The 144,179-nt window shown below is 31.5% G+C and overlaps 5 protein-coding genes and 1 long non-coding RNA gene across 6 annotated transcripts; all 6 read right to left on the reverse strand.

Annotated features, from left to right (window-relative positions):
* Positions 1-24,836: 24,836 nt before the first annotated feature.
* LOC143074330 (uncharacterized) lies at positions 24,837-39,031 on the reverse strand. Its single transcript, XM_076249835.1, has 8 exons — positions 38,911-39,031; positions 36,705-36,994; positions 34,373-34,526; positions 29,708-29,962; positions 28,422-28,499; positions 27,588-27,630; positions 27,390-27,436; positions 24,837-26,282 (listed from the first exon to the last, which is right to left on the reverse strand). The coding sequence occupies exons 1-8, from the start codon at positions 39,011-39,013 to the stop codon at positions 26,257-26,259; spliced, it is 996 nt and encodes a 331-aa protein (XP_076105950.1). The 5' UTR covers positions 39,014-39,031; the 3' UTR covers positions 24,837-26,256.
* Positions 39,032-42,238: 3,207 nt separating this feature from the next.
* Positions 42,239-66,080, reverse strand: LOC143074331 (uncharacterized). Its single transcript, XM_076249836.1, has 9 exons — positions 65,973-66,080; positions 60,867-60,987; positions 56,099-56,388; positions 54,896-55,049; positions 54,465-54,707; positions 48,614-48,691; positions 47,354-47,396; positions 47,113-47,173; positions 42,239-43,370 (listed from the first exon to the last, which is right to left on the reverse strand). Exons 2-9 carry the CDS (start codon positions 60,967-60,969, stop codon positions 43,341-43,343), a joined length of 1,002 nt encoding a protein of 333 aa, XP_076105951.1. The 5' UTR covers positions 60,970-60,987; positions 65,973-66,080; the 3' UTR covers positions 42,239-43,340.
* A 12,727-nt stretch (positions 66,081-78,807) lies between these two features.
* Positions 78,808-82,921, reverse strand: LOC143076997 (uncharacterized). Its single transcript, XM_076252888.1, has 5 exons — positions 82,637-82,921; positions 81,599-81,752; positions 79,989-80,180; positions 79,417-79,509; positions 78,808-78,824 (listed from the first exon to the last, which is right to left on the reverse strand). Exons 1-5 carry the CDS (start codon positions 82,760-82,762, stop codon positions 78,808-78,810), a joined length of 582 nt encoding a protein of 193 aa, XP_076109003.1. The 5' UTR covers positions 82,763-82,921.
* A 10,895-nt stretch (positions 82,922-93,816) lies between these two features.
* LOC143075170 (uncharacterized) lies at positions 93,817-100,346 on the reverse strand. Its single transcript, XR_012978242.1, has 3 exons — positions 100,281-100,346; positions 96,269-96,297; positions 93,817-94,037 (listed from the first exon to the last, which is right to left on the reverse strand). It is a non-coding gene; the product is annotated as an uncharacterized LOC143075170 (long non-coding RNA).
* Positions 100,347-102,154: 1,808 nt separating this feature from the next.
* LOC143076998 (uncharacterized) lies at positions 102,155-108,812 on the reverse strand. The gene is made up of 5 exons (XM_076252889.1): positions 108,659-108,812; positions 106,213-106,502; positions 104,499-104,652; positions 103,120-103,329; positions 102,155-102,159 (listed from the first exon to the last, which is right to left on the reverse strand). The coding sequence occupies exons 1-5, from the start codon at positions 108,744-108,746 to the stop codon at positions 102,155-102,157; spliced, it is 747 nt and encodes a 248-aa protein (XP_076109004.1). The 5' UTR covers positions 108,747-108,812.
* Positions 108,813-118,842: 10,030 nt separating this feature from the next.
* Positions 118,843-142,066, reverse strand: LOC143075169 (uncharacterized). The gene is made up of 9 exons (XM_076250501.1): positions 142,012-142,066; positions 136,157-136,274; positions 134,509-134,798; positions 133,044-133,197; positions 127,517-127,738; positions 126,222-126,326; positions 121,186-121,242; positions 120,991-121,019; positions 118,843-119,271 (listed from the first exon to the last, which is right to left on the reverse strand). The coding sequence occupies exons 2-9, from the start codon at positions 136,257-136,259 to the stop codon at positions 119,236-119,238; spliced, it is 996 nt and encodes a 331-aa protein (XP_076106616.1). The 5' UTR covers positions 136,260-136,274; positions 142,012-142,066; the 3' UTR covers positions 118,843-119,235.
* Between the last annotated feature and the right edge of the window lie 2,113 nt (positions 142,067-144,179).

A 144,179-nucleotide genomic window follows, 5' to 3' on the forward strand; every position in this document is an offset into this window, starting at 1 on the left:
ACATATGTACACGCGCAAATGCCTTATAGTTTCAAGTACCCATCTATCTGTTTTTATTACTTAATCGTCAATGGTTCTATGACTTAAATGAATAGGATAAAAATTGATGAGGATTTTGTCATGTGATATTTTCATGTGATATTTTCATGTGAGTATTTATCAACTTATATTTGGTCTGTAGATTCTGTACCACTTAGGTGGTCATACAATAGCATGCTGGCCTAGGATGGAACAGATCGTGAACTTGAAAGACGAAATACATTCAACTTGTATTTGTCACCTCTCCATAAAGAAGTAAAACATTTAGAAAAACAAAGACTGAGCTACTTAAACCTCACAAAAAAACCGGTGAGGATCGCAGGTGCTCCGGTAGGGCAAGAATATTCTGCTTCACATGTGCGACCCATCGTGTTGCTCATATGAGTTCATACCCAGTGATAAGTTTTATTCTAAAGGTTACAATTCGGCGAAAAGACGACGGGAATATGGTAACGACAATTGGAACATATCTGTCGTCATTCGTGAAACGGACGGTATTCGATAATAGTCAGACCTCTCGTGAAGGCGTCCGTAAACGTTTTGATGAAAAGATTTCTCCACGGATTTGAACTCTTGATTTAGTTGCTTCCTTGTAAGCAGAATCCTCTTACAAGGAAATCATGAAAGGTAATACAAGCTCTGTGATATCTTAGCAATCTTTTCCTTAAAAAAGATAGACGGACATTCAAACTCGTAAGTCGAAAATAAGCTTACAACGCCATTGTTTAAAAAAGAAGAAAGACCAACCGACAATCAATAGTACACAAAACACAACATAGAAAACTAAAGACTTGGCAACCCGAACCCCACTTAAAACTGGAATTGAATTCAAGTGCTCCGTTAGAATAAACAGACCCTATTCCACAAGTGGCACGCGTCGTGTTGCTCAAGTCAGTACTTATCTGGTTATAAGTCTAATTCGGTTGGTCACATTTGTGAAAAGGAGATAAGAATGTAATTACGACATGCACGAGGAACATATCCACCATCAACTCTGAAACGGATATTCCACAATGGTCAAACAACTCGTGATGGCGTCCGTAAAATCTATGAAAGGATGATTTCTACTTCACTATTTGGAACTGTTTGTTTAATATTAGTAGCTGTCTTGTGAGAAGCAACGTTAACACTATATCAAAGAAATCTTGATAGGAAAAACAAGCCCGAGAATATCGTATCAACTTGTAGATACATATTCCTTATGCAGGTGATGCTGGAATGTTGCTTTATAGAAATGGAATGTTCACAGTTGAACTCACCTCTTTTGCAGTATAGATTAGTTTCCATCTTACTCCATTGTCAATTTCTAGATGTAAGTCAAGAAATGAGACAGACTTAATTGTATCTGCTATCTCAAGTTTGATAGGAAAGATGTATTCAACGTAGTCACCAAATTTTGAATCATTTAGTGAGGGAACATCATCGGAAAGTAAAGTTAAAGGATACTGCTAACTTCTTGTCTTTCTTCCCAAGAAATTCCTATATGAAGTCAGACTCATTTTTAATAAAATATGTTTTTCTTTTCGAAAAAGATTCAAACAGTCTTCACTATATTAATCAATCTTTAGATTTGTTGTTAGATAAGTGGAATTTTATTTAAATTTGATGCTCTTTCTATATATTTTGTAATATTTCACTAAGGATGTCGACGACTACTCGAATAATTCAGTATTGTTCAGTCATAACGAGTACCACGGGTGTCATTCGGTTTAACGAGAGAAATGATCGTGAAAGAATATCTAACCGTGGTCAAGTATTGCGAGACGATTGTGAAAGCTCTGGTAACGGATCGTTAAAGAAATTTAATCGAGAAGACATATGAAAGGTCATTAAATAATGTAATTTAATTAATTTCACCGACAAATTCACAAAAAAAAAATAAAAGTGTCTGTCAAAATGGTTCAACATTAAGATCAGTATGTGAGAAAATCCAGTTTAAAAGTGCATAGTTTTCACAAAACAGCAAAAGGCAGTTTGCCTCACGACACTTCAATGACATAAAAAATGTAAACAAACATGATTTCCCCCAAATTTGAAAAAAATAAACTACTTTTATCCGAATAAGGGCATTATATTTGAGTGAATCAAATGGTTCTCATAGTTGTTTTGTATAAACATAATCTGAAACTTGGTAAAATAAAAGGAATATTTGCACAAAATTGATTTTTCAGTCGGGAAAGATCACGTACCGCTTTTTGATGATCGTGAAAAGGATCGTGAAAAATCTGATGCTTCGAAGACGTTCAAATTATTCGTCAAATGAAGATTAAGTTTTGTGGTCAAGTCCATTTCGCAGATTCGTTAATCTTTAGAAAAACTGTCTGATGTTATTATTGCAAGGTTTTAAATAAAATTGAACTCATTATCATGCCTCATTTGGCAATGTTCGTTTTATGTTGTCTGGACTTTTGCTTATTTACATTATACCTGTATGCTATAGCACCACGGTATTTGGTGTATGGTGTACATGTCTGTCTGCATGTTTCATATATGACGTCAATTGTATTTGATATACTGAATAATAGTTAGATGTATATGTCTGCCTGTCGGTCAGGGTTTCATATACTTTCGATCTTATGTTCCGAATTAATTGGCCAAGCTTAACTTTTACATTTGTCAGTTTCTAAGGCACTGTTAGGATCGGAACACATTTGTTTGGTGTACGGGATATTTGCAGAGATCTGTATGGCATGGTTTATGAATCATCGCTATCGCTCGGGGTAAAATATTTGCCATAAAGGGCCAACCCGTGGTAAATCACGATATATTTAAGCCCCAAGAATTATTTCTTAATTAAATTCATGTATTTGGTTTTGATGTTATATTTGTTATATTTGTTATTCTCATAGGATTTTGTCTAATGCTTAGTCCGTTTCTGTGTGTGTTACATTTTAATGTTGTGTCCTTGTTCTCCTCTTATATTTAATACGTTTCCTCAGTTTTAGTTTGTTAACTCGATTTTGTTTTTGTCCATGGATTTATGAGTTTTGAACAGCGGTATACTACTGTTGCCTTTATTCATAGACATGCAATGCGCCTTTTGTGTTTTTTCATAGAGTACTGCATGTTTTCTTTTCTTATGTTGAGGAAGTTAAACCATTTTGACAGACATATTTTTTTGGGCTGATTTGTTCCGCGTTTTGAAAATTAAGCGATTTTTTCAAAGATTCTGAACTAGAATTTACATTAAATGTCTTTCACGATCCGTTACCAGAGCTTTCACGGTCGTCTCTCAATACTTGACCGCCGTTAGATATTCATTCACGATCATTTCTCTCGTTAAACCGAATGCCACCCGTGAGTATGGAATACAAAATTAATAATCGACACAGTTTAATGGTTTTCTGTTAGAACAGTGTCGGTTTTATTGTCCTGTGCTATCTGTAGTTGATGGAAGATGTTCATTGTTGCTCTGTTTCTGCGACAAAACTTGGTTTACAAGTTGTGTCGACTGCAATATTATTTGTTAGTGCGTTTCTCTGTGATAAGTGTTCTTTCGTGTGTTTGTTCTGTCATGTAGTGCTGTCATTTTAGCGATATTTTCCTTAACAATGCAATAAAGGTGGGAGGTTTTGTTAGCCATAAAACCAGGTTCAATCTATCATTTTTTTTGTCGAGCCTGCGACTTTTGTCGCAGAAAGCTCGACATAGGGGAAGTGATCCGGCTTTATATTTTAGAAGTTGTAAGACCTAGAGACTTCATACTTTGTAAATAGATGCCTCATGTTACGAAGTATCCGTCAGTCACATGACTAATGTCCTTGACTTGATTTTCATGGTTCAGTGACTATTGGAAAAAAAGTTAAGGATTTTTTGTAATGTTAAATTTTCTCTTATTATAAGTTATAGGATAACTATATTTGGTATGCGCGTAGATTGCAAGGTCCACATGCCCGTCAGACAGTTTTCACTTGACCTCGACCTCATTTCATGGATCAGTTAACAAGGTTAAGTGTTTTTGGTCAAGTCCATATCTCAGATACTGTGAGCAATAAGTCTAGTATATTTGGTGTATGGAAGGACTGTAAGGTGTACATGTCCAACTGGCAGGTGTCATCTGACCTTGACCTCATTTTCATGGTTCAGTGGTTATAGTTAAGTGTTTATGTTTTGGTCTGTTTTTCTTATGCAATAGGTCTGCTATATTTTGTGTATGGAATGATTGTAAGGTGTACATGTCTAACGGGCAGGTGTCATCTGACCTTGACCTCATTTTCATGGTTTAGTGGTCAAAGTTACATTTTTGAGTTTTGGTCTTATTTTCTAATACTTTATTCAATAGGTCAACTATGTTTGGTGTTTGGAAATATTTTATTATCTATATGTCAGTCACGTAGGTTTTATTTGAACTTGACCTCATCTTCACGGTTCATTGCTCAGTGTTACGTTTTTGTGTTTTTGGTCTGTTTTTCTTTAACTATGCGCAATATGTCAACTATTTTTGTTTTGTGAAAAAATTGTTAGCTGAACATGAACCTGGCATGGTTCATTTTTCCTGACCTCATTATCATGGTTCATTGGTCAATGTTTAGTTTTCTTGAGTAATATTAAGTTTATGTGACAGTTGTACTAAAGCTTTATAATTAGGACTATCAACATAATATCAATGATTAGTAAAGAAGGCGAGACATTTCAGTGTGTGCACTCTTGTTCTTAAAATGTCTGGCACCAAGTCAAGAATATGACAGTTGTTATCAAATAGTTCGTTTGCTATGTATGTTGATGTTTGTTTATCATTGTTTATGTTGCTCTTCAATTATCCTGCTGTTCCTTTGTTTTCTTCCTATAGTAGATGTGCTTCCCTCGGGTTTAGTTTATTACCCGGATTTATTTTCTATGAATCGATTTTTTAACTTTTGAACATCGGCATACAACGTACTCTTGGCTCTGATTCATTCCACAAAAGTCATTTTAATCGTGTGTTTATGCTAAATCGTCATTCAACATGCCTCCAACATCTTCCGTTTCAAAATACAAACTCAGTCCCGAGTTTTGGCTCTTCAAGTGGTTGGATACAAACGAGACCATACGTCATAGCCTTACACTTTCGGCTTAACAGATCTTATAAATTGTAACGACAGACTACCGTAAGATTAAATATTTTTATACAGTCGGATGGTTTATATTACAAGCCTGACTTTCCACTGAACTATTTGTCACGCTAATATTTTTTTTAAAGAACTTATTAAACGAATCGATGACTACTATTATGACTGTGGTCTTGAAGAATAGATTATAGACACTGTTGTTATTTATCATTTTAATTACGTGATTGAGTTATCTTCGTATATTTGTCTTTTTCTATTTTTAACCTTTACTGTTTAGCTTATTTGTGGTATTGTCAATTTGGTATGGCTCGGTATTTATATATCCCGCCATTGTTTTATTGTGCAATGCCATTTTTTGTATTCTTGTCTTTTGTTTTTGCTTATATTCTGCCTTTTAAAGAGTGCATATACTGCTTTTCGTCTTTATTGACTAAGTTGTTTATTTTTAATTTATTAAGATTATTACACAATGTTGACTGCTGTACCCCTGTTTTTACTTTTAACCTCATATGTTTGTTTGTTTTGCTCACACACTGTTGTCAATACCTTGCAATTCTATGCGACTGATAAACAAGTAAGAGGTTTAGCTGCCTACAGAAAGAATTTTAATTTCTTTTGAATTTGCTTAGAGTTCGGTATTTTTTATATAACTTTTTTCATCTATTTTCATGTGTTTACACAATGTTATCAACCATTGATTAGTAAATGTGGGTAATGAGCTATGCTAATGATGTTTCCGGGTTTAGTCCCTGTCCAAAATGCAAAGGGGTTAACGTCTAGTAGACAACCGGACCCGCACAACTTAAAATGTTTTAAATTACTGTGTGCAAAATTCGAAGATATTATTTTGAGAGCGAGAACTCGAGTATCTCTCGGTAAAACCAACGACTACACGAATAATAATTCTTCAGCGAGTTGACATCCATAATGTATGACAGTCGCATTCAATTCCAAATTAAGATATTATGAAACAATCCACTAGATATCACATAATACATGCTTGTATATGCGTGTATTATTGTAAACTAGAGATAAGATTTATTGTAGTAGTAGAAATACTTTATCAGTACGGACACTATTTGGATTGAAGGACTGATATGGCGACACTTGTTTGTATGATAATAGTTGGCTTGACTTTAGCGATTGCAGGTGACAGCAGCCACGACGTTTCTTCTAATGGTAATATATAGTACGCTATGTTAATTATAGATTAACTAATCATAGAATTCAAAGACAGAAAAATATCCAACGAGTGACCGAAAACACATTTATTTACGAATGTTATATTTGAATTATATAAGAGTGGTTCTTTTAATTACACTGGTAAATGCTTTTTTTATGACAAATAAAACATGTAAGGGACTTTATCTGTGTCTTTGAATTGCCTATTGTTGTATGACGTCAGAGGTGTGAAATAACCACGTTTATTTCACATGTGAAATTATCTGTTTTTATTTCACTGGGGGGCACTATGTAATTCATTGCAACAATTGTAATAATAGTGCTCGCTAACACTGTAACTTTTATAATCATGACCGTTTGTTGTATTGCAAAGGGCTTTATCTTTCCAAATTTTTTGATTTCAATTTATCTGACATATCACAGTCGGTTTTTTGAGATTTGAATAATTATTATAGAAGTAGCATGATGAAGTGCTATAAAAATTATTGTAAATTTAGAAATTAATGCGATGTTTTTATTATTGCGAAATAACTCGCATTTTATAATTTTAGTAGTTGAAAGATAATTTGTATCTCTAGGGATCGGTCCACCATATCTCATCAAAGGACAGGAATAAAGCCGAAAACTGAATCAAATATGCATTTTTATTTGTTTTCGTCTATTATATAGGTTGCTGCTCAGACATAATTGTTTTAAAGAGGCAACTATATAGTCTACGAGGACAGAACTCGGAAATACTAAGACAGAACTCGGAAATACAAAGACAAAATGAAGAAATATTGACAAAATATGAAAACATTATCAAACTCCTTGGAAATGAGGATGGAGAACAAAGCTCGTTTGGAAAGCGTCTGTTGCTTCCAGTCTCAAGTAAGTAAAAATTGGTAGATATCTTTGTTCTTTAGTATAACAATTCGTAAAAGTTACTTTCTACTTTGTAAAAAAACTTTTAATTTCCTAAAGTTCATGTAGAAGTAGTTAAACGTTTGAAGAAATGAATAAAACATTCTGGTGTTTCTGTTCTAATAAGACCGAGGAATAAATCGATCTTGTTTTTAAAGTATAGAGTAACAATGATATATGTCCTTATTGTTAAATGCCTTTTGTTGATTATTTAACATTAGATTGTAAGGACTAACAATTTACAGTTATTATGTTTTGGTATTAAGTTGGCTCAGGTGTACTGTCTTCCTCCATCTTGGATTTTGAAAAAGCAGATAAAAATCGTTCTAGATCTTAAAAGAAATGTGCAAATTTCGAGAGTGGGATGTTCTTTATCAAGTTCATATGTAAGACTTTTCTTGTTTATATAGAAAATTATGTCTTTAATTACACTTACGGCATTATTTTACAAAAAAAAACCCAGATTATTTTGTCTGTTTTAGGTAAAAAAAGCGATGCACAGATTATCATTGGTCATCTCAACTCGATAGCTTTTTTAACTTTCGCCGTACCGGCCCAAGCTAGAAAACAATCTCGTTGAGATGATCAACGATAATCTATAGATATACGTTGTTATAACTAGAGATATTGTATTCCAGCAATCGTACCCCCAACAGCAGTTGCCTTTTCTGCAGCACTAAAACATAGCATACAGCTCGGTCAGGATCAGATTGTTGAATTTGACAAAGTTGTTACTAACATTGGAAATGCGTTTGATTCTCGCCACAGTCATTTCACTTCACCAGTAAAAGGAATATATTTATTCTCTGGTTCACTTTTTACCGAAGTTGGTATAAACTATGTCCACGTTGATATTGTAAAAAATGGAAATGCAATTGGTTACCTATTTGCAAACAGCAATCACCACATAAGTACTGAAACAGTAGTTGTTGCGTTAGAGACGGGAGACATGGTTTGGATGAAACACAGAGGAGATCAGATCGGCAAAGCATCAATTTATGGTCACACAACAGAACAGTATAATACATTTTCTGGGGTGCTCATACACCAGCTGGTATAGATGCTTTCTTCGAAACATTCCTTCTATTCCATTATTAAAACTATTAACATTTGACGTTTTGTCAGTAGTTTATCACATATAATAGATAAATTGTATAGTAAGCCTCTGGCCTTTGGTAGTCTTGTATTATTTTTAATTTTAGTTTCTTGTGTACAATTAGGAGTTTCATATGGCGTTCATTATCACTGAACTAGTATATATAGGTTTAGGAGACAGCTGAAGAACGCTGGAATTTCTCGCTGCATTAAAGACCTGTTGGTGACCTTCTGCTGTTGTCTGGTCTATGTTCGGGTTGTTGTCTCTTTGACACATCCCCCATTTCCATTCTCAATTTCATCTTAGATTAACAACACATAAAATCAAATCAAATAAGTATCATTTACAATAATTTGACAGTGGTGAATGCACAATATAATACCATTGTTGGCGGCATTTCATAATTTCCTGATCATGAAGTAAAAACACATATAGACATCTAAAAAAGTGAGGTAGTTGTTAAGTACTCTGTATAGTACAATTTGTACCTGTTCCTTAAATGTGATATTTTTTTACCAAACTCAAAGGCAAATTCAAAATGGAAAGTTCCTTATCAAACGGCAAAATCAACAGTTCAAAAATATCAAACGAAGGTATACAACTGTCATTATTATTAATGTCCTGACGTGAAAAGCGTTCATAGGTAGCTGAACCTCTTACTTATATAACAGTTTCATAATATTTCATTATACTTAGAACAATGTATACACAAAACAAATAGACATAATAGATAATAATGTCAAAAATAGGGATACAACAGCCGACATTGTGTTATATCGCAATCACTATAAAATCAAACATATATGTAAACATGGAAATCAAAATGGTATATTAACAAATCAACTTAAAAAGAAGAAAAGTCTAGAATACAAAACTTATACCATAGCACAACAAAATGACGGGATGTGATAGAATATTACCAACAATGGACTTAACAGTAACTTGCCAGGTTAATAAGTTACAAATAAAATAACACATTAACGCTTAACTAAGTTGATAAACAACGACAGTACCTGGAATCTATACTTCAGGACATCATGAATTATTTGTGAAGTTGTTACTGAATATCTATCAACAAGATCTTGGTATCTAACGATAATTTGTTTTAAAAGAACGTAAAATTATTTGACACAACCCTGCTGGTTAGACCACTGCAAGCTTTAGAATACAGAATGAGTCTATAAATGTAGAAGGCCGTATATTGACCTATACTGGTTATTTGGACGGAGAGCTGTCTCATTGGCACTCTCACCACATCTTCCTATATCTATAAAATGCGATTTCATTGTTTGCAGTATTGAGAAAAAAACTGTTTAATTCACATGATTCATTTAAAAAATTTCAAAATATGAGTTTCAATTATTGCGATTATAGACCTATCGCATGCTTCACAATAATAAAACATCGCAATACTTTCTGAATCTACAGTAATGACTGTATTAAAACTAAACTCCGCTCTTTATGCGTCACGCAACTAAGTCATTTCTTGTTGTTAAATAAAACAAGAGGGATATTATGTTTGGGTAAATATAAACCAGTATCTCTTTTCTTGCATATTCTTTAAAGATTGCCATGCTTATTTTAACTTAAATCAAATCCCAACGGCTGACTAGCGTAAATACATGTTCTTATCCCTCGGTCTTCTCCCAAGCAGCAGTACAACCCTTGTCAAAGTTAGCCTTCCGATTGGCTTTACGGGTTGTATATTAGAAGCCACATTTGGTTAGATTGGAGACATAACTTAACAAAGTTGAGAACATAACCCGTATCATGAAAACAATGGTTTTAGAATAAAGGTGTGTATTTCCGCTTCATAGACCCTATACTTAAAGTAAGTGAATCAATATTAAAGCCAAAATACGCAATCTTTTATCCTTGTACCGATGATTACATTTAGTAACACCGCCATGTTTTTGGTGGGGTTCGTGTTGCTTAGTCTTTAGTTTTCTATGTTGTATCTTGTGTACTATTATTTGTCTGTTTGTCTTTTACCTTTTTAGCCATAGCTTTGTCAGTTTATTTTCGATCTATGAGTTTAAATGTCCATCTGGTATCTTTTGACCCTCTTAAAGTAAATGTTTTGACACGGTTGTGATATTGAAAACCCTGATGTTATAATTTTTCAGTAAAACATAGATTTCTTTCGTTAAAATATAACAGGTTGTTCCATACGCGAACGAACCGAAAAAATTTAGATACATAAACACCATAAGGTGGTGACAAGGGAACGTCACTATCTACAAATGTTTAATTAACAAAAGGAAATGAAAAATTATCTCTTTTATCATAAATGTTGGTATTAAGCTAGACGTTAATGATATAGATATCAAGATCCAGGAAAGTGTAGAGTTCATTGTAAGTATTATCTTTATTTAAAGCAAGTTTAATAGGATAAATCTGTTTAGTGTATATACTGAATTTGTCATTATTGAGAGCCAATATATCATCCAAAAATATTATCAATTTTTTGTTTCAGGTGTTGTTTTGATGGTTCATTGCTGATTTTAGGTTGAAAATTTGAAAATTTCATGTTCAGCTTATATATATATGTTTTTGAAAATATTCAAAATCAACGTTTGTGTAATATATTGTTCATTGTTCATTATGAAAAAAGTCTACAAAAATGATCATATTTACAAAATGTTAAAACGAAAAAAAGTCATCAACCAACTCATTTAACCAGATCATTCAGTCTTTTTTACTAGGCCCACATTATGGATACATATCAATAGGTAAATAACTACAATGTTAGAATATTCCAATGGTTAATTATTGTAAACTCCGTTTATCCGACTTGTTTTTGTACTCGTATGAGTAGCACAATTCGTTCAGATATAGGAAGATGTGATGTGAGTGCCAATGAGACAACTCTCCATCCAAATAACAATTTATAAAAGTAAACCATTATAGGTCAATATACGGCCTTCACCACGGAGCCTTGGCTCACACCGAACAACAATCTATAAAGGGCCCAATAATTACTAGTGTAAAAACATTCAAACGGGAGAACCAACGATCTAATCTATATAAAAAATGAGAAACGAGAAACACGTATAAATTACATAATTTCCGGGTTTAGTCCCTGTCCAAAATGCAAAGGGGTTAACGTCTAGTAGACAACCGGACCCGCACAACTTAAAATGTTTTAAATTACTGTGTGCCAAATTCGAAGATATTATTTTGAGAGCGAGAACTCGAGTATCTCTCGGTAAAACCAACGACTACACGAATAATAATTCTTCAGCGAGTTGACATCCATAATGTATGACAGTCGCATTAAATTCCAAATTAAGATATTATGAAACAATCCACTAGATATCACATAATACATGCTTGTATATGCGTGTATGATTGTAAACTAGAGATAAGATTTATTGTAGTAGTAGAAATACTTTATCAGTACGGACACTATTTGGATTGAAGGACTGATATGGCGACACTTGTTTGTATGATAATAGTTGGCTTGACTTTAGCGATTGCAGGTGACAGCAGCCACGACGTTTCTTCTAATGGTAATATATAGTACGCTATGTTAATTATAGATTAACTAATCATAGAATTCAAAGACAGAAAAATATCCAACGAGTGACCGAAAACACATTTATTTACGAATGTTATATTTGAATTATATAAGAGTGGTTCTTTTAATTACACTGGTAAATGCTTTTTTTATGACAAATAAAACATGTAAGGGACTTTATCTGTGTCTTTGAATTGCCTATTGTTGTATGACGTCAGAGTTGTGAAATAACCACGTTTATTTCACATGTGAAATTATCTGTTTTTATTTCACTGGGGGGCACTATGTAATTCATTGCAACAATTGTAATAATAGTGCTCGCTAACACTGTAACTTTTATAATCATGACCGTTTGTTGTATTGCAATGGGCTTTATCTTTCCAAAATTTTTGATTTCAATTTATCTGACATATCACAGTCGGTTTTTTGAGATTTGAATAATTATTATAGAAGTAGCATGATGAAGTGCTATAAAAATTATTCTAAATTTAGAAATTAATGCGATGTTTTTATTATTGCGAAATAACTCGCATTTTATAATTTTAGTAGTTGAAAGATAATTTGTATCTCTAGGGATCGGTCCACCATATCTCATCAAAGGACAGGAATAAAGCCGAAAACTGAATCAAATATGCATTTTTATTTGTTTTCGTCTATTATATAGGTTGCTGCTCAGACATAATTGTTTTGAAGAGGCAACTATATAGTCTGCAAGGACAGAACTCGGAAATACTAAGACAGAACTCGGAAATACTAAGACAGAACTCGGATATACTAAGACAGAACTCGGAAATACAAAGACAAAATGACGAAATATTGACAAAATATGAAAACATTATCAAACTCCTTGGAAATGAGTATGGGGAACAAAACTTGTTTGGCAAGCGTCTATTGCTTCCAGTCTCAAGTAAGCAGATTTTGGAAGATATCTATGTTCTTTAATATAACAGTTTGTAAAATGTACTTTCTGCATTGTATCAAAACCTTTAATTTCCTTAAGTTTATGCAGAAGAAGTTAAAAGATTAAGACTTCAAAAGATGCTAATAGTTTCAAGAAATCAATAACTAAATCTGGTGTTTCCATTTCATAGAAAACCGAGGAATAAATCCATCTTGCCTTTAGAAGTACAAACCAACGATGCCTTTTACTAATCTGTATTAATTATTTAACACAAGATTGACTCAGGTGTCTTCCTCTATCTTAGTTTATGAAAAAGCAGATAACAATCGGTCTATATATTAAAAGAAGTGAGAAAATTTCGAGATTAGAATGTAATTCGTGTGTAAGAAATATCTAGTTAATACAGAAAATTATGTCTTAAATCATACTGACGGCTTTTTTTTGTCTGTCATAGGTAAACAGAGCGATAAACAGATTATCAATGGTAACCTCAACGCGCTAGCTTTTCTAACTTAAGCCGTACCGGCTCAAACTTGCAAATCAATTTCGATGAGATGATTAACGATAATCTATAAATATTCCTTGTTGTAACTAGAGATATTTTATTTCAGCAATCGTACCTCCGACAGCAGTGGCCTTTTCTGCAGCACTACAACATAGCATTCAGCTCGGACAGGATCAGATTGTTGAATTTGACAAAGTTGTTACTAACATTGGAAATACGTTTGATACTCGTCACAGTCATTTCACTGCTCCATGTAAAGGAATATATTTATTCTCTGGTTCACTGTTTGCACAAAGTGGTAACACTGTCCACGTTGATATTGTAAAAAATGGAAATGCAATAGGTTATCTATATGCAGACAGCAATCAACAAATTAGCACCAAAACAGTAGTTGTTGCGGTAGAGACAGGAGATATGGTTTGGATGAAGCACAGAGGAGATCAAATCGGCAAAGCATTAATTTATGGTAGCCCAGCAGATCAGTTTAATACGTTTTCTGGAGTACTTATACACCATTTAGGATAGACGCCTTTTTCGAAACATTTCGTTTTAGTCCTCCATTTGAAATTTGTAAATACGACGTTTTTCTCAGAAGTTTAAACAATATTATTTATAAACGTATGTTCATTTTGGCCTTTCAACAGACAGAAATATGCTAGAATACAATGTAGATCACCAATTCAAACTGGAAAATTTTATTTGCCAAATAGATATCAAAGGTACCAGGATTATAATTTTGTATGCCAGATGCGCGTTTCGTCTACATAAGACTCATCAGTGACGCTCAAATCAAAATATTTATAAAGTAAAACAAGTACAAAGTTGAAGATAGAGCATTGAGGATCCAAAATTCAAAAAGTGGTAATCAGTTGAAATCTTGTACTTCATAGACTTGTTTGGACAGTCGCAGAATCGTTTTGAAATGCCTCCAATATGTGGGTCTGTAAATAAATTATATTTATGAATAAAGATTATAAATTTAAGTTACAACGCATCTTCATATATAGACAAGCTACATTGCAATCAATTATTAGCATACATTTTAGATTGAAATCGCATTTGATTATTGTTGGAAATTATTATGTGGAATTTTTACATCTTTACAAAAATGAATGCCCGACATAATAACTTCTAGTATCAAAATATGATGTCTAGAAAATACCACTCAAAAAGTTTTATAAGACCCTTTTCAAAAGTTAAGATAGAAAATGTATGTTCTCTCTTTGTAATACAAACGTACAACGATGAATTATGTATATCTTCAATTAAGAACACAAAATAAAATCCGAAAGGTATCATATGTATATACAATAATTTGACAGTGGTAAATGCAGAATATAATACAATAGTGACCGTATTAAGGAATGTCACTTCTCAGTCAGAAGTGTCCGACAAATTCAGCCTATATCGGATGCGCCTTCGTCTCTAGGATTTTCTATCCTGAACATAAAATGAAGTCGATTGTAGACAAGGAAATTTGTGAGATAGTAGTTTTAAAGTACTCTGCAAAGAAAAGGAAAATTAAACCTGAAATAAGAAAAAAATGCAAAAAAATACAAAAATAACAAACGTATCGAACTCAAGGAAAATGCAAATTGGAAAGTCCGTAATCAAAGGGCAAAATCAACAGTTCAAACATATCAAACGACGGGAAAACAACTATCATATTCCTGGATTTGTAGAGGCATTAAACCTTTTTCGACACTCGTGAATTAAACCTTGTTTTATACGTAGCTAAACCTCTTGCTTGTATTGCATAAAATTCCATCATATTGACAATAATGTGTGAAAAAAACCCATACATAATCGGTAATAATGTCAAACATAGGGATAAAGTAGTCAACAATGTTTAACAAGCTTAATCACTATGAAAACAAACAAATATATAAACCAAGAAAAACACAATGGAATATAGACAACGCATATAGGCAAATACTAAAGATAAGTATACAAAAATTACCATAGCACAATAACAGAATACCGGGATATATTAATACCGAGCCACACCAAAAGAATATTATCATAAAATGGACTAAACAGTTTCTTAACCCCTTCACGTTGCCCTCGGTCTTGACATTTTGACATTTTTGTTCGCACAGTAGTGTTTGAGGGTTCAAATCAAAACTTTATATCACAATCTTGTGTGATTAATTGTGTCTTAAACGTCTACAAAAGAGGGACGAAAGATACCAGAGGGACAGTCAAACTCATACATCGAAAATAAACTGACAACACCATGGCTTAAAATGAAAAAAAAACAAGCAGACAAACAATAGTACACAAGACACAACATAGAAAACTAAAGAATAAACATCACGAACCCCACCAAAAACTAGAGGTGATCTCATGTGCTCCGGATGGGTAAGTGCAGTTTGATATCTTGTTTCATCACGATATGAATACAATATTTCTGTTGAGTATGGCAAACAAGTATACTCTTTGTTTGACAGCGATATAACTTTATTTTTACAACTATGCCTTGTATTTTGGAAAAATACTACTAGTAAATAATGATTCTGATATGCGTGATTCTTTAGCTTTGTAAACAACACCGTGATAAAATTCTTCATATATCTTTTTATTACGGACTCAGAGATGTGCATTTTGTGGCTGTTGCTATTTACCACCCGAGTAAAAACTTCATAGCTGGAGGTTTTCTGTTACAGTTAAGACCTAACAAGTTTGGGCAATATTGCATTAAAGTGGTACCCAACACTTTCACTAAAACTAATTTGGCTCGATTTATTTTCATAAAATTTTGACAAAGTATTAACTTTGACCCTTTAACAAAAATATAAAAATTTCAAAAAAATTTATTTAACAAACCATTATATAAAAAAAAAATACACTGGTTATGCAGTTTGACAAACGTCAATTTGGATCACTGAGAAACTGAATATTCCCTTTACAACACAACGTTATTTAAACGTTTATTTGACTTTACAGAGTTATCTCCCTGTAAGGTACCACCTTAAAATGGAGTTTTAAGGTAGGTACTGTTTCATTTTTAAGTGAACTGATTTAATGCCTAACAAATAGAGTAAATAGAGAAAAATTCAATTTCTTAAACACCTTCTCACCAAACCCCATTTGTAAGTGTAGGGTGTATAGTAAGGTTATATTGGTGTTTTTCGCCATCTTGGATCGTAAAAAACAGAGAATCAAAGGTCCCGAATTTAAATCAAGTAAGCAAAATTTGATGCAGAAATGCAAATAACTGATAAGAATTTGCATTTAAAAAGAAAAACTGATTATAACTTTAAAAATATTAAATATTTCTACAGGTGTAGATTATTTTGGTTGATTTTTAATGTTTTTAAACTGGAATTTTAAGGGGAGGAGACTCTGAAATAGTTAAATTTTTGAAGTAACCTACATGGAATTTTCCTATTTTGTATTTTAGCCAGAAAAAACGCACGGTGAACCTATCTTTTCTTTTGATATTCTCAAAGCATTTTCTAAAAGCTGTTTTCTCGTATTTTATTTTACAATTCTATCATTTAGTTTGCTTTTGATCACATAATAATGTTTTTTCCTGTATAATCCATACAAAAAGTGTAATTTTGTCACAAACTGTAGCTTGAGAAAATGCACGATGACCTCTATATTGATATACACTACGTTTTGGCAAAGTATGAAGAAATATCACTTTTGATTAACACTCCCAAACCACTTTAAAAGGAAATTTGTTATTTGTATGGAGATTCATTTTTGTGACTCTCAACAAATGAAACATTTAATATTGCTCTGTGTGAATGGAATGTACTATCTTGCTGAGATAAAGCTCTCTGATGTTATCCATAGTATTCACACACAGAAACACTGTTAATTTGTAATCTTGACAAGTTGGATTTGTTGTTTGTTAATGACTCTATATTTTCACACTTTTAAGTTCAAATACTCTGGAATGCGTCATCTTTAAGCTGTTAACTTGATCTGTTTTCAGAGTTTTAAATCATTTTAATAGCACTTTTGATTTAAGTGCTATCAATGAGTACGTGTAGTAAAAAAATATATCCACTTTATGTCGTTAATTGACAAGATCAAAGCTCGAAAACCGCATGCGTTTATATGTGTTTCGACTATAGATTGTAGGTCAGATATCATTGCGTTGAAGAGACAAGTGGAAAGCCTGCAGAGACAAAACGCAGAAATATTGAACATTATCAAACTTCTTGGAAATGAAGATGGAGAAGAAAACTCATTTGGAAAGCGTCTTTTACTTCCAGTTTCAAGTTAGTAAAAGCTGAAAATATCCTCCTGGAAATAGCTATCCCAAAAATTTGTCGAAATAGCGACTTGATTCGCTATTCTTATACCGCATACAGAGAGATATCTTGGTTCTTCGATATAATAGCTTGTCAAAACTTTACTTACCGCATTGTCATCAATACTGCTTTTTTTAAATATAAGAACGTTGCAATGTTTTGACTTTGAAAGATGGTTATATGTTTAAGTGATCAATCAACTATTTGGTTTTTCAGTTCCAATAAGACTGAGGACTAAACCAATCTTGTTTGTTTTAGAATAATAGATCAGAAATGATGTCTGTTCTTTGAAAATTTGAGAATGCATGTACCAAGTCAGGAATAAGACAGTTGTTGGCCATTCGTTTGATGTGTTTTATCAATTCATTTTGCCATTTGACTAGGGACTCTCCGTTCAGAATTTTTTGTGATTTTACCTTTTTCTTATTATTGATCAATCAGAAGATTACAAACTGTGTCAGTAAAAATAATTTATAATCTGAAGTTTTGGTATCAAAACGTTTATGTACTATAATCATTACTATAGCATGGTTAAAATGAGATTGATATGATTTATTTCAGCAATCGTACCTCCAACAGCAGTCGCCTTTTCTGCAGCGCTAAAACATAACATTCAGCTTGGCCAGGATCAGATTATTGAATTTGATACAGTTATTACAAACATTGGAAATGCGTTTGATACTCGTCACAGTCATTTCACTGCACCAGTAAAAGGAATATATTTGTTCTCTGGTTCTCTTTTTGCTGCACCTGGATACTATGCCCATGCTGATATTGTGAAAAACGGCAATGCCATTGGTTATTTGTATGCATACAGTAATCATCACATAAGTACAGAAACAATAGTTGTTACATTAGAGACTGGAGATATGGTTTGGATTAAACACAGAGGAGATGCAGTTGGCCAGTCATTAATTGAAGGCAAAAATGTAGAGCGATTCAACACCTTTTCTGGAGTGCTTATACGCCAATTGGAGTAACAGTTTTAGTCTAATAAACAGAGAGTAAATCCTGCTTATTTTCAGTAGTTAGTATAAGATTGTAGCACATTTATATCGAAAACAGTAATGCTTTTGAATTTGATTAAGGAAAAAAAAACCTCATCATAGATACCAGGACTAAATTTTGTATATACGCCAGACGCGCGTTTCGTCTACAAAAGACTCATCAGTGACGCTCGAATCCAAAAAAGTTAAAAAGGCCAAATAAAGTACGAAGTTGAAGAAAAGTCAATGACGTCGTGCAAAGTGTGAATGCATGTTCACTTCCATTTCCATAATTTTAATTCAAATTCAAATTTTAAGACTAGAATGTTGTAAACAATTTTAGTCTTAAATTTTGAATTTGAATATGAATTATGGAAAGTCATTTTACATGTCTCTATACGTCTCTATGTGTTTATGCCAATGTTAAGTATTAACACTGTAAAGTCTTTGATAAACACCGAACAAAGCCTAGTGTATAGTAAAATTGATAGGCGACCACTTCGTAATATACATATGGGTAGTGCAATAAAAATTCATCTTTTATACTAAGTTTTATGCTTTGAGAGCTTGATCGTAGAATGGTACATATCATAAGCATTCACATAAATTCCTAATAGCTTCAGAATCCCATTTGGCTGTTGAAATTGAAAGTAAATCCTATTTATGTTAGTAATAATTATAAGACTGTAGCACATGTTTATCGAAAAAGTAATGTTTTAGAATGTGATAAAGGAAAAGTCGATGACGTAAAGAAAATTGTGAACTCATGTTTACTTAAGACTAAGGCCGTGTTCACATTGACCTAAACTCGCTGCTGTGTTAGTGTAACTCACACATAAACTAAACATAATTACGTTCTCATTGATAAAACTCAATGTTTACATGTAGTGTAAATCATGTTTTGTCTACATGCAGTCGATAGTCGATGTAGGCCTTGTGTAGGTTAAGTGTACACTAAACTAGGCATTCATAAAATTTTCCCATGTATATTTAAAAAAGAAGCAATTTTTATATAAAATTGATACTAATAACACTTATTAATAAAGTTCTTTGAAGCAATATTTGTCTAAACTTGATATATTTATTTGTTATAATTTTATTTACCTAGCCTTATTAACCCCTTATCAAGACAAACAAGACCCATCCATCATCATTGTCGAACACATAATTCATTTGAAAAGGTCTTCCCGAATCGACTGAACGTACACACTGACAGAAATATCTGCCACTGGTCTCTACTCAAACAACGATTCACTCATAAATGCATTACTGAAAAAGGGTGAGGCTATTGTTTGTTTGTGAAGTATCTCAAGTCCGTTAAAAAAAGTTTGTTTCCAATTTTTGACCCTGAGAAAAAAAAATGTTTGTTTCACCCTGAGCTACCACTATATTTTATGCTAAAATTGACAGAAAAAAATGTTTCTCGACAAAAAAAGAGATTGTCTTTCGCCGAATGCGAAAAAAAAATTGTCAAGAAAAAAATCCTTAGCCCCCCCTCCGAAAATCAAATGGTTGTTGCCTAAATACTCCTTGGAGAAAAATACCATTTGAAACAAACAGAAAAGATAAAAATGAAGTGATCCTTAACATCGCAATTCTAGTCTGGTCTGTAAGCAAGCTGATGAAGCCTACGTTTTCAATGCGTAATCGAGACATCCGAGTCAGATTTTTTTCTCAGGCGAAAGTTTATATTTATCTATTTTTTCTATGGTACCAATTCAATATTTGGCACTATAATGTATGGGCAAACTTTGGATTCAGAACATTTGTTTATTTTTATCTTCTGTATGACCACATGTTTTTAAATCTAATTGTGGTATAATCACACCCCCCTTTTTTAAAGTCAAATGGTCGTTCCCTAACTGCTAGAAAAGTTGTTGGAAAATTTGAATTCTGTTCTACGTAATGAACATTTAAATGACATATAGTTTACAAGCGTGAACAAATCTTATGTACAGGTAGCTAAACAAGGTGTGTAGATGTGAACAAATTTAATGTGAAACTAGTGTGCATTACATTAAACCAAATGTAAACATGTTTACTGTACACAGCGTTTGGTGTGAACACGGCCTTAGAGTGTTTACAATGTTTAAGTCTTAAAAGTTGAATTTGAATTTTAAAAAAAAGATACTCACTTTAAATGAAATTGAGTATGGAAATCAGGAATGTTTCAAAGAGACAACAACCCGACCATAGAAAAAGCAACAGCAGAAGGTCACCAACAGGTCTTCAATGTAGGAAGAAATTCCCGCACCCGAAGGCGTCCTTCAGCTGGCCCCTAAACAAATATATACTAGTTCAGTGATACTGAACGCCATGCTATTTCCAAATGTCTGTATTTGTTGATATATTATGTTTAAGTATTAACAATGTACAGTAGCTGATAAGCAATGAGCAATCCCTAGTGTATAGTAAAATTGATAGGCGACCACTTTGTAATATACACATGGGTAGTGCAATAAAAATTCATCTTTTCTACCAAGTTTTATACTTTGAGAGATCGTAGAATTGTACTAACCATTAGCATTCACATAAATTTCTAATAGCTTCAGAATCTTATTTGGCTGTTTATTTAATTGTCAAGGGATAAACAATTTAAATTCAAAGAATAAATTATTGTGGTTTTTATAACGCAATATTTTCACTTACTATAAGAGTAATTGGCAACCTTTTAATTGGAATGCAGATTTCTTTCTACATGGATTCTTTTGTAAACACATGATGTACTTGACAAAAGAACTTTTATAATTGTTCTTAAAATGTTCATCGGGAGGTACCAAGACCTTGTTGACAAATATTCTGTATCAACTTCACAAATAATACAAGATGGTCTTGGAGTATAGATTCTGGATATTGACGTTGTTTATCATCTTAATAACGTGTTATACTATTCTTTTATTTGTCTTGACAATATCACTTTGACTGTGTAGTCTGTCTGTTTTTATTGATATCCATTTGACATGGCCCGGTTCTTGTACATCCAGTCACTGTTTTATTGTTATAGGATAATTCTCGTATTCCTGTCTTTCATTTTTGCCAATGTGCCTTGTGTTTATGCCTTTTGGTGTTGATACATATAACATGGCTCTTTACATCCCGTTTTTGTGCTCTTGTAAAACTTTTTGTATTCTTGTCTTTTATTTTTCTTATGATGTTTGTCTATACATGCTATATGCCTGTTTATGTTTCTTTCAAAATCGTCAGTTGACTGCTTATAGGATATAAGTTGCATTTTTAGAATAAATACATCATTTTAAAAACAGGAAACACATGGCAATCAAGTCAACAACAAATATCTTTTAGCATAAGGTTTTTCTTGACATTTAACATACCTGATTTGAATATTCAATATTTAACTGTCTCACATGTATTATCATCAACTTTTAACATTTTTGTTTTGAAAAAATTAACTTAATAATAGGGGCAAAATATAGAACTTATAATAATTTTTTTTTCTTCAGAAACCCAATTTATGTAACCAACAAAAAGTGAAACTAAAAGATAATAAACCAAAATAAAAGGAATATAATTATCTATGATATAATCTCATCCTTGAATTCAATTCAAATTGTTTACTGTTAATGCACAATTTTTATTCTCTGGATGATTGGAGATTTATGTAAAGAAAACAAGAATGTGTCCACAGTACACGGATGCCCCACTCACACTATCATTTTCTATGTTTAAAGGACTGTGAAATTGGAATAAATTCTCTAATTTGGCATTAAAATTAGAATGATCTTATCAAAGGGAACATGTATACTAAGTTTCAAGTTGATTGGACTTCTACTTTATCAAAAACTACCTTGACCAAAAACTTAAACCTGAAATTTGCACTATCATTTTCTATGTTCAGTGAACCGTAAAATTGGGGTCAAAACTCTAATTTGGCATTTAAATTAGAAAGATCATATCATAGGGCACATGTATACTAAGTTTCAAGTTGATTGGACTTCAACTTCATCAAAAACTACCTTGACCAAAAACTTTAACCTGAAGCCAAAAACTTTAACCTGAAATTTGCACTATCATTTTCTATGTTCAGTGAACCGTAAAATTGGGGTCAAAACTCTAATTTGGCATTTAAATTAGAAAGATCATATCATAGGGCACATGTATACTAAGTTTCAAGTTGATTGGACTTCAACTTCATCAAAAACTACCTTGACCAAAAACTTTAACCTGAAATTTGCACTATCATTTTCTATGTTCAGTGAACCGTAAAATTGGGGTCAAAACTCTAATTTGGCATTTAAATTAGAAAGATCATATCATAGGGCACATGTATACTAAGTTTCAAGTTGATTGGACTTCAACTTCATCAAAAACTACCTTGACCAAAAACTTTAACCTGAAGCCAAAAACTTTAACCTGAAATTTGCACTATCATTTTCTATGTTCAGTGAACCGTAAAATTGGGGTCAAAACTCTAATTTGGCATTTAAATTAGAAAGATCATATCATAGGGCACATGTATACTAAGTTTCAAGTTGATTGGACTTCAACTTCATCAAAAACTACCTTGACCAAAAACTTTAACCTGAAGCCAAAAACTTTAACCTGAAATTTGCACTATCATTTTCTATGTTCAGTGAACCGTAAAATTGGGGTCAAAACTCTAATTTGGCATTTAAATTAGAAAGATCATATCATAGGGCACATGTATACTAAGTTTCAAGTTGATTGGACTTCAACTTCATCAAAAACTACCTTGACCAAAAACTTTAACCTGAAGCCAAAAACTTTAACCTGAAATTTGCACTATCATTTTCTATCAGTGAACCGTAAAATTGGGGTCAAAACTCTAATTTGGCATTTAAATTAGAAAGATCATATCATAAGGAACATGTGTACTAAGTTTCAAGTTGATTGATGCAACTATAACTTCATCATAAACTACCTCGACCAAAAACTTTAACCTGGCAAAGAGCTGTTTCACACAATCTCATTTTCATGTTCAATGAACCATGAAATGAGGACCAAAACCTAAATTTGAGGTACTTTTTAGAAATTCCCTATTAAAATGACTATGTATGTAAAGTTACAAATGGATGCAACTATAACTTCATCATAAACTACCTCGACCAAAAACTTTAACCTGACATGGGACAGACGGACGAACGGACGAACGAACAGACGAACGAACAGACGGACGAACGGACGCACAGACCAGAAAACATAATGCCCCTACTACTATCGTAGACGGGGCATAATAAAAACCTGTTGTTTAGCTAATGTATTCTACCGTAGTCTAAAATCGTTCATCTTGTCAGTTCGTTCGGTATTTGTGTTTGAACTTAACACACGAGGAAACTCCGCATTGACGTCACTACGTTATTTCCGGCGTAGAAAAACAGTGCAGAATACGTTTTTTCTGCACTTTTGAATAAAAAAACATTTCTGAATTAAGTTTTCATTGTTGTTCACAATTATTGCTAAAAAATGCCAATTTTCTAATGCCCGTTTCAATCCCGACTTCCGAATGTCTAAAAACCTTCTAGAACTTCACAAAATCCCACTTCCGGCCTCCATTGCTTTGTGTACGTTCCATTCAGCGTCATCAATCTTTTGGCAGGCAATACAGGTCACACAAATCGTATTTTTATGAATTTTAAAATGACATGCTCCTTACGTCTTTCGCGATTTTCCCGCCAAAAAATTCCAACCAAAATGAAAGGAAAACTAATTGAAAAACGATGCCCATGCCATAATTTGTACAGGAATGTAGAGTAGGTTAATAAAAAACAACTTACATTTATTTTTCATAGAATTTTCTTTTTATGCATTATAAAAAGATCGATATTCTGATGACTGTAGATAAATATTTATACAGAATTCCATTGATGTCAAAACGGATGGCAAAACAAGAGTTTTCCTGTTGAATAAAACCCAAAATTATTGGAAACTATTTTGAAGCAATATCCCACAAAACAATATCGTAATTGCCGTAGACTGAAAAATCCCCTATTTGACAGTAGAGCAATTTGATTGGGTAGAACGAATTGACATCACGTGATTTTGACGCCATTGAAATTTAAATGTAAACAAACAAGGTCAGAAGGTTCAGTATTGGACAGCATCGTACATTTAGTTACTGACAAATTATTATGAGTTACCAAGTTTGACAATGCATGGTAATAAAAAATGAAAGCTAAGTCTACAGAAAAAAATAAGAAAAATATAGCCTTAGGATAACGACTTATCATTACACCTGGATATGCTTTGAAAACTATCCATATTCGATAATTGTGTATGATGTTGTCCGTTTATGGTTTTTGGTAATCAAATACATTTGATCAGTACATTTTTACTAAGCATTAATAAGAAAATGAATATAATATTGGAACTTGTTTTAATTACGAATCTAACATACTCAACAAGATTATATGCATGGAATGCATATCAATCTCAATATATCTTACATTAACATGACATAATTCACACTGGACACACCAAGCAGATATGCTTTATTTATTGCTTTAAATTCTTACTGCAAACTGCATATTCTATGCTGAAGGTAAATCAGTCATTATTGCCAATTTGCCTGCCGCTGGCGGTACTGGTGACTACGTCATAACACTTGCAATTAATATTACCTTTTCTCTTTGCTTTTATATCAGTTTCATGTAAGGGTATTAAACAACTTACTAGTATTGCAATAACTTTCTGTACAGAGATAAAATATGAAGATTGGTAGTTTTAGAATGATTTGCTCTTCAACTTTGCACTTGTTTGGCTTTATAACTATTTTGATCTTAGCGTCATTGATGAGTCTTATGTAGACGAAACACGCGTCTGGCGTTATAAATTATAATTTTGGTACCTTTGATAACTATTGAGTAAGAAATTTGAATATTTAAGGTATTACCAGTGACAACAGAAAACAATATATTTCATGACAATAAATTTGGCAATGAAAATATGATAACAAAATAGTGTTCAAATACTGATCCTTCAATTCGTCACATACTATGTTTGATTTCAATCATCAATAGAATAAATCATCATCACCACAATAAACTTTACCAAAATCGTGGGAACCAAGTATTATTAGTTACATAGTGTGTTAGTGACCTAATACTATATATATAGGATCAGTTGATTCTATATGGGGTGAGAGCGAAGCTCGCTCGAACCCAATATGGAATTTACTTACCCTGTATATATCATATTAGGTCACTATCACACTTTGTAACGAATTTATCTTACCGACTTTCTTGTTGAATTTAGACTAAAGTTGTCTCATTTGCTATCATGGCACATCTTCTTATTTCTGTATTAAAGTGTTCAAGTGTTCAATTTTAAGAACCTTGTCAATTGGTCTGGACTAAACAACTAATGTAAACAGAACTTTAATAGTTTCAAATAATCAAACAGTGCCCAAGTCGTAAATCCACAACTAACCGTGTATTGAAATAAGCCCCGCCTCCCTACTAACCTAATATTGAATATACACGAGGTCGCTTTTAACCAATCATATTCCTAGTAATGTATAGGAGGTAAGTTAACATCTAATACACGTTTATCTTACTTCTCACTTGTAAAAAATAATGGTACCAAATACGATACTGGAAATGCAAAATGAGAGAAACATGCATATAACTGTTTTTAGTTGTCTTTGCATGCCAATACCATTAGATGACTGTATGTGCCTAAAAGTATTTGAACAAAATATTTCTGAATAAACATAATCAGAACATTGTAAAATGCCGTATGCAGACAGTAAAGATATATGATATATAATACCAATGTTAAATGAGTAAAAAATGTGACATTCCATTTCTAATACAATGAAAAATGGGTTATCTTCAAAGAACACTTTCCTTTTGTGGAGCTGAAAGATATAATATGCATATTTAGTAACATTCAATTGAAATAAATATACAATATCAGGTCGATGTCAGGAAAATTAAAACTTTGTTTATGAGGCTGGGAAACTGGGGAGGGGCGAGGCTCCCCAGCTTTATTCCGAGTACAAAAAAATGTTATATGACATTGACCTTAAAGTGTTTTTACTGCAACTTAAATTAATACATTGATAGCTTTTTCAATCGGTACAAATGTCAAATTTATTTTCATCCCTTAATGAACATCTGATTGTGGAGAAAGTATTTTATGATGAAATTGACATTATATAAAATATGGATATATTATTATATTTAGGAAATAAATACAACTAGATGCAGTATAAATACCTATCAAAGCATTCATAAATATATAAATATTTATAAAAACTGCTGGTCGTAGTTAAAAAAAGAGATATTTTATCAAGTAACGAAAAAAGATTATTTTACAACTGAGGTTTTTTATACAAATATTCTTGAAATTTATCATGTGATAACTGCGGACAAAAAGCCGTGAATTAAACGACGGGAGTATACAGAACATATGCTTGTTATCAACGAACAAACATGGAGAACTGTTGCATTGGAACTCATACCACATGTTCTTATATCTTCTAACATTTAAATGCAGTCACAATACTAGATGATGATACTTTTGCCTGAAGATAAGTGTCTTACATGATGTGTATCAACCCATTATAAGATATTTATCTATCCGTATCTAATATATGAAAGAAGTAATATTGCAAAAATACAGAATTCAGAGTAAAATTAAAATAAAGAAAATCCCGAATCAAACTGCAATGTAAAAACCTCAAACACATCAAGCAACTGTCACATTCCTGACCTGGCAAAGACATTATCTTATGTAGACAATGATGGCTTAAACCTTGTTCCATAGCTAGCCAAACCTCTCACCTGCACGACAGTCGCATCAAAATCCATTATATTGACTACGATGAATTTTAGATGACCATTTTTACGTACTTCACGTGTTTCTTGTAAAATATAGCCTACATGCATTATATAGCTCAAAGTATACTGCTGAACAGACATTTTACAATTTCTATACCTTATAGACTAGTATAATATTTTACCTTGTTGGTAGCGTTGCGTGCTATTTCCTCTCTGTTTGGCAACGACGCTATAATAAAAAAAAATCTAAAATAAATAGACAGCTCTCAGAAAAAATAAAAAAAGAAAAAATAATCAAGTGATTTCAAATTTTAAATATACTAAGCTGCTTATAATATATAGGCGTTTTGTGTTATGTAAACAATATGGTCAACACATACCAACATGGAGTCCATCTTTTGTTTTCTGGCTTGCCCTTGTTTCCTAATGAAAAAGAACATCAACAATTTATATTGTCTATATTTTATCTTTTTACAGTAGCATTTGTTTTCGAACAACAGTAGAATTCCAAATGTCTATTGTTGTGTTTTGTCTGTTTTTAAGGGTTAACGCTTTTAATTAACTTCGAGGTTCGGTATTTTTTTTTAGCAAACATTTTGTTTTACCTAATGTGACTCTTTCGTCGATATGTTGAATCATGATTAACAGAATAGAATAACTGATAGAACAGTTCAAACTAAACAAGTTAACAATTAAATGTGATAATGAAAAATTTTAAAAGAAACAATTGAAAATCCACAAATGCAACGAATAAATAACTACAACAAATTGTACAGAGTATATAAAAGCACGAACTCTTAACAGTCCGCATTTTTGTGATATTTTGTGCCAAATAAACGCCGATCATTTCGTTATTTTCATTGTAATGGACCTAATAATGATATTTTCTTGTCCCATCCGTTACTTCAGTTTAGAGAAATAACCTTTTAACCGCCGGTGTAACATTTATAATCACTTCATTGCAGGTATATTCATGGTAGCATTGCCTCATTTCCTCTGCTAATATCATAAACTTGGATTTAAACGTTTAGAAGCTGAAACATTCTCACATATATGGATAAACAATCGGGATACGCAATGATATATTTTTTTCTCGTAAATTAGCATACCCGAAAATCCTTTTGCTGGTCCTCGTAGTTGAAACAAACCTTTTATCTCACAATGTTATTGGTTTTTTTTGTATTAATAATAATGTTTATTATTGTATAACTTACTGCATGTTATGACTCCTACAAATGCTCCTGCTAGAGTTGTTATTGAACCAAATAGTGAAGGTAGTAAAATATTCAGGTCTAAAAAAAAATGATAAAAACATATGCAATGTATACCTAAAACGAGCCAAAACCATAAAAAGGCGGTTGTTGTTTTTTGTTATGTAATTTGCAGTTCTGTATGATTTCTTTTGATGTAAATAAATATAGAAAAATAGATTTCAGTGTTGATTAGTAAACATAACCGTACCAGCAGTAAATTTCGACAATACCCAAAATGATTTCCACAGGTGCAGAAAATTAAAGTAAAGCAAAATAAGTTTTCTGATGGCAGAACCGAAGTATCAAAAACGGTCAAAAGTAAAATATAAAAAATACCGAACCTAAAATCAATTTCGAGGTCCTTTATTAAATTGCAAAATAAAAAAGCTTAAAAAACTCAAATGAATGATAAAGAACTGTCACAGTCCGAACTATGTACAGGCATTTCCTTATGTTGAAAATTGGGAATTGAGCCTAGATTTATATCTAGCTAAACCTCTCACATATACAAATGTTAAACCCACACCGACTACGATATTGTATCGTGTATTCGTATGCATGTACAATCGTTGATTGAAGCACGTTGTCTATGATTCTATGATTCAGTCTTTCATGTTCACAAATTTAGTGGTTTCATAAACCTAAGCATGCATATAATGTGTGCTATAATCCGCATTGAGACAGAACAATTGAGCTTTTTGTTTATTTTTCTATGCATTGTTAAAAATCTTCACGGACAGCTTGTGCAGTCATAAATCTTGCATACTTGGAATGACAAGTTAAATAACAAAAATACTGAACTCCGGGAAAAATTCAAAATTAATAGACCATATGCAGGTATATTGCTACTGAGGTAGAAGAAATTGATAATTTCCAATCAAATATTATCTCGTTTGTCATGGATTCTGGTACTGAGATGACCGTGTGTGTTAAATATATTGTTATTATAGAATCCCTCGCAATTCTTGTTTGTCAATACACATTACAAATTTTCGTCCAGATATTTACAAACAATTTTATTACTTTGCCAAATCATTTCAATGCTTTTAATGTTTTTTATAATACTGTTTAACTTTCACTTTAGAGATTTGTAAAAGAATTTAAAAAAAAACCAATATTTAGATTCATAATTGTGCAAATTACAAATTGCGTTATTTACAATTAGGTCAAAACAGCACATGTTATGCAATTGGAAAACAAACCTGACATACATTTTGTTGTGTAAAAGCTTACATTACAGCACTTACCAACAGAACTGCTTTCTTCCTCAATATTTTTCTTGTTGTCCTCGTCGTATTTATCATTATTATTATTTTTGTAATTATAATTATTAATACTGCCGATCGCAATAATTCTATCAAGGAATTCCAGATACATATCGTGTGATGTTGGTATACATGGTCTACAGGTCGAATTGTCACAACTACATTTACTCATCTGTATAGTCATTCTTTCCATAGCACGAGGACTTAATGCTGAAGTCTTCAGATTCCCAATTAACGCTTAAATAGTTTAAACAATAGAATATAACTCGATAACATGGTGCTCATCAAAAATATATACTAAACATTTACATCTATTTTTCTAACTCCAATTAGATACAAGAAAGAAGTTATTCGCTAATATTTCCTGAATTCAAATCTTGAGCAATCAGATCTAACTTTTCATTGTCATGCCAACTCGACTGTTTTGTTTCATTGAAAAGACAGAATTCTAGTGAAATAAGATGATATTGTAAATTATTTTACTTAATATTTCCTTATATACATTCTTCAATTTCTTCTTTTTCATCACCTCTGTCAACTTTGCTGCCTATTGCCGTGTTAAAATCTTGTAAATGTGGTCGACTATCCATCTACACTCTTTCTAACAAGATAATCTTTATATATGTGCATTCCAAAGAATTTAAAAGGACACGTTAACCTCAATTTGTATTTTCTTAATTGATTCATTAAATTGAAACATTGGTTATCTTCTTTTGTCTCAAGCTTACGACGATAGAGATATATCGTTTTTCCTGTTTGATACTATTTGAAGTTAGTTTGCTCTGTTATGTATGATACCTCAGATGACTTTTCACTTCTAAACAGTTTTCATATGGATTGAGATATTTTGTGGCATTGGATGAAAGAGTTTAGTACTTCTAACCATAAAAAAGAAGATGTGGTATGATTGCCAATGAGACAACTATCCACAAAAGACCAAAATGACACAAACAGTAACAATTATAGGTCACCGTACGGCCTTCAACAATGAACAAAGCCCATACCGAATATAGTCAGCTATAAAAGGCCCCAATAAGACAATGTAAAACAATTCAAGCGACAAAACAAACGGCCTTATTTATGTAAAAAAAAAGAACGAAAAACAAATATGTAACACATAAACAAACGACAACCACTGAATTACAGGCTCCTGACTTGGGACAGGCACATACATAAATAATGTGGCGGGGTTAAATATGTTAGCGGGATCCCAACCCTACCCCTAACCTGGGACAGTGGTAAAACAGTACAAAATAAGAACGAACTATAAAAATCAGTTGAAAAAGGCTTAACTCATTAGATAGACAAAAAATAAAAGTGAACGTGGCCGGGTACTTATACATCCCGACACAAAAAGACACAATGAACAGATCTGAGAGTACTCGCAGTTATCTGACAGCTAGTTCAAAGCCATTAACAACTAATAAAGAAATCATGCCTCTAAGACTGAGCAATCAATCCTTACACATCAAACATACAATGGATTTAGTGTAAAGACGTCATAAACAGCCAGAGAAAAACATGACCTTGTGCAATGCCAAGTTACAGATAACGACAGATTGTAGATCCATGAAAATGTATATGTATATAACATACTAGTAATATTTAGTTAACTTTTAATCTACTTATAACAAAGTCAATATTTATACCAATAAAAACAATATTCAATGATCTTATCACAGTGTTGAATAGGTAACCTTTAAGAATAAGTTTATTTAAAGGAGCAACAAGTTTGCATGGATCATTTCTAAATTTCCGGGCATGGTTAACAACATTTCCGTAAAAATGAGGATGTGACGTAAGTTTTCTACAACCAAACTTCAAAACCAAATTTTCATATCTATGGAAAAATTTAGTAAAGGTTTTAAGTTATTTATGGTAACGATATCCCTGGTTGAATAATTTACCAGTAATACATACAATGTAGGTTGCGTTCGTTAAAATAAAAAAACGTCATAACAGACACGGGCATAGCGAACAAGTTGTGAAATATAAACACCGTAAGATGGTGCCAAAGGAACATCACCATCTAAAAATGGAAAATTAACAATAGGGAACGAAAAATCGTCTCTTTTGTCGTAAATTTTAGTGTGTAGTTTCTCGTTTAAAACCGAAATATCTAAATCCAGGAAAGGACAGTTATTACCGAATACAATTGGTTTATTTAAAGTAAGTTCCTTGGGGTAAATTTCAGCAGTATATCAAGAAAATTCTGGATTATTTAACGAAAAAATATCATCAAGATAACGGTTAGTGTTGTTGAATTTATCAATTAAACGCAATTTCGACGGGTCTTTTCTGGGTTTAGTCATAAACTGTGATTCGTAACAGTATAAAAACAAGCCTGCTATTAAAAGGGCACAATTAGTGCCCATGGGGATACCTACAACCTGTCGATACACTTTGTTGCCGAAACGAACGTAAATATAATCAAGGAGAAAATTAACAGCCTCAATCATCTTATCACACCTCCAGTAAGTATATCTAGCATATTTACCTTTCTCATTAGAGAAGAATTAAGGCTTTAAATGAGTTGCAGCAAATATATCTACATTCAGCTTTACCAAACGACCATTTATTAAATAGGCAAACTTTTGGGTAATAAGATAGTGTGGAAGTGTAGTGTACAGATTAGAAAAATCAAAACTATTAACAGAAACAAAAGGACCATCAAAAGCCCGCAATTTATCTAAAACATCCAAAGAATTTTTTACACTCCAAAAATGGTTTATACCACTATGTTCATACATTTTATTACAATAATTTATGATAAGCTCTTTAATAGTAGTTAATGCACAGTTAAGAGCACTGACAGATAAGTTGTAGAACACTTACTAGAGGCCGCGATGAAACGATATTCAAATGGTTATTTGTGTAGTTTAGGTAGCAAATACATAGTAGAGACCTTCAAATGTTCAGAAGAAGCCTTAAGCTTTGATGTGGTTGTGATATGCTTGTTTACTATATGACTCTGTGTGAAACGGATGTACTTAAATGTAGATGAATTTAAAATTTTATTCTTAAGAACGTCCGTGTAGTATTTACGTCACACCACAACCACATTGTTGGCTGCTTTGTCGGCCGGTACAAACACAAACCGCTTTGAAAGTAATTGAAGTTTATTTCTTATTCTGGAAAAAGGTGTATTAAGTACTCTACTATTTACTTCTAAATTATTTTCAAAATGTGATATTCTCTTATCTACCACATTCATACATTTATTTAAATAAGAATCAAGAGATTTTTTATCAGATTTTTCCCGTTTACACCATTTTTTACAAAATGAGGAAAGAGCATCTTTGGTGACTTGACGACACTCTTTCCAATCTATTTTAGATGGAGGACGATATTTTGGTCCTTTTTTCAAAAAGTTTTTAACCTCTCTGTCCTGGACGATATTGTGGTCCCCTGTAATAACATGGCCATAGGGAACATATCTTAACTTCTACGATTTACAGTTTCAAGTTAAGGGGGTATTTCCATCTATATTCATGTCGGATGTAACCGACGTATAATTAAAAATTAAATTTCTGCTGGTTTTTTTGTAAGTGTATGAAATTATAGGTGGTTCTATATTATCAAAATAGGGAGGGATAAAGTTTTGAACGGTAGAGTCATTAAATATACTAGATAAGTTGATAAAATCGATACCTCTGCTAAAATATTTAATTTTCCAAAAATGACGTTTATGATCTTCAGGTTTGTCGATACGTGGGAGCAGCCTATGGTTGCAAAAAGCTGTAATTATACGAGAATGTTCATACAGTGGGCTGAAGAATGAGATGTTGTCACACTCTTTTAAAATATCGTGTAATTTACTAATGGGTATTTGACCCAGTTTACATAATAATTGATGCCTACCATTATTTTTAAATATAGAAAGGAGATTATCAAGTGTATAATTTATACGATGTTTAACTCGTTGATTTCGATTGATACGCGTCCCATGAGACCTATCATTTCGTTGTTTTTTTTATCAATAATATTCAGGATATCAATAGAGAAAGTAGTAGATATGTTCCCTTGTCCAAGTATATTGTCATTTAGACCAAGGGGATAAGCTGTTTGAAGTCGTTTAATCCAAGACAGTTCGATAATATTACGGGAATCTTCAAATTGTTTATGTGACCGCCCTTGTTGTTTCTGGACCGTTTCGAGCAGTTGAAATCTAATAAATTTAATATTGTGGTTGTGTTTACCTAAATGTTGATAAATTATGCTTTTGGATTTCTTAGGTTTTCGGAAGCGGTATAGATGTTCCTGTGTTCGTTTAAAAAACGCACGTCCTATTTGTCCTACATATTATATACCACACTTTGGCTTAGTTCATGTAACCAGAGTATGTTTCGTTTTAATACTAGTAGATTCCGAAATGAACGAAGGGATGATTGCAGTTCGCAACTTCGAAATATTTGTACACGATCTTCCCTATGACGAATTTAAACAATACAAACGATAAACATGACGACATGATTAAGGTTATAACGAAACAGGCGAACTAAATATGACTAATATCAAAATTCAGTGCTTAATTATGTTTAACCCCAAGACATGCTTCGTGTAACTGTCAAATACAGGAACCTTTGATTCTGTAAGCCGTCTTCTTACACGTTGTAAACTGTTGAATATGTACGTAAAATTTCTTACCGTTTGTACGTACAGTAAGTGTTGTTAACCCTGAAGATTGCTTGTATGGACTGTAAAATAATATCTCTAGCATAGATATTTTCTCCCAACAGAATTCATTGTTCCTTGAGAAGTCTTGTTTATTGTCACATCTTAGTGTTTTTTCTGTAATCAGCTGAAAAAAAAATCATTTAGGTTACTTATGGAACGATGCGTTAAAGTGATGTATTTATAACTGTATCGATTATCATAAAAGTCCTTGGTATCCTTTTAGCTTCCTTTGTTTTTTTTATAAACATATTGTTTCCAAAATAATGCTCTTCCTTTTAAGAATGACAAAATGAAAAGCTCAAACACATCTAACGAATGGAAAAGGACTGTCATATTACTGAAAAAACAAGAGGACCAAGCCTGGATTTATAGCTGGGATAATATTCCTAATGCGCCTTGAAATGAGGAACTCAAAAGTCACGTGTAAACAACAAATCTCTGTGTAGTGATATTTGACACTTTTCTTTGACAAACAAGTGACTGAGCTTAACCATTTGTATTTATTTAAGAGCAGGGTAAATGTTTAAATTCTATGAAACTATTTAATGTGTTCAAAGTATTAAATTTTCAAAGAACTTATTGTGTTAAAAATGTGGATTTTTTACCACGAGGAGCCGCATCTCAAAAGGATACTCCAGGTTTGCGCATTTACAGATAAAGCAATCTCACTTCGTATCTCGAAAATTTAACCACATATGTGAAAATGTCTCAGCTTCGAAATGAGACATGCCACATATCCAAGTTAACGATATGGATTGAGCAGCAGAAGAAAACGTTACCATTAACGCCTATGGAGAAACTAATTTGCATCTTGACCCAGAAGGCAAAAACCCCCATCTGTATGACAGACACATTCATTTCCATTATATTGACAAAATCAAAAAGATATAAAAGTTCAAAACGTTAAAATTGAATGACTACAAAGAGGAGGGGCGAAAGATAGCAGAGGGAAGTAAATATTAAAGATAAAATATAAATTGACAACGCCATGGCTTAAAAATGAAAAGACATACAGACAAATAAACAACACTAGACACAACATAGAAAAATAGACAAAGCAACATGAACCCATAAAAAACCAAGTGGTAATCTCAGGTGCTCCGTAAGGGTGAGAAAATCCTGCTCCACATGTGGCATCCGACATGTTGCTCATGTGATTGTAATCCTGGTAAACATGAACCCATAAAAATCCAAGTGGTAATCTCAGGTGCTCCGTAAGGGTGAGAAAATCCTGCTCCACATGTGGCATCCGACATGTTGCTCATGTGATTGTAATCCTGGTAAATAGTCTAATTTGATAGGTTACATTCGTGGTTAAAAAGGAAGTGTTTTGTAGTAACGACAATAGGAATAAATTGGATTACATCTGTGGAACGGTTATGCCATAACGGTCAACCAACTCCTAATGGCGTCTGTAAAATTTACGAAAGGATGATTCAATATCACCATTTGGAACTTTTTGTTTAATAGCTTCCTTGTGAGCAGCAACCCTGTATTAATAAAATCATAATAGGAAATACAAACCCAGGAATATCGTATCAATTGGAAGAAATTTATGTGCTAAATGTCAACATTTGCTCTTTGACTAGGTTTTAAGCATGACTGTAAGTTTTTCTATAGCAATATATTTTATTTCGTTTGAAATTGGGTTTTCCCCGTTGCTATTTGTAGTAATTATTTATAGATGGGAACTAGTATACATGTAACTAGTTCTGATACTGGTTCTGCAACATTATGTACTATTCATAAATTTGATGTTAGGAGCATTAGGCACGAGGAGAGTTTTTGCGGTTTCTACGGGTGGGGTTGATTGGTACTATATAAAGTTTGGCATTAAAATGTATTATTAACGAAGGTGCTCGCAGTTACGTCATATAGAAGTTGGTCAGATTGGTATACATGCAGTTGCTGCTATGTTTATTTTACGTACAGGCGTAGGAGGTTTTAGCAGAGGAAAAAGAAACGATGTGAAAGAGGAACAATATTATATGTCACGTATTTAAATGTTATTTCAATCGAAAAAATCTGTACAATGAAGTAAAATAAAATATTGTATCACAAGAGAAGATAATATGTTACTGCGAGTAACTAATACTATATATGTGTCTGTCTTGTTTATAGCCTATTGAATTTTGAGATGAAATTCAGACGAGCAGGGCTAGAGAAAATTTAGTTTCCCATACCGCGCAGCAAGCATGATTTTACGCACACATGATTTCATTTTTATCATTAATACATACGCTAGTGTCTGTTCCTTTATATAAACTGTTAAGTGTTATTATATAACCTATCATGTACGTACCATACTCTGAGTTGTATACAATGATAGTGGCTTGGTTTTATTAAGGATATCTACAGCCCATCCTCTTATGACTATTGTATCATTTCTGCCGCATGGTATATCTATATCATACACTTTAAAGCACATGCCGGAAAAACGGTAAGTGTTGTTTATATTATTCACACCAATGAGATAAAGTGAGCACGGCGGGTCAATATAAAGCCCATCTGATATGATATTAAATTCTTGCTTATCTTGTGCAAGAGCAAATATGTCACACATGCTGTTATTTATAGACCTTCCAATCGAAACTGAAATAACAAAAATTACACACTTTTAAATATGAGTTCAGCTAAATAAATCTATTTGTCTTATTATGCTGTCAAAAACCTCATCAAAATCCCATTGCAAGTCATAACATGAGGTAGAGCTAATGGTTAGAATTGAAACTCAGATTTATATGATTTTCTTAAATGAAGACAATAAACTACTCATTTTACATTTACACAGCTTTGATATTACTTCTGATACAAAATAACTTCGTTTTTGTATCTAATAATAAAAATAACAAAGAAGGGACCACTTAAATTTGCATATTTTAAAAGGGCTCGGAATTGAATCCATAACGTGTTGTTTTCATTGTGTACAGCACTTGATGGATACCTCTGCTATTATCCAGGAGCCGGTTTCACGAAGCTATCCTAAGACCTGTCCTAAGATATGTCTTAGAACATGTCTTATGATCCTTTTATGACTATCCTAGGACATATCTCGGACCTCGTCTCGAAGCTGTCTTAGTATGATCTTAGCTAAGATATCCTAAATCTGTCGCTTTAAATGTTCAAATATTAACATGGATTTATTGAAACATTCATGTAAATGTAGGATGTGATTTCCATAAATTACTAAACGTATTGATTAATATTCCATTATTAGAAAATTTATAAAACTAATATAAAATAGTAGTGTAATATATAAAAATAATCTATTGATAATGCACCAATTTACATATAAAAATTCAAATAAAAATTTACGGAAATTTTTTTTATAAAGTGATGGGGGGTAAAAGTGAGTTGAATTCATTTTGTCACTGTATCGGTTACAGTAAATGAATAAGGTTAAAGGATAAAATCGTGCATTCTTTCTAAACATATATCGAATGTTTTGTTATTGATGAATCATTATTAATAATTTGTCAACCTATTCAGAATTAGTTAAGAGCAGTAAAGGGAGATTTGCTAATTAGATAATAGATTAATAATTTGCAAAATTAATATAGAAAATAAGTGTAAATTATATAAATAAACGTATGACTATCCTAAGACCATCATAAGACACCTCTCGTGTAGTCCTAACTTTATGACTGACTTTAAGAGATGTCCTAAGTTAGGACCACTTTGTGAAACCCACTTAGGACTAAGATATGTCATAAGACCATCATAAGACATGTCTTAGTCCTAAGACAGCTTCGTGAAACTAGCCCCAGGGTATCATCGGCTAAGCAGTCAATAATTTGGTACTGACTTGATTTATTATAAAGTTTTTCTTTCTCAAATATTAATATTTCATGGATGTTTGATATATGGAGTCTTCAATTAATGTTTTTCATTGTATCTTGGTTGCTTCCTCTTTTATATAATGATAATCCTGTAGTTGCCATAGTATTTGCAAACATGATATTGAGTCAGTCGTTGATATCCTTTTATAGAAGGGGTCAGAAAGCAGTTCATATATACTCTCCTGTTGAAAAAATATGATTAAGCGAAAATCCGTTTCATATGCCGTATCTCGGGACATGATACGGCTTTTGCCATGTATTATTCTCTATATAAGGTTAATTGCATATAGGCCGTTATTTTTTTCATTTGAACTGTTTTACATTGTCTTATCGTTTTTTTTTATCGCTGACTATGCGGTATGGGCTTTGCTCATTGTTGATGGCTGTACGGTGACCTATAGTTGTTAATGTTTGTGTCATTTTGGTCTTTTGTGGATAGTTGTCTCATTGGCAATTATACCACATCTTTTTTTTTTATATGTCTGCTATTTGTTTTCAATTTGAACTTTCGTTATGTTAGTACTAATGAATGAGCATTTCCAATTGAGTGCAATATATCAAAAATGTTTTCTGTTAACATTTCATACTATTTATTTAAACGGATAACTTACTGGGCATTCTGTTTTTCTCAAAAATTTATCGTGTCGAACTTTTTTGAATATAACTTACCATTTTCATGTGTAATATATACAACTTCTTTGTCGCTGATTACCACACCAGTCAACAAAAAGTTGAAGTAAATACTTGCTACTACTATACTATAGTGTTTCATTTCAAACAGATAAATCAACTGTCCTATAAAGTAAAACATGTCACTGTTATATTTTTTGTCAGTATTGAAAATTGGTATAATACAACAACAATAGAGAAAGTGATGAAATTTACAAAGGAAACAGAGGACAAAAAGAAATCATCCATAATTGTAAGGAGTTAAACAGAAATCTTTCGTTCCATCAAGCGAAACCACGTGCACTTCCTATGAAAAAGGGAGCAGAGATAGTGAAAACAAAACATTTATGGAAACAAAGCTTTACATATTTGATAAATGCTTTTCATGAATGACCCACATGAAATCAGTAAAATAAGTTAAAGTTGAAAAAGCTTTACATTTTCTACATGGACACATTTACTTTGTTCAGTTCGACAAAACAGTTTATCGATTTTAGGAATTTAAGACCTATCCTGTGTTAATTATATCACAGTTTATGACTAAGGTCATAAAACAAATATAAACAGCAATGGTATTTTTCTTAGATTTGAATATCATACTTTCATACGATAAAATCAAGACAAAATTCACGAGAAAAGACGATTTTTCATCTCCTTTTTATGCTTTCTTTTCTTTCTGAACTGACGAATTATAATTTAGTACGACAGATGCGCGTTTTGTCTTCATAAGACTCATCAGTGACGCTCATATCAAAATAGTTTTAGAGCCAAACAAGTACAAAGTTGAAGAGCATGGAGGATCCAAAATTCCATCACACAACCGAGTTATGAGACGAATTGTTCAAAGTATAAACAACACACAATAATGTGGTAAATAAATAAAGGCAACAGTAGTATACCGCTGCTCAAAACTCATAAATCCATGGACAAAAAACAAATCGGGGTAACAAACTAAAACTGAGCGAAACGCATTAGATATAAGAGGAGAACAACGACACAACAATAAAATGTAACACACACAGAAACGGACCAAGCAAGCATCAGACAAAATCCCACGAGAAAAACAAATATAACATCAAAACCATGGTAAATGATTTATATTTACCTTTTAATATTCTAATGGCAATGCGAAAACACTTACCAAGAAGATTAAATAAATATACATTTTATCTTACTAGATACGATGAATGATGTCAATTTAGATAATTAAAGGATTGTTACTATCAATTGAGGTTACACTAAACATTATGGTGACTAGGTCAATAGATAAATACTATTTTGAATGTAATAAGTACATTCGCAAAAATTCAACCAACTAAGAAATTAGTGGTGAACTATGTATATTTCAACATTGGGAATTAAACAAAAATACATAATAATCAGTTCGTAAGATACGTCTTATCTTTACAAATAATTTGATTGATTTCTGTTGTTTTAATTTTTTTTTTACGATAAGGGACTTTCTGTTTTGAGTTTTCCTTTTTTGGGGTGATTTTACGTTTTAGTTCAATTACTTGGTATTTGTGTAGTTACTTTTTCAGACAAGTTGAATGAAACATAGATTACGATGAAAATATAGAATTAAGTATTCTTTGTAAAATCTAAGAAGTCGAGCGCCTTATCGAATACACCGAGATCAACAATCACACCACCGAGTTATGAGACGAATTGTTCAAAGTATAAACAACACACAACAATGTGATAAATAATATATATTTACCTTTCTTTATTGTAATGGCTATGCGAAAACACTTACCAATAAGATTATATAAATATACATTTTATCTTACTAGATACGATGATATATTTGTGAGAACCTGTACTTTTCGTTGTTATGATGCTAAACTCTATCAATGTTTGTTTTTATGAATACAAAGAATAGTTACTCGAATTGTATTTATTTTTATATACTGTAGTAATGCGTTTAAGATGAAATAAGAAAAAGAAAAAGAAAAACCAACTCGGATGTACTTGTAAAGGTCTTTTGAAAGACTCTATGATACCCACGCTTGCACAGTTTAGTTTTTACCGTTTAAAGGCAATATTATTTGAATGACAAGATTTACTATACTGTAAAAGATAAATGCAACAGAAGTATACCGCTGTTCGAAATTCTTAAATCGACTGCTAAAAAATCAAAATCAGGGTAACAAACTAAAACTGAGGAAACACATTAAATATAAGAAGAGAACTACGACAGAAACACTACATTTAAATATAACACACACAGAAACGAGCTATACTATAACAATGGTCATTTCCCTGATTTGGTACAGGACATTTTAAGAAAATAATGGTGGGTTAAACCTGGTTTTTCGGCATCTTGAAGTCTTCTAGTTGTTGCACTGCATCCACGTTATGATAAAAAACTAGTAAAGCGTCATTGGTGTCATTTTATTTTAGTTCTGACATGAGTTTGGAACTCTTTATTTTGCAATCAACATAAACATCAATTTATTATATACATGACTGTTAACAGTATAGACACTTTAATGACTATATGTCTTTTTAGCTTATTTGTTAATCATCTTATTCTTTATGAAGTAATACTTACCATTCAATACGATACAACTAAGTTGTTTTTAGACCTTTAATTGAAATTTGACGATGTCTTTAACATATACATAATATTCAATGAGATATAGACACATGTTTTAGCTTAGCAAAATTCCGTATCTGAACGTGAAGATGTTTTAGTTTACTCCAAGTAAAACAGTGAACATAGATATCAGGCTTATTATGCAACCAATGTGGCATTTTTCATTATTATTTCATTTTAATAGTTGTACTGTGTTCTGTATATTCTGCTTTTAATGTGGAAAACGCCGAATTTCTAATTTTCTGTCCTCTGTATCACAGGTTTATTTGTATCGTTTTGCTTGATCGTTAGTTTTCTTTGAAGTGCATAACTTGACTGTTCGTCAATATATATACAAATACTAAGATGTATTATGATTCACATCCAGACAACTTTCATGAAGAGACAAAAAATGATAAAGAAGTTAACAACGATAGGTGACCGTTCGAACTCTGACATTGACCAAAACCCATACCGCATAGTCAGATATAAAAGGCCCAAAGTGACAAGTATATTACAATTCGAATAAGAAAATTTAATGCATTGATTTATGTACAAAGCAACGAAAGAAAATCAATTATAATATGCATCAGCCAAAATTATTATTATGATGTAAAAAAATGTAGTTTCGCATATCTTCAGTTTATCTTATCAATATATTCATAATGAATTAACAAATAATTTAAATATCAAAGAAAACATGTAGTTTCTAGAAATACGATACAAATGAGACAACAATTTAATTATGTTTTATTCAACTAAACATTTAATTCAACAAAAGATATACACAAAATTGACATATGCAATTTGACCTCATAACTGACTTTCTATTTATTAACAATTGTTTTACACTCTACAAGATTTAACAATTGAACAAATGTACCAGACACCTTCCTCTTCAGTTTTCTGCCTTATATCTCATCATAATTTGCTTTATTATGACATTATATCATTGACGATTACATAAGATCTCATTTGTTCTTTTATTATTGTCAAAAGTTTACTTGTCCAGGACGAAAGATATGTCAAATTCAAAATCTATATATTTTGCAGAAAAAATTAATGACAAAAGGAAAATTTATACTGGTGTAAAAGTTACAATATGACTAAAATATGTCGATAAACGTAGCAACTCTAATCAAGTTAATGATGTTTTGGTTTAAAACTTCAAAGTTGGGGTAAGTAATAATCGGCAAATATATATTATCAAAATCGTGCCGTTGGAACCAAATATTAAAAAATGCATGTGGTTTCGTTCTATTATCTAAAAACCAATAGCACGTATGTATAGTTATCAAATGTACCAGGAATATAATTTAGTACGCCAGACGCGCGTTTCGTCTACACAAGACTCATCAGTGACGCTCAAATCAAAATATTTATAAAACCAAACAAGTACAAAGTTGAAGAGCATTGAGGATCCAAAATTCCAAAAAGTTGTGCCAAATACGGCTAAGGTAATCTATGCCTGGGATAAGAAAATCCTTAGTTTTTCGAAAAGTTCAAAGTTTTGTAAACAGGAAATTTATAAAAGTGACCACATTATTGATATTCATGTCAACACCGAAGTGTTGACTACTGGGCTGGTGATACCCTCGGGGACGAAACGTCCACCAGCAGTGGCATCGACCCAGTGGTGTTAATAGTTATCAAAGGTACCAGGATTATAATTTAGTAAAATAAATTATAATAGGAGTGTTTTAGTTATACCCTTACAACGGTGTAACATCAACAGTATATAAATACAAAATAAGATTTGAACAGAATATAAATTTAAAAATAAAATCAGTATAAAATGTCTCGCATACGTTGTAAAGGAATACGACTGGCAAATTACTAAACATTTGAATTTCTATGGAATTTCCGTACCATTTGTCATCAGCTGACATAAACAAGATGTATACACGATCAAGGACCTCACATTAAATATAGAAATACATTATTGTACATAAGTTTATGCAAATTAGAATAATATTTATTAGACTGAATGAAAAGAAGCATGTGTAAAAGACAGCAAAACTTGAAAACGAGTTAAGCTGTATTGAAAACGGGTTTGATAAGAAATTTGAAATGTTTTTTTGCCTTTTAAAACATTCATTTCATATGATTCTACTGGTAGTTCTACTGTGACAGAGGTTTCTCAATCTTACGGGTTAGCGTACCATAGAGGACAAAGTTCGAAGAACGTCCCAAGCTCAGGGGTGCGTAGGACTAATATATTTGAATGCATATATTGATTTAAATTAAAAAGTGATTTTGACAAACAGTTAGAATGACTCTTCATTCAGATAGTCGTGAAAGGCTGATTTACTTAAACTATGTTCAACAGAGGATGAAAACTCTTTTAAAAGAAATAGTCTTGCTTATTCTCAGTCGGTAATAAATTTTAAAATGTTGATGTATTTAGCCAATATTTACATTCTAAACCTATAAGTAACAATGTTGAGAAAGGCAATCAAATCAGACACAAAAATCTGTAGACAGTAAAATAATTCAAATTTATTGTCCAAACTGTTTGATGAAGATATTCATTCAGAATCGTCTGATTATATTGGTGTTTTCACGGAGAACATGAAAGAACGTTCCTGTTCACAATTTTTGCTAAAAATTTATAGAAACTACAAGCATTTTAAGAAGAGTACAGTAGTTGTTTTCCGGTAATTGACAAATCAAAATGCTTTTTGTAAGTCCTCAGTTTTGATAATTTATTAAAAACAATGATGAATAATATGCATTATACAAATAGTATTAAGTCAGGGGTTAAACACAACCAGTTGGTTACAAAACATTGAAAACAGATAATAAATGTAGCCTATCAAGGGCATGTGGCTTCACTAATGTAACAAGGGTCAGTAACTTATTTTGAGAGAAAGTTGAAAATGAAAGTTTTAGCGATGAAACCAAATGTTTAAAGACTTATTTGTAATGAAAACAAGGTCATTTGATCAGCTAGCTAGGACGCACAGGTGCGTGTAACCGTCAAAAACGCAGCAAAGCCTCAACTACTGACCATTTTTTGAATAATTTGAAAGATATACAGGCCAAACAGTTGTGTTAATCTCGATCTAAAGCCTCGGTCATACTAATTGCCGAACGGATAACTTCTTTTTCTCAATCCTTTCCTGTCCGTTAGACGTCCGTCCATATCTGTTGCATGTCCGTTTAGTGTACGGTTTATCCGTCGACGTCCGATCTGTCCGGTAGAAAATTTTGAGAATGTTCAAAACTTTCAACGGACGTCCAACGAGTAAAATGTCCGTTGAACGTTCGGTAGGCGTCCGTTTTATACAGTAATCGTCCTTTTTCGTTTCCGTGTTGTATCCGTTTCTTGTCCGTTATACCTCCGTTGGAGGATCACTTTGGTAGACAAATTTGTTAAAGCCTCGGTCACACCCTATCGGATAGTTCGAACGGATGCCTAACGGATAACTTTTTTTTTCTCTATCCGTTCATGTCCGTTAAGCGTTCGTTCTTATCAGTTAGACGTCCGTTCATATCCGTTGCATGTCCGTTAAGCGTACGTTTTATCTGTCGACGTCCGTTCTGTCCGATGGAAAATTTTGAGCATGTTAAAAACTTTGAACGGACGTCCAACGGATGAAATGTCTGTTGAACGTTCGGTAGGCGTCCATTTTGTACGGTAATCATCCGTTTCGTGTCCGTTTTGTATCCGTTACGTGTCCGTTATACATCCGTTGGAGGTCTGGTAGATACATTCACAAACGGACTTTTAATGGACGTTTAACGGATAAAACGGATGTTGAACGAATGTGAAAAGGACTTCTACCGGACGTATAACAGATAAAACGGTTAATAAACTGATCTGAAACGGATAAATGCCAATTGAAAATGTCGCGTAAAAAATGCAAATTCGATTTCTTAGGTTCATGAATTATTATTATTGCGTATTAGAAATATCTATGTGTTCTGTTAAATTGTTCCTTTTAAAATTGTTACACGATGACGACTGCTGTACCCATATTTTGACTATTTTATTTTTTATATAAAAAAGAAGATGTGGTATGATTGCCAATGAGACAACTATCCACAAAAGACCAAAATGACACAAACATTAATAATTATAGGTCACCGTACGGCCTTCAACAATGAGCAAAGCCCATACCGCATATAATCAGCTATAAAAGGCCCCGATAAGACATTGTAAAACAATTCAAACGAGAAAACTTATTTATGTAAAAAAGAAATGAACGAAAAACAAATATGTAACACATAAACAAACGACAACCACTGAATTACAGGTTCCTGACTTGGGACAGGCACATACATAAATAATGTGGCTATTTAGTTCACGCATCATTTTTAATATAACGGAATTTGATGTGACTGTCATCAAAGTGAAAGGGTTAGCGCTATAAAACCAGGTTTAATCCACTAATGTCTACATTTGAAAATTTCTGTACCAAGTCAGGAATATTACAGGTCTTGTCCATTCGTTTTTAATGTGTTTTGTTATTTGATTTTGCCATGTGATTATGGACTTTCCGATAAGATTTTCCTCTAAGTTCAGTATTTTGTGATTTTACGTTTTATATATTGATGTAGGAAGATGTGGTATGAGTGTCAATGAGACAACTCTCCATTTTATCCAATTTATAAAAGTGAACCATTATGTTTCAAGACATTGCATTAACCACGGAGCCTTGGTTCATTACGAACAGCAGGCTATAACAGGCCCCAAACTATTCCTTATGTCAAAACTACAATTCCCTTCCATTTTCAGGACTGTGACCTACCTAATTATACTATTTTACCGGGTTTGTAATAACATCAGCAACACGACGGGTGCCAGAGGTGGAGCAGGTTTTGCTAACCCTTCTGTAGCACATGAGAACACCCCCAGTTTTTGAACAGGTTCGTGTTGCTTAGTCTTTAGTTTTTTTATGTTGTGTCTTGTGTACTATTAGTTGTCTATCTGTCTTTTTCTTTTTTACCCATGGTGTTGTCGGTTTATTTTCGATCTATTTGGTTGACTGTCCCTCTGGTATCTTTCGTCCCAATACCACCAAATCATAGAACGTCACGTCTGGTTGCATACGAAAAAAGGTCGAATAAAGATTTAACAGTTGTAGGAATTTCATCCCACATTTTACTTCAGAAAATATATATGGATGATAAAAATGTATCTTGAGTGTACAAATCACCATAATTTTTTTATTTGTTTTTGTTAACTTCCAGTGATAGTTATTTTCTTAAAATGAATCATTATGCGAAATATTGTCTACAGTAATGGACAGAATAAAACTTCACTTATGCCAAGTATTTACAAATTCTGCACATTGTTTCACAAGGGTATACAGAAAATATCAGTTCCCCCTCTTAAATTGCCTAACATTAACGTCAAGCTAGGAAGAAATGCGAGACGATGATGCGTTTGTTTGAAGGCAAGGTTTCAATGTTTTTATTATAAAAACCTTATGTAAAATGTATCTTTTGCCTGTGTCATTAATATGAAATTTAGAACAAACAAATATACTCGGCAAATATTTTGAAAAAAGCTTACATGCACCAGATTTGTCAAAGCGGAAATACTTCAGAAATTAAATACTCACTGTTGGTTCATTTCGTATTTTTTTAATTTTTGTATAAATAACGTATACACTAACCTGATTATTATCCCTTTCTCGCGATCGTTCCTTTGACCGTTGTTTCCACTTTGCAATAATACTAAAATAAATATAAATATCTTTTACGGTCGTTATCAAAAGATAACTTGTTTTGCAAATTTACTTTTGAAACCAACTGAACCCAGAAGTGATTTTTAATTAAATTAATACCTTAATCAGTCACGTATTTGAAATATTGATATGATATATTGATGCGTTTGACACTAATTTTAAAACATACTTTCTAACTGTGATTTTCTCATCTTCCTCTCTGTTTTTGTTTTCTGAAAGAAAAAAAAGTTCGCCATTATTGCAATCGGTTATAAGTATTTTATAATTCTTCTGAATTTGAGATTGATGTCGGATTTCAATGACAATAAATAAATGAAATGAATTTTATTGAATGTGCTCAATGATTCTAAATGCCAACTTTGAATACACATTTTGTAGTTTTTGTTATATGTTATGTTTGCGATCAAATGGTCGGATTTATTGAAATGTGCTGTACGAAAGATACCAGAGGGATAGTCAAACTCATAGATCGAAAATAAGCTGATAACGCCATGACTAAAAATAAAAAGACAAACAGACAAATAATAGTACAGAAGACACAACATAGAAAACTAAGACTAATCAAACACGAACCCCACAAAAAACTGAGTTACGATTGGAACTATTAATTTCAGACGCGCGTTTTGTCTACTTAAGACTCACAAATGACGTCCAGATCAAAATATATAATACACAGTTCTATCAAAATTAAAAGAATTTTAAGGATTTACCTTTTTTTTTAATTGAATTTATAAGTGTTTAAACTGGACCTAGTCACACAAATATACGATAGAAATGTCCTCGGACTATTTTTTTTGTTTATGAACTAATTTGTCCAGTTGACCGGTAGCTATATATAACATCAGTTGTTCGACCTGTACGTCAAATGCGTTTTCTTTAAATATACTTTTTCACTTTTTTGGTCTTTTGGAAAATGTTGTTTGTGCTGTTTTTAGACCCTTCTACAACGAAATTTGTTTGACATGCACACGTATAAAAATTGCGGTTTTTATCCAACGCAATCATAGGTTTGAACGTAGTTTTCAATTTAGACTCGTATATATATATATATATATATATATATATATATATATAGAGTCTATAAGAATCTACCAACCAGTAAACTTAATAGGTATTGGATCATCAAAATTGACAATACTACACAAATCAACACTTTTTAGTGTTTTGTTTTCCATCTATTTATCGGTATTGTTACACAATCTTTCAGACTCATATATATATATATATATATATATATATATATAATATATAAGGGATTATTACAGTGTTATAGAAACGTTCTCGTCAATTCATTTGTATAATAATTGAATATATTTTGAAGAAACCCATGGGATACATCACTCCGCAAATTTTATGTTATTGTTTCATAATAATGTTTATTATTGATAATTATGATAATTTTGATAATTGTTATTATTGAATATCTTACTGCATTGTATGGTTCCCAATATTGCAACTACAAGAGTAACTATTGAACCAAACAGAGACGGTAGTAAAATATTCAAATCTGAAATAAAAATAAAATAAAATTTAAACATAAACAATTTAAAATAAAATAAATCAATTATCAAATTACTACAAATTAGATAAAATGAAAATTCAATCCCAGAGAAGGAAATACGACTTTGGAATAATTGATACATTTCTTAATTCAATAATGATTTTTAAAAAATACAGCAAATAATTATGGTGGCCGGATGCTTTCATTTCGCCTTTTCTCGTTTTCGCGAAATCGAGAAATCGAGAAAGCGAAATCGAGAAATCGAGAAAGCGAAAACGCGAAATCGAGAAAGAAAAACGCGAAATGAAATAGATTTTTGATTTCGCTTTCTCAATTTCGCGTTTTCGCGTTTTCGCTTTCTCGCTTTCTCGATTTCGCTTTCTCGCTTTCTCGATTTTGCGATTTCTCGATTTCGCGTGAAAGTGATAGGAGAAAACGCGAAAACGCGAAAAGTCGAAATGGCCGCATCCGGCCACCATAAATAATAGTATATAATTATTGCTGTATTGATTAAAACATGAACAGAATTCATAAAAAATTGTCAATTTCCTCATAGAGTGTACATGGCCTTCGGGATAAAATGAAAGACCCAATGTTTCTGGATTTTTTAAATAAAGATATAAATATACTGTTAGAAACCTGGAAGGGGGGTTCAGAAGATTTTAAAATTGAAGGCTATAACATTATCTCTAAAGTACGCAAGAAAACAAAAAAAGCCAAAAGACATGGAGGCATTATAGTCATGATTAAAAAACAATTTTACAAGGGGATTACTTATCTGAAAGATGCTACGTCATCCCAGAATAGATTATGGTTAAAGTTTGATAAGTATTTCTTTGGAATTAAACAAGATTTATATCTTTGTGCTGTTTATATTCCCCCTTTTTCATCAGCACATTATCATAGTGACTTGGAAAATCTTGAAAATGAAATTAGTTCATTTTCTATTGAAGGACAAATTATTTTAATAGGGGATTTTAATTCTAGGACTGCAATGAAAGCAGATTACATAGAAAATGACTCAGCTGAAATAAATAAGTTTGATGGTATTGACCTTCTTCTAGAGAGCTATATAACTGATATTGATATCAGAAGAGTTAACCAAGATAGCACTTTGAATACATTGGGGAATAAATTACTTGAATTATGTTCGTCCTCAAGGCTACGTATACTTAAGGTGGTATTGGAGTCTAAAATAAAAATGATAGAATTTGTTCATACTTTGCCAAAACGTTGTATCTATTGATACATGTTGAAAAATATAATAAAAATGATAGGTCACCGCGCATTTTCTCAAGCTACAGGACGGGACAAAATGACACATTTTGTATGGATTATACAGGAAAAACCACCATTTTGTGATTAGAAACTAAACAAAATGATAGAATTGTTAAATACTTCAGGAAAAGATAGCTTTCAGACACTGCTTTGAGAATATCAAAAGAAAAGATAGGGTCACCGTACATTTTTTCCGGCTAAAATATAAAATAGGAAAATTCCATACAGAATCCTTCAGAAAATGCACTTTTTAAGAGTTACCTCCCCTTAAAATGCCAATTTTAAAAAAAGATAAAAACAACCAAAAATAATTAACATTTGCAAAAATATCAATATTTAGAAGTTAAATTCTTATAAATTGGTACTTTTAAATGAAAATGTACATTAAACATCTGCATTCCTGCATCAAATTTTGCTAACTTGATGTAAAATCTGGACCTTTGATTCTCTGTTTTTTACAATCCAAGATGGAGGAAGACACCCATACCACCTTAATGGTCGTTTTTTGGGAGATTCCCTGGGATATTTTACTTATATGTGTAGTACTGGGTTCAGTACAGTTGATTATGCTATTGCAAGTGAGAGTCTCCTGCCTGAGGTAAAATACTTTAAAAACAAATGATTTTACATATTTATCAGATCATGTTCAAATAAACTTATATATGAATAGTTATATTATATTAGATACATGTATGAAGAATTGTTTAGATGAGAAGAGATGGCATTTGATAAAATCATACAAATGGACAGAATTGTCATCTTCAAAATTAATTGATGTTCTATGAACAGAAAATGTTAAAAAGGAAATTTTAGATTTAGAGATGGAACATTTTGATAGCAATAAACTAGGCGTTGATGGTGCAACTGAAAAACTTACCAAAATTTTACAAACTATTGCAGAAAATACATGTAAAGTCATATCTAAACCAACAAAAAAGAAAAAGAAAAAAAGAAAACAAGTATGGTCAGATAATGTAGTATATGAAACAAAACGACAAATAAACTATTTAGGAAATAAAATCAAGAATAACTTAAATGACAAAAGTTTAAAATCTAAATATTTTAAATTATGTAAAAAACTAAAAAAAAATATTAAACAGAAAAAATTTGAATATCACCAAAAACTTTATAAATCACTTTCAGATAATTTAAAAAATAATCCAAAAGAATACTGGAATGTTCTAAAGGCAATAAAAAAGAAACCAAATATTGAAGAAGATATTCCTGAAATTTTAATGAATGAAAATAAAATCATAAAACATGTTCAGGATCAGGGTACACCAGCCTCATATGATAAATCCTTTGTAAATAAACTGGAACGTGAACTAAACATTATAGAAGATAATATTGAATTGAATATGGAAACTGATGCACCAATTACATTTGCTGAAGTAAAACTGGTCATTTAAAACCTTAGAGTAAACAAATCAGCAGGTCCAGATAGAATTGTGAATGAAATACTCAAACACTCACAACCTGTGATAAGTAATTCTATTGTGAAAGTTTTTAATTTGATTTTAAAGACAGGTAATTATCCAGATTCTTGGAAATTATCTTTCATGATCCCTTTTCATAAAAAAGGTGACAAGTTAGACCCTAATAACTATAGAGGCATGTAGTAATCTACCAAAAATTTTTAATGCCATATTAAATAATAGGCTAATCAAGATTGTTGACAAACAATTAAGTGATTGTCAGTTTGGTTTCAGAGAAAATCACGGAACATATGATAACATCTTTTTATTAAAGTCCTTGATTAATAAATATTTACATAAAGAGAAAAAAAAAGATTTATGCCTGCTTCATAGATCTGAAAAAGGCTTTTGATTCAGTATGGAGAACTGCTTTACTTTATAAATTATGTAAAATGGGAGTTGGCAAGTCTTTTTATAGAGTTATAAAACAACAATACTTAAATACTAAATCATCTTTAAAATATAGATTATGTATCAGAATATTTTAATATTGCAAGAGGGGTTAAACAGGGAGACACACTAAGTCCCACTTTATTTAATGTCTTTATAAATGATATAGTAAAATTTTTTGAGGGAAATGATTCAAGTCCCCTTAAGCTTATAAATAGTAAGGTAGTATGCCTTCTTTTTGCGGATGATCTTTTAATCCTGTCAGAATCAAAAGAGGGTCTACAAAACAGTTTAAATAACTTTAAATTATATTGTAACAAATGGCAACTCTCTTTGAATACAAACAAAACTAAATCCATGATTTTTAGTCAGTTAAAACATAAAAGTGAAACATCACATATTTACTATGAGAATAAAGCCATAGAGAGTGTAACAGAATATTCATTTTTGGGAATGTTGATAATATATAATGGAAATTTATCACAAAGTACTTTAGAGCTGACAAAAAAAGCAAAAAAAGTATTTTTTGCAATAAAATCATATACTAAATCATTGAATAATCTACCTATAAAAGTAGCAAATAATCTTTTTGATTCTTTAGTAAAACCAATTATGACCTATAATTCAGAAGTAACATATTTGGATACATATATTTCTTTTCATCGAGCCAAAAGCAGAGCCTTAACTTCAGGAAAAGAAATTAATCAACTTGATTTTATAGACAAAACATCCATAGAAAATATGCATCTTAAATTTTGTAAATCTACTCTAGGGATAAGAAAAAATGCATCCAATTTAGGAGCAAGAGTTGAATTAGGAAGATTGCCTATAAAATGTTTTATTAAAACACAAACCCTTTTATATTTAGCTAGACTATATAATAATAATATTAATCCATTGTGAAAGGAAGCTTTTTCTCTAGCACAGTCTCTAGATTTGACAGGAACTTACTCATGGTATACATATGCTAAATATATTGTTAAAGAGACTAACGTTGACCTTAATATTCTTTCTACTTGTAGAGACATAAAAGATGTAAATAAAATAAAAAACAATATAAAGTTAAAAATGAAAAATAGATATGAATATTTAATTCAAAATAAATTTCAAAACATCGATGATAAAAGTAAATTTTTTCTCTATAAAAAACTTAAAAAAGATTACAAACTAGAATATTATCTAAATACATCTTATTTTCAGATAAGGAGATTAATCACTAAATTTAGAATAAGTGATCATTCCCTCTTGATTGAAAAGGGGAGATATTTTAAAATCCCAAGAGAGGAACGTCTTTGCCATAAATGTAAAATACTAGAGGATGAGAAACATTTTTTTACTATATTGTGAGTATAATAAAACTCTAAGAAATGACTTTTTTCATCACATATGTGCAGAAAATAATAATTTAAATAATTTAAATGAAGAAGAAAAAAATTATTACTTCTTAAATCCATCATCGCCTTTACAAACAAATAAGTTAGGATCCTTCTTGAAAAGGTAATTAGAACTGAGGGCAGGGGACTCTTAACAACTGGTTTGTTGTTATAAATTTTAATGCTGTTCATATTTTGTATGTTTAATATGTATGTATATATGTTTATTGTGTTTATTGTATTAATATATGTTGGTCACAAACTGTAAAGTTTATATGACAATAAAATATTTGATTTGATTTGATTTGATATATTAGGAAAATAAGATTTTATGTTATTCAATGAAAATTTCAAACAACTTAGATAGACAGCAAATTCCTTGAAAATAGATGATCATGGTTCATATTTTTTTTAGAATCAGAATGGGGTTCAGCGTAATCAATAAATTGATTTTACCGCCTTTTTCACATAAAGTCGAGTCACCTTCATAATGTTCTACCGTCATCAGTTTCCTTTTAAAAGTAAAACCAAAAACAAATTAAAAAAGAACATTGTGAACTGCATATGACCTCGACAAGCTCCGCTCATAAAATAAGCGTCTCGTGTTATACCTGCAACACAGTCCTTCTTAATCCAGTGGAATTCGTTTTGCATTTAATGTACTAAAAACAAGGTTGAACAAACAAAACATCAACCATACCGTGGTTACAAACAATCATATTGATATTGAAGTATAGTTCTCTTGCATACGTCGGAAATGAAACCACATTCACTCAACATATATCTTGAGATATAAGACACATAAATATACCGAGGATTATGATTGATAGTGAACAAAAACACTATTTCTACATAACCGAATCATCATATCTATGCTATTTTAGGATTTAAAAAAATCTATTTAAATAAATACAGTTATGATTTGTGAAAGAATTCAAATAAATCAATAATGAGATTCGTTTGCGAATACAAATTACAAATTTTACTGTGTACGGGACACGAAAATGCACAAACAACACATGCAGACAAGGTATATAAATTCATCATAGAAACCATGATTGAAATATTATATTTGCGTCAGAAGTTTGTTTCGTCTACAAAGGCTCCAAGTGATGCTCGAATCGAAACATGTTAAAACGGCTAAATAAAGTAAGAAGTTGAAGAGCATTATGGACCAAATATTCATAAAAGCTTTCCCAAAAACATGTAAGTGAATACAAAAACAGAGATTTTGTTGTGCATCGGCTGATTATACGTACTTACCAACACTAGCAGAACTGCTTTTGTCCTTGATATTTTCCTTCTCTGCATCATTATTTTTATCATTATCATTATTATTATTTCCACTTATCGCAATGACTCTATCAAGAAATTCAATATACATATCGTGTGATGTGGGTATACATGTCCTACAGTTGGGATAATTACAATTGCACTGACTCATCTGTATATTCATTGTGTCCATAGCATGTAAACTTAATGCCGGATACTTAGTCACCATTATTGCTAAAAAAACAAAGAGTAAAAATGTGCAAACGAAATTCTACGAAAATTTACCCGTATTTCGCAAAGTTGTAAAATGCTGTGGTTTTTTTATATTTTCACCGTAATGATAAACTTTTAGTATAGCATGCATGCTCTTATTTTGAATTTACAAATTAACATTTGTTGAGTATATGATTTAAAAGTCTTACCACGCGTATGTACTGTAAGTTTTGGAAACACCGACGATGGCTTGTATGAACTGTAAAATAAGATCTCTAACATCGATACTTTATCCCAACAAAATTCATAGTTCATTGTAAAATCTTGTTTATCTTCACATCTTAAGGTTTTTTCTGTGATCAACTGAAAAAAAATGTAACTTAGGGTTCAATAAAGGAAAGTTATCAGTTTTCGAAGGACGAAAAAATAGCCCCCATAATTCTCTAAACATGATAGAAACATTGAAAAATCAAATACAAAAGACTGATTAATTCGAGCATTTATTAATATGAAATGTCATGGAACTGTATTCTTTGACAAGCAATTGGGGCGTACGATACATGGTTTTTTTCCTTTTTCCCAAGATATTCAAATATGAAAAAACCTTGTGTCTTGTCTATCTTGAAGGACACAAACTCATATTTTCATACTTTTCTTAACAAATAACACAACTTTCAAATGGAAAGAGACAATTTCATTCAGTCTTCGGCAAACAGTATAATATAGTTAAGCTTTGCTCTAACCATCTATCTTTCAAGTCGGCATATCTATATAACGCATAAAAACGAGTCCTTGCTCAAACACAGCCTAAAAGTTGCCTCACGTACACTCGTACTTTGTTTTTTCAAGATCAAAGGTTTTTTTTGAGTAAATGTCAATTATCTTCCATTAAGCACAGTTTTTGTGATTTCCAAATTACTTGTGAGCTTTATATTTTGTAGTTAAAAAAAACGACAACTGAAGATAAAAAAATATAACCAAATTACAGAACTACATGTCGACATTTTTGTTTGAGGTAACGCTGTCAGAACCATATAATTTATGTTGTATCTGAAGATGGAAACTTGTCATATAAGAAAAATACAATTTTCAAACCGAAATATTTTCAAAGCAGGGTATGCCAAAATCACTTTCTTTTGTACAGGAATTTGTATTGCAAAATAACTATCAGCCCTTTTATTCACAGTATTAAGATAAAGATACAATGAAATATTTCCCTTGTTGTGGCGTACAATGTGCACATATATGTCAAATATCAGTATTGTCGTTCATTCTTCAAAGCTTTCACACTATGTTTGTTTGATGTTTTCCTTAATCTTATGCCTCTTTATAAGTTTTTAACTTATTTCAAAAATAGCTTCACGTGAACTGCTTGTCATAGAAATATAATTATATAACTATTATATACCTACCATGCTTCGATTAGTATACAGAGATACTGACTGATCTTTATATCGGATATCCAACGACCATCCTCTTATAATAAATGTATCGTTTTTGCCACATGGTAATACAATATCTTCCATTTTAAAGCACATGCCAGAAAATCTGTAGGTGCTATTAATTCTATTCACACCGGCGAGGTATATGGAGCACGAAGGGTTAATATAATAGCCATCGGAATGGATATGGAATGTTTGTTCGTCTGCTGCAAGGGCATATACGCCACACATGCTGGTATTTATTGCTCTTCCTACAGAAACTGCAAAGACAAATGATAATAATTGATTCATAAATTTTTATTTAATTTAATTGTATTGACTGTTCTATAGGTTGAAGGTAAGGTGTTCTGAATTATTCGGTATTACGACTACAGTCAATTGCAGTTTTCGTTATGAGAGTTGTTCAAATAGATTGCCAAAACCAAGTTAGTATATATAAGACCATATCGAAAAAAATCTACAAAAAAGCATACTTCGTTAGTATACCATTTGTGTTCAATATTGATAAATCTAAAGTGTTACATAGATTGTTTTTTTAATAATTATTTGAAACTACGAAATTGATGCCAATTAGGCTCAAAAGAATCGTGGTCAATATCAAACATCCTTATTTTATACGTTCATGGATTTATTTTAAAAGTCCAAAACGCAATATATCATATTTGTTTACATTGTAGTTGATCTTTTTTAAGAGTTCAAACATGGCAAACGATAGCGTGTTTTCTCTTTACTGTATCAAATAATGAATGTCTAAAGGTATGATGACTTCTGTTGAAATTCGCCAAAGGAATTTTCCTTGTTGTTTGGTTCCTTTTTTTTTCGTTATGTAGTTACTATATAGCTACAGAAAGGAATTCCCATACCAAATAAGTGTTCTGTATTTTTGGCATTTTGTTAGCTTAAATGTTGCCTCCGATTTTTTGGGGGTAACAACGATAGCGTGTTTTCTCTTAACTATATCAAACAACGAATGTATAAGGGTATGATGACTTCTATTGATACTCGGCAAAGTCATTTTCAAGATTTGAATATAGAAAAAAGTATCTGCCGTACTATAATAATAAGTATCAACGGATTATAACCATTTCCTTTATGATCAGGATTAACCCATCTGTCTCATATTTTGCATTCACGTATGTCAGGGTTACAAGATTTGTTAGAAATTGAATATTCAACGGCAATTTAAAAACGAATGTCTTACGTTATAACTTACTTAGTTCGGCATAATGAAAGGATTGTTTCCCATACTGTATTCAAGTTTTGAATACTGATGGTAACTTATCACTATACGATGGGACAGAGGTAATACCGCAGTAATTTTGGGGCCCTTTATAGCTTGCTGTTCGGTGTGAGCCAAGGTTCCGTGTAGAAGGCCGTACCTTGACCTATAATGGTATATTTTTATAAAGTGTTACTTAGATGGAGAGTTGTCTCATTGACACTCATACCACATCTTCCTATATCTATTGACACATCTGTGTTATCTCTGCTATCGTTCACTAAAATATCGTCATTTGAGCTTGATGGACCCACGTGTTCTAGTAGATTTTGGTGGCATGACTGTATTGTCTATCAGAAATAGAAGGAATGGAACTGTAATGATATGGAACACGATGTTGACGTTATTGCTGAGAACATAGTAAGATTGCGGTATGAACACGGCCGACACTCGGCTAACTGAGAGATTGGTCGGTTAATCTATATTGAGTATGCGGCTATATGGGAGATTGGTCTGTTAATCAGGTTGGCTATACGTCTGTTAAGAGTGAAAAGCACAATTTAAAATTAAACTCTATCAAATATACAGATTTTTGGCATATTATAAGAATCAAATCAAAAAAAGAAAAGTGTCTAACAAAATGATATCTATCATAGAACATTTTCCACCTTTAAAAACATTTCAAAGTCTGCGCAGTTTTCAGTAAAAGTAAAAGGCGTCGCGCAAGTATGTAGTATTTATGACTACACGCATAGCAATTTTTTTAATAAAAGGCGAAACAAACAATTTTAGATATCATTTAAAAGACACAAAATACTACTTTGGTTCTTGCATATAAATTGACATTAGTAAATATTTCATAATTGTAATATAACGTGAGAAATACCACGTTTTAGTGAAAATTATTGGTTATAAAGTCTGTTAATGGGTTGGACAATTGAAATTGTGTCAGTTAAGAGTTATTTAGCCACGGAAATAGTTTTGCTACCTTTATATTTTCCCATTGAAAAAGTTAAGAATGAGAGAATATTGAGTAAAAAAAATGATAACACGGTGCAGCACTATCCATCCAGTAAACGCATTTTTATTTTGACTTTCTTTGCATTTTATTGAAGAGTGTGTCACTTCAATATAGCGTGATCTGGGTTGGCCGCTGGAATATGCATGAATTTATTATTAACGATTTCAATCAGCCTTAATTTTTGTGTCTGCAAAAAGTAGCATGTTCTCAAATCCGACTGAACGTGTCTTTCTAATACAACACAGGGTCTATATAACGTGTTGTCGTTCTCATATGCACATGATATTTGTCACTGGACGTTTAACCCTAATTCGTCAGCATCATCCAATTGGTTCTTGTCTTCTATTACTTAATCATCTGTTGTTTATAAATCGTTCTAAAGAAGTAAATGGAAAGGAGCGAATGCAGCTACATTTGGTTGTATTAAGTTTAAATTCATGTTATTCTGTTTAGTTCCTTTTCTACATATGTGCAGTGGAGAACTGCAGTTGTCCACATGTAAACTTCAAGCATTTGTTACCAATATGAGTACATCGCAATCCGTTACTGTTTCAACACCCAGGGTGGTTTCTTGTCTTTATTCTTAAACAATTATTGTTTTTTTTCTCTCTCTTTTTTAGCAATGCATCACTCTCTACTGTCCTTATCTTTTATTTATATTCTGTATCTCCATCCAGATTCTCGTGTATACCATGAGGGTCCGGATTGAGGTGTTGATTATTTCTGTATTCTTTAAATTGTTATGTTACTTTTTTATACATTTTATTTATCTTACTCATTATTCTTTCTCTATTCTTTATATTTAGGCATCCCAATATATTTTTATTTACTGATGTTTAGTTACATTACGACGTCAATCTCTGATTTACATTACGACGTCAATCTCTGATTTATATGGTTACCAATGTAGATGACAAATTGGTGTCATTCATGACAATAAAACAGAATCCACAGAATATATGCGACCATTCTCGGATAAAATTAATTTTACTTTAATTTAACACTTTTTGAAACCACTTTTATCAATTTTCAATATCCATTGCCTACATTGTTAATCGTCAGTCATGTGTTTTCTTTCCGTATATTTTATATTCCATTCATCTATTGCTCATGTTTTGTTTCCGTATATTTTAGCCGCTCGTCTTGAGCCTACCAAATTAACACACTATATAGTAATAAAATTATACTTTTATTGTCATTCAGAACTCTTAACAGACCAATTAACATACCGGGTTTTATACATCCGACCCATTAACAGACCAGGTTTAAAAAAAAGATTGATATATGTCACCAAAATACGGATTTTCGTGTAGATTTTTCAAACAATGATATCAATTTGGTTAACACACATAATGCCTGTCTTTTTTTATGTTCAAAATATTGCATGCAAGTAAATTCAACACAAGTGTCATTTTGTGTACATTTTGTGTGTGTAAAATGTGTATAAATTTATTGATGAGTAACTTGCCTTTTCATTTTATAGATCGTACATAGAAGCTAGAAAAATAATAATTACACCACTGGATTCAGTACATTGAATAGTTTTGTTAGACATAAATATTTTTTATGATAAACATATATTTAAAAGGTAATACAATGAAACATGCTGAGTTTTCAATGATTTTCTCAATAACACCTGATTAACAGAGTTTAGCCAACCCGATTAACAGACCAACCGCCGATATAGCCGCATACTCAATATAGATTAACCGACCAATCTCTCGGTAAGCCGAGTGTCGGCCGTGATGAACGTAATATAATCGTGGTAAGAACGTGCTATAATCGCAGTAGAAGCGTGGTAAGATCGTGTTGCAATCGGATAACTCGTGGTATGGTCGTAGTAAGAACGTGATGAGCGTAGAAAGATCTTGATAAGCGTAGTGAGGTCGCAGAATAAGCGCGGCGAGAACTTTGTATAATCATAGCGGGATCGTTGTAGAAGCGTAACGAGGATGTAGTAGAATCGTGAAAGCAACGAAAATTTTCATTTTCATGCCGCTCATACCGCGACCTCACCACGATCTATATTTATGTTAGATCGCGGTGAGCGTGGTGCTCACGTGGTCTAGTGGGACTGGGGCTTAATGTGACTTTTTTGGCAGTAATGATACTGTTGACTCCTACGCTTTGAGTTTCACCACAATTTCATTTTAATTAATCACGATGCTTAATATTTAGGTTTCTAAGCAGTTTTGTTTTGTCCGTCTGATTTTATGTTTTAGCTTGTGTGTATTTATTAAACAGTCTTTTAGTATCTTTTCGCTCATTCTATTTTGAAATATTTCCGCAAGTTACCATATCAGTAAGAGGAATATGAGTTGAACGCAGAATGTAATATTCCTATATAATAAAACATAACAATTTCAAACCAGAGTTTTCATATCAAATATTTATAAATTGAGATGAGCATTTCAAATCGAGCTCGACTTATATGTCCCTAATTTGTTTTTATAAAATGTCATACTTACCATGTTAAACAAATTTTCTAAATGACTTACTGTTTTTATGTGTTGTATATCTAAATTCATTGGTGCCGCCAACCATACCAATCAAGTAGCCAGTTAAGTAAAAACTTGTGATAACTATGGTGAGATATTCCATTGAAATATTGCGACGGTTCTTGAAAGATAAAAAGTATAACAATTATTGCATTTGTGATTTAGTTAAATTTTTGTACCTTATTTAACAAAAATCGGATTCTAAACATTAAAAAACAGACTAGGAAGTAAAAATGGGAAGAAATTAGGAAGAGGAAAATAGGTTAAAATTGTACAATAGTTAAGCTATAAGAATAGTAAAATTGGTCCGGCAGACGACACAATGAGCCAGGAAGTAACCAAGTCGCTAAATCTGTCTATGGTTCACGACCGAGAAAAGACATGATTGCACTTTATGCAATGAATGCTTTACAATCAAGGTTTTTCATCAGATTATCTTTTGTACAAGGTGAAGATCGGATTGTTTTGACTGTCGTGCAAACCATGATAAAACGTTAAAAACTTTAAAATAAAAAGCATTTTTTGTAATCAACTTTTAACTAATAATTTTTCAAAAGTATGAAGTCAACAGTGCATATAATGTAAGAACTAATAGTCCAAATTCTTATTAAAAGAACGATATAATAATGGGTATATTGTGAAAAGGCAAGCAGCGTGAGTAATGATGTGTTTTCAAAGGAATATTATAACCAATGATGATATCAAATTCATGACATAAATTTGATTATATCAATAATATACATGTGTTTGGTAGTAATATTAGATGGTGTAAGACGTAATGAATCGTCTATCTTGTTAACAAGACAGATAGGTTATTGTCACGATACTTTTATTGAAAATTGTTCAAATAATGAAACCTATCAAATCGTTTATCTGTTCATTATTTAATCAACACTGTCGAGGTATAATAAGCTAAATATGAATGTGTGTCCCTAATATTTTATTAACTATGTTTTTGCATTCAGGTATCACAGATCAAGTTTATTCGTTCATAGTGTGTTAATTTACGTTTTTTGATTGAGTTAAGCTTTCATATTGATATTTTATCGTGTGTTTTTCTATGTTGTGATGTTATACTATTGTTTCAGAAAAAAGGGAGAAGGTTTGGTACCATTAAACGTTTAATCCCGCTGCAAATGTTTGCACCTGTCCGAAGTAAGGAATCTGATGTACAGTAGTTGTCGTTTGTTTATGTAATTTATACGTGTGTCTCGTTTCTCGTTTTTTTTTTATATAGATTTGACCGTTGAAAGAACTTTCAGTAAATTTGACAACAGTAAAATGAACCAGTGCAAAGATACAGAATAATTTGAAATCATCATAGTAAAGATGCGAGGACTACAACACGTATGTATATCTTGTAAGCCATTAATGAGAAATTAAAACACAACATATGTAGATAGATGACAGCTGTGTTGATGTTTCTCAGAACTTCAAATATGTCGCCAAGAAGTCACCATTATTAGGGACAGAAGGGCAATTCTTTTACAATGACGATTTTATCTATTCGTGTTTTGCATAGGTAGATCTCACCTATGCAATCGACATTTAATATCTAGATTAAAATGCAACATGCCAGAGAGAAAAAAAAATTAAATTACATGACAATTCTTTGAAATATGAACATTTAACACTTCGCAGTAATAAGATACCTTTATATTTAAATGCATTTTGTTGAATTGTAATTAGATCATCCAAACAGTTTCTGTCGATAACAATTCGTGTTATTTAGGTAAGAACGGATTTAATCAATTATATTTAATCTTATTTATAATTTGCACCAAGATATTAAAAAACTGATTCTCTATTTGCATACCAACTCATCATAGATAAAAGGATTACAATTTTGTATGAAAGAACCGCGTTTACAACACAAATGACTCATCCACGAATCTCGAATAATTTAAAAAAAAAAAAAGGCCAAATACAAAATGAATTTTTAAAATCAAGAGCATTATCCTAACAAAACATTCATTGAATTTTTGAATGTGATGACAAATACAATGTGATATAATTCAAACAGACTACATATATCATACGATATATTATATTCAGGAGAAAAGAACTAAATTAATATGTGTCCTTGTGCTTTATAAAATCGTTAAACAAAATATGCCATTGTCCTCTGAGTGTTCATGTAATGAGACTTATAAAAAAGTAGTAAATGATATAGAAGTAATAAAAATTCTTCTGGTATACAATGATTTAAGATTAAAATAAAATCTTCCTATATACATCTTGTAAACATATTAATTTTTTAATGGTGGACTCTTGTTTTCTGGTTTCAACAATTTTCATTTGTGAGGATGTTTCTTTTTTCTTACAAACAATTGTGCATTTATCACTGTATTATTAGTTTGAATATCTTTACTTATTTCATCGTTTAGGAATAGTCATATGTTAAACTATATTTTCAAAGGTCGATTGAAAACGGTGGAAAGAAAAGTGATATTGCATGGTTTTTTTTATCTTTTGTTACGTCATCTCGTGAAGTTCATAATATTTGTAAAAGTTTTTAAAAAGTGTAAATTTATGATCGATAACTTAAAAACATATTTTAGAGTACATATGATAGACTGGAAAGATAGTTATCGTCTTTTTATTTTTGTTGACTACGAATAAAGTACCTAGTATGTAAATGTGCTATTTTCTTACACACATTTCAACTTTTTTTTTAAATATTGTATGCTCCAAATAGCAAGAAGGGGGTGAAATTACACTGTAAAACTATTTGGGTCATTTAAATTTAAGTAAACTAGTGATTTGGTATAGCTGAAAAAGGTTAAAAATCGTCCTCGGACAATTTACTTCTTTATGTCAATATATCCTGTGTCGACTCCGGTCAAAGGCTATACTTGTATATTTATCACGACGGCTCTTTACCAATTTCATGGTCCCGCCTTCCTAGCACGGACCAGATAGCTTTCCCCTTTATTTTCAATTTCATTTCTTCATTCGGCATTCCGTCTTTTTGTCATTCCGCTATTCCGTCATTCTGTAACTCCGTCATTTCATCACTCTGTCATTCAGTCATTCTGCAACGGGCAGTTATTTGTTTTAAAACGCTTTCTCATATTGAGCTGATTTGAATTATGACGTATGTGAGTCTACAATGATGAGTGACAGACCAAGTTTACGTTTGTCCCGCTCTGCTGATTTTTGCCAAAATTAGGGACTTTGGTCTTTGAACATTCAAATTCTAAAAATAGCTGAAGGCTTGTTTTGCCAGCGGGATTATTTGAATCGTTCTGTCACATCCAGTTTATATTGGTGTTAACATTTTGTGTTTAGTGTTCTCCACATGAAGATGTGTATTTGAGATTCACAAAAACACGATGTTGATGAGTGTTTCGAAAAGAACTGAAGCTGAATTTGACATTGATGACAGGCGCATACTATGTATTCATATTTAATTCTATATTTAGGTCTTATTGTCAATTTTTGAATTTGATTAAATTCTAGATGTAATATGATTTATTTTGTTGCATTTTATAGATAAATGTTTCTGTCAAACGGTCCAAGATGTTAATGTCAAAACATCTATATATTAAACGAAAATAAAGAAAATTAAATATCTACAATGTATTTTACTTGGTTGGTATACCTGTGTATAACAAGGCAAGTTTTAAACAGGTCGATCCGCTCTATATTTACCTAAATTATATAATATTTAACCATTTTAGGTTGTAAAAAAACGCTTAATTTCAAACATGCAATGTTATATGAAAATTTCAAAGATCATTTTTCTGTAATACAATGTTGTCCTATCATTTATGCTAATCTATGCATAAACCAGACAACTTTTGTTCATATCATTGAAATAAATCAGAACTTATAAAACTATTTTGTCGTTCTTACATTGTTATTTAACTTTTAAATGAAAATTCAGACGAGATCAAGAAGAAATAATTGAATAAATTGCATTGTCATATGAGAACAAGTTCGATTAAATACATTAAAAATATGCTATAATTGTATATTCATCAAGACGGCTATTTACCAATGTCATGGCCCCGCCTACTTAGCACGGATTATATACATATAGGTGTATCCTTTTCTTCCAGTTTCATGTCTTCATTCGACATTCAGGCATTCCACTATTCCGTCATTTAATTACTCTGTCATACTGCCACTCTGTCACTCTGTCATTCCGTCATTCAACAACGGACAGTTATTTGTTTTAAACACATTCACATATTGAGCTGATTTAAAGTATGAAGTATGTGAGTCTACAATGATGAGTGACAGACCAAGTTTATGGTTCGTCCAGCTCCGCTCAATTTTGCCAAAATTAGGGACTTGGTTCTCTTCTCCGCTTCTAAAAATAGCTTAAGGCTTGTTTTGCCAACGGGAACATTTGTTTCGTTCTGTCACATCTAGTTTATATAGGTGTAAACATTTTGCGTTAAGTGTTCTCCACATGAAGATGTGTATTTGTACTTTACCATAACACGATGTCCATGAGCGTTTTGAAAAGTACTGTAGCTTAATTTGACATTGCTGACAGGTGCATATACCATGTATTCTTTAACATGTAACTTTTTTTTTTGCATTTATAAGTCAAACGGGCTAAGATGTTAATGTCAAACATGAATATATAAAGTGTAAATAAAGAAAACTAAATTTCTACAATGTATATGCTTGACTTAGTTGTTTGTTATACCTGTGTGTAACAATGAAGGTTTTAAACAGGTCGATCCGCTCTATATTTACCTATTATAAAACACTTAGGTTGTAAATAAACCCATTTTTTAAACTACAGAAACGTCATGTTGATTTAAATTTTCAAATGATCCTTTTACTGTAATAAAATGTCATTCTATCATTTATGATAACCTATGCATTAACTAGACACCTTTTATTCATATCATTGAAATAAATCAGTACTTGTATACTCGTCTTTTGTTCTTACATTGTTATCAAACTTTTAATATAAGGAAATCAAGAAGACAACAATAATACATCAAGAAAGCAGAATTGTCAAATCTGAATTGTATTGTCATATTGGAACAAGTTCAATTCAATACATTTAAACAAAGGATACTTTTATATTGATAATTGATATTTAAATACCAGAACACTTTTTTTTAAATAAGATTTACTTACATCCAGTTCTTTTACACAGTTTATCTCTCTTAAATATTTCTAATACTTCGATCTCTCAAGGTTTTTTTTTCCATGTACATCTAAATATTTTGTTACGAAGAAATTTTATTTTTAGAATTCCACGAAAAATAGTGACTGTCGAAAATCTTAGCAGGTAAGGTTAAACAAGGAAGAATAATCACACAATATAATTACATGTGAAATATTAACATATTAAACAACTAATATTTTTATGTGTTATATATAATGAGTTTAATATATAACCTATCAGTCATAGTTTGTTAAGCACTCTTTAATTGAAAGCATTTTTTTATACATCCAATGGATATGATTTTTCTCAGGTATCAGAACAAATTTTACTGGTAGGAAAAAATAAGTATTGACTTGTTAAGGAATGAGAATGTGTACGATAACTAATTGAAATATGGGTCGCAATCAAACGAAAGCAAATATGTGTGTGCTATTATCGAATTTCCCGCAAAGGTGCCATTGGAATATGCCACAATGATTGCTTTCTATGAGACTGCTTCATTTGTGTAATTGATATTTATTTTTTGATATAAGGTTATATAAGTTATTTGGAGATTATGGTGTTTTCATGGAAACTAATGTGTTACATGTGTTAGCTTTAAACTCTGATTAATGTAATTCATTGCAACCAATGTAATACTATGGTTTAAAGAAAATAACAATCAAAACCAAGGAGTAAACAAAGACTCACAAAACCAAAGGACATTTACATCAACAGTCATAAATAATAATTAAGAAACAACACGAACTCCACTAAAAACCGGGAGTGAAATCAGGTGCTCCGGAAGGATAAGCATTTCCTGCACCGTATACGGCACGAGTCGTGTTATTTCTTTGTTCAGTTCGGTAATGATGGAAGGTTATTATGACTGAGGAGTGAGGAAGAATATAAGATATGATTTCTGACACACTTTTGTCATAATGACCAATCAGCTCATGACGACCTTAATTTGATTGATTAATAGCCCTGTCTTAGCACTTTTGAGAAAGCAGTATTCCTCGTTCAACAAAATCAACGTACTTTGAACTAGCTCTAGAGTAACGTACCAATTGAGACACATATACTCCATATGCTGGTACCGCTGAGATGTTGCTACACAGAAATGGAAAATTAAAATCATCTCGTTTGTCATAAATTTTGGTATTCAACCTACCATCAGTAGTCATTTCGAGAAAAAGGTCTAAATATGAAGCAGATTTATCTGTGTCGGTAGTATCTTTAATTTCAAGTTCACTTGGATATATTAAATGTAAGTGATCACTGAATCTATTATTATTAAGAGACGGTACATCATCAATATACCGAAAGGTGAAATTAAAAGACTGGGCTATTTTATTTTCTCCTTTCTGTACGAGACCTTAGATAAATTTTGCTTCATAGGAATATGTAGAGGCGCACAATTGGTACCCATTGGGAGTTTTTAATTTTGTCATTTTGTCAAGGACTTCCTGTATTGAATATCTCTTGGAGTTCGGTCCTTTTGCTATTTAAATTCTTAGGATGGTTTGTAAAACAAAAGTAGCTGCATGAATATGTTAGTACCATTAATCAGTAAATTAGGTTTACCATAGAAGAAGATTATAATACGAATTACGGCAAAATAGAACAATGACTACAAAAAAGTATTGGCGTGAATTTAAAATTTCTCTTTTTATTGACCACGAGAGAACTGCATTGAAAACAGCATTGATTATATTGCCAAATGGTTTGCACTTACCGACATTGGCCATATGTGTACGTTATATTGGAAATTATATGACAGTTCAATTAATCATTTAATTTGGTGACACAGAATAGAATGTTCAGCCATGATATCAATGACAGCAATATCCCATGGTTTGCATGTTTAAATTCCAGTGTCAAAATATTTCTTAAATTCAAAAGAGGAATAATGAAAAAGTCAAATCACAAAAATACTGAAATCCGAGGAAAATTAAAAACGGACACAGTCAGTATGCTGGGCATGTTAGGAAGTACTAGTACTAGTAAACTCTTATAGATATGTTCTCTAATTCAAACGTCTGAGAACTATATCACAAAAAATGGACAAAAGCTGTGACCAAAACATAAATGTATATTACCAAGAAGATTCAAAGCTGCGTCTGAAAATAATACATACATGTATCTTTTCTTTTAAAAACATTCCGTCGAAAATATGATTTAAAAAAAAACACCAAAGGTTAACAAAGTGAATTTCCATGAAAAAGACATCAGGTAAATATTTCTTTTAGGGTCGGACTATACAAAATGGGAAGAGAAGCACATCAAAAATGTTTATACCATCTCATTTAATTTATTCGTTTTCAAATGCATTTGCCTTCGAATTAAGACAGCTTTCTCTTCTTTTATGATACCTGTTTGTATAAGGATATATATGTCGATTGACTTATACTTAAATGTATTACCATAAGTCATTTGTACAAGAAGGAACGATAAAAGAAATGTTAATATTAATTATAAATACAGTGTAAGTGTATAGTTGATTTCTTAATTCTTATTTTTGTTTGATATCCAGACAGCCATATATAAGTGGTGCTTTCATCATATAAACAAGCAGCTAACGATAACCTTATGTACTTTGAATATATATATACTTCTAATAAACTGGCAATAATGTCTATTTACCTGAAAATATCCTAACGCATAAAACATCTTTGAAATTTCAAACTGCATTCTGATGAATAAAAAGAAAATAATATTTTGTATCCAAATTTTATGTTTCAACAAATACATGTTTGAAATATATAAAAATAGACATATACCAATAAAAAGGCAACCACACTAAAGTAAAAACCAACAAAACATCTAAATCAACATGTCAACATACTCTTGTAAACATATACATTTATCTTAACATTACGTCATGCTTTAAATGGCTCCTGGTTTTAAACTGTATAAATCAATCAATTGGGGACCATGTCATCAAAAATCATTTTAACGATGAATAATGTCTTTTCTAAATTTAAAAAGAGAAGCGGAAGTTACCGACAGGTCATTTAAAAACATACGCCGAAGTGAAATTGACAACACGTTTGCAAAAGAAAAGGGAAGCGACGATCGTTCAAAAAACGGGATACGAAACCATCGCAATGAAAACAAAACATTGAGGCACACAAACATAACCGCCCACCAATTGCGGTCTTTCTGATAATGATATTTTATTCTTACATACTTTTGATTTTTTAACCCTATATACTAACATTGACTATGTAAATTTTGAAATTGTTTGTATGCACATTGATCGACAAATCTATGTGACGTATAAAATTTTCTGACGTCAGACGCACAAATCAATGAATGTGTTTGTAGATAGATGTTTTTGTGTTCTGTTAAATTGTTCCTTTTAAAATTGTTATACGATGATGACTAATGTACCCATATTTTGACTGTTTTATTTATTATGTCTGTTTAGTTAACGAATCAATGTAAATATAACGGAATTTGATGAAACTGTCATCAAAGTGAGAGGGTTAGCGCTATAAACCAAGGTTTAATCCACCATTTTCTACATTTGAAAATGTCTGTACCATGTCAGGAATATGACAGTTCTTGTCCATTCGTTTTTGATGCGTTTTGTTGTTTGATTTTGCCATGTGATTGCGGACTTTCCGAATTGATTTTCCTCTAGGTTCATTATTTTTGTGATTTTACTTTACACTCCACATCGATTTTGAGGGAAAATAAGAATTTAGTACACAAAATGAGACTGAAGACCATTACAAATCGTCTTGTAATATTAAGTATGATCATCGATATATATTTCCTGAGATATAATTTTCTTATATTTTGCCAAAATGACAATTTTGATATCTTTTCTTCAAAAATATGACTAAAAGTATGGGTCACCATGCTAAATTTTCCAAGCTACATGTGGTGCAAAACTGCAAATATTGTTCACGAAAAAAACACATTTTTGTGCATAAAAAGAAATTCCATTTTCGCAAAGCCAAGGTTTAAATTTTCTTAATCAACTAAAAGAATTTCATGTGTATGTGTCATACACACATAATCGCACCTCACCACTGAAGACAGTTCAAGTGCTACCATTGGTCAAAATAATGTATTCGGAATGGGCATGACTTTTATCAACCGATAGATGGCGCAACATTATTAACACAAATGTTGAATGAATCTGCCAAAGATGGAGAGGGGGATGTTGAATGTGTATAATGCTTTAGGAAAATAAAATAAAAAATGATGGCACTGAAATTGTGCTCTTACACCAAATAAAAAAATAAAAATTCCCTGCCATTCTAGTATAATATTTTTCATAAAGAGTAATCTACCCTTAAACGGCGTATTATAAAATTAGATTCTAAATAAATTTAAAAAAAAAGACTAACAAAGGCTAGACATTCTTTGATATTTGTTTAAAAATTTTTGATAATGCAATAAATTACAAAAAACAAAACAAAAAAACTTACAAGACTAACAATTGCAAAGGTCAACATTCCTGACTTTGATCATGCGTAATATTCAGAAGGGAACCAAATACAGTCCCTCGCGTTAGTGGTTGAGTATCACACACTCATATAATATACAGGACGAACATAATCAGTATCTTGTAAAAAACTGGTTTTTGTATACATGTCTTCATTTTCGAAGCGGTAAACCTTATGAGTGAATTGATATTTCAAAAAAAAACAACCACCATCTTAATAGTGAATATATCCCATCTGAATAAGTCTGTTTGAATGTTTGCTTAGGTTTTCATGTGAACGACGACATATTTGTGCTTTGAACAAAATATTACCATTAACGATTGGATGTGAAATACTTTTACGTATAATATATATATATATATTATATATATATAAAATGACTGAATAAATAGTCAACGATCAATCTTACAGGGCGATGGATCATGTAATATGATTCTGTATACTACAAAATATAATATATAACAAGTCAAAAAGGGTACAACATCACCATTAAATAACTATAAAATGAACAAATATTAAATATTTCGGATAATAGATATCCTTCTTCAATATCTGCATGTTGATTTATATTTATGAATGATGCCTTTTACGATACAATTTAGTAAATGTTGGTTATCAAAACCTTTGGGAAATAATTTTAGAGAAATACAGCGTTTTTCGTAAAAATCAAATACTAGTACGTAGGAACATACACCAGCGAATTGAATAAGTAGAGACAAATAAACACTACGAGATGGTGACACGGGAACGTCACCATTTTTACAAATATGTAGTTAACAATAGGAAATAAAAAATCATCACTTTTATTGTAAAATTTGGTATTGAGCATCCCGTTAAAATTATAAATATCAATATCACAGAAAGGCAGTGTTTATTGTTAGTACTAACTCTAATCAAAATCATTTCAGCGGGATAACCCTGTGTAGTAAACATACTGAAGTCAACATTATTGAGAGCCTATTAATCATCAAAATATCTAAGAGTGTTATAAATTTTTGTATCATATGTGTTTTTGATAAGTCTTTACTGATTATGGTAAATAAAATGTAACTTTCAACAATACAAATACAGTTCCTCAATGAATGATTTTCAGTTAGTTCACATCGACATTCCAATAACTTGAAGATATACGAAATCTCTGTAGCGAACTAAAATGTCATCTAGTAAACGTTAAATTGCGGTTCTCGTTTCAAAGAAGGTCTAATTGAAATAGTTCTTCTCTTTGTTTTTAATTCAAAAAAAGTTTAAACTTATACTAGTCAACAAAAGAAACGATACACGACTTTTGAATAAAATTAATCAAAAAGTATTAAATATAAAACAAAATGAGATACACTATTTTAAAAAGCTTTCTTGTTCAATGTATGCAGATATAATAATGGAAACCAAAACCTGTCGGAAAGTAACAACATTCCGTGTTAACGATCATAGGGTGCACATTATTTTTGCGGAAAGTTGGAAAAAATCGACACACAATTTAGTAAGTACTAAATGAATTTTCAAATTTGTTTCAAAATATTCAATATGATAATCAAGTTATGTTCATATTGTAACTAATTGGTTGAAATATTGTTTTAATAAATTTTTGGTAAAAAAAGGGTTTTTTTTAAATCTAAAAAAATGCAAAAAAAGAAAAAAATATTTTCGGCTAAAATCAGTGCTTTAGACAGGAAAACAACATACTGTAAATTTGGAACCTTTCGGATTAGTTACCTTTTTTTTTTTAATTTCACTTACACATACTGTCTATGGTAAATCAATGGATAATGTATACATTTTAACGATTTCTTGTTGGCCGAACTTTGCTTAACAATTAAAAAAAACTTGTAACTTTTTTTAAAGAAACTGTACGATTTAAGAAAAAACAATTGATGGCAAACATTGTCTTAACCTTTAAATAAGAGATTGGCATTATTAGTTGGTACTTCTGTTTTTGAAGTTGACGTTTGATGTAAATTTTGTCAATAAATTTTAATTTCGCCAAATGACGTCATGAAAGCAAAAGATATTTTGTTTTAAACGGATTTTTATTTCCATGGGCATTAGGTATTACTAACTTCAACATGTGACCTATAAATGGAAAACTTCATCTTTAAATTTGGAAAAAAGTCGTGTATCGTTTCTTTTGTTGACTAGTATATATATTCGCATTCTGACTTTTTAAATGCCCATTGAACTAGGATTTAGAATTTTTTTCTGAATGAGATTATGAGGTAAGGTGGTAAAAAGGGTAGACAACTTAAAACTTTGAACAAATTTCAAATGACCAATATGAGCAGGCAATTTATTAAGTACTTTCAATACATTTTAATACACTTCAAGATGACTGAATTCCTCTATTTTTAAAGGCCTTATCTGAACAGGTTATTACCTGTTTTTGTTATTGTACCAAGTGTACTAGTAAGTAGAATTGATCTTTTTATTAGTAGTAGTAGAGCAATGGCTTGTAGACGAAATAAATCGATATTTTATAAGATGTTTTGTGCAGCTACGGAAGCCAGTACATAGTTGAACATTCGTATTAATCGGCGACGCTTGTAAAGAGGTAGCTGAAGGTTGCGAAGTATAAATATGACTTAAACTTATAGATAATAAAACTTTAATGTTTCGGTAAAATACCTTGAAATGGCCTTACAACTGCTTCAAAAGAATAATGATATTTCGTGTTTTCGACGTGAAGCATGTTAAGCCTCTGCACAAGTAATATTAATTCGAGTTGCTACAATATAATTTTGCCATAACAGAATTTGTACTCTAAACCTAAGATATAAAAACATTACAACAAACCACAATGTTCTTACGGATAAAAAAATGCAAATACAAATCCTCCTTATCATTTTTTTTTCTGAAATGAGCCTATGATTTTGATTTAACACAAAGTCTCTCAGAGCACCATCACTGTGTAGTATAAGCACCTGATATAGGTGAAGCAAAGAAACAACGATAGAATAAAATACATTTTCAAATTCCCATTCAATATACAATTTGCCGCTATTCGCCGTACAGTTTATTATCTTTTTTTTACATGAATTATTCTGTGTATAAAATAATTTATTTCGAAGTGAATGTTGTTCAAACTTAAATGCGATATACCTTTGTTCTACAAAACGATAAAAATGAATAGTTAAAGGATAAAATCACGGATAAAATGTGATTTATCAATCGCATGCTTCATTGAACAGGGACCACCCTATCTGATTCTGACGATTTGAAGAGAGAGACAAACAATTTAGAATTCTAATCAAATTGAATAGTAGCGTCATCGCTAGGAATCACCAACACAATTCTTCAAGCACACGGTAAGTAGGTGAATGATAATATTATAATTATATGAGTAAACAAAAATAAGATGCCAAATGTTTGAAATCAGGTCTCCATTACATAACATATGTAGCATTAATTAAAAAATTGATTGTTGATTTAGTATGGTAATCTGTACAAATGCGTGATAAAGGTAGATTTATGTTGATTTTAATCCCTTTAACAAAATGAAGTCGATCAAGAGATTGACATATTATTATACTTCACGTTAAAATTCCATATTTTGATTGGCTCATACGGGGGTGTTAATTTATTCTATCACATGGGTGAGCGGGTGACAATTTTGTTGAATGTCATCTTCTCATCCAGACTAATCAAAAATCGATAATTTAAAATACAATGAATTGAATTTAATTCAAATTATTAAAAACAAAGCTTAAGTTCTATGTTTTGGATAAGATTCAATTATTTAACTGTTAAAAAACAAAACATCATGCTTTCCTTCGGTTGATTTTTCTAATACTCGTAACGTCGTTATGTACGTGACACCATAGAAAAAAAATCATCTGTAAAAGACAATAATTTAGGACATTCAGTATAGTAAATCAAATAACACATAGCTGAAAGGGTGATAGAGCAGATTGGTACTCCTCGAAAAAGCATTGTCAACCGCGGCGAAAGTGATAGAGCAGATTGGTACCCTTCGAAAAAACGTTGTTAAACTTGGCTTCGCCGCGGTGGACAATGTTTTCTCGGAGGTACCAATTTGCTCTATCAACCTCTCATCTATGTGTTATTTATACAGTGACACTTGTTAAATCAAATGTTTTCGGAGAAATACGTAAATAAAATGTTCGAATTGTGGAAACTGAATTTGAACAGACTTAATGAATAGAAAAGAACGAAACTCATCACTGAATATCTGTTTTTTAATATTTAATAATAAATAATTGTTAATTAAATGGTATTGAAATTGTTGGTTGGTTAAAGTCTGACAAATATACTAATGGCAGAGATAAGATGTTATATTTGTTCAATTTTTTCTGTTTACATTCATGTGCACACTCTATAAATGAAGTACCAGGGGTTGTTGATCCCTTCTCGTGTAGAAGAAATCAGTAATATTAAACTATTTAAATAACCACAGATTGTTGCAACAAAGTGTCAATTACTAAACATCGAAAAAAAAACATGTGTTCTTGCAACCACGAAAAAATATAAACCCACAGAAGGCTTCCAAAACGTAAAAGTTCCATCGTTTCTGCAGGTATACATTTTCCCTGTCAATTGGTTATCTCAGTTTTGTTTGCTTGAGGTCTACAATAATATAAAGCAAGTTTGAAGTATATTGATACATGTACAAAGATGAATGAAGAAGCTGACATCTTGACACTATTGAGTTCTCATTTAAAAACTGTTACACATGATTAATCACTAGTAAATATAAAAAAAGGGGAGTATTGTTAGGTTACATTAAAACTTGTTATTGCGATTTAGCTAACTATTTTAAACAAAATAACTACCTCTACGTACTAAATCGTTATGACGTGTGGGGTTAGTCTTTATAACGAGTAAAAAATCCATATTTCTCGTTTCGGATTCCGTATTATACATTTTTATATTTCTGAAGCATTAGTGACCCTTATAGATTACAAAACATATTATAAATTACAGTTAGATCAGACATCCACATCTAAAAGAGTAACTGGTTTTTTTTGCATCGGGATTTTTTTTTGGATTTTATTAGAAAACAAATCTTTGAATCCAACTTTTTGCCTGGATATACCACTGTATGTTTATCCGTGTGACAAGGAAGGTCGAAATATATTAAATGATTATTCAATCTCATATTAGCTCAATATTATGAACTTAAATACACGATCTAAAATAAAGTAATAATTTCATTTTAAATTGGTTTTTAAGTGGTTTTGATTAAAGAGGCAATAAAGAGTCTTCAATCAATCAAAACGCTGGTTTGACATACCAAAATTTTAGAGTATTTTCTTTTATGAGTTAACAAACAGCACAGGAGACACGGCTTGTTGATTTTCAACAACATTGTTTTTCATTCATTAGGTATATTCATCTAGTATAAGCTATATGTGTGTATTTTTTAAATGCTTTTCAGTGGTTGTCGTTTGTTTATGTGTTACATGTTTGTTCGGGGCCTATTATAGCTTACTATGCGGTATGGGCTTTGCTCATTGTTGAAGGAAGACCGAACGGTGACCTATAGGTGTTAATGTCTGTGGCATTTTGGTCTTTTGTGGATAGTTGTTTCATTGGCAATCATACCACATCTTCTTTTTTATATTTTCAACTTCACAATTGATTCGGTTGTCAATGATTTTGCGCATCATAAACAGGGTCGTCAAGTTGGTTACATATTGATAGAGACAAAAGAGAAAAACAAAGCACTGTATGAGGGGTGTTATCAATACTCACATTACTGGCATTATTTAACCCATTTTGCAATGAACTAACATTGGTGCAGTTCATCTGCTGTGCCATAATATTTGCCAATACGATTTCATTTCTTTTCGTTCGTTTATTCTTCTCTTTAAATAATATCTTTGCACAAATCTTAAGACTAAAGCCTGTTAGTTTAAAGTGATGGTATGAGCTAGATGTCTGCATATTTGTTTTTGTTTTTCAATGCTTTTAAACTTAAAAACCTATTCTGTTTTTACACATGAGTTTTTGTAGACGATATTCGCATCTTGGATTATGTTTTATTTTTAAAGCAATTGTTAAAAAAACAATGCACTGTATGAAGGTGTTCTTTTTATACACACATAACATCTATTATTTACACATTTTGAGATGAACTGACATTGAAACAGTTCTTTATTGTGCCAAAATGTTTTGCAATCCTATTTCATTCCTATTTTTGGTCGTGTATTCTTTTTCTCTTTAAAAAGTAACTTTGCACAGATTACTATTTTTTGTGAAATAGACGTTTATTGACTATATGCTAAAATGGACAATTTTATAATTCCGATTATGCCTGTATCTTTCATATGTCTTCCGATTTGTTAGGATAAGGAATCATTAGACATTTCTTGTAGTTTGAATTTAACTTTGTGACGAATGAATATTATCAAGGATTGTTTATGTTATTATTTATTATGTTCTGTACATTTGTGGTGGTATTGGACACATTAAAACGTGAGGAATTCAAATTCTGATAGGAACTTACAATATAGGAAACATTCAAATGCATCCGTTTATTTTCAAGGTTATTGTTTCAGTTTTCAATCAATCCTGCTTATTAATTTGAAGTTATAAAAATTTCGAAAAATATTTAGCAGCTTAAGTCGGAACACCACTAAACTAATTGGTAAAACATTTATTTTTCCCCGATGATATAAATGGCAAATGTTCAATCGGAAAATTAACGATTTACTTTTATAGTTCCTTTGAATATTGGTACACAGAAAACTTTTTTTGAATGACTTCTGTTCGATATGTCCAGACAAGAGTGATATTTTCTTGAAATAAGGTCTATACGTCGAAGGAAAATGGACCGAAATACTATAGGTTACACTTTGTGTATTCACCTGTTTCACAAACCATGCCTCTTTTAAGAAGATATCTTGACCTTAGAAAACAATGCATATGAACTTTCCATTCTAGGATTTCTTTTTACAAAACTTCACAGTTTTAGCCGTGTAATGATTACCTATGAGAAATTGCCTTGTCGATATTACAGAAATGCAGTTGTTTTTTGGCTCTGAAATCACACGTATATACATATTGATTTTAACATTTAAAAATGCAATGTCATCCTAAGAGTGAAATGAAATATTTACTTTTTGTAAAGTTGCATTTATTGAAATTGTTTGTCAGATATATTTTGCAATGCCCTAAATATGCAAAAGCAACATACTTTCAAAAAATCTAATATTATCTCCTCCCCCAAATGCCAAAAACAAATTGTATTTCTGAAACTATAAGGAATGTGAGTTCAACACTTATTTTCAATAAAAACATAGTACTTTTAAACCATACCAGTTCATGATTTTCACCATTGCCTGCAAAAAAAGTGAAGCAGTGTTATTTTAAACAAAACCACGTCACGAGATATAGGTTGTATGTCTGATGTAAAAGTCTCGGAAATGAACAGATCATGTAAACATATGATTTTCTCGAATATCTGATAAAATTGAGAATGGAAATTGGGAATGTTTCAAAGAGACAACAACCCGACCAAAGAGCAGACACCAGCCGTAGGCCACCAATGGGCGAAAAACTCCTGCGTCCGTAGTCGTGCTTCAGCCGGACTCTAAACAAAAATGTATTCTAGTTCAGTGATAATGGACGTCATATTTAACCCCGAAATATACAAAAAAAAAAACTAAAATTAAAAATCATACAAGACTAACAAAGTCCAGAGACTCTTGTCTTGGGACAGATTCTAAAATGCGGCGAGATGAACATGTTTTTGGAAATCTCAACCCTCCCCTATACCTTTAGCCAATGTAGAAAAACCAAACACACAATAATACGCACATTTAAACTCAGTTCGAAAGAATTCCGAGTCCGATGTCAGAAAAGGTAACAATAGAAACTAACCATAATGACATGGAAACATAAATTAACATAGGACTACTAGCAGTTACCTATATGCCAGCTTCAGACCACAATTAAACTGATTCAAAGATTATGTCTTCATCGTATGAATATCAAGTACAATCCCTCCCGTTAGGGGTTTAGTATTATACCATCATAAAATATATGAGAGGAACATAACCCGTATAATGCCAAGAACTGGTTTGAGAATCAATGTGTTTATTTCCGATGCAAAGACCCTATACGTGAATCAATATTAAAGCCAACATATGCAATCTTTAATAATCTAACAACAGTATCGTAACTATATGCCTTCTAAATAAGTATGTTTAAAGGTTAAAATGTAATTCGGTTTCTGGTATTCCTAAAACACCATTTAGCCTTGGATTTTACATATGATCATTTTGTTGAGTCGGACATTTTTTATTCATTGCTGTTGGTGAAGTTTGTGTTTCAATTTATTGAAATTAGCAATCATAACGACTAAGTAGCATGTACATTTATCATTTATTTATTTCTAAACACTTGGTTATTCATTGTCTTTCACTACAGAAAAAGTAAAGTGACAAAACTTTTAACATTTAAAAAGTGGTCTTTCAAATTTGCATGAATTTTCATAATAAATTAAGAACAAGTTCCATTTTCGTAGAAGATAGGTATTTTTTTTTAATGTAACTTAAAAAAATATGCAAGAATATGGATAAAATCAAGATATATTAAATATAAGTACACAACATATGCTTATATATTCCCGTTTGGATGGTTTTTCGCTAGAAATTGTAGGCGCCCTTTATAGCTTGCTGTTTGGTGGGAGTCAAAGCTCCTTGTTGATGACCGTACTCTGACTTATAACTGTTTTACTTTTATAAATTGGAGAGTTGTAACAGAAACAGAAACTACATATTTAAGCCTCCCAAACGAATAGCAGTTTAAAAATGATCAGAAAAATATTATCTAATATGGTATTAATTTAAAGATCATTGTTAATCATATAGCTCTTCAACTGTTTCGGTTTGCACATATTTTTGACGTTCAAATGCTCTCTTTGATTGTTTCTCATGAAAGAAAATTAAAAAAAATGTTTTCGAACGGATTAAATTCATAAAATATTATTGTTATCATTATTATCATTAATTACCTTTACAGTGTTGTCTGCCTTTCAAGGCTGCTACGACAGCAACAGCAACAGTTGCAATAGAACCAAACAGTGAAGGTAACAAAATATTGAGATCTTGAAAAAAAAAAGAAAGATGAATGAAGAAAATCGCCTAATAAACAGTTTTGAAATAGAGTTTAACATTAAAACACTAACTGAATATTGTTTTATTGCCTGTTTGTAATTATTGTCGTGACCGAAACGAAATTCTGATATATTTCATGTCATTTGTGTAATTGCATGACGTTGATATCACGTTAAACATGGTATACAAAAGTTTTGCAGTATTTTGCTTTGAATAATATCCTCGCTACGAAATATGAAAATGATTTGTTTTTGTTCAATGATAAACAAAAGTGAGATAAGAATAATATTTTGAATTTAGCACAAATTTTGTTTCACAAGTGAATAATGCATCATAACTGTTTTTTCTTTCTTATTTGAACAAATTTGAAACAAAATATATGCTAAAATCAACCTCATTTATTCCTTATTCATCATTATTGAAATATAAAGTAAAAGAATGACATTGAAAGTGAAGATAAAACACGTACCAACACTAGCAGAACTGGTTTCATCCTCCTTATTGTTTTTGTTACCATTATTGACAATCACAATAACTATATCAAGGAAATCTGGACACATTTGGTGTGCTGTTACATTACATGTCTTACATCCAACCATCTGTATTTTCATTGTTTCCATGTCATGTAAACTTAGTGCTGGATATGTTGGGCCAATCAACACTAAACAAAGTAGAATAGATGTTTTATTGCTTATATAAACGATATAATGTTAAATTACACATATTTCTTAAGAAGTTTTAATCACATTCTATATTAAGAGCTGTGTTTATTACGAAACATCAATCGTTTAAAAAAAGTACAACCCGAAGTACATACAATTATCTTCCTACACATTCAAATACATCATGCGTCATGCAATGCTTTTTCACTTCAACTTAGACTGTTCGTTGATTTCAACTTTCCAACTGTTTATTGACCATTTCTCAGTATTCTTGAGGTGTTTAAAAATCTCAATTCATACATTCTTCTCGCGAATGTTCATAATACTAGTATACGGACTTCATTTTCAATGTTTCAGGAGTAAACGTCTTACACATCAAAACTAAAAGCGTAATTGGGGAAAGTAAATGAAATTGACCCTTCATAACATTATTTAATACAAAATGTTTAACCGATACAACATGTCTGTGGCTAACTGACTTGCTAGTTGCAACATATGTTCGCAGTCTCACATATTTAGACAAGATTTAAAATCTACAATATTACCGATTGTGTGTTCAATCCCATAATTTTACATTCTGACTTAGTGACGATTCGAATAGTGAGTTATACATATATAATGAGATATGAGAACATGTGATAAAAGTGTCAATGAGACATCTCTCCATTCAAGTCACAATTTGTAAAAATAAACCATTATAGGTCTTCACAACGGAGCCTTTTCTCACACCGAACAGCAAGCTATTAAAAGCGAGTATTGCGGCATTTTCACCGTGCGGGGCTGTATTCGGTAAAACCTCTGTAGTCATTTTAATGTACTGATATTGTCGTCTTTTGTTATGTTCATAGTTGCAACGTTGGCATATGATTAAATCATAGATACTCTTTGCATATGATTTGCACCACGTGACCTAGACCATTTTGATTAAACTACTACCCTTAAGTTTAATTGAAAATACAAATTATATCAAATTTACGGTACTTCACCTTCATGGATCTAAGATTAAAATATCTTTGAAAACTGATTTTTACAAATATATTGTGTAATTCTAATGAAAACTGTGAGCATTTTCACTGCAGAATGAATAATCAAGTTTTTAAAAACATTTTGTCTAAATTTTTAGAAATGGGGTAAGATAATAGATGTTTGTTAATAAATTAAACGTGCAAGTTGCTACCCTAGATGCAAACAAGTCATAAACAACATTTTCTTTAATTTATATTTCTCTTTTGGATTATACCTTGGAGTTTAATAATTTGTAAAACATTTCTTTGATTTCAGGTTTGTGTGCGACACATTTATTTGAATGACAGAGTGTGGGTGTTTAACGCTCTTTTTAGCACCATGGGATATATATACAGATTATCTACAGAGAACCATTGCCATTGTTTTAGACTATGTAAGTTAAAAATCTTACCGCGCGAATGTACAGTAATCTTTGGTAACACTGAAGATGGCTTGTTTGGACTGTAGAATAAGATCTCAAACATAGATACTTTCTCCTGACAAAATTCATATTTCATTGAGAAATCTTGTTTATTGTCACATCTTAATATTTTCTCTGTAACAAGCTGAAAAAGTAAACTTAACATTATAAGACAAATGCACAGTCAAGTGACATGATGTGTATTGAATTAACATCAACTAATGTTTTCCCATTTTACCAATGTGACGACCAATTCACGAAGAAATTAGAATTAATAAAGAAAATATGTTTATACAAAAGTACAAACCAAGCCTAAACAGATAAGACGTTACTTTTGTAAGGGTTGCGTCCCTTTAATGCATTGTTACAGACTTATTATCGGGACGTTACGTTACCGTTAGTTACATTCATCCATGAATATCACAAAGATGTGAAACCGGTTGGAGAAAAATGTAGAGAATTAAAGGACTTTAAGAGCATTTTGAAATTTAATTTTATTTATATATATAACATCTCCATGCCTTATATATCATGTACTGTAGTACGCCGCTAGATTAAAACTGACGAGGAAAGATAATGTAACACACGGCCACCGAAAGCTTTATTATAGTTAAGCCCAGGTGGTCGTGTGGTCTAGCGGGACGGCTGTCATTGCAGCCGATTTGGTGTCACGATATCTCAGTAGCATGGGTTCGAGTCCTGACGAGGGAAGAACAAAAAATTTGCGAAAGCAAATTTACAGATCTAACATTGTTAGGTTGACGTTTAGACGAGTTGTGTGTATATATATATATACGATTCTAGGTTGAAAACTACGTTCAAACCTATGATTGCGTTGGATAAAAACCGCAATTTTTATACATGTGCATGTAAATCAAATTTCGTTGTAGAAGGGTCTAAATACAGCACAAACAACATTTTCCAAAAGACCAAAAAAGTGAAAAAGTATATTCAAACAAAACGCATTTGACTGACAACTGATGTTCTTAAACCCTGCTATAGAGAGAAATTAAATACTCATTGACTTACCATACTTTGATTTGCATACAGTAATATTGACTGGTCTTTGTGACGAATATCCAAATTCCAGCCTCTTAGAACAAGTGTATCATTTCTGCCACAAGGTAATGCTATATCAGACATTTTAAAGCACATGCCGGATAAACTGTAATTATAGTTTATATAATTCACACCAATGAGATAAAGTGAACAGGGAGGATTGACATGCTGCCCATCGGATCTGATTTGGAATGTTTTCTGATCTTGTGTAAGTGCAAATACACCACATATGCTCGAATTGTCAAATCTTCCTACAGAAACTGAAATTAAAGTAAAATGTTATTTAATGCAATATGTTTCGTGCAATTGTGAAACATTTGAAACATGATATTTTTCATATTACGATGTCGAACAAACAAGCTATTTTGCGCTATGTAGAAATTTGTCTTACCTACCATACTCATTTATATGTTACTCTTACAAATCATTTAACTTTCAGCATGTTCAGATTCTAGGTTGTCGGCTGAAGGAAAACTACAAGGGTGGAACGGTAGAGTAGGGAGTGATCTTTTTGAAATCTTTATTGATTTAGTCCTGAATACGTTGGCCTGTCTTTTGTGTTTTATTTAGTTCTTATAGATTTGTTTTTATCTAAGTTATCCCTTACATTTATTTCGAGTTTGTTCTCATGTTTTACTGTAACCACACTGTGCCAGATCAAGGAAAGAATTTTTATCCCCAGCAAACATGTATAAATATTCTAAACTCTTCAAGTGCTTTTCAGGAACATGGAGTCGGTGTTTGTCGCTTGTGGTTGTGATATCATATGTTTTGCATTATCAATCAACCTCTTTTTTCAATTCTTTTACATTAATCATAGTGTGGCAGATTTATAGCGAAGTATACGGTAATGACTCAGTGTTGATGTTAAAAGTCATATGTCGACCTAAAACGGTTAACTTCTTCGTCATTTAGTATCTTGTTTAATATGTCTATCAAATCTTCTTATTGTTTCATAATATGCATAACTAAACAACAAATAAAAATACTAATTTACAATAAAAATAAAAATTGGTGATTTTTATAAGATTTTATATACAAACGCCTGAATATAACAACCATACAGACAGTTTGAAACCAACTGAACTATTTCTGACATGGCACAGACATGTTTCGAAAAGATACAAATATAAGTTTTCAACGAATTATGTGTATACATTGTTTTTTTGGATATTTATTGGAGCATTTGATACAATTAACACAAATTTAGCTTGCGTGTCTCAAGTTTGTTAATTAAGGGCACATCATACATGGGAGTAAATGACGTTCCTAACGTAAAATGTTATATTCGCGACGTCAAACTGTGATATATCGAGAAAGGATGCATTTTACAAGTGATTTGTATCATTCAAACTGATTTAACTATTAAACGAGTTCATGGACCCCTCTTTTTTAAAATGATATTCAGTTTGATTTATATGATACTTATATAAAAGAGAACATATAAACAAAAAACAGATTGTGTTTATCCTTTAAAACAAAAAAGTGAAATTTTGACCTCATTAAACTTAACACATGTAGCACGTGAAGGTATACTGTTTATTACATATTTGAATTAAGCTAGTAAAAATAGCCTAAGATTGATAATTTTGATGTTTCCTCATAATTTAATTCTAAGTCCATTTTAAACCGGGGTAAAACATAAATGATGACAACACGGTCGAATGACTAAATTATGTCTATAAGCTGATAGACAAAACGCTGTCAGTCAATCAGAAAAAGAGATTGATTATTGTTAAATAACATTTTATTGTTAAATGTAATTTACCGATGCATATTATGTTCTAATTGACTTACTGTGTCATGCAAATGTTCAGTATGACTTACCATTTGTATGTGTAGAATATATAGCTTCTGTTAGTCCACGTGCTATACTAATCAACAACACATTGCAACAAAAGCCTGTGAAAACCATTTTCGAATCTTTAATAAAATAAACACAAGTTCTACAAAATAAAGGTGCTTTCGTTAGTTATTTTTGTAACTTCATGTAATATTATACATACTATACTGACTAACATTAAAAAACGAAACAAATATGTTTTTCTATTTTTTCATCAAACCATGACATGACATATTTATAGAATACGTAAAAGACAGTGATACAATTAAATATTGGGGAAGAGAAAAGACCATATTTAAAATAATGTTTCAACTAAAGAAAAATTTAGTTCTTCAAACAGAAAAAACACAAAAAACATGGAAAATGATCGAGGTGGCAATTAAATGCCCTCACTCAAAACAAATCACAACACAATAACTAAGAAACAACGACGAAAAGACTAATAAGAGTTATAAAAATACCTTAAAGATTATAACAAATCGTATCACAACTACCATATGACTAGGATTATTGTGGTTATTGTCATATATTCGTTAGTCGTGAATGAGAGGAAAAGTAAAAAATGCAAGTCACACAAAAACATTTAAAACATTCACTTTAGACTTAATAACCATCTTTCTTTGTTAACTTCTAATCACATGACTCGGTTATATAGTTATGCAATATTAAGTAACTTAGTTGGCAAAAAAATCAGATGATATTAGTTATACACATATATAAAAGCGTTATAGTAAACTGATCTTTTTTAAATTTTCACAAGGTTAATACTATTATTGTCATGATAAATTAGATATTTGAATGACAATTGTCTCTGAATTATGACAACTTAAACGTGATTTATCCTGTCGAACTGACTTTAAATACTAGGAAAGCTAATACTTGCAAACAAGACTGTCCTTTCCCGGATCTTAATATCCATATCGTTAACGAGAAGCTTAATACTAAAATGTATGATTCAAGAGATGATTTTTCTTTTCCTTTTGTTAATTATCCATTTTTAGTGTGAGACGTTCCCTTGTCACCATCTTATGGTGTTTATATATCTTGTTCGATTAGATCGTATATGCTACAACGTTTAATTTATGACTTTAACGAAAATAATAATAAACTAGTCCAAACATGTACTCAATTTTATCATCGGTACAAGGATATTTTTGGTAAAAACAAACTAAAATTGAGAATGGAAATGGGGAATGTGCCAAAGAGACAACAACCCGACCATAGAAAAAAAAACAACAGCAGAAGGTCACCAACAAGTCTTCAATGTAGCGAGAAATTCCCGCACCCGGAGTATATGTTCAGGTATTTCACATCAAATCTTTTATGGTAATCTTCTTTACAAAGCACAAAAATGCCCGCACTCATCCAAAAAAATAACCAAACCTTTAAACATACTTATTCAGAAGGGGTATAGTTACGATACTGTTGTCAGGTCATCAAGGATTGCATATTTTGGTATATATATATTGATTCAATCATAGGGTGTTTGCCTCGGAAATAGACACATTTATCATAAAACAAGTTGTTGGCATGACACGGGTAATGTTTTTCTTATATATGTTATGATGATATGATACTAAACCCCGAATGGTTGGGATTCTCTTTGATTTTCGTATGATGAAGACTCAATCTTTCAGTTTAATTGAGGTCTCGAGCTGGCATGTTAGTAACTGCTAGTAGTCCTTTGTTGATTGATGTATAATTTTCATTTTGTTTATCTTCTTATGTTACCTATTTTGAAATCGTACTCGGACTTCTTTCAAACTGAGTTTTACTGTGCGTTTGTGCTCTGTGTTTCTTTATCCTACATTGGTTAGTTGTATAGGGGAGGGGTGATATCTCACTAAACATGTTTATCCCCGTCGCATGTGTGCGTATGTCCGAAGTCTGAAGCATCTGGCTATTGTTAGTCTAGATCTGTATGTTCTTTAATTTAAGTTCATTTATATGTTTTGGAATTTAGTATGATGTTCATTTTCACTGAACAAGTACACATTTTTATTTAATATTTAATCCCAAGCCTAGGCCCACCTCCTGGTGCGAGACCGATTAGTGGCTTTCGTTTGTTATCTGCTCTGTGGTCGGGATGTTTTGTCTTTGGCATATTTCCCTTTTCCAATCTCAATTTTATTTCACTAATTTCACTTTCACGATTGATATAGTCTTAACTAATGTCCCTTTAAAAATGTACTAAAAAATAATAACTCCCAATTAACAGTACTTACGTTCGATACATTTACTTTGGATAGGCCTCAGATTAATAAAAACAAATACTAATGCTTAACTACTTAAATCCAAATGCTTTTGTAAAAATTTCATTTAATAGAAAAAAAATACTTGTTACGAGGAAAATATAAATTTAGCATTCTCAGGAAAATCAATGTAGATGTATTTCTTACCAGGAAAAGCATTAACATTAATCACATAACAAAGGTATTTTAAATATTGAAAGACACCCCGAGTGTTTTATTACATACTGCAGCTGTGCTATATGCGTAGTGAAATTGCATTGACCTTGTATTCATATGCGAGAAATGGTCACAAACTGTATATCGCCTTGTGACGGTACAATGCGTTTCCGAAGAAATTTAATTGTTTTGGAAATTTTTTATTTATTCTTTATATACATAAATCTAACATATAGTTTTCATTTTTTCAAAGTAAAAACAAGGTTCAATAAAATGAAAGGGTATGATTTTTTGACTAAATGTATATTTACATCGTACATTTCAACTTACTTAATACAAGTCAGTAATTGTAAATGTTCAACCTGGTTCTACATTTGCACAAAATCTGTCATAGATTTGGAAACAACAAAAATCCGCCATAGATTAGGAAATTACAAAACTTGCCATAGATTATGATTGTTAAAACGTTTGCCGTAGATTTCGGATATCATGACGTAACATTTGCCATAGATGAGGAACCCATCATTGCTTTGAAATACATATTCCAAAAATAATAAAATTTTATATTCATAACTTTCAATTATACATGCACTATTTTTGTATATATATATTTAAAAAAAAATATGTGCAATATCTTATATAGGTGTAATACCACCATTGATCTTCCCCTATTAGTCTTTGTTAAATTTGCACTTTTCAAAAAAATGTGCAGAATTGATCTTTGTAGAAGTACTATAGAAACAATTTCACATTACATTTCACTGCATATAAGTAAATAACCATCATTGCAAGTTAACCAATCAAATTTCTCCCCTTATTTTATCTGTATACAAGGATTAGTCACCATGTAACCTCAAGATTACAAAATTTTCTATAAAAATCCCAAATAAGAAATAATGATGTTTTGAAATACCCAAGACATATGTTTATGACACAGAAATGTTTTTACTGCAATAAAATGTAGGATTGACAACCTACAACTGTCAAATTCAAGGAAATATTTTTTTCGCCCTACTTTCGTATACAACCGGATTTGACGTACCATGATTTTGTGGTATTACACCTATATAGATGTGATAAAAAATATATATTCAAAAATATTGCATTCTGGGTAAAATTTGTAATTACGGATTTCATTGGCTGTTGCAATTTCTTTTTTAAATATATATATACTAGAACACACCCGTGATATCGCGGGTCCGTGACTGAAAAAAAGTATATACATATGTGTAAGCCTTTTTTTAGAGTTGGCATTGTCATCTGATAAAGTCATGTCGATTATAAGATACAAAGCTTTCTCTGCTTTCAAATCGTTCTGTTTGAACCCGTCGACTAATATTAATTATTGGAAAACAAAAGGTCCTGGAATGGAGTATTTTTTAATCAAGCATTGTCCTATATTAGTTATGAATAAAGTTTAATTCTTTGATTCGCTGTTAACGCCATGCCCGCTAATGAATTAAAAACTGTACCTATACGCTTTATTTTAAGTCCAGATTTTTTTGTATTCGTATTGCTATCTAAGAAAGTCTTGCTGATTAGAATACTACAATAGGGAACAAATTGACAATGATTGAATTTAGTAGTGTCATCTCTTTGACTATGACCCGTGTATATAGCAAAATCCTAAATACATCGTTTGGTGGTTCGCCTGTCAAATGCAGAACGTACAGATAAGGTAATAGGTAACGGGTGAATACACTATTGGTATTGATATCGGATTCGACCTGGAACTTGTTAATTATTGGCAATATTAATTATGTGGAAAACAAAAGGGTCAGGAGTGGTGTAACTTTTAATCTACACCATTGTCCTATATTAGCTATATATAAAGTTTAATTCTTTGATTTGTCGATTTTACCCCATGACGGCTGACAAATCGGACCTTGTGATTTTAGTATTATAGATAGAATAACATGTATATTCGTAAGTTTTTAACATTAATAGAAAAATATTGCATATAGATTTGAAAGTTTTGAATATATATAGAAAAACTTTGCATATATATTTGTAAGTTTTGAGAAAAATATTTGATTAATTTTTTTTTTAATATTGTAATGTGTGATGTGCCATAGTATGACGTCCATTTTCAATGAAATATCACACGTTTTTGTTCAAGGAACAGTTGAGGCCCACCTCCGGGTGCGGGATTTTCTCTCTTCGTTTCAGACTAATTCGTGGCCTTCGCCTGTTATCTTCTCTTTGGTCGTGTTGATGTATCTTTGACATATTCCCCATTTCCATTCTCAATTCTACTTTGTTGTACAAAAACGCTTAATGAATAGTTGAAGAATAAATGTGAGTTTATCAGTCAAATGCCTCGTTGGAAAGGTACAACCCTATCCATTTTTTTTACGATTCGAAGAGAGAGAGAGAGAGAGAGAGAGAGAGAGAGAGAGAGAGAGAGAGAGAGAGAGAGAGAGAGAGAGAGAGAGAGAGAGAGAGAGAGAGAGAGAGAGAGAGAGAGCCAATATAGGATCATAATCAAAACTCCATATAAAGAACGATACATAGCTGGTTCTTCAAAATGTTCGACTAAACATCTTTCTAAAGTACTGACTACTATTCTTTCTACAGTTAAAGATGGGCTTCAAAAATATTGTGAGGAGATATATTCTACCAGTGGTGTTAACCAGATGTGGACTCTCAAAAATTCCAAAGATCTACTGCTTAACCTTCGATCACAATCTTTGAAATTTTGCAGCAACATAAAAACTTTAGATTTTTACGCTATATACTACTATTCCCCATGCTCAGTTGAAAGATCGACTTCACCATCTCATAAAACAGAGCTTTTTCTATAAAAATGGGAATCGTAGATACAAATTTCTTGTTTTGGGTTACAATAATTCATATTTTGTGAAGAATCACACTGAATCTTCCAGAAAATATACTGAAGAGGATATTATCAAAATGCTAGACTTTTTGATCGACAATATATTTGTTGAGTTTGGAGGATTTATATTTCAACAGACAATCGGTATTCCAATGGGTACTAATTGTGCACCCCTGCTGGCTGATTTGATTTTGTACTCGTATGAAGCAGAGTTCATTCAAAACCTTCTAAAAGACAAAAAGAAAAAGCACCTTGCGAAATTCTTTAATTTTACTTTCCGATATATTGATGATGTTCTATCATTGAATAACCCATACTTCAGCCAATACTTCATTCTTATATATCCCAGTGAACTTGAAATTAAGGATACTACTGATACTAGAAGGACTGCTTCATACCTTGATATTTTCCTCAATATTGACGTAGATGGACGACTTCACACGAAAATCTATGACAAACGGGACGATTTCAACTTCCCAATTATCAATTTCCCATTTCTCAGCAGTAACATACCATCTGCCCCTTCGTATGGTGTTTACATATCACAATTGATACGTTATTCACGTGCTTGTTCACACTATACGGACTTCATATACAGGAGTGTGCTACTTACGCAGAAACTTCTCCAACAAAGTTATGAGGAGGACAGATTAAAATTGACACTCCGTAAATTTTATGGACACAATCACGAGTTGGTGGATCCATACGATGTGTGTTTAACCAAACTAACTAAGGACATTTTTACCACATGGTAGATTGTGGTTTGTCATTATGTCGTCTAATCTTTTAATTACCAACTTATTCCCGATTGTGACTGTTTTGCTGAGTGTGAATTCGCATTACTATAAGACGTGTTACGGTACTTGTCTATCCCAAACTCATGTATTTAGTTTAAATGTTTAATGTTATATTTGTAATTCTCATCGGATTTTGTCAAATGTGTTGACGTCTTTTCTATTATATTAATGTGTTATGGAAACAAATATTAATCACCGCCGTCATTTTTTAGATTTAATTTTGGTCTACATAATCTGTACGATAATTTAAGTTTGAAGTTGGATATATAACAAACTGCACATATGCATATTATAGTTAATTGCTATTAATAAGTATTGCAATATGCATTGTGGTTAAATGCAATATCAGTATTTAGTTCTATTTTAATCTTAAATCAATCCTAATTCTATCTTACTTTTGAGATATAGTTTTTCATATGTGACGTAATTTTTCTGCTGTTTCAGAAATTTCATATGTTCAAATTTTTAATGCCTTTTCACCATCGTATGTGACGTAATTTTTAATGCCTTTTCACCGTCGTATGTGACGTCATTTTCATAATTTACTGCGTTGAGGCCTGGACTGAGTCGGGTGTGTCTATTCTGTGTTGGTCATTCATTATGTATTCGTGTTTGTTTTATGTAATGAGTTAATACTTCAGTTTCATTATGTATATCTGTTATATTCATTTGATAAAATTTACTGTTTGCAATAGCATTAATTGTTCTAAATAATTAGGATGTTCTTATCCCATGCATACAAACTTAGCCGTATTTGACACAACCTTTTTCAACTTTTGATCTTCAGTGCTGTACAACTTTGTACTTTTTTTCGCTTTCGATCTTTTATATCTGGGCGTCATTGGTGAGTCTTGTGTGGACGAGGCGCGTTTTTGGCGTATCAAATTTTAAACCTGATGCTTTTTGTTATTCATTAATCATGTGTTTCTTTGTCTAATACGTTTTCATATTTATTTGTATTGTAGTCCTGTAATATTATGTTGTCATTTCTATGTTATATTTAACATTGCCATTAAAGTGCGAGGTTTGGCATGCCACAAAACCAGGTTCAACCCACTATTTTTTCCTTTAAAAATGTCCTGTACCAAGTCAGGAATATGGCCATTGTTATATTATAGTTCGTTTCTGTGTGTGTTACAGTTTAACGTTGCGTCGTTTGTTTTCTCTTATTTTTGAGTGTAAATTGACATTGCCATAAGACGTGTCACGGTACTTGTCTATCCCAAATTCATGTATTTGGTTTTGATGTTATATTTGTTATTTTCGTGGGATTTTGTCTGATGCTTGGTCCGTTTCTGTGTGTGTTAGTTACATTGTAGTGTTGTGTCGTTGTTCTCCTCTTATATGTATGCGTTTCCGTCAGTTTTAGTTTGTTACCCCGATTTTGTTTTTTGTCCATGGATTTATGAGTTTGAACAGCGGTATACTACTGTTGCCTTTATTCAGATAGTAACGTCATTATAATGACTCACTAACACAATCATTAGAGCACATGGTAATTGAGTGAATGATTACTTATGATTATATATAATTATATATATAAACAAGAGTGCACACACTGAAATGTCTCGCCTTCTTTACTTATCATTGATATTATGTTGATAATCCTAAGTATAAAGCTTTATCACAACTGTCACATAAACTTAACATTAACCAAGATAGCTAAACAAAGACCAATGAACCATGAAAATGAGGTCAAGGTCAGATGAACCATGATTGAGGCAGACATGTACAGCTAACAAAGCTTCCATACAACAAATAATAGTTTAAGAAAAATAGACAAAAACACAAAAACTTAACACTGTGCAATGAACCGTGCAATTGAGGTCATGGTCAAATAAAACTTGCGGGACTGACATATAGATCATAATATATTTCCATACACCAAATATAGTTGACCTTTGGCATATAATATAAGATAAAAAGAGCAAAACTTAAAAACTTAACTTTGACCACTGAACCATGAAAATGAGGTCAAGGTCAGATGACATCTGCCCACTAGATATGTACACATTACAATCATTCCATACAACAAATATAGTAGACCTGTTGCATAAAGTATGAGAAAAACAGACCAAAACACGAAAACTTAACTATAACTACTGAACCATGAAAATGAGGTCAAGGTCAGATGACACCTGCCAGTTGGACATGTACACCTTCCAGTCCTTCTATACACCAATTATACTAGCCCTATTGTTTATAGTATCTGAGATATGGACTTGACCACCAAAACTTATTCTTGTTCACTGATCCATGAAATGAGGTCGAGCTCAAGTGAAAACTGTTTGACGGGCATGAGGAACTTGCAAGGTACGCACATACCAAATATAGTTATCCTATTACTTATAATAAGAGAGAATTCAACATTACAATTACATAATGAAGCATCCAGGTCTTTCACCTTCTAAAATATACACCTTGTAAGAAGTTAGCTAACGCCGCCGCCGTAGCCGCCGCCACCGGATCACTATCCCTATGTCGAGCTTTCTGCAACAAAAGTTGCAGGCTCGACAACAAAAAACTAAATACCAAATGTTGGAAATCGGATATCAATTACGTTACACATATTACATTAATTTAGGATTAGTTGTAATGAATTGAACATCATCGCCGCGTGTATCATTTAATGACGTTGCTGCTTTAAATTTGAAATGTAGTTTACCTTTAGTTTTATGTTGCATTTCCTGTTAAGATTTTTGTAGTATGTATTTTATGTACGTTTTCTTAATTTGATGATCGAGTACAAAAAGGAAAATATTAAGATTTAAAACAAAAAGTCTATTCCCACTGCATCTTAACCGGACTTGTCTTTTCAAAAGCCTTTTTTGTGAGTGGCATCTTTCAAATTTTCATGATGAGTATCAGTGCGTGTTAATGGACGATAATAGTTGATCGTTATCCCTTTATCAAACTGAGGTCAATCTAGCGATTAGCGTATTGTTATGACACCTGTTAAAAAACCTTATATTCTGTGCAATACGTAAGCTATATGTTCGTGGAAAGTGAATTTTGAACAAACTTAATTGCTAGAAAAGAACAAAGTTCATCATTAAATATCTTATTTTAATAATAAAAAGTTGTAAATTATATGCAATTGACTAATTGTTGGTAGCTTAACGACTAAATTATATATTAATGGCAAATGGTAGGTATATAATTTGTTCCGTTCTGACGTTCACACACACTCTATAAATACAGTATCGTTTTCTGGGAATTCATTTGCATTCATTAAGTACCAGTTTGTTTATTAATTTCACGAGGAAATCAATTAACTCAAACTTGTTAGAAAACTATATGTGATCCAATTGTAGTCAATTTTGCAACATAGAATATAAAAAAGCATCCTTCGAAAAACCATTTGTTTTTAACCATGAAAAATGATAAATCCACAGAAGGCGTCTTAACCGTAAAAGGTCTATCTTTTTCTGAAGGTATTCCTTTTCCCTTGTCAATTCGTATTGCTGGTTGAAGGAACCATTGGAATCTAAAATTATATAAAAGTGATTTGAAGTATATAGACATTTTTTACATAAATAATGCCGTTAGTTTTCTCATTTGAATTGTTTGACATTGTCATGTCGGGGCCTTTTATAGTTGACTACATGTATGTGGTATGGGCTTTGCCCATTGTTTAAGGCCGTACGATGGCCTATAGTTGTTAATTTCTGTGTCATTGTTGGTCTTTTGTTGAGAGTTGTCTTATTTGCAATCATACCACATCTTCTTTTTCATACATAGATAAATATAGGAGCTGACATCATGACATTTCCTAGCTTTCATTATAAAAACTGTTACACATGATTAACGGAATACAAAAACTACATAAGGCGGATATTTTAAGGTTATTTAAACACGTAATTGCTAATCAAACAATTTAGTTAACTTCTTATAACAACCTATAGTTACTAAGCCGTGATAATGTATGAGCTAAATAAAGGCAGTAGTAGTATACTGCGGTTCAAAACTAAGTCGTTATAACGTGTAAAAATTCATATGACTGGTATAGGCCTCCGTATAGTTCCTTGTTATAACCCTGATGCATTTTCTTTTTTAACGATAAATTGATACTAATAGATTAAAAGAAAGATTTAAAATTACAGCTAGAGAAAAGGAAAAGGTTTTGATAGAAACAGATAAAAAAGATATGAACCAAACTGTTTGCCTGGATATGCAACTGTATGATAATTCGTGTGAAAAGGAAAGTGAAATATGTCAAAACAGATATTCAGGCTCATATATCGAAATTAAACTGAAAATTCTATGGCAAAAAACGAAAAAAGACAAAACACAAACAACAGTACACAAAGCACAGCACAGAAAATCACAGACTGGGCAACAACGAACCCCACCAAAAACAAGGGTTTCATTCTGCTTCATATTTGGTACCTTTCTGCGTGTTGCTCGTTTGATAAAAAAAAGCCCATGATAAGTCTTAACATGTGGGTCACATTCGACAAAATGAAAACGGGATTGTGGTTCATACGATTCGAACAGGTGTTTGATAACGGTATACTGGTTATGACTATGATTAAAATTTTACAACTCGGAACACTTTGTTCTTCGTAAGCAGCAACCCGCTATCAACGGAGTCGTGATATATAAAAATACTAAATAATATAAGTAACTTTACAACACGATCGAAATAAATTAATCATTATCCTTTTAATCTGGTTTTCAATATGTTTTGATTAGAAAGGCAATTAAGAGTCTTTTATATCAAACACTGATTTAACAAACCAAATTTTCTGATTGTTATTCTATATGAGTTTACAACCACCATATAAAACACGGCTTGTTGATTTTCGGTCCCGGATGATATCAACAACATATTGTTTATTCATCCAGTACCATCTAGATGTGTGTTTTTTCAATATTCAGTCTATTGTAGATGAAATTCGTGTCTTAAATTCTGTGTTTTTGATATACAACATTTTGAAAGGATAGCACTGTATGCGCGAGTTCTTTTAATACACACATTGGTGATATTATTTATCGGATTTTGAAATGAACTGACATGGATCAACAATATTATGAATTATATTCGGCGAATGAGGATGAACGCGTGCTAGCACTTTAATCGTATTTTCCGATTATATAAATAGCATTTGTTGAAAGAACAGTAAAGATGCACGTTTTATAATTCTGTTAAATATTTGCACAGAGAAAACTATTTATGAAAGACTTCTGTTCGATAATATGTCATTGACACATGGCATTTTTTTAAAACAAGGCCGTTACGTGAAAGAAAAAATGACCTTAATACTATATGGGTGCTTTTTTTTATTAGAAATCACACATACATATTGACTTGAACATGTAAAAGATTAGTATAATCCTTTCACAGTGAAATTTCACATTCACTGTTTGTAAAAGAGGGACAAAAGATACCAAAGGGACAGTCAAACTCATAAATCTAAAACAAACTGACAACGCCATGGCTAAAAATGAAAAAGACAAACAGAAAAACAATAGTACACATGACACAACATAGAAAACTAAAAAATAAACAACACGAACCCCACCAAAAACTAGGGGTGATCTCAGGTTGAAAAGTTGCATTCATTGATATCGTTTGTCAGATAATCATTTTGTATTTTGCAATGCCTTTAATATGCAAAACAATATACTTTATAAAAACGTTATATGATGTCCCAAAAATTATCAAGAAGATCTGTATTTCTGATTTCATTGAAATATAGTACTTTAAAACCATACCTGTTCTTCTGTTACAGTTGCACCATTTTCTGCAAAAAAATAAATTAAAGCAGTGTGAAACTTCATAAAACTACTTTACGAGAAGGAATTAAATGTCTAATGTAAAACTCTCTAAAAGTGAACATATATATATGTTGTTTTTTTCTCGAATATCTGAACTTATTTTCAATATAGGTTTTGGAAAATATGAAAAAGAGAAAAGATCTTTTCTTAAACTTTACTATGCCAACAAAGGTCTCGGTGGCGTCAACTTTGGCAATATCCTCATCATAAATTAGTTTAATCGAAAATACCTCGTGGCCCGTATTCTAAAGATCATTCTATTCCAAACCAAAACTTTCAATTAAAAACACGTTTTGCAGGATTTCAATATTGACGACGTCAATTTTTAACCTCCTGATTGCACCTTAGCTAGTTCCCAATTGACACATAATCTGAATGGAAACCGTTGTCTTCAACATTGTCAACAACACTTCCTTGCAAAAAGTGTTATCAAAATGTCCGAAATATCGTGAGCCTAAATCTATCAATTCTACACAAATTCAAAATACTGGTTGATTCAGTCGAGGATCCGAGATCTGAGAAAGAAGACGTAGATACTCTTTCCAAATAGATTAAGGCTGTGAGGTCGTTGATATAGATCAGACTTTTGAAACTGAATAGTTCTATCTATACCCATGCTACGTCAAACTTTAAAGATCCTAACGTTGCAAAACCCTTGCCTTATCTTCATGACAAAATGGGTGTTGTTCTCGCAGATAAAGCCCCAAACAATATTGGTTTTGTGTGCAAATCACATAACATAAACTGATTAATAAATGAATTAGGTATTGACAGTTTATTTTGAAACTCAACATACACGTACCCTCGCTACAATTACTAAAAGAAGAAATTCTAGATATGTTCATATGTTCCTTTGGAATTTCAACCAAAGATGAAGAACTGGATCTTCCATCACTGTATTTGACGCCTAAACTACATACGTGTCCTTACAAACAACAGTATTCTGCTGGGTCTTCCAAGTTCCCCACGAAACCTCTCTCCTAAATTATTAACATCTATTTTATCAGCAATTAAAGCTGGGCTTCAAAGTGATTGTAAAACTCTCTACTCAAAAGGTGGCATGAATCAGATATCCCAAAGATCATTTAGAGTTCATACAATCTGAGACTCTTTAATCTTGCAATAATATTAAAACTTTTGACTTTTCTACAATTACACAAGTATTCCCCATTCCAAACGTAAAGAACAATTGAAAGAGTTGGTGTTGCTTTGTTTCATAAAAGCGAATGACTAACGTTAACACAAGTATCTATCTAAGGGAGGGATACATTCTCATTTGTGTAGAATCACTCTGATTTAAATAAAATAATTCTCTGAAAAAACAACATCCATCGGTTAAAAACAAACCTTCGGAGTAAATTTTAAATTTTATTCCTGGTATCTATGAGTTTATTTGCAACCTATGGGTCGATGCCACTGCTGGTTGAGATTTATTTCCCCCAGGGTATCACCAGCCCAGTAGTCAGTACTTCTGTGTTGACCTGAGTTATCATTGATTTGTTTATATTTATAAAGTGACTGTTTACAAAACTTTGAATTTTGGAAAAACTAAGGCTTTTCTACCTCAGGAATAGATTACCTTATCTGTATTTGGCAAAACGTGTAGGAATTATTGGTCATCAAATCTCTTCAGTTCGTACTTTATTTGGCCTTTTATAACATTTTTGATTCGAGCGTCACATGTGAGTCTTTTGTAGACGAAAAGCGCGTCTAGCGTAAATATTAAATGTCATTCCTTGTATCTATGATGAGTTTAATTACGATAAAAGAGATGAATTTAGCTTCCCAATTGGATGAACTTTATATTTCTATGTAGCAACATTCCAGCGAGCCTGCATACGGAGTATGTACATGTATCACTCAATTAATACGATACTCACGGGTTTGTATTCTCTATTATTTAATTGATAGAGGGTTGCTGCTCACAAGGAAGCTATTACACGAAGAGATAAACATATTGAAGTTGTAAATAATCCCTTTGGAAATTTTACGGACGCCATGACGAGTTGGTTGACCGTTAAGGAATAACCGTTTAACAAATAATATCGGATATGTTCCTGATGTCGTTACAGGAATCCCCTTCCTTTTTCATGGATGTGTCATACCGAATTAGACTATTAACCGGGTTTGTAAGGACATCACCAACACGACGGGTGCTACATGTGGAGCATAATCTGCTAACCCTTCCAGAGCTCCTGCGTTTACCCCAGTGTATGTGAGGGTTAATGTTGCATAGTCCTTAGTTTTCTATGTTGTGTATTGTCAACTATTATTTTTCTATTAGTCTTTTCTTTTTTTGCCATGTCGTTGACAGTTTATTGTTTTTCTATGAGTTTGACTGTCCCTCTGTATCGTTCGCCTCGTTTCTGTTTTACTATGAATAATGACATATCATTTTTGTCTGTAAATTATACGGAAAAGAGAATTAATTTCCATTTCAAAAAGGAATCTTACAAGTGAGGCAAACAGCCTCAAAAGTATTTATTTTAGTGCTGTCAAATTAATAAAAAAAGATGAGTGAGAAACATTTGTATACATGCATAGTAAGAAAATCATCATAAAGTACCAACCAATTGCATCGATGTGTTGAACACTGATTTTGGCCACCCCTTTTTTTTCTACTTTGTTTGTTCCAATTTCTTAATGAGAAAATTAAAAAAGGAAATAGGATATGTGTCAAAGAAACAACAACCCGATCATAGAGCAGAAACAGCCAAAGGGTCTTCAAAACGGTGTGAAAATCCCTCAACCGTAGGCGGGCTTCAACTAACCCCTTAATAAAAATATGTACTTATTCAGTGAAAATGGACTTCAAACTAAATTCCAAAACATATACCGATAAATAAACTAAAATAGAAAATCTTACAAAAATAACAAAAGTTAAAGGCACTTGACTTGGAACAAGCTGCAAAATGCAGCGCGATTAAACATGTAAGGTAAGATCTCAATCATCTTTACGTGTTTAAACGTCTGAAACGTCTTAAACCTCCCCTAAATGACTATCAAAGCCATTTTCAGTGCCATCGAAATACCAATTTATTTGTTATATAAATAAAGAAAAAATTAATAAGAATTAAAGATTAACAAATTCATCCAATAAACACCAAATTAGATGGAAGAATGTTTATTTTCCATGCTGTTTTAGTTTTTAAATTACCGAAAAAAACATATATTTGATAATGTATATTTGTTTAAAGAAGATACCATTGGAATATTCATACGCATAAGTCGAGGGGGCATCGATGGCCGAGTTCTCTAATTAGTTACAACTGTAATAACTAGCCTGTCAACACTGAGGTGGTGAGTTCGAACCCTTCTTTTGCGGGTGCTCGACTCCAGACTTAATTAACAAGGATTGACATTTTTCGTATCAAAGGTTGGTGATTTCTCTCCGGGCACTCTGATTTCCTCTACTGATAAAAACTGGCAGCTACAAAATAGCCTAAATGCGATGCTTAAAAATGGCGTTAAAACACCAAATATCATAAGTCGAGGAAAACTGACAACGACATACCAAATAAAAACCAACTTAAAAACGTCCTAGACAAAAACAAAATTTTACAAAACACAACATTAAATCCAAAAAAATTGCATCACAAACCCCACCAAAAATCCGCTGGAAATCCCAGGTGCTCTGTATTGATAAGCTAATCTAACTCATCTGAACTTTCATTTCAGAATTTAGAATTCCTATAGTGTCTTCCGATATTAGAAATTATATTTCACTAGATTTGTTTCTATTCAAAGAAAACTGTCAACCAAACGAAAAACAATTTGAACCGTTAATCGAGAACGAACTGACATCGACACGATAAAAAAAAGAAAACGTTCAAAAGGCAGATCACATTTACAAAACACAACATCGACATTCAAAAACTTAGCAACATGAGCCCAATCAAGAACCTGGGTGTTATCATGTGGTCTGTAAGGAAAAGTCGATCTTCCTTACCTGTAGTTGCACCTCTGCTGTCATTCTGTTGTTCAGATTGTTGTTTATTTTGTTTTCCTGAAAAAAAAAGACGGTCCGTTATATTTATAACTTAAACACTTAGTATATCGATTTTTAACAGATGTATCGATTAAGGTATTATCAGTTTGAATTAATGAGCAGATTACCAGACACTAATCATAAGTCTGTACGTAGTTGTTGGTTCCATTCTTGATATATATTGGAGTATAGGCTTCCATAATTTTGTACCAGCATAACATCGATATTATATCGATTATCGATGATGTTTTGAACAAGAGTGTGTTTCACATCTACAATGGCACCAAAGGTCGATAGTCCTAGGATGAGATGTGGCCGGGAAATATCCTGGAGTTTGAAAATAAACATGAATAATATGTCGATCGCTAATTTGCGATATTTGAGAATGCCTGTAACAAGTCAGGAATATGACAGTTGCTGTCCATTCATTTGATGTGTTTTATCATTTGACTAGGGACTTCCGTTTTTGTTTTTCATCGGAGTTTAGTATTTTTGTGATTTTACGTTTTGCATATGACGTTGACAACAACATGTGCGTCTTACGTTTCTGATTATTAATTTCCATTTCAAGAGAGTAACATGATATGGAAAATTATTGGAAGAAAAGATCAAATAAAAATTTCACAAAATGGCGATAAATTTCTTTTCTCACAAAAACTTGAATTCCATGGTTCCGTGCTAACAATGAAAAAGTTAAACATTGTGTTCCAAGAGGGACGAAAGATACCAAAGGGACAGTCCAACTCATAAATCTAAAACAAACTGACAACGCCATGGCTAAAAATGAAAAAGACAAACAGAAAAACAATAGTACAGGTATAGGGGGAGGGTTGAGATCTCACAAACATGTTTAACCCCGCCGCATTTTTGCGCCTGTCCCAAGTCAGTAGCCTCTGGCCTTTGTTAGTCTTGTATTATTTTAATTTTAGTTTCTTGTGTACATTTGGAAATTAGTATGGCGTTCATTATCACTGGACTAGTATATATTTGTTTAGGGGCCAGCTGAAGGACGCCTCCGGGTGCGGGAATTTCTCGCTACATTGAAGACCTGTTGGTGACCCTCTGCTGTTGTTTTTTATTTGGGCAGGTTGTTGTCTCTTTGACACATTCCCCATTTCCATTCTCAATTTTAGTCATTTTAAATGCAGTTTTTTCAACCAAAACAAAATAACAAATAAAGGAATTCGAATGCGCTTAAAAATGTTAGTTTATACAGTTAACAGTAATCAAATATGTTAAAGGGCTTTTTATGTCAAAATGCAAGAGGTAAGATTTAAACTGAATAATTTGGTTTTCAGCCATTAAATTTATACAGATGCATAGTTTGATGCAGATCAAGCATGATAATCAAGCGTTGACGCGGCGTTAGCTTTACGTGCATTTCTGTAATTCGTCACGCTGCAAAGAGGGGCGAAAATACCAGAGGGACAGTCAATCTTCGTATATTTCAAATTTTGTTAGACATAACAAGTGAGTGACCGTATATTTTTCACTTTGAAGTTTACCGCCGTGTTATTGAAAAAAAAACAACACGTTTTATAGTTTTGTTTCATTTGTTTTCTTTTTGTAATAAAGGCTCGTCAAAACAGTTTCGAATGAAATCCATTACACACTTACTTAGCATATCGCATGATTATCTAAATAAATTATAAAGTCTCGTTCATTCGTTTGATGTGTTTTTATCATTTGATTTTGCTATTTGATTAGGAACTTTCCGTTTTGAATTTTCCTTGGAGTTCAGTATTTTTATGATAATACTTTTTAGATTTCCTTAGCCGTATTTTGCATATCTTTTTGGAATTTTGAATCTTAAATGCTTTACAACTTTGTACTTGTTAGGCTATATACATATTTTGATCTGAGCGTAACTGATTAGTCCTATGCAGACGAAACGCGCGTCTGGCGTATCAAATCAAATGTATGGTACCTTTGATAATTTTTACGTCTTTTGCTTTTTAATTTTCCGCGATTTTCTTGGTCTTTCTTCGTCTAACGAGAAAACAAATAATCCTAGGTAAAATATAGATGAGATTTTATTGCCCCTTTGGTATCTTTCTCCAACTTTTTAATGTTTTCATTTGCCTGTTTTTTCTTGGTGATTCATATTTTTCTGTATAATGTGTAACCTTGGAATGCAATTTGACAACTTATGAATGGAAATAGTCTCTGATTCAAAGTTTAGAAATATTACACAGGCAAATTTCACTCACATCAATTTCACGTGAATTTAAATTCATGTGAATCTCACGTGAAATTCACATCAATTTCACCTCAAACGAGCTTATACGTGAAACTCACGTGAAAACAATTTCCGTGAGTTTCATGTGATTCTGATGTGAAACTCATGTGAATTTCACATGAAACTCACGTAAAAAAATTTCATGTGAAATTCACATGAATTTTTAAAATAGAGTTATTCAAATAACATCTAAATTTTTAAATTTAATTAAAATCATGAAAAATATCAAATTTTTTGGTTGTAAATTTCACGTGAAATTCATGTGAAAAATTTCACATCAGATTCATGTGAATCTCAATTCACGTGAAATTCACATGAACATTTTCACGTGAGTTTCATGTATAAGCTCGATTGAGGTGAATCTCACGTGAAATTTTTCATGTGAATTTCACGTGAGTTTGATGTGAAATTCATGTGAGCAAATTTTGCCTGTGTAGAACAATAACAGCATTTGAAAATATAAATACACTAAAGATGGAAATTGTCGCGAGAATTTATCAACTAATATTGTTAGTGTGACGAAAAAAACCCAATCGATGATACACAATATGATTAACTTACCAACATCATGAACACGTGTAGGTTCTTCCCCTTTGATATTCTCGTACTTATTGTTTTTGTTATCATTATTGCCAATCAAAACGACTCTATCAAGGAAATCAAGATACATTTGGTGTGCTGTTACTTTACATGTCTTACATCCAACCATTTGTATTTGCATTGTTTCCATGTCATGTAAACTAAGTGCCGGATATTTTGGGCCAATTATCACTGAAAAGTAGAAATTATGCATATTTGCTGATAAAATAATATAATGTCAAACAAAACATGTATGTGAAGTGGTTTTATTCCCATTTTAGTTGCGAAAAGTGGTTAAAATAACACATCAATCATTTGAAAAGTTCAAACCGAAGTACAGAGAATGATATTCTTACACTTTCAAATATATTATGTGTCATACCATGCTATTTCCCTTCAACTTAAATCATGTCATCTGTAATTTTACCGATTGTGTGCTATCTCATATTGGAATATGTTAAGTGAGTGCGGATTCGCATTGTGATTTATGCAATGGGTTATATAGTGTAAATGGAGACACGTACCGTGTCTCGTTCATTTTTAGAAATATATGCGTTTCCCTCAGTTTTTAATTTTGCCGTAATCAGTTTTAATTGAGTTATGAGTTCTTGATATAGTTTAAGTATTATTGTCTATGTATCCACCCTTTTGGACAATATTTGTTGATCTCCTTGATCAGTATAAGGTGGTTTTTACATGGGACATCATCCAAATGAGACAAACAGACGTAAAGTATTTTAGGTTACTGTATGGAATAGAATAATGAGCAAAATCTTTATTGTATAGTAAGCTACACAATGCCTATGATAGAAAAATGCTAAACGAAAAATATATACGGTATGATTTATACAGAAACAAAAACATCCTGCTTGTTGCATAGGAAATACATTAACTCTGATTAATGACATTGTATGGACAAATAACATTTTTGATTGATAACATTGCTCCTTATAATTGCTCCACGACTTCTTATACAATTACAACATATTTCACACATTCGGGTATAAAAGTTTTAAATGGGCTAATGGTTGGTAGAAGTCTTTTATAGGAAACAGTTGTATGTGGTTTTGTTCTATTCTTACTGACAACGTTGGAGATCAATAATTATTAAAACATTTCTATGACTTCAGGTTTTTGTGAAAAAACATCTTTTAATTGAATGATTGATCGTTCGTGTTAAAAACCATTTTCAGCATGATTGGCCAGTTTTTGTGTTTTGGTGAAGACAAAGTCTTCACAGAGAACCATTAACATTGGGGAGGGAAACTGGTAAGCCTTGTCAAGAAGGATCGTAATTTGAAACCTTGAGTGCACATTTACTAGTTTCTTAGGTTTTGTGATGTGTTAGTTTTAAGTCTTACCACGCGACTGTACAGTTATCTTTGGTAACACTGAAGATGGCTTGTTTTGACTGTAGAATAAGATCTCTAACATAGATACTTTATCCCGACAAAATTCATAGTTCATAGTTAAATCTTGATTTTGGCCACACCTAAAGGTTTTCTCTGTAACAAGCTGGAAATAAACGTTACCGTATGATACAAGTGCACAAGTGACATGATGTATATAGATATAAGAAGGTGTGATCTGAGTGCCAAGGATCAAATTCTCCATCCAAGTCACAATTTATAAAAGAGAACAAATATAGCTCAGAGTACCGTCTTCAACACGAATCCTTGATTCACACCGAAAGTTGTATTGAATAAACATCAAATAATATTATCATCACAGATCTACAGAATCAAAAAGATACACAAAGGATATTGTTTTCTCCACAAAGACCACATAGTAGCCTCAAACCGTATTATGAAAATGATACCATGTTACTTTTTGTAATTATATGAGCTAATTTGGCCGCATCTGTAGACATTACATTATTTTAAATTTCTCCAATTTAAAATGCTTATTTAAAGGCGAATAACACTTCCCTGCTGGTAACCTTTCATTGTTTTGATGTTTTCTTAAAAAAAAATACCAGAATATTATAGATATAGTAAAGACGCGATCATGACTTGAACTGCATCTAAAATTAACAAGGCACTTTTTATTTTGTCAACAAAATGAATGATTTCAGCTTCTTTATTGTTTACGTTCCTTTTATTCCATGCAACCTTACAGCAACGCTTACATTCGGAGTACATATTCCCAGACGTACAGATTTTCCTGAGCATATAAGTATCATAGTAAAAAGCCAACTAGAGTTGAAATTAGCGTTAAACCTTAACCAAACAATCAACCAATCAAATACACAGTATGTAGACGGGATACTAACATTTTGTTTGATACTGGACAACAAAAAGAAAAACAACCAAATAACTGTTATATAATAATGATGTGTTACAAAGATGAAACTGTGCAACAAATTACAAATAAACCAGCAAATATATTTCGGAGTGTCGAGATTTCGTTTGTGCTTCTTCGTTAACCACATGTATGAGCCTTTATATAGAACATTAATACAAGAAAAGAAAAGAAATATAATAGATGGCTTTCTCGCTTATAAATTGGCACTGTCGAAAATTAAATGATTACAAACTATTCACGTTTTTGCACTTTTTTTTATCGTGTGGGAATGAGTTATCCAACACGAAGGTAAATCAATAAATATTCGCTGGACGCAAAAAAGCTTTTTTTATTCATTTTGTTTAGCACTGGGTCTTAACATCTGTAATCTTAATGCAGCATAAGCTAAGTAGAAGGTGTTTTTGTACTGAAAAGATTTGAATCATGATTACGCAATATCGCCTGATTAATTGCACAATTACTATACTACATAGATTCTAAGTACCTTAATCAAAGTTGATATGAGATAATTTTGCTTTAAAATTTTGGTCATGAACGTAACATATAAACCTTTCGATTGCAACTCATTTGTATCTTCAGCTAATTAATGAATATGTATTTATATCCCAATGTATTCCTACTACTTACAATACCACATATATTCTGAAATACTTTGATCAACTTTTGATAAAAAGATGCATTTCGAAGCATGTCTTCCACATTCATAAAAAACTTTAAAAGAATAAGTTACATTGTAGTACTGGTATTATTTCTTTTTAGGCATTGACTTACCATACTTTGATTTGCATATAGTAATATTGACGGGTCTTTGTGCCGAATATCTAAAGCCCATCCTCTAATAATTAGTGTATCATTTCTGCCACAAGGTAATGCTATATCAGATATTTTAAAGCACATGCCGGTAAAACTGTAATTGTTGTTTATATAATTCACACCAACGAGATAAAGTGAGCATGGTGACTCAATATGATGACCATCGGATCTGATTTGGAATGTTTTCTTATCTTGAGTAAGTGCAAATATGCCACACATGCTTGTATTCTTAAATCTTCCTACAGAAACTAAAATTAAAAAAAATAAAAATGTTGTATAGTTGTTTAGTGAAATTCCGCGACATTTGAAACATTTTTCTTATGACAATGTCGAAAAAGAAAGATATGTAGAACCTATTTTACCAACCGTCTACATTTATAATTATTGTAACAAATCAAAGAAAGTTCAACATGTTAAGGTTTTAGCTTGTCTCGTGGAGGTAAAATCTTAAAATACATATAGGCTTTTCTACCTTAGAAATAGATTACATTAGCTGTATTTGGCAAAACCTTTTTTGGAATTTGGAAATTTTGGTTCTCAATGCTCTTTAGCTTCGTACTTTATTTGGTCTTTTTAACATTTTTTTATTCAAGCGTCACTGATGAGTCTTTTGTGGACGAAACGCGCGTCTGGCATAAATTTAAACTTTATTCCTGGTATCTATGATGAGTTTATTTACAGGGGTCGAATGGAAAAGTCAGAAGTGATCCTTCACAAATCCTTATGGACGTAGTCCTGAATCGGTTAACAAGTCTTTTGTGTTTATGTTAATTTTCATAGCTTTGTATTGATCTAATGATCCCCTTACAACTTATTTTAAAGTTTGTTTTCCCGGTGCAGTGTTACCATACTGTGCCAGGTAAAGGAGAGTGTTTGCCCCAGTAAACATGAGAACCAAACCAAATTCTAAATGTGCTTATACTTATTCAGACTCCCGTAGGTGAGTGGTTGTCGCTCGTTGTTGTTTTATCATGTATTTCTTATTAATTGTTTAGTACATAAAGAAATCACTCGTTTGCATTGTTTTACACTAATCATGTTGTGGCCGTTTTATGGCGTACTATGTGGTAATGGTTCAATGTTGATATTGAAGGTCGTTAGGCGACCTAAACTTGTTAACTTCTACGTCATTAAGTATATGTCCTATTGACAATTTGTTAACTTCTACGTCATTAAGTATATGTCCTATTGACAATTCATAGCACATTTTCATTTCGTTATATAGTATACATTAATAAACATTGGATCGGTAAAATACTAATAAAATTAACGGTACCAATTTTCTTGCAGCAGATGCGCATTTCGACAATACATGTCTCTTCAGTGATGCTCTAAATTTCAAGAAAAATGATAAAAAAATGAAGTTCATCAAAAAATAAAATACCAAAGACTGGCTATACCAACCAACCACTGGATTTGAAACCAACTAACATATTCTTGAGATAGCATAGACATTTTTTGAAGAAGGTTAAATATAAAATGAAATTCTTATATGACGTGATTCTTTTGTTTTGTGAATAAACCAATGCTCTAAATCAAATAAAATGTGTTTGCACATAGGTATATTGACTACTGCAGAACATTTGTTGTTTTTAAATTGACATGTATTTAATATGTTTTATTAACTTAAGAAACTTCCAACTCTTTGAAATGATGAACATGTTGTTACTAATTCATTTATTATGACTCTTATGTGTTGCAATTCGAAATTGACATATTTGACCTAGATACGACAACCGTTCATATTGTTCAAAACTCTTCCTTTTGAAAATGACATTGCCAGTCGTTTACTTTTCTACAAACAAAAAAGGGAGTTTCATGGGAGTGTACAAACGATTTACTCTTATACACATCGGATATAGAAATTACCTTAATTGTCCTAATCAGAATTAAAATAATTGATGCAAGCTATACTTTATTTTCGTTTTAACATGGGTAGGCATAAAAAGTTATCAAAGGTACCAGGATTATAATTTAGTAAGCCAGACGCGGGTTTCGTCTACATAAGACTCATCAGTGACGCTCATTTCAAAATATTTATAAAGCCAAACATGTACAAAATTGAAAAGCATTGCGAATTCAAAATTCCAAAAAGTTGTGCCACATACGTCTAAGATAATCTATGCCTGGGATAAGAAAATCCTTAGTTAAACTTGTTATGTTAACACTCACTATCGCTCGGGGGAAAATCACGAATATAATGACTACCCCTGTTAAAACTACAATCAAGTATAGCTTGCATCAATTATTTCTTAAATGAATTATGTTTATACATTCTTTTTAATTTTTAATCGGAGCGTGTCTTTAGTTTTGTCATGTTAAAATTCATATTATTGTAAGTATAATTTACCAATGCATTCTATGATCTCAGTAAATAATTGTGTCATGTAATTTGTTGACTTACCGTTTTCATGAGTAGAATATATGTCTTCAGTGGTGCCGATAGCAAAACCAATCAGAAGCACGCTAAAGCAAAAACAAATCAAAACCATTTTGAGTCTTCAATAACATAAACCACTGTTCTACAAAGTAAAGTGTTTTCGCTTAGTTATGTAGTACCTCTAATAACTACCTGTAATGTAAAACATACTATACTGACTGATTTAAAAAACGAAACACATATTTTGTCTATTTTGTTTAAACAAATCATGAATACTATTCATTTAATTGCTTATTATGCTCCCTGTACTTCTCTTTGAATAACAAAATCGATAACTGAATTTTCTCAGACATCAAACATCGCGAAAATTGTACATCGCACGAATTTCATGACGCGTAATTAGAAGCAAATGTGCGATTTTTTTTTCTTCGTTTAACATTTCCTTGGCTCCTTTGCCAAGTTTTAACCAATAAAAGGGTTTTGATTTTCCTTTTCGTGACAACTATAAAATGAAAATTGAAATAAGTCATAAGAAATTTACAGACAGAATTTAGTGCAAGTTCTTTTGAAAATAACTTCGCGTTTTAAATTTACTTTTAAGTCTCTAAAACCTCAAAGCAGGTAGTCAGAACTCCTAATTGACCACCTATAGACCCGGTAAACCTGTAGTTGCACGTTTCGTCATTTTAATTGGCAACGTCATTTGCAACAGAGTATACCGACTACAACGTTCATTTTTTACCAAGTCGTTAAATTTCCTGCTAGGCAGATTTACATAAGCCATGTTTCTTGTATGCTTGTATGCCACATAATTCACTTAAGTATTGTCATTAAGGTTTCAGTGTATACCACACTACTGCAAAAAAGGACTGAAATTGGTAGGACTGGTCAAGATCAGAAGGGTGAAAACTTGACATAAAACCTTCCTAACGGTGTGGGTTAACCTTTTTGTCAATCATTTAAGATTTTAACAGCTGTCTTTGTTTTGACGATTGACATGACTGATAATAAAGAGAAATAAATCAGAACTTTAGTTCAGATCACTTGATTTTACGTTTAGCGTTCCGTAATCAATTTAACTTCTATTTTAAACTTATGAATCAACTTTATATTCAATTTAGTATTGAATGCGAAATGTTTACTTTAAAATGAAAAACTCAAAAAACTAATCAAATGTGGCGTTTCTATTGTCCGTCAGTATATTTTGATAAAATACATAAAAGGACGTTATCAAATTGCAAAAAGTGGAAGAGGACAAACCAGACTCGACGACATTAAAAAAAACCTTTAACCTAAAGAAAAAAAAGTAATGATATACTATTAAGTTATACCATAGCATTCTAGTACGTTGATATCAAATTCGTTACAAAAATTCGATGATATTAATTTCATCTACCATACTTCTCTACAAGGTCAATGAATTATTGTCACGAAACTTCTATTGACAATTATTCACAAGCACACTTTAAAAATCTACTTCCATTTCTATTGTTAAATTATGGACACACTGTGGATTATAATGATATCATATTTTCAACTTGCAAGTATACTCTTCAGTTTCGTATGTAATGGTCACAAATGATCCAAACTACTTAATAAATTATCCCCCCCCCTTTATGTCATCAAGATGAATATATCTCTTTGGAATTATAAAGGGTGAATAAGTTGATTAATCACAAGGTTTAACGCCCCACATAAGGTGTCAATATCAAAATTTGTTTTAAAGAGAACCTTTCATCTAAATGCATATGTTTCTTCTTTCCTAAATTAACTCGTAGAGATCTGTTTATATTTGTTAACTAATAGATTCTGACAGCCCCCGATTTCGAGATAACAGTCTCATTTTAAAAGAGAGCATTCATAACTTTTTATGTAAACATTAAATAATATTAACAGTTCAAGTTTTGTGGCACAAGATGCACGTATCGGTAATTGATGTATCTCCACTGATACTAAAAATCAAACTATTGGATAAATTTTAATCATTCCGCAAAAGATTCAGAGCAGCTGAAAAATTAAACAAGACACGGGCAAAGGTGGAGAAAGTGGTCATATTTCTAAGCTAAAGAGTCAAGAAATTTTTGAACGTTTTCATCACTTCATAAAGAAACGACGATAATGTCTACATCTTCTATATGATAAACTATGGAATGTGGTTGTTTCATTAGGTACTGTGGTTTTAACATTACTGTATGTGTAAGTGGATTAGCATAATTAGGGACTTAGGACTTTTGAATTTTCCTCGGAAGTCAGTTTTTTGGTGATTTTATTTTTTATAGTATTGTTGTTTAATTACAAGATCAGGTTTTGTAATTTGATTTTGGTGATTTGTTAATTCTTTATATGACTTAAACTTAACACAATGACGTTTCACGATTAGACGATTTTACACTACATGATGCGTTCTTTCTAGTATTTAATGTGGCCCTGTCATTCGTTGATGTGGTTATCATATTATTTGATTAGATCATGCCACGTTACTGATCCTGTCAGTGTTAAAGTTTAATGTTAGTCCAGTCAAACTAAGATTTAACCTCAAACTAATTGCAACAGAAAATGTTTTAGTTCTAATCTAAAGCATAAAGCCCTTATTATACACAGGAAAAATCCCATTAAATCTACCTTGAGGAAAACTCAAAATCAGCATTTCTTATTTCCTATGGAAATTAACATTGGAAGGGGAGATAACTCCGCAAAAAGGAGTCTTTTTTTGTCAGTTTTTGGTTGATTTTCTTGAAATTTATGTAAAGTATGATACTTTGTTGGGGTTATAAGTTTGTATTTGACTAAATTATATAATCTTCTGCTCATGAAATGTACAAAAACGTAGTGTTATGGGTAGTTCAATTTTTTTTGTGAAATTTTTCATTAAAGAAATTGCAAATTTGTGACCATTTTTTAAAAATAATGTGAAATTTTGGTATTGTTTATATCTGTATATTATATTTTTATTAGCATCTTATTTGTCTAAAGAAACTTTAAACCACAAAAAGAAGAATACATGCTTAATTATTTTTATTAAATTTGAGATTCTTTACCTTGACATGTTGAAAAATTCAATAAATAGTCAACTTTTGAATTACTAAATCTAGATTATAGCTTGATAACAGATATGAAAACATCTTTAGAGTTGTTTGTTATAATCTATAGACCGCTAAAACATAAAGAATCAATACATTCTGATGAATAGAAGCGGTAAAGTTATAATTTTATATCAATTTTTATTGATATTTCTGCCTTTTTTGCAAGAGTTATCTCCCTTTTCAATGCAAATCTCCATAGGAATTTTAAATGGTGATTTTTTTAGTCTTCCTCAAGTAAGATTTTTTTCTGTGTATATTTGGGGTATAATGCTAAAGATTAAAACTTTAAAATCTTCTGTTGCATTTACTTTCAGGTTAGGGTCAAATTTATGCTAGATTGACTATGTTGACTGTAAAAAGTATATTTATCAGTGCAAACTAAATTTAAAAGATTTTTCTGTCCCTTGTTAGTGCTAGTTTTGAGCGCTGACATATATCCCCACACTCTTTATGTGAGGAGTCTGTAGTTCAATGTGTAGTGTTGGTTCATGTTTGTCATATTTGTATTTAGTAAATTATTTTGTTATAAATAGGCCGTTAATATTCTCGTTTGCATGGTTTCACTTTTTTCCGTAAGCGTTGAAGGACGTACGGTTGCTAATATTTGATATGAGCCACAGCATTTTAACTATGGCGGATATTTGTCTTACTTGCAATCACATCACATATACTAACATTATTTAGGTATCCATTTTGTTTTTTTATTTGTTTTATGTTTGTACGCATGCCCCATATTCCCCTCTTAGAAAGCTCGACCAAAATCTGTTGATCCGAAATAGAAAATTTAAATACGAACACATATTAGAATTTCAATACGAAATCTTAACCTATTGTGACCAATATTTTGGGTCTATCTATAAGAACCGAAACAATACGCCGTTTCAGATCTAATGAATTCTGGGTAATACTTTCAAAAGCGTACCCAAAGACGTTGTGATTGGTTTAAAACGTTCTAAACAATGGAAATTGAGCCAATGATGTAACGTTATTTTAATTTTGGTGTACGAACAATGAGATTACCAATAATCCTTTCTATTTTAAAAAGGCGAATTGAAGATCTATATGGCATAAAATAACCTAAATAATACCTAAATCCGTCTAAGGCTAACTTTTGGTTATATTAAGCGAAACATGTGGATAGACTGAACATACATACCATAAACATATCCAGTCCAAAACAAACGACCTCTAAAGTAAGCGTAAGGGGAGAAAGAAACTATATATCTATCGTTTATGTTCACATTTTATGCAAATAAATACAAGGATAAATTTTAAGTGTGTAATTTAATAGCTTAAATGGATAAAAACAAAACGGCACAGGAGTAAGAAAAATTAAATACATTCACGATTCGTTGTAACATGAATAACTAAAGATTGACCCATATCACCACATCACACTTCATATTAAAATAATATCTTTCAATTGTAAACAAAATATCTGATCAGTTTCAGCCACTGTCAAATAATGTTTATTAACACAATTTGTATGTCATATAGAAGATGGGATATGAAAGTAATGTGTTTATGCTATTTAACCTAATGTGAATCTTACGATTAACCTAAGCCAGAATTCTAAAATAACAGTGCCTCGGCTCTGACAGGATTTTTAATAATTACTTTTTTCGTACATAAATTCAAAAATTATTAAACTTATCATTGACTTACAAAGGTTAAGATTGCAGAGATTGAGGTGAAAGTGGTTCTGAAAAATCTTCGAACACACTAAATGTATAACGTGTTATTCGTGGAGTTTGTATTCAGTGTATTTAAAGCGAATTATGAAATAGGGAACAATACCATAAATGAAAAATAAAGTCAATGCATGGAAATAATAACTTATAAAACTAAGACTTTATCTGTTATATAACATAGTTAAATGAGCATGACATGGTTCGTAGAGCTCTGTTAAAGTTTTATTCCTCATATATCTTTCATTGGGTATTTCGTGTCTTTACCATGCTATAGGTCCTTCCTTGTGAAGTATATTTTATACTGTGTAAGAATGCCTTTATCGGCCCATTCATCATTATACTCACTTTTATCGGATTTATTCTTTTTAGCATTTAATGATAAGACCTGAATCGGTGGCATAACTATGTTTCAGTTTACTCTCCTCTCTTTTATAATAGGGATTATTGGATTTTAACTATATTGATTTTTACTTTCAATATAATATTTTCACGCCATTGGTTTTTATTTAAAATCGGATTCAAGCATCTGATAAGTTAAACATTCGGTTTCGTGCCCCTTGAATTCAAACACAATTAATTAGATTGTTATTTTGTCAGTCAACGATTAGAAAATAACGTATTAAGCCAAAATTTCCATTGTTACATTGATAATTTACAACGATGCCAGAATTTAGTTTATGAGGACATTTGAGATGGGTCGTTCCGCTCCAAATGACACTGCGCACTAACATAAGGTCAATAAACGATATAGATACATAAAAAGTTTCATAAAAACTTCACTTTCAATTGAATATTAACACTGTTTACTATCAAATATTAGAATCATAGATTATATTAAGGGACATAAGCTGTCAAATTCATGTCCATAATTTGTCTCAAAATCTCAAACTATTTTATAACATACTAAAACGTATTTCAAAATTATAAAACAGTAAAAAAAAAAATAAAAAAATTACAATGCATGGGCAAGATAATATGTTGACAGTACTTACGTTTTATGTATTCACTTTATATAGCTCTCATGTTATTAACAACACATACTTTTGCTTAATAGCTTAAATCTCAGTATTTTTTAAAAGTTTAATTCAATAGGAAAAACTACTTGTCACGGGGAAATTATAAATTTATCATTATAAATGTAGATGCATTTCTTACCAGAAAAACCGGTAACATTAATCACGCAACAAGGGTATCTTAATATCTAAAGTCACCCTGTGTGTCATATTATATACTGCAGCTGTGCTTATTGTGCAGTTGAATTGCATCGATTATGATTGTATATTCATATGTGATATACAGTCACTGTCGGTATATCGCCTTGTTTATGACATTAAAAATGCGTTTCCGTAGAGATCTATTTATAACGCCAGTAAAACATACAGATTCGCGGACATTTTACATCGTACGCTGCATATTAAAAATGAGGTATTTTACCCTAAATAAGTCATTTGGAACAGTTGTAGTAGTTACAGTATATATAGAATAACAATATATTTTAATAGCCTCGCTTTCTACCTGTTTCTAAGACGTGTACAAATAATATTTCGAGAAGATGCATGGTTATTCTATATCTATCATTTTCATGCCTTATATATTATATACTGTGTTACGACGCTAGATTAAAACTGACGAGAAAAGGGCACACCCGGCCACTGAAAGCTTTATTATTGTAGAGCCTTGGTGGTGGAGTGGTCAAGCGCGTCAGACACAGATCAACGCAATTTGGTGCCACGATCTCTCAGCACCAAATCAGGAATATGACAATTGTTATCCATTTGTTTGATGTGTTTGATGTATTGATCTTGTCGTTTGGTTAGGGACTTTTTAGATTTTCCTCGGTGTTCAGTAGGTTTGTGATTTTACTTTAAAGACCACAAGCTGTACACATAGATGCGTTAAATGGGCAGATGCATGCAATCACATGGATAATTTTTTAAATATTTCCTTTTACAAGTTCCCGTCCGTCGGCATCACTTATGAAATCTATAATTTTCATCTGAAAATGATTTCAAGATTTACCGCCCTTCAATCACGTATGGTAACCTTTCTGGGCGCAATTTTCACTTAGAAAAAAGATAGTTTCAGGTTCTGTCTTTTCAAACGGTTCAAAAGTTGGTCTAAATCACAAGCAAGCTAACAGTTTAACGTAGAAAATAAGGCAATTTCATAAAATATAATGGATTAATTTGTCAAAAAAAAAAAACTGATATAAAAAAGTGGATAAGAGCAATATGTACGAGACTAAATGTGTAAGTTTTTAAGGACGGATAGGAAAAGGCTAGAGTTAGCAATTTACACTATGTTTCGACATATAAATTTATTTACATAGTTCAAAGGCTAATGAGTACGCATATGTTCAAAATTCAAACGAACTTGAAACAATGATATGTAAGATGTATTTAGGTCTGCGTAACATATACGCAACTGTAGTTGACAATTAAGTAAGGGTAAAAAAAAACGTTTTTTTTGACAGTACAGTTTGAACATGTACAGCATTGTAGGTCTTACTCATTTGCGCCAAGAAAAGAAGCTATTGCACTTTGGTATTACATCTGGTTAATTATCATAGAGTATGTTTATAAAATATGACTTTGTCTAATTTGTCGTCTTATTAATTATTTCTTCGAAAATTTTTCTCACGAAAAAAAGAACGGTCATTTATTGAAAGAGAGTACTGCTCATTTTCATCAGTAATTTTGTCACTGGGTATAATGAGTCTGTAGTTGGTTGAATCTTTGCAGTCATTTATAGAGAAATTTGTTGTTTGTCTTTTTCCAATTCATACTGGCAACGTCAGTGTCTGTCTTCTATGACAGTTGGTAACCAGTTGCTCTGTAGATTGATATAGTATAACGTTTTCTTTTATCATGTTTTATGGACATCCAACTTTTTGAATTTATCTTGCTCTCTAATGTGCTAAACTACCGCTATCTTGTATGTATGTGGCTGTTCAAGCGAAAAAGCTGTAACATAACTATTGGCATTGGTGTTCTATGTCACCTTTAATATAAAAAAAGAGATGTGGTATGATTGCCAATGAGACAACTATCCACAAAAGACCAAAATGACACAGACATTAAAAACTATAGGTCACCGTACGGCCTTCAACAATGGGCAAAGCCCATACCGCATAATCAGCTAAAATAGGCCTCGATAAGACAATGTAAAACAATTCAAACGTGAAAATTAACAGCCTTATTTATGTAAAAACTGAAGTATAGTTGCAAACACCGGGATGATGCATATGTTAATTTTCCTCCTAGAGGGCATCGCCAGGTATATATGTAGTCAGCACTTCTGTTCGTACACAAAGCTTTATTCATATAGTCGTATCTATTAATGAGCCTTTACGGACCACAAGATCGTCAACCTCGTACATGATATATCTTAATATTTTTTCGTATTCGAGCATGTCGAGCATCACTGACGAAACTTAAGTTATTCAAAATTACTGGCCACATTTGAACAACTAAAAAGTCTTTAACATAGAAAGAAATTTTCCACACCCGGTAAACGAAGTTAACAAAAGCAAAAACATAAACATACAAAACTAAAAAAAGCTATACATTCCTAACATAGAACAAAGGTAAAAAAAAAGAGAAACTTACAATTTCCCCCACCTTAGTAGCAATATACCAACTTCACCTGCATATACATTTATGGAATATACATTTCCCAACTTATTCGGTATACAAGAGCTTGTAGCTCCTACTCAGACTTTGTAAAACGTCACCAGTGTCTGAGCAGAAAGTTGATGAACCAGGGGTATGCCAAAGAACGTCTCGTCCTTTTTCATCGGAAGGTACCAAGAACTTGTTGATAAATATTCCGTATCAACTTCACAAATAATACAAGATGGTCTTGAAGTATAGATGTTGCGTACTGACGTTGGTTATCATCTTAATAACGTGTTATAGAATTCTTTTATTTGTCTTTATATATATTACTTTTACTGTTAAGTCAGGTTTTTGAGATATTCATTTGACGTGACTCTGTGCTTATGTATACCATCAAACTTTGAACGACACACTTATTTTATTTATTAATATTGATATGTACTTTTACTGTTGAGTCAGTTTTTTGAGATATTCATTTGACGTGACTCTGTGCTTATGTGTACCATCATACTTTGAACGACGAAATTATTTTATTTATTAATATTACTTTTACTTACATATGTATCTTGTCATACTTTGAATGACAAAACTATTTTATTTATTAATACTACTTTTTCTGTTAAGTCTGTTTTTTGTGATATACATTTGACATGACTCTGTACTTATGTATCCCGTCATACTTTGAACCACACAATTATTTTATATTATTATTACTTTTACTGTTAAGTCTGTTTTTTTGTTATATCTACTTTACGTGACTCTGCATTTATGTATGCCGTCATACTTTGAACGACAAAATTGTTTTATGTCTACCTGTGCGAATTTCAAACGCACACTTTCACACCAGTACTGAAAACCTTCCATCCTTTATTGGTAGATTTTACATAGATAAATAAAATCGTATAATATAAGCAAAATGAGGATGTTAAATTTGATGCATACCTTTTTGTGCTTCTTCGTTACATTTGTTTTTTTTTATAGTGATTAAGATGATAACACAATGTTGACTGTTGTACCCCTAATTTTGACATTTTTACTTATTGTGTCTGTTTGTTTTGTTCACACATCGTTGACAATGTAATGGAATTTGATGAGACTGTCATACAAGTGAGAGGTTTAGCTAGCTATAAAACCAGATTCAATCCACCATTTTCTACATAAGAAAATGCCTGTACCAAGTCAGGAGTATGACAGTTGTTATCCATTCGTTTGGTGTGTTTGAACTATTGATTTTGCCATTTGATTTGGGACTTTCCTTTTCGAATTTTCGTCAGAGTTCAGTATTTTTGTGTTTTTACTTTTTTTTATCATTTAAAAACCAAGCAAAGTCCCTCCCGTCACCATCTTAAAATAGATATTTAACAATAGTTAATGAAAAATCATCAGAAATATTCCGCTAAATATATAAATATCAAGATACATGAAAGGGCAGTACTCGTTGTTAATATTACCTCTACTTAAAGTCATTCCAGTAGGAAACCCTCTGTACAGAATTAACCGCAGTCGTCATATTTCAGAGCAAATAAATCGTTCAAATATCTAAGTGTTATTGTTGTTTATGATGTAGTTCTAATAAGTCTTTGCTGATTTTACCTTCTAACAATTAAGAAACAGGTCTGTATTGATGGGTGCACAGTTAGTTCCTATTGGAATTCCAATAACTTGACGATATATTACGGAATATCTGTAGCGAACAAATGTTATATAGTAAAAATTCTAGTGCAGTTATCGTAATTATAGGTACCCTGTAGGGAGGACATAAATAATGATGGCATAATGTATCTTTTCTAATCAACGTTCAATAAACAACAGTTCGCCGCTATTTGCCATACAGTTTATTCGCTTTATTTACATACATTTCTTTGTATACTAAATAGTTTAATTTGAAGCGCAGTGTTATTCAACCTTTGATGTAATATACCTTTGTTCTACTAAAGGCAAATGTAGGATGTATAAATAATTCCAAACTTTCGTTCATTTTTATTCTTCATTGGGACCATTTGTTTTGTTTATTTTGCAGGAAGGGGAATTAATAATCTTAGAAACTTCATAAATAGTCAAATGTAATTCAGTTGTAGTCCATGATGTAACAAAGTATAACAAAAAACTCCGAGAAAACATTTGTTTTTAAAACCATTAAAAGTAATAAACTACAAAAGGTTTCCAAAGTGTACAAGGTCCATCGTTCCAGCAGATATATATTTCGTTTGTCAATTCGCTTTGTTAGATGTGGACATCAATGAATTCTACAATGAAGATAAAGGTAATTTAAAGTGTATATATAGATAGATAGATAAATACAAGAGCTGACATCCAGCTTGTATTATGAACTATGATATTATTAATTAAATACAAAACTACGTAGGGTGGTTAGTGTCAGATTATTGTAACTCGTAATTAAGATTGAGCTAACTCTTTAAAAACAACTCAATTAACTCTTTATAAAAATTTAGCTACTGAGTCGTTATAATGTGTTTTCTTGTCGTTATAACGAGTAAGATCTATGTGCCATGTATCGGCTTCTGTATAATAGCATGTTCTAATTCTGATGAATTACAAGATACATTTTGTTTGCGAATTCTTTTCAACGATTTAGTGACACTAATTGATTACAATAAATATTGTAGATAACAGTTAGACCGGTACCAGACATCCTCATGTTTTGCTTTAGAGTAAAAATGATTGTAGAAACAGAAAACAAATCATTTATCCAACTTTTTGCATGGATATACCACTATATGGTAATTTGTGTGACAAGGAAGACTAAAAGAACATTCACACTCATATGTAGAAAATAAATTGAAATTGCAATGTCAAAAAGCTTAAATCAGCAGAAAGACAAAACAAGAAAGACAAAAGTACACAAATAAGGCAGCAATGCTATACCGCTGTTCAAAAGTCACAAATCAATTTAGAGAAAACAAGTCCGGTTTTCAAACTGAAAATGAGGAAACTCATCAACTATAAGAGGAAAACCCCGAATTAAAAGAACACTGAAGTGCAAAACAAATCCCAAAAACATAAAGGATAAAGGACATCACTACCATATGGGTGTCTTTTTCACTCTCAGAAATCACAAACATAGATTGACTTAAACATTGTCAAAAAACAGTATAATTATTGAACAGTGAAATTATATAATTACTTTTTTGTAAAAGAGGTGCAAAAGATTTCAGAGGGACAGTTAAACTAATAGACCGAAAATAAACTGACAACGTCATGCCTAAAAAATAAAAAAAAACATCAAACAGACAAATAATAGTAAACAAGACACAACATAGAACACTGGGGATTAAGCGACACGAACCCCACCAAGAACTTGGGGTAATCCCAGGTGCCCAAGAAGGGTAAGCAGTTACTGCTCCACATGTGGTACCCATCGTGTTGCTCATGCTATTACAAACCACGTAAATAGTATACTTCAGTAGTTCTCATTCGCGATAAAAAAAAAATGGAAGTGGATTGTAGCTACGACACGAGGAACATATCCAATATCACCTGTGAAACTGTTTTTCTAAAACGGTCAACGAACTCGTGATGTCGTCCGTAAAATTGACGAAGTGATGATTTCAATTTCAACATTTGGGACTCTTGGTTTAAAAGCAGCAGCTCTCTTTCAAGTGAATCATGATAGGAAATACTAGCCTGGGAATATCGTATCAAATAGGAGATATATACTCCGTTTACAGGCGCTGCTGGAATGTTTCTATATAGCAATGGAGAGTTGGGAAGCTGAAATCATCTCTTGTGTCGTAAAGGTTTGATTTCAAACGACCCTCATTGACAATTTTCATTTTATTGCTATCGTTTATTAGATATATTTTGAAATGCCAAAAATATACACATACAATAGACTTTAACAAAAAAGTAATATGATCCCTCAGAAATGATCGTCGTAACTGAAACTATAAGCAATGAAATTTCAACGCTTATTTTCATTGAAACTTAGTTCTTTTAAACCCTACCTTTTCGTTGGCTGATTTGGCACCATTTTCTGAAAAATAAATGAAGCAGTGTGATACTTGATACACTAACTTTACGAAGTATTAGTTTAATTTCTAATGTGAAAAGAGTAAAAGTAGTTATTTTTAGTGCTATAAAATAACATTGTATTAAGTTTTATACATGCAAAAGTAAGAAAATCATAATTAAGTACCTACCTATTGCACCGTGGTTGTCTTCACTGGTTTGATCATTTCCTGATTGGGTCGAATTGTCTAAAAATAAAAAGAATTAATAACCAGTACTGTATATCTTTCAACTGATGTAGTGTTTCAAAAGAATATATGATTCAAAGACATTTATTGATACGTATTTTTGCATGAATTTTCGTTTGAGCAACGCCCTTTTATATTTAATCCTATGGAAATACAATTTTATTATATAAAAATGAAGTACCAAAAGAAAAAGGATGAGTAACAAACATAAATCACCAACCTATGGTATTTGTAACAACACTTTTAAGCAAAAATCATAGTTCGTGTTTCCATTCCTACAATTTTCCGAGTTATATGTTTCAATAGTTTTGTATCAACATAACCATATTGAACAAGCTGTGTTGCAAACCAAACGCAAGAAAAATATGCACAGATAAAAAGTATAACAAAAATACTAAAACTTCAAGGAAATTTAAAAAAAGGTAGTCAATGAAAAAGACACTAAATCGGAATAATTTTTTTTTAGCTAAATCACAAATGAATTGTCTTCAGATTCTGATGATGGTGAGACACGAAACACATGTCCTTTGAGATCATTCTAGGATAATATAAGCTCCGTAGTGGCTGCTTCGGTTCTGATATGGTTCATAATAATCCTTACTCAGATTACAGGTCGATACTTTAAAAACCTATCAAGATACCAACTACCTTAAGGAAAGCTGATCGTGTCCATTTGTATCATACACCTCTTCGCGTATTTCGGTACTTATAAATCCTTTACATGCATACACTTTTGTAGGTTGTAATTTGTCTTTTTCCCGTTTATAAGTAAACATGCTCGAGAAATAAATGATATCCAGAAGACCAAAAATATCAATTTAAATTTTTGTTTTCAACGTGACTTATATATTTTATTGCACACTATTGCTGTTAACAATTTACTTAGTGTACATCATTGCACTAAGTCTCCCTGGACGAGTGGCATATTAGTTATTATGTATCCAGGGAGAAAATCTAATAAAAGTAAAATGATATTACATTACAATATTTCAGTATTGTAAATGGTTTCATGTTTACCGGAGAATTTCATTTCCATCCGATAATGGTTTTTAGTTCGTTTTTTAAAGCATCCCCCATAAAATGGTATCATAACGTTTATAAGACTATGTTACTAAATCTCTCCTTATGTTAGATTAAAGAGGAAAGAAGGTATACTACAATGCATGTGCGAGATTCTTTCGCTGTGTTAAAGAGATTTTGAAGATGTGATGTGAGACCCATTTGTGGCTTCTAGCTATTTTCTGCTCTTTGATCTGGTTGTTTTCTCTTTAAAACATTCCTCATTTTTATTCTCAATTGTATACATCATGGTTAAATATTTCTGTTTTGTCTACAAAACCAAGATATTGTTGCATACAAAGTATATATAAGTAAAATCACAAAAATACAGAACTCCGAGGAATATTCAACACAAAATGTAATTCTCTTTAAAGACATCGTTCATTTCCCCCCTCCTTACCATACATTTTAGCTTTGACTTCACATATGAATATTTTATTGAGTCGGCCATTTTTATTCTAATAATGTTAATGAAGCTCGTATTATAAGTCATTGAATTTAGTAAACATATCAACTAAGTAGACTTTACAGCTTTAGTATATCACTTAAGGGAAGTCTGGATTAAAATTCTTTCTTATAATTAAAAGCTTTTGAGATAATCACAATCTTTGAATACGGATAAAGTAAAGAGTTGTGACGAAACAAGTTATAAAAAAGAAAACCTTTGTATCAAAAGTTAAATGACAATTTATAAGAATGTATTCCAGAGTATTGTTTTGTAAAAAAAAAAAGTAGTATTCCAGAGTATTGTTTTGTAAAACAAAAAAGAAAAGTAGTATGGTGAATGTAACAAAAATACCATCCAATGATTGCTTCTGTCGCTGTCTCGTGCCGTTAGTCTTAAAATAACTTTTTTTTTATTGTCTCAGGTTTTGAACCCTGCCATTTATTTTGTTAAGTATTGAGGTCCTAGCACCCCTCTCACAAAAATAATCAAATGGTAGCTCATCAGGTACAAATGTTGACATTTATTCCTGATCTGTGATAACTTTCAGTAAACATATCCAATACTGCACAATTTCATTAAACGTATTTTCAAAAATTGATATACGAATGATGGGCTGTGCGATTTCCTCTGTTAAACATGGTAAATAAACATAGAAAATTATCTGATAATCAATTCAGTTGCAATATGTTTAGTATAAGGAAGGACCGCATACAGCAACTGTTCAACGAACTAGTTAAGAAAGCGAACTTTTCATTGGAGAGCACAATTTTCATTTCAGCATAAGCTAAAATTATTTTAGCATAATATAAATTCATTTAATCATAAGCTAAATTCATTTAATCATAAGCTAAATTCATTTTAGCATAATTTAAATTCAATTTAGCTTATGCTTAAATATGCTAAATTTAACTTGGTATATATGACATGTATGATCATATATGCGAATTTTAATATTAGTAACCTTGTGTCCATGCCAACATTTCTGTATAAGCTTAACAACTCAACATATGCTTAATTGATTTTGCATTTGCTTAAATTCATTTTAGCATATTCTAAAATCAATTCATCATATGCTGCTAAAACCTATAATTATGACATTGAATCCGCTCTATAACATATTGTACTTCAGTACACTATATTTGTTAAATAACAAAAGTTGTAGTTAACTCTCTTTAAGAAATTCAAAGTCGTATAAAAACTATTTGAAAGCTATGTTTTTATTTGATGAAAGTTAAACTAAAAAAAATAAAGCAGGTTTTGACACTTCCATTACTGAAATTTATTAAAATTATAAAAACATTTGCTAGACTAAACTGTTATGTTTCTGACACAACAACCAAAACGGCACAAACACAAAACATCAAGAGGTCAACATACTGTTTTAATACACGATAGTAGTATAGACTGCATACCAAACGTTAATTCGCTCACGGCTTAACAAAAATTATAAATAAATGAAACAGTGAAACAGATTTAAAATAAATCTTACCGTCAAATAGCCTAGATATGAATATTATGTCGAGAATTTTATAGTTGTTATTTGTTTAATTACCGTCAGTAGTTCTGTAGCTTTCACGTTATATTTATATATGAACACTTCCAATATGTAATAGAAGAACACGTTTTTGGGTCTTTTTAATCACATTAAAGCGTTTCGATCCTAAATATTTCCTGTGTATTATTTACTGAGTCGTCCAGGTAACAGGCTAAAGGTCGTTCCAACAAAATGTACCATCTATTCAGAAATAATAGAAGGCTGAACATGTATTTTACGTTTTATCTTTGATTTACAATAGTTTAAAAAATATATACACATAAGTTTACATATAGAAGCATCTAACAGTTTTATACCTTAATTTCAAGTTATGTTTCCAGAGATTGTAAATATCTTGATGTCGAATTTGACATAGACAGTCATCTCTGTACCATAATCTATGACAAACGAGGTTATTAATTTTGAAATTATCAATTTCCCCCACCATAGTAACAATATGTCAACTTCACCTGCATATGGTTTATTATTCGATATTCAAAAGTAAAATCACAAAAATACTGAACTAGTATTGCAGTTCCTACTCAGACTTTGTAAAACGTTACCAGTGTCTGAGCAGAAAGTTAATAAACAAGGGGTATGTCAAAAAACGTCTCGTCCTTTTTTCTTTTTTATTGAAGTACATCGGAAGGTATCAAGATCTTGTTGATATTATTAACAATTAATACATGATAGTCTTGGTGTAAAGATTATGCGTATCATCTAAATAACGTGTTATATTGTTCTCTTGTTTGTCTTTGGTCTATTATTAACTTTATTTTTACTGTTTGGTCATTTTTGGATGATATCCATTTGACGTTGCTTGGTACGTATGCATCCCGTCAATGTGTAGTTTGTATTGTCTTTCATTTTTGTATTTTAAGATACCAGCTATCGTTAGCAAAGCTGACTTAAGATTTTTCAGAAACTAATCAGAACCGTTATGCTACAGTCAATTATATTACCTATACCACATACCAATCATTCTTTACATTTTGAAAAAAAATGCTGTAATGTAAGTTTTTTAAAAACTGAACCAAATCTGTTTTGTCCATAATATTGGTGTAATACCACCAAATCATAGTACATCACATTTGGTTTCATACGTACAGGATCTTAAATAAATCCTACAATGATCTTGATAGTTGTATGAAATTTACCATGAATTTAATTGCAGAAAATGATTTTAAACATCAATATATATATATTCTATCTTAGGCAATTAAAGCACTATTCGTTTTTCATAATCTGTTTTTTGGAATTGCTTTGAAAGCTTCAGTTTGCATGGTTACTAAAGCTTATGTAATGTGAAATTTTCACTATAGTAATGGACAGGACAAAACTTTACAAATGCCAAGTTTGTCTTTATAGTTCCAATTTAACAAAGACTAATAGGGAAAACTCAATGGTGGTATTACTCCTAAAAATAGCTTATCATGATCCGTTTCTTTTTTTTTTAAGCTAAAACAAGTGAAAATGTTAACATCACGTTTAAAAGCCCATATGATCATATTTTACATGTAGGAGTCTAACAATAGAAGGCCGTACGATTTCCCTATAGTTGCATCCGTCCACTTCTTCTGATTTTTCATGATAATTGTCAAATTGGAAGTCTTATTACATCTCATTATTTTAAGATTTACCAAAATCCTGTCTCCTTTTATTGAATATGACAACACCGTAGAATACTGATCAAATTAACATTAACTTAAGAGACATTTGTGGAGAGGGATTAGCTTAATAATTAGGATTCCCGAGCACAAATATTCACCAAAGGGAATGGCAACTGTGTGTACAAATTTACAATACGCCAACATGTTTTTCACCTGTATCATGTGTACGGCAAATGTATGACAACTTGCTAGGTTGAAAATAGTTATATAGCTCTTCAACTGTTTCGTTTCTTATACATATTTGGCTTTCATTATCCTCATTATTTACCTTCAGCTGAACAGAATTTTGTTTTTTTGGCTTGCCAGGCTGCTACAACAGCTACTGCAACAGTTGCAATAGAACCAAACAGTGATGGTAACAAAATATTGAGATCTTAAAAAGAAATATAAAATAAATGAAGAACATCATCCAACAAACAGTTTGGAGGAGGAAAGATATTACAAAATTAACTGAGTATTGTTTTGCTGCCTTTTAAAAGAAATATTGTTTGTATGGAACATTTTTCTGATTTGTTTCATGTAATTTGTTCAATCGATTTCATGGCATTTTGAACTGTTCTTTTAGGACTAACTGTATGTAAGCATGTGAAAAATTGAATATGAGAATTTGAGTCAAATCGGTGACCATGAATTTGACAGCTAATACCCTTTAAATGCATATTAGTATATCGATAATGTGTCTGTTTATTATTTGCTATTGGGCATATGCCTCAAAAGGAAAGACAGTCAATTCAATAAACACTAAATTTTTGTAGTTAAGTTTATATTTTACTGGATTAAAAAAAAAACTTTTTACGTTTTTATAATTATGCTTAATTTCAAATAAAAAAAATTACTTCAACGAGAAAAGGCACTTTATGTTTATTTCATACAAATGATTAATCCGAAAAAGTAAACGCCGATTTTCATTCAAGTTCATCGAAATAGTAAATGTTTGACCTACGTAATAAACGACTGTCAAAAAACTACTAGATTGATGTAATATCAACTCGATTTTAAATGAGTAGACCCCTTAATCTTGATCACTACACAAACAAACAAATTTACATGTGTCAACAAAGAAAATCACAAAGACATATAGACAAAGCCCATTACCAAAAACGAAAATGAAGAACACAATAATTTACGATAGGATATTTAAGGATTGGACGTATGCGTAAAGTTTAAGAATTTCAAATATTCTTGCTTAAAGGATTACAGATTGATTGTCAAAATACGCATATGTTGCAATAACAATTGTACCTTTAGTGTTATAAATCGGATTTAAGATTTCAACAAAAATTAACTACTATTAAAAACATTTACTGAAGATCTTTAATTTGCAAGGTTTCATTTGAATGTACATTTTTCTATTCTTCTTCTTTCTATACGTATTTCTTTCGTTTAAATATGGAATTTTATGTGGAATATTTTCTAATTGAAATGGTCACTGGGTCAAAGTTTAGAAATATTAGAACAAAATATATAAAAAAAAATAATGTTACAGATTGAAATTTTCGCAAGAGTTATTTCCGCTTGATTTATTTGATGTTGTGTACATGGCAAAATAACATAAATACTTACCAACGCTTGCAGAACTGGTTTCTTCTTCGTTTTTATCCTCGTTCTTATTGTTGTTATTATTATTATTATTATTATTATTATTACCAATCAAAATAACTCTATCCAGGAAATCAAGGTACATTTGATGTGCTGTTACTTTACATGTCTTGCATTCATCCATCTGTATTTTCATTGTTTCCATATCGTATAAACTTAGGGGCGGATATGTTGGGCCAATCAACACTGAAAATAAAATCAAATAGATGTACTCATACTGAAAGAAACGATGTAATATCTAATAAAGCAAATCCGTGGTGTAGTTTGATTTATTTCTATATTTAAATAGGGTTAAAAAAAAAATCAATCATTTGCTAAGTACAATCAGAAGTACAGACAATGATAATATTACAGTTTCAAATATATCAGGCGTCATGCAATGTGTTTCCTCTCAACTCAGAAAATACGAAAAGTAATGACAACAGAAGTATACACTGCTAAAGAGTAAACAAATACCAACTTAGATAGAAACGAATTATTTCACAACAACTGCCATATATCTTATTAGTACAGGACATTTAAGAAAAAATGTGGGTATCAAATTGGTTTTGATGGCTAGCCAAACCTTCTGTTTATATGGCAATGTTTCAAAATATCGATAAAATGCAACACTACGTTCCAAAAATACAGAACAAACAAACGGAAGAAACCTTATCCCGTCCTCGTTAACGTTAGTATATAGTATTTCAGTGATAAAGTTAGTACTTGTTAGTGCACAATATATATATATATAGTAATAATGACATGTATGTAACTAAATAGAAATTAAGATAACATGATGTGTTATAAATTTTAATTCATGAAATTAATTTAATTTTTGCAAGAAATTCTTTTTTTTAAATTTCAAACACTTTAATTTTTTTTGTTTTTTGTTCGGATATATAATATCCTTTGTATACAGTAAAAAGAATAATTGTTATTAATCATTAATACTGTAATAACTTGTATCGTTTATTTTGTATCCGTACAAAAGTGATCTAATTGATATTATATGATGTCCTATTTTAAGTTTATCAAGTAATAGTTTTATTTGATCCCAAAATGATTTCAGAAATTTGCATGTCAAAAAATAGTGCTCATAATCTTCGATGACATCACAAATATTACATGGCGGAGTTTTAGTTATTTTCCAAGAGAAAAGTAATTGTTTGGTTGGTAAAATGTAGTGCAGATAATTCCATCTTAACATTGAATTTCTTATCCTGTATATAATAAAAGATATAATTTAGCATTTGTTGTCTTTTGCTTGTGTTGTTTTCTAGGATAAATATGTGACGTATTTTTATGACGAATATATAATCTTGAAATGCATACAAATACTGCTCACAATACAAGTCCAAGCAGTTATTATGATTATGACGGTATTGAAAGTTTTTTTTTCAATAAATACATTGACGACGTCATAATTTTTGGACTAACACCATACTTTATCCATGAAAAAGTATTTATTCAACTATACTGAAAAATGAAACACAAATGAAATGCACCAAAAATACAAAACTCAAATCACAAATGATAATACATAACTCAATATCGAAACGAAACCACAACAGAAACCAAAAAAATAAATACATGAATGTCGGATGTATAAATTCCGAGACACGTCGTATAGTAATGTATATACACATTCGGCAAACCAGTAATATTCGGGAATCATCGTTTTTACTTGTCTGGGTAACGATCACACTCCTGGATATGAGGTCCGTAGAGTGTGAACATGCATGCACTAGCATAACGTAATAATTGAGATATGTAAACACAATACGACAGAGCAGAAAGTATGTTACTGCTCAGTAATGGGTAATTGGTAACTTAGAAAATGAAATTGACCCGTTTGTCATAGATTGTAGTCGATTATTTGACGGCATTGTTGAGGAGTTAACCTATCTATATTTATGCACTCCGCTGGCGAGAGTATACTGACTTCATTTGTGGTGTATACTTCTGAAACGAAAACAACTGCAACAGTACATGTTCTAGCAGTCTTATATGTTTTAGACATATCGTGTTATCTGAAATATTACCGATTGTGTCCTATCACGGACTGTTACATCTAAATTGAACGTGAATTGTATGGCAGGCTATGCATACATAGTGGAACATAAGTCGCTAATAATATCAACGTACAAGTGTTGTTTCTTTTGGGAGAATATGCATTTATCCAAGTATTTTTTTTTATAAATATTTGCCTTGTTTTGTCTTCATCGATTTATGAGTTTGAACATGGTTAAATTATATTACCTTTATATTTACCCTATTGGCAAATAATTTTTGTTCTTTTATCAATTAAAATAAAGTTATACGATATGCTTACCCATGGAACAATATTCTAACAGAGACCAAAAGACGTTGATGAAATGAAGGTTAGGTTAACGTGCATTATTGATTAATAAACAAAACACATATGAATAGTTATCTTTTAGAGAAAAACAACAACTACTGATAACATTACAACACATTATAACCATAATGATTGCATATGAATAAATCAGTCAATTAGAAAATGCGGTAAATCTTTTCCATTTTCAAGATCGAAATTTGCTAGTTAATTAGATATTATTTTGAGCATAGGGCTGGCTGTGGAAAAACGATATATATGCAATAACAAATAAAAGTTGAAAGAGGCAAGAAAAAAAAAAGATCACCCTTTCAATAAAACAAAACATAAAGAAAATACAAACACATTGCATGAAACATAACACAGACAAATATTGACAGAAAACATAAAACACTTCAATATTAAAATATTTTAATCTTTAAAGCTATAATATATCATTTGAGTTGAGGTGTTCAACATACGGTTTGGTAATATGTTGTAGCGAGAAGAACTATAATTCAGATTTATGTCATGACGAGCAAATTTTTGATGGCCATGTATTTATAACCATGAGTTGCATGGTTACTCAGTGTCTGAGATTCGAATAGAGAGTTGTGTTGATAAAAAAATAAGAATAATATTTAACGTAAAATTATAATGTACAAGTGTTCGTAAATGAGTTAGTCTTTGTCGTTAATATCGTTTTTAATGAAAAAAATTTATTAAAATAATAACACAACGTTGACTGCTTATCCCTATTATAGAAATTATGATTTATTATGTCTGGATTTTTTTTTCCACACATCGTTGTCAATATAATACCTGTACCGAATAAATAATATGATCAGATGGATGCAAAAACATGGATAATTTCTTAAATATTCCCTTTAGCAAGTTCCAGTCTGACGGCTGCATTTACTAAACCTTTAATTGACATTTGAAAATGATTTTAGAATATACCGTCCTTCAATCACGTTTGGTAATGATTTCGCGATGCAATATTCACTAAAATAAAAGGGAGTTTCAGGTTCTGTCTTTTCAAGCGGTTCAATGGTTGGTCTAAATCAAATGCAAGCTAATCTTGCATCGCATTGGATAACAGTTTAAGGTAGATAGGGTGTCTTCCTCCATCTTGGATTTTGAAATACTAGAAAACAAGGTCTAGATCTTTGATGAAATGTGCAAATTTTTATAATAGTAGGTAATTCATGTGTAAGAATTTTCATTTTAATATAGAAAATGCCATGTTTGATCATATTTATGATTGTATTTTACAAAAATAAGAATTCTGTTGTTTGATTAATTTTTTTCCAACTTTGTCAAATAAGGGGAAGCAACTCAAATGCAAGGGCAGATAATCCAAATAGTGTTACTTTTACTATAGAATGTGTTAGGGATTTACCCATTTTTACATGTAGCAAGAAAACGAGTCCGGTGACCCCATTTTTTCTTTTTCTTATCTGAAAGCATAATATTGAAGCTATCTTCTCATATTTTATCTCAAAATTTTATGGTGTGGTTTGCGTTTTATGGCGGAAAAATGGGTTTTCCATGCATAATCTATACAAAATCTTTACAATTTTGAACAACCTGTAGCGTGAAAATAAGTCCGGTGACCCATTCTTTTTATTAATGTTTTTAAACAAGCAGGATATGAACTACATTTTGGCAAATTATTAAAAGATTCTATGGATTATAATTTAGACACCCCATCTACCTTAATTGAGAAAATAAGTAAATATAAAACAAATTAACGAACATACAGAACTATAGATGCCACTAAATTGACTGAAATCTAAAAATGAAATAAAAAATTTGATAAGAGCAACATGTACGAGACTACATGTGTAAGTTTTTTTGAGGACGAATAAGAAGAGGCTAGAGTTACATGTAGCAATTAGCACTATGTTTCGTCATATAAATGAATTAATTTAGTTACATAACTCAAAGGGTAATGAATACGCCAATGTTTAAAAATCTTCGAATAATGATATAAAACGCAACTGTAGTTAACAAATGGTCAACCACGAAATAAACAGTAAAGGTAAATAGTTATCAAAGGTACCAGGATTATAATTTCGTCTACATAAGACTCATCAGTGACGCTCATATCAAAATATTTATAAATATTTATAAAGCCAAACAAGTACAAAGTTGAAGGAGGTTATTTTTGACAGTCCAGTTTAAACAGCATTGTAGGTCTTACTCGGGCATTCTTTTGTATTTTCGTTAACAAAAGCAGCTATGGAATCTGGGGTTTATGAATTGGTTTATTGTTATGGAGTATGTTTATCAAAGATGACTTTCTATAAGTCAAGTTTGTCGTCTTTTGAATTATTTCTCCGAAGAGATATACGCACAAAAGAAAGAACTGTCGTTAATCGAGAGAGAATATTACCTATTCTTCGTCAGTATACATATATAGATATAGGAAGATGTGGTATGAGTGCCAATGAGACAACTCTCCATTCAAGTCACAATTTATAAAAGTAAACCATTATATATCTAGTTTTGATTGAATTGTAGTTAGTTGAATATGTATAGTCATTTATAGGGAACTGTTGTTTTTTGTTCTATTCATACTTGCAACGTCGATGTGTGCCTTTTATGACAGTTGTTTTCCAGTTGCTCTGCAGCGTAGATTGGGAAAGTATAACGTTTTCTTTTCATCAGTTTTTATGGACTTCTATTTTTTTTAATTTTACTTGGATTTTGGTTTTTTTAAACATTCCTGTGCCTTCAGTGTTTGTGCGACACCTTTTAATTGAATGATGATTGTTTGTGTTTTTTCGTAAAACTAAGGATTTTCTTATCCGAGGAATAGATTACCTAAGCCGAATTTGGCACAATATTTTGGAATTTTGGGTCCTCGATGCTCTTCAACATTGTATATGTTTGGCTTTATAACTATTTTGATCTGAGCGTCATTGTTGAGTCTTCTGTAGACGAAACGCGCGTCTGGCGTATTAAATTATAATCCTGGTACCTTTGGTAACTATTGTGCTTTACATCATTCACAGCACTTTTCATATCATCCAGTTTTATAGCTGGGTGAAAACAAAGTACCTACAGAAAACAAACTATATTTGGCTGGGAAACTGTTAATCCTAACTTAAGTATAAACTGCATGTGTTCGTAGTTGTTGAATTACTTTGGGGATATATAAATTCTTACCACGTGACTGTACAGTAATCTTTGGTAACACTGAAGATGGGTTATTTGGGCTGTAGAATAACATCTCTATCATAGATAATTTTTTCCGACAAAATTCATAGTTCATTGTGAAATCTTGATTACTGTCACATCTCAAGGTTTTCTCTGTAACCAGCTGGAAAAAAAGGAAACTTTATCCTATTAGGCTAGTTTTTTTTGTGACATGATATGTAATTGAATAAACATTGATAAATAATTTAGATATTACTTTTCTACAGAATCGTAAAACCTGAACAAGTATAGACTATGTTTCGCAATCAAGATTACGTCACAGCCTAAATCCTTAATATAAAAAAAGTTACCATGCTACTTTTTGTAATTAAATTGATTTGTTAATTTGATCGCATTTGTATGCATTACATTAACTAAATCCTCTCTTATTCAATATGCTTATTAACTAGCGATTTTCATTGCTAAGCTATAGTTCTTATGACGGTTTCTTAAAATACCTACAATCTTGTTGATAAAACAACCTTTTAGACAAAAGGGGTGATATAAGCTTCCCAAAATCCTCCAATAAACGCTTGCATACGGAGTGGTATACCATCTTGCCGCAAGATTATTGTTTTCTGTTTGGTATTAAATTATTATAAAGATCCATTTTGTTACATTTTGTGATCAATTTATTTGACAATCGTCAATGGCAGTCAGCAGGGTTTAAGAACATCAGTTGTTCTACCTAAAAATGCGTTTTGTTTGAATATATTTTTTTCACTTTTTTGATTCTTATAGAAATTGTTGTTTGTGCTGTATTCTGACCCCTTTACAACGAAATATGTCTTACATGCACACGTATAAAAATTGAGGTTTTTATCAAACGCAATCATAGGTTTGAACGTTGTTTTCAAAAAGTCCCTTAAGAAAAACAAATATAAGATTTATTTTTGTGCCCCTTTTGATTATAATCCTTTTTAGTAGTCCTTAATCATTGGCTTCATTTGTTTTGGTACGGACGTTACTGTTGAAAGTAAATCTATACTAGCCGTGCGGCTGCAATAACTTTGTATTTCATTAACATGTTTATATACCATTTTATTCCTATCACAGACAGTAACGTATTCCAAAGTAACGTTACTTTGAACAACTTTTAAAAAAAACATGACACATTTCAAAGCCGCCGTGAGGATGCTTGTGTACGATAATAAATATAAGTGACTTATGTCTGTTCAATGAGTATTTTCTCTCTCGAAAAACAAACTATTGCAAACTCAAGGTAAAATGAAAATAAATTGAAAAAGAATAAAGACCAAATCAACATTTTAGAAATTTTAAATTAGTTTTTATCTAATATAAGAAGTTTTGAAATGACATTTAATACATGTATAAACCCATTACTCTACCTATTCCTATTCATATATTGATAACCTTTAAAATGATACATTGGTAATGATATATTTTTTTTCAGATTTCACTACTATTGACTTACCATACTTTGATTTGCATACAGTAATATTGACTGATCTTTGTGGCCAATATCCAAATCCCATTCTCTTAGGATAAGTGTATCATTTCTACCACAAGGTAATGTTATATCAGACATTTTATAGCACATGCCGGATAAACTGTAATTGTTGTTTATAATATTCACACCAATAAGATAAAGTGAGCATGGTGGGTCTATATGATGCGCATCTGATGAGATGTGGAATATTTTCTCATCTTGAGTAAGTGCAAATACTCCACACATGCTAGTATTTTTAAATCTTCCAACAGAAACTGGAAGTAAAATGTGATAAAGTACAATATTTCATGCAATTACGTTACATTTGTATCAATATATAAATATATTTTTAGAATTTAAAAAAAAAGCTACGTAAAACCTTGTTTTACCAACTGTCTTCATTTCTATGTTACTGTAACAAATCATAGAACTTCCATCATGTTTGGGATTAAGTTTTATGACTGAAGGTAAACTAAGGGAATCGAATGGTTAGGTCAAGGTTATCCTTTAGAAATCTTTATGGACGTATTCATGAATAAATTGAACTTATTTTTGTGTTATTTGCTTATTATTATTATTATTTTTTGAAAACTTTTTATCGATCTAACGAGTCATTTACAACTGATTCTTAGAGTTTGTTCTCATGTTGTAGTGTGTCCACATTGGGCTAGGTATGCGCGAAATTTTAGAGCATGCAATTATGTATAATTCCGTCTCTTGTTGCATTTCCCAAGTCAAGAGCCTGTGGTTCAGTGGTTCTCGCGTGTTGCTGTTTATCACATTTGTTTCTGATAAATTGTATTATACATAAATCAATTACGCATTTAAATTATTTTAGGTAAACCATGGTGTGGCCGTTTTGGTGGGGTTCGTGTTGCTTAGTCTTTAGTTTTCCATGTTGTGTCTTCTGTACTATTATTTGTCTGTTTGTCTTTTTATTCTTAGCCATGACGTTGTCAGTGTACTTTCAATCTATGAGATTGACTCTCCCTCTGGTATCTTACGAGTACTATATGCGGTATTGGATCAATGATGATTTTGGAGGATGTACGGTGACCTATAGTTGTTAATTTTTACGTCATTGAGTATCTGGCGGAAAGTTGTCTCATGGGCAAATAATTTCAAATCATCGTTTCGTTACATAGTATGCATAAAAACAATGGATCGGAAAATACTGAATATTTAGAAATGAAGGTGAAGTTCATTAAAAAACTAAAAATCAACAGAAAAATCCTGATATGGCAAAAACATGTTTTCTAAGAGAGTAAGATATACCGTAAATGAAACTAAATCACGATTTGACAGTCTTTTTAATTTTCAATGAGATAGTTCGATAGAAAAACACAAACTTGGCGTATGTGTATTTAGTTCATTCATGCTGAATAGCATACTATTATTACGAATAATTTACAAATGCATTCTATGTTCTAAGTAACATTGTAGATGTATATTTTTTATGTAGAAAATGCCTGCACAATGTTACTTTTGTACAAGTCGGGAATATGTCAGTTTTTGTCCATTCCATTAATTTTGACATTTGATTAAGGACTTTCCGTTCAGAACTTTCCACGGAGTTCAGTATTTTTGTGAATTTACTTTTTGCTGTGTCCTACAATTTTTTTGTTTGACTTACCATTTTGATGGGTAGAATATATAGCTTCAGTGATGCTAATAGCCATACCAATCAATAACACGTTTAAAAAAAAGCCTGTGACAACCATTTTTGAGTATTCCATCAAATTATTATTTTCCTGTAATATAATATAAGACATAATATTTTGATGAAGTAATAATAAAAGAGGAAGTAATATAAGGTAAATCTAAATTTGTCGAGATTTGTAGTTGTTAGCCCAAATATAATGTTATTTTTCAGAAGACTAAACACAGAAGAAAGAAAAAAATTTACGAGGGAGCAATAAAAAATCCTTGGTAATAAAAAAAACCCACAGAAGCTAAGATGAAAAAGACGAAAAGTCACATAGGTGTTAACAAATGATCATACAACATAACAAACACATGTAAAATATAACCAAACAATTCTATAATGTGTTTTTGGTTCCAACCATACATCAAAACTGCACTCAGTAGTCAGTGCTTCGGTACTGACATAAGTTAACAAACTTTACTAAAATTGTCCGTTTATAAATTTTGAAATTATTATAAAACTCATGTTTCAACTCCCTCAGTCAAAGTTGGCTTCAGATGAATGTGGCTGTTTATTTTAGGTATTTTTGACATATAGCTTTTCAACGATTTTCGGTACTTATACATCTTCGTATTTTAAATGTTTGGCTTTGAGCGTTCCTGTTGAAGGTAAATCCAGAAAAGCGCCTCGGACGCAATAAATTAATAAACTTGTTAGTTTAAACATATTTATTTATAGTGGATTGGGAAATAAGTTTTGCAACTTATATTAATCCCTTTCCACTTTGCGGATGCGAGTGCTGTTTTGTATCGGCATTAGCCTGCTCTTTTTCGAAATCTACAAGGAGGTCTTTAACGTGCAAGAGATATGGCTCTCTCTTAACACGGGTCAGCCATTTATCGTCCCCTTCCGACGGACTATCATCGTTTCCTCAAGACCATACTCGCAAATGGTGTCAAGGGAGAGCCGAAAATTTAGTCACTGAAATTTTTATCCCAGACGGGAATCGAATCAGGAACCTTTGTGTTAGTAGTCCGATGCACTAATCACTACACCACGGCTCTCATAATTTTTATAAACTTGTTGTTTTTCCATTTTTTATAATCATTTTACTTATTGAAGATTTTTTCTAGTCTACCGTTACACGGATTTTATGCGATTTTGAAACATAATTGTCAAACAGTCTTTTAACAATGGACTGCATAGATAATGATCAATCAAATGTAGAAAATAATATATACTTTAAAGTAATACAATTCCAAACGTTTATGTTGTATTCGTTAAATAAATCTGATTAACATAATTAAACAGATAAACATTATGTTGAAATATAAAATAGCGTGACAATAACATGATCTCCTTTATTTATTTACAAGGTCAGCACATTCTTGTCAAACTATATCTGTTCAAAATTATTTAAATGTGTACTTCCTTACATGAATCTACCGTTATATCAATTGTCAAATTCGTACAGTCCTAGGTTATAATTTTGATCTCCTCTCTTTGGTGTTCAATAATACTCTTTAATTTCGAATGTTATCGTTACAAATGCTACTTCATTCTTCAGATATTATTATCTTTCTTATGTCATCAAGTTGAAGATATCTTCTTGAAGTTATGAAGGGTGTATAATTTAATAGATCACTGAGTTTAACATTACACATATATTGTTAATAACAAATGTTGATGAGATTGATTTCATAGAACTTTTCGCCTGAACGCTAATGTGTTTTCTCTTTTTCTAAGCAACTTATTAGTTTTTACTTGGGCTATTTCTTTCTGTTAAAGAGATATGCTGTTTTTAAATAAATACATTTTATATGCCTGAGTCAGTCTCATTTTAAAAGTAGCCTTCTAATCGTATGTTGTAAAAATGAAATAACATTTATTGTAACAATTATTTCCGCTCCAGATACAAACTTCGGAAATAGGTGCCTTATCGATGATGCTACAGAAAATATTTCAAAACTTAAAACCATCCACAAACGTTGCATTGTAGCTGAACACAAAAAAGGCAGGTAGTCAAAGAAAGACAAAGAATATTGTACTACTTAACTTAAATGTCAAGGAGTATTCCGTAAATTTGACAATATACAACAAAATTTATGCAATTAATATCTTTATCACTACAAAGAGAATCTACATACGTGTTTACATCATCTAGAGACAACACGACAAGGCTATTTTATTGACAAAAGAAATATGTGGATCGAAATAATCTACAAAACGACAAATAGAACATTTCGAATTTACCATGAGGAGGGATACAGTCGTCAATTTATATTTCAATTTAACATGTTCAGTTGTTATGCAACCACATAGCAGGATAGTTTTACTAATGTTATATGAATTATATAGATGAATAAATATAATACGATAGAGAAACAATTTATATTTTATACCTGCACGATTCATTATAATATGAATAATAGACAATTGACCTTGATGACACCCTTGATATTTAAATGTTATCTTTAGTGGATTGTTAACAGAGCAGCTGATTGTGGTCTTTAAACTTCAATTCATATAACGTTACTCAATATGTATGAACAAGAGATGTGGTACGATTTGCAGTGATTTTGGACTAATTGACCTTATGTGATAGGTATAAATCACTTAAGTCAAAATTTAAAAACAATAGTACTACGGTTATGACATTATTTATAGCGTATTATTTTTTCATAAATTCATAAATTATTACGAAACTACTGTTACCGCTCCCTTGTCTTATGTTGACGGTTGATGTATTTGGTTATTATGTCTAGGTATTTTTAAATTATATATATAACTCCTAACGTTTCAGTATATTAACGCATTCGTGACTCACACATGTTTTGGTTGCAGCGATTTTGAAGATAGTAAAAAAGACAAAAAGCTTCCAAAGTGCGAAATCAATAACTCAATGTTTTTATTGGAAAAAGTTTAGATTCAATGTATTTAAACACATACTGTGAAAAAAGAAATATACCCCACAACAAAATATTTTCATTTACTTGTGTTTAATTTTGATTTTTCAAAAAACCGTTATTTGTTTTCCATAGTTGATGCTTTTCTGAAATTGTTGAGCATTTTACAGCGGTACAATATTTTTACATTAATTATTCATCCTTTATTTTTATTAACCTTGTATTTACATTGTACCAAAAATCACGTTCATTTGTTCAGTGTAGGTTCAATTGTGTTACTATGTCTTTTGGTTGAGTTAAGCTATTCTAATTGATAGTTTATAGTATGACTTTCTATGGTGTGATGTTACACTATTGGTTTCAGATAAGGGTGAAGGTTTGGTACCTTTTAAACGTGTTAATTCGCTGCAACTATTTGCACTTGTCGTAGATCAGGAATCGGATGTTCATTAGTTGTCGTTTGTTGATGTGGTTCATAAGTTTTTCTCGTTTCTCGCCTTTTTTATATATAGATTAGACCTTTGGTTTCCAGTTTGAACGGTTTTATACTAGTACTTTTAGGGGCACTTTATAGCCCACTGCTTGCATTTGGTGTGAGCCAATGCTCCGAGTTGAAGACCGTTCCTTGACTTTAATGTTTACTTTTATAAATTGTGACTTGGATTGAGAGTCGTCTCATTGGCACTCATACCACATCTTCCTATATAAACCGACTATATCTATTATACTACATGCAGGAAAGACATATTTAGATATCGGTCTACCTAATTTCTTATCATTTTATTCTTTATTTATCTAGGAGTGGGTAGAAGATTGAATTTGTCGTTTAGCCTTTATATTAAGTATCTCGTATCTGCTTTGTTTTAACTATACATTGCACTGTGCAGGAAGACCTTCATTGGTTTAGGTCTTCGGTGTGCTTTAGCTAACCTATATACATTTAAAGACATCTTTGATTATGATTTTCACCTTTTATAGAAGTTCAATCACCATTCTTTAGTTCACTCGAATCCTTTGTATTCTAAACTTTTAAAGATTTTGCACAAATACTTTAAAATACTAGTATGCATTTACCTTGCTATAGATCTATTTTAAATGTGAATAGAATTAGGTCACTTCCATTTTTAACTGTTTTTTTAATTCATGCACTTTATCTTATAAAAGGAAACTTGAACGCATTCTTCGGGTTATGATAAGATCTGTGTTCATGCTCAATGCACACAAAAATAGACGGTAGTCCTTTCCGGTTAACAATAATAAAATATACAATTTTTTTTCAAAAATGGGTTTTATTTTCCTCTCTGTTGTAAAAAACGATGGAATAGTTTCAATCTTGAAAGTAAATTAAAAGTTAGTTCAGGGTTTTACCGCCATCTTGAATTGTACAATCACAGTTAATAATCGGTCTAGTTCTTTGCCCAAATCTGCAAATTTGGAGACCGATTTGCAATTTATTGGTTACACTGTTTGTTTTTATAACGAAAGCTTAATCCATTGTATTATCAAAAATGTTTTAACAAAGGATCGAAATTAGCTATAAATATTGATAGTTCATAGAGTTATCTGAATCATAAAATATGGCGGTAAAAGGCTGACTCGGACTTTTACCTTACATTTGCATTATTTGGATCTCAAATCAAAAGAAAGAAAATTATGTAAAATGACCTTTTATGAGCTGTAATGTCTTATTTCAAAAGATAAATAGGTGTTATGGGGCAACATATTTTACCTTGTATCGTATGGAAAAACACCAAGGAGTCGGAACATTTGACACTTATTCCAAACACCTCACCAAAGTACCTTTTTATGACTTAATTTTTCAAATAAGCAATTTAAGGGGAGATAACTATTGTAGTACAAAATTTATACTGGACATATAGAAAATTTTAATTTTTACTTCTAGCAAGATAACAAGTTCAATGAGACCATTTTATCTTTTTATTTTCTTAAAATATAATATAAAAACTATCTTCTCATATTTTATTTCAAAATTCTGTCTCAAAGATTTATTTTTACGCAAAAAAATGTGTTTTTTTCAAGAACAATCAAAGCAAGTTTTGGCGATTTTAAACGACTCGTACCTTGAAAAAAAGCGGTGACAGATACTTTTTATTATTATTTTTTAAATCTTCGTATTAGCAACTATAAGAAAATTCTGTCATTGTTTCTATTCAATCAAGGATATATTTCAATATAAAAGATATATTTTTGTAAATGACAATGCCACACCAGAAATATAGTCGCCGTCAGCTGAAATTCGTAGCGGTTATTGGTAAAAATAATCTGAACTATCAACCACATTCACTCGTGATATAGTTTTTCACATTCAATTCATTAATTGCAAAAAGATAAACCGCTACTGACATACCTTTAAGTGATTGCACTGTGATAATCCTGACCTTCACATTTTCCAAGACGATTTTGAATGGTGGAATCCGCCATTGTTTTTATCGGAAGTGTTTTCTAGAAGTTCAAAAAATTTGCATAAAGCGCGGGAAACTTTATCACATCAATGAAAAGAACATTACAGGAAATTCCGCACGTGACGAATGTCTTATGTAAACAAAGGAACCTCATAGAAACGAAGATGGCGTACTTACAATTGAAAACATTCTGGAATAGTGAAGGTCAGGATTATTACAGTGCGATCACTTAAAAGGTAGGTCAGTAGTGGTTTTTCTTTTGACGATTTATTAATTGAATGTAAAAAACTATATCTCGAGTGAACGCGATTGATAGTTTAAATTATTTTTATCGATAACCGCTACGAATTTCAGATGACGGCGACTGTACATGTAGCTCAATAATCGATGAACAAAGATATATAAGAAAAAAATCCCAAATACTTGATTTTTCATTCGTAATTGACAATTTTGACAATAAAATACGAGTATTTAAAAACTGGACTTAAAAATATTCATCAAATACGAAACTAACCTTACTAACATTTAATATCTTCACTCTGTATAATTCTCGGAGTGTAATCGACAAATACTATAGCTTCATAGCTTCATATCTTTAATCTGAATGATATTGCAAAGTCAAATTTTTACAAAATAGGTTACTTGTTTCGAGGAAATTATAAATTTAGTATTCCCAGTAAAATCAATTTAGATGTTTGTCTTACCTGGTAAACCACGTAACAAAGGTATGAGAAGAAGTATTTTTAAATAAAAAAAAACCCGATGTGTTATATTGAACTTTTGTATACAGTTTTGTTAAAGGTATACACTAGTTTAGTCAGATGCATGGGTAGATTTTCTTACTATGTATTGTGCATTTAATACATTAAATGGATTGCATTAGGGTAGAAAATTGAATACTTGACATGAATCAAATTAAAATAGCATTCATATTTAAAATGCTGAATATTTCATATAAAGAGTTTTAATTTTGGTTAAATTTCTTAACATTAAAAACGTTCCGAGACACTTCCGCTTCTAATATGTACGATTATGATAATCATATCATTTTTGTCTGGGTTTTTTTTGTCTTTTTCTTTGCTATTATAAATTTGTTTCGATTAGAATAACAAACTGTTTATTTTCATTCTCCAAATATTGAGTCATGAATTTAATTTTATATGTGGTAGTAATACGCTGAACATAAAAAAACGTACAAGATTAACAAGATAACATATAAAACCTAAAATTGCCCAATTACAAATAGTTTTCAAAGGTACCAGGATTATAATTTAGTACGCCAGACGCGTTTCGTTTAATTAAGACTCATCAGCGACGCTCATATCAATATATTTATAAAGACAAACAAGTACGAAGTTTAAGAGCATTGAGGATAAAAAATTCCAAAAAGTTGTGCCACATATGGCTAAGGTAATCTATGCCTGGGAATATCCTTAGTTTTTCGAAAAATTCAAACGTTTTGTAAACATGAAATTTATAAATATGACTACATATTATTGATATTTATGTCAATTCCGAAGTTTTGACTACTGGGCTGGTGATACCCAAACGCGCGTTTCGTCTACATAAGACTCATCAGTGACGCTCATATCAAAATATTTATAAAGCCATTGTTGCAAATTAAACATTGTAACGTCAAACAATTTTTGCATACAAATAAATATTACTAAACATTGCAAAGTCAAGTTAAAACGACAAGTATACATATTGAATAAAAATATTACATTTGAATGGCAAATTATACCATTTGAATGAAAAAAAAATGCATTTAAATGAAAAAAAAAAATATACCATTGAAACAAAAACAAAAAATATTGCATTTAATTAAAAAAAAAAAACAATTGAATACGAAATATTGTATTTAAATGAAAAAATACACCAATTAAATAAAATCTTGCCTTAACTGAAAAATATCAAATGTTTGCAACTAATACCATGCTCTAATAGTCTAGGACATCAATTTAGTTTCGGAGCGTATTGCTTTCGACTTAGTTTTCTACGTGTATGTAGTGTTTTGTTAACTTAGAGGAGTGTTATTTCACACATGTAGTCAACGGCAGTATCATCAGGGCACTAGTCAATGAGTCGGTTCTGACATGATTTATAATTTACCTTTATAAGGATATAGTTTCATGTGCTCGTATTTCCACATCTAACAGTGTTGCTAGACAAAACACTAATGAAAATTTCGAGAATGATGATGATAATCCAATGTGGATGATGTCTGTGTTTTAATTTCTCATTTTATAGATATAGGAAGATGTGATGTGAGTGCCAATGAGACAACTCTCCATACAAATAACAATTTAAAAAGTAAACCATTATAGGTTAAAGTACGGCCTTCAACACGGAGCCTTGGCTCACACCGAACAACAAGCTATAAAGGGCCCCAAAATTACTAGTGTAAAACCATTGAAACGGGAAAACCAACGGTCTAATCTATATAAACAAAACGAGAAACGAGAAACACGTATGTATTACACAAACTACTGTACATCAGATTCCTGACTTAGGACAGGTGCAAACATTTGCAACGGGATTAAACGTTTTAATGGATCCAAACCTTCTCCCTTTTTCTGAAACAATAGCATAACATCACAACAAAGAAAAACATACGATAAAATATCAATTGGCAGATTTAACTCAATCAAAAAACGTATGATTAAACAATGAACGAATAAA

This window comes from Mytilus galloprovincialis, chromosome 5, assembly GCF_965363235.1.
Source record: "Mytilus galloprovincialis chromosome 5, xbMytGall1.hap1.1, whole genome shotgun sequence".
NCBI classification, from domain to species: Eukaryota; Metazoa; Mollusca; class Bivalvia; order Mytilida; family Mytilidae; genus Mytilus; species Mytilus galloprovincialis.

Bases quoted from the DNA above. Each gene is read 5' to 3' on its own strand.
- LOC143074330 (XM_076249835.1), bottom strand. From the start codon at position 39,013: ATGAAACACTATAGTATAGTAGTAGCAAGTATTTACTTCAACTTTTTG. The intron at 28,500-29,707 runs GTAAGTGCTGTA...ATTTTTTTTTAG, and splicing joins GGAAGAAAGCAGTTCTGTTG to ACCTGAATATTTTACTACCT. The intron at 27,631-28,421 runs GTAAGTTATACA...CTTTTTCATTAG, and splicing joins TGTAGGAGTCATAACATGCA to GAAACAAGGGCAAGCCAGAA.
- LOC143074331 (XM_076249836.1), bottom strand. From the start codon at position 60,969: ATGGAATATCTCACCATAGTTATCACAAGTTTTTACTTAACTGGCTAC. The intron at 48,692-54,464 runs GTAAGTACGTAT...TTTTTATTTCAG, and splicing joins AAGCAGTTCTGCTAGTGTTG to ATTTGAATATTTTACTACCG. The intron at 47,397-48,613 runs GTAAGATATTCA...TTTTTCTTTCAG, and splicing joins ATTGGGAACCATACAATGCA to AAAACAAAAACAGAGAGGAA.
- LOC143076998 (XM_076252889.1), bottom strand. From the start codon at position 108,746: ATGGTTTTGATTTGTTTTTGCTTTAGCGTGCTTCTGATTGGTTTTGCT. The intron at 104,653-106,212 runs GTAAGTCAATGC...GTTTATTTCCAG, and splicing joins TATATGCAAATCAAAGTATG to CTTGTTACAGAGAAAACCTT. The intron at 103,330-104,498 runs GTAAGACTTAAA...TCTACTTTTCAG, and splicing joins GATAACTGTACAGTCGCGTG to TGATAATTGGCCCAAAATAT.
- LOC143076997 (XM_076252888.1), bottom strand. From the start codon at position 82,762: ATGTGCTTTAAAATGTCTGATATAGCATTACCTTGTGGCAGAAATGAT. The intron at 81,753-82,636 runs GTAAGTCAATGA...TTACTTTTTCAG, and splicing joins TGTATGCAAATCAAAGTATG to CTTGTTACAGAGAAAATATT. The intron at 80,181-81,598 runs GTAAGATTTTTA...TACTTTGTTTAG, and splicing joins GATTACTGTACATTCGCGCG to TGTTGATTGGCCCAACATAT.
- LOC143075169 (XM_076250501.1), bottom strand. From the start codon at position 136,259: ATGGAATACTCAAAAATGGTTGTCACAGGCTTTTTTTTAAACGTGTTA. The intron at 133,198-134,508 runs GTAAGTCAATAG...CTTTTTTTCCAG, and splicing joins TGTATGCAAATCAAAGTATG to CTGGTTACAGAGAAAACCTT. The intron at 121,020-121,185 runs GTAGGTACTTAA...TTTATTTTTCAG, and splicing joins AGACAACCACGGTGCAATAG to AAAATGGTGCCAAATCAGCC.